The sequence below is a fragment of the Odocoileus virginianus genome, chromosome 2 (assembly GCF_023699985.2).
Source record: "Odocoileus virginianus isolate 20LAN1187 ecotype Illinois chromosome 2, Ovbor_1.2, whole genome shotgun sequence".
Lineage (NCBI taxonomy): Eukaryota > Metazoa > Chordata > Mammalia > Artiodactyla > Cervidae > Odocoileus > Odocoileus virginianus.
Window position 1 is genome coordinate 6,793,638 of NC_069675.1, and position 144,179 is coordinate 6,937,816.

General features: G+C 42.6%; 1 protein-coding gene, 1 long non-coding RNA gene and 1 other non-coding gene across 7 annotated transcripts; 1 reads left to right on the forward strand and 2 right to left on the reverse strand.

The window, feature by feature from the left end:
- Positions 1-15,808: 15,808 nt before the first annotated feature.
- Positions 15,809-19,537, reverse strand: LOC139037825 (uncharacterized). The gene is made up of 2 exons (XR_011490753.1): positions 19,412-19,537; positions 15,809-17,075 (listed from the first exon to the last, which is right to left on the reverse strand). It is a non-coding gene; the product is annotated as an uncharacterized lncRNA (long non-coding RNA).
- A 4,928-nt stretch (positions 19,538-24,465) lies between these two features.
- Positions 24,466-110,746, forward strand: IL1R1 (interleukin 1 receptor type 1). 5 transcript variants are annotated; one of them, XM_070475543.1, is made up of 13 exons: positions 24,466-24,490; positions 75,293-75,444; positions 79,148-79,251; positions 83,429-83,495; positions 90,589-90,823; positions 90,928-91,117; positions 92,011-92,179; positions 95,187-95,252; positions 98,114-98,231; positions 99,255-99,406; positions 106,595-106,738; positions 107,677-107,844; positions 108,596-110,746. In XM_070475543.1, exons 4-13 carry the CDS (start codon positions 83,435-83,437, stop codon positions 109,012-109,014), a joined length of 1,722 nt encoding a protein of 573 aa, XP_070331644.1. In that variant the 5' UTR covers positions 24,466-24,490; positions 75,293-75,444; positions 79,148-79,251; positions 83,429-83,434; the 3' UTR covers positions 109,015-110,746. The 5 variants fall into 5 exon arrangements, with proteins under 5 accessions (XP_070331644.1, XP_070331638.1, XP_070331646.1 ...); XM_070475537.1 differs by lacking the exon at positions 24,466-24,490 and adding an exon at positions 25,623-26,072; XM_070475545.1 differs by lacking the exon at positions 24,466-24,490 and adding an exon at positions 25,623-26,072 and having other exon boundaries at positions 75,297-75,444.
- LOC139031748 (small nucleolar RNA SNORD86) lies at positions 27,400-27,481 on the reverse strand. The gene has a single exon (XR_011484224.1). It is a non-coding gene; the product is annotated as a small nucleolar RNA SNORD86 (small nucleolar RNA).
- Positions 110,747-144,179: the final 33,433 nt, after the last annotated feature.

Sequence of the window (144,179 nt, forward strand, 5' to 3'; positions counted from 1 at the left end):
GTCACAACTGGACATGGAACAACAGACTGGTTCCAAATAGGAAAAGGAGTATGTCAAGGCTGTATATTGTCACCCTGCTTATTTAACTTCTATGCAGAGTACATCATGAGAAATGCTGGGCTGGATGAAGCACAAGCTGGAATCAAGATTGCCGGGAGAAATATCAATAACCTCAGATATGCAGATGACACCACCCTTATGGCAGAAAGTGAAGAAGAACTAAAGAGTGTCTTGATGAAAGTGAAAGAGGAGGGTGAAAAAGTTGGCTTAAAACTCAACATTCAGAAAACTAAGATCATGGCACCTGGTCCCATCACTTCATGGCAAATAGATGGGCAAACAGTGACAGACTTTAATTTTGGGGTCTCCAAAATCACTGCAGATGGTGACTGATTCATGATTCATATCAATGTATGGCAAAAGCACTACAATATTGTAAACTAATTAGGCTCCAACTAATAAATTAAAAAAATGAATACAACGACCAAAAAAAAAAAAAAAGAAAGAAAGAAATTAAAAGACACTTGCTCCTTGAGAGAAAAGTTAGGACCAACCTAGACAGCATATTAAAAAGCAGAGACATTACTTTGCTGACAAAAGTCCATCTAGTCAAAGCTTTGGTTTTTCCAGTAGTCATGTATGGATGTGAGAGTTAGACCATAAAGAAAACTGAGCACTGAAGATTTGATGCTTTTGAACTGTGGTGTTGGAGAGACTCTTGAGAGTCCCTTGGACAGCAAGGAGATCCAACCAATCCATCCTAAAGGAAGTCAGTCCTGAATATTCATCAGAAGGACTGATGCTGAAGCTGAAACTTCAATACTTTGGCCACCTGATGTGAAGAACTGACTCATTTGAAAAGACTCTGATGCTGGGAAAGATTGAAGGTGGGACAAGAAGGGGATGACAGAGGATGAGATGGCTGGATGGCATCACTGACTCAATGGATATGAGTTTGGGTAAACTCCGGGAGTTGGTGATGGACAGGGAGGCCTGCATGCTGCAGTCCATGGGGTTGCAAAGAGTTGGACACGACTGAGCGACTGAATTGAACTGAATTATATCTCAAAACTTTCTGTTAAAGAAAAAATGTTTTTATTGGAATATAGCTGATTTAGAATGCTGTGATAGTTTCAGGTAAACAGCAAAGGGACTCAGCCATGCATACACATGTATCCATTCTTACCCAGGGCTTCCCTGGTTGGCTCAGTGGTCAAGAATCCACCTGCCAATGCAGGAATCGTGGGTTTGATCCCTGGTTCAGGAAGATTCCTTGGAGAAGGAAATAGCCACTCATCCAAGTATACTTGCCTGGAGAGTCCCATTGACAGAGGAGCCTAGCCCACTGCAATCCATGGAGTCACAAAAGAGCTGGAGACGACTTAGGGACTAAACAAGTTCTTCCCCCAATTCTGGTCCCAGCCAACTTGCCATGTAACACTGAGCAGAGTTCTATGCGCTGTACAGTAGGTCCTTGTTGGTTATCCATCTTAAATATAGCAATGCATACAGGCAACTATCATTTCCTTCTCTAAATCTGTGAGTCTCTTTCTGTTTTGTAAGTTCATTTGTATCATTTCTTTTTAGATTCTACATCGCAGGGATGTCATACCATATTTCCCCTTCTCTGATTTACTTCACTCAGTATGACAATCTGTAGGTCTATCCATTCGACGGACTTGTGGACTCTGGGAGAAGGCAAGGGTGGGATGTTTCAAGAGAACAGCATTGAAACATGTATATTATCTAGGGTGAAACAGATCACCAGCCCAGATTGGGTGCATGAGACAGGTGCTCGGGCCTGGTGCACTGGGAAGACCCAGAAGGATCGGGTGGAGAGGGAGGTGGGAGGGGGGACTGGGATGGGGAATACATGTAAATCCATGGCTGATTCATTTCAATGTATGACAAAAACTACTGTAATGATGTAAAGTAATTAGCCTATTAAAAAAAATAAAAAAAAATAAAAATAATTAGACTATTAAAAAAAGAAAGAATACATGAGAGTACCTACTTCTAAAAGCAGAGGTTTGAAACAGTCATATAGAAAGATGCTGAATTAGTCGAAACTGGCTGAGGCTGGGAAAATTGGAACCACACCCAGTGGGCTATCTGGCACTCTGTCAAGAACTGAAGATAACACCTTTGAACCTGCAACACATCAGAGCATTTATCCATCTGATTCCACAATGGCTTCAGCCATTTCCCTGAAGATGATCAAGAGATAATAGAATAAGGATGAGGACTGAGTTAGACTAATTGTACCCAGAGACAGGAAATAACAGCTCCTGCCCATTCTTGGGTCAGGGGTTTGGGAAGCACCTCAGCTGCCAGTGAGTAACCCAGTTTCCTGCCCAGGAAGAAAGCCAGAGATCCTGTTGCTGCTGATTAAGCCAGGGGATAACTAGATGTATGTGGTAACCCCGAGGTTGCAGTGGCCTCAAGTGCTCATGGAACTGGGCTCACTGTCAGGGTGGCCCAGAGGCTCCTTCCTCTCTTGGTGATATCAGTGGCAGTAACATGTGTGCCCATTATTAGCTGTTCATTATTGACTATTCATTATAAAGCAGAGACTTCACTTTGCTGACAAAGGTCCATATAGTTAGAGCTTTGGTTTTTCCAGTAGACATGTACAGTGTGAGAACTGGACCATAAAGAAGGCTGAGCACTGAAGAATTGATGCTTTTGAACTGTGGTGCTGGAGAAGACTCTTGAGAGTCCCTTGGACTGCAAGGAGATCAAACCACTCAATTCAAAAGGAAATCAACCCTGAATATTCATTGGAAGGACTGATGCTGAAGTTCTAATACTTTGGCCACCTGATGGGAGTCATTGATAAAGACTCTGATGTTGGGAAAGATTGAGGGCAGGAGGAGAAGGGGGTGGCAGAGGATGAGATGGTTAGATGGCATTGCTGACTCAGTGAACAGGAATTCGAGCAACTTCTGGGAGATGGTGAAGGGCAAAGGAGCCTAGTGTGCTGCAGTTCATGGGGTCGCAAAGAGTTGGACACAACTTAGCACCTGAACAACAACAAAATTGACTATTCATTATTAATGGCCCATTTTCCTGTGATACTTGGGTGTCTTCCAAACAGAGAAAATGCAGTACCGTCTTTCCAGCAGCTGAGATCAGGGTTACAGTGTGCTTCAATTCTGTGTTTCTCAGACTTAGCCTCAGAGTGAGTGATGGGCAGATCGCTAGGGTCCCACCTCCGGAGTCTGTGAATCAGTGGGTTTGGGCCAGACACCCCGCTGCCTTGCCAGTCACTCACACACTTTCTTCTTTCACCTCTCCTTCCTTTTCTTCTTTAATTTTTCTTCCATTTTTCTTTGGCTTTATGATGGCCTATGTGTCTGTTTCCCCATCCTGCACATTGCCTTCATGACATTTTAAGTCTAACCCTTCTATTTAAATGTGTAAATTGAATCTTTTCATTTGAATGTCTTCATGACATTTTAAATCTAATCTTTTCATTTAAACATTCTGGAAAATGTTCTTTTATGTGGTACACTTTGCCCACAAGAGAGGAAGATATTAATCGTGTCTTCTCAAAAATGATGGTCTTGTTTGTCCCGAAGCTAAGGATGCGTCATGCAGCTCACACGTTTTGGATCAAAGAATGTTCTTTCTCCAGATACCATGTATTTACTTGATATAAAAACTTTGGAACCAGAGTAAAGTCAAAGCCATTTCTTGGAAATGATGCCCTGAGTATTCTGCTTACTCAGCTAAAGTTAGGTGATAACAGAGGTGTTGGTTTCCTGCTTTTTCCTGTTGGAACTGTTCTGACAAAAAGAGGCTCCGGGGACTGAGTCCTAGCTTTCCTTGTAAAGCTGTACAGTGCTTTTCCTTTTTAAAGTTTTTTATTTATCGATTAAAAAAATCAGACTGTAATTGCTTTACAGTGTTGTATTCAGTTCTGCTGTGCAACAACATGAATCAGCTGTAGGTATTCATGCATCTGCTGCCCCCTGAGCCTCCCTCCCACCCCTCTGGGTCAGCCCAGAGCGCTGAGCTGAGCTCCCGTGACATAGCACAGCTCCCCACCAGCTAGTGTATGCACGTGAGTGTGCGTGTCAGTGTTACGCTTCCAGTTCAGTCCACCCTGTTTGCAACAGCAGGAACATGGAAACAACCTGAATGTCCAGCAACAGATGAATGAATAGAGATGTGGGGCATATATTTGTTTGGTTGTGGTTGTTGTTCAGTTTCTCATTCATGTCTGACTCTCGGCGACCCCACGGACTGCAGCCTGCCAGGCTCCTCTGTCCTCCACTACCTCCCGGAGTTTGCTCAAATTCATGTTCAGGTATGCATATATAATGGAATGTTATTCAGCCATAAAAAGAAACAAAATCGAGTCATTTGTAGTGGTGTAGATGAACCTAGAATTTATAATACAGAGTGTATTAAGTTAGAAAGGAAAAACAAATATGGTATGTTACCGCGTATATATGGAACCTAGTTAATGGTACTGGTGAGCCTGTGTGCAGGGCAGGAATAGAGATGCAGACGCAGAGAGTGGACCTGTGCAATGCCTTCTCTCTCTCTCTTTTAATTCCTTCATGTGAGTGTGCCATCCACGGGGCTGTCTTTGCAGCGACTCTTAGTGCTGGGGGATGTGGAGAATAGCTGCCTGGTCAGTGCAAATGACAGCTAAGAGTCCAGGCTGTCAGGTTGTCTGGTACCTCAGAGATGGTGAGAGTTTTTCAGTGTTTTCTGAAAACTCGCCCCGTGCTGAAAGTGGGGCTTTGCCTGTGAAGACTGACTTCCTCCCAGGAACTGAGGTTGAGGTCGGGGTTTGGACCTGGGCCAGTTTTTTGACAGCACGGGAGTGCTGGCAGAGCAGCAGGAGGCTGGCGGGGGCCCTCTCCCGGGACTGTGGGCTTCTGCAGGCCTGGCACATGAAGCCTGGATGACAATTGCCAGCTGGCTTCTGGGGACAGCTCACCCTGCTCTAGACTCCATTAAGTTTGGCTGCTACATCAGGAGAGTGAGGTTCATAGGCTGAGTTGTTTCCATACTCTCGAAAACAGTTTCTTTGAGTGGGTGCTCGGAAAGAAAATGCACATAGATGTAAGCTTCCTACCCATCAGGTGCTGTTGACTTGTACTGACTATACCTACTAGAGAATCTTTATTTTTATGTTTTGGGGAGCCACCTTCCCCTCAGATGGACGCTGTGTTCCCCAAAGTGCTGGGGAGCACCTGGACAGGGTGACATCATCACCTTATGTGTCACCCTACTAGTTCCTTTTTTTCTTTATGAAATAGCTGGAAGGTCTGAGTGGTCAAGAGTAAGCCCTGACAGAATCTTGACATCTGTAGACATTGGGTTACCCATCCCAGCCTGCTCTGGTCTAGTGTTTGATGCAAGTATGAGAACAGCTTAGTAGATCTCAGCACTGCTGAAGATTTGTGTAAGGCTTTCCTCATGCACGAAAAACTATGCATGTTAGTCGCTCAGTCATGTCCGACTCTGTGACCCCATGGGCTGTAACTTGCCTAGGCTCCTCTGTCCATGGGATTTCCCAGCCAAGAGTAGGGGAGCAGGTAGTCATTCCCTTCTCCAGGGATCTTCCTAACGCTAACTATAGGTACCAGTTATCTAAAGACAGATACAATGTAGGCCAATGATTTGTAAAAATGAGACTATGAACCTATATTTTTGCTAAATATTAGTATATTAAATTAATGTAATTAATCTTAATTACATACAATTTTATATATATGGTGGTGGTGGTGTTTTAGTCACTAAGTCGTGTCCAACTCTTGCGACCCCATGGACTGTAGCCTGCCAGGCTCCTCTGTCCATGGGATTCTTCAGGCAAGAATACTGGAGTGGGTTGCCACTTCCTTCTGATATGTGTATGTATATTATCTTCCGTTGTAGCTCAGTCAGTAAAAAGTCTGCTTGCAATGCAGGAGACCCAGGTTCAATCCCTGGGTCAGGAAGATCCCTTGGAGAAGGAAATGGCAACCTACTCCAGTATTCTTGCCTGGAGAATCCCATGGACAGAGGATCCTAGCAGGCTACAGTCCATGGGGTCACAAAGAGTTGGACATGACTGAATTTCTGTGACCTTGGTCAAGGTCTCCTTGAGACTCTAAATTTGTTTCCTTGTTGGCAAAACTAAGATTTAGCTGTTGTAACATGAGGCTCAAATGAGAAAGGCCATGTAAAAATTTGAGCTGAAAAGGCCATTTAAGTGAAATCCAATTGAATTAAATACAGCCCTTTGATGTTACAGAAAAATGAACTTACCACTGACAACTCAATGAGTCTTAACAAAATCAAGTTTTGGAAATATGCTATAGTTTATTTATCCTGTATACTGCAGATGGACACAGGTAGTTTCTAGTTTTTGGCTGTTACGTATAGAACTCCTATGAATATTTTGTCTTTTGATGGACTTTTCTGTTCATTGTAAGCCCCGGAACGAAATTCCTGGGTTGGAGGATATGTATATGTTTCTGGGTGGTTGTTGCTGTTGTTCAGTTGCTAAGTTGTGTCCAACTGTTTGTGACCCCAAGGACTGCAGCAAGCCAGGCCTCCCTGTCCCTCACTATCTCCTGGTGTTTGCCCAGGTTCATGTCCATTGAATCAGTGATGCTAGATAGTAGTAAATACTGCCTCACAGCTTCTTAAATCTCTTTTTACTCATATGTACTCCCCGCAGGAATGTTGGAGAACCCCATTTATTGAGATTTTTGCAGTAATTTTCTCTGTTGTCCTCCATTCTGGTATTTTCTTTCTTTCTCATCATTTCAGTAGGTGTGTCCTGGTATCTCATTCTGGCTTAAACTGAGTTTCCCTGATGGCTAGTAAAGTTGAACATTAAAAAGAATATCTATTTGAATATTCTCTTTTGGTAAATATCTCTTCAGTCTTTTGTTCATATTTCTATTTTTAAAAATTATTTGTTTTTGTCTGTGCCCATAGTTGATGCTGTGTGGGCTTCTCTCTAGCTGCGTCAAGCGGGGGCCCCACTCTCTGGTTGCGGTGTGTGGGCATCTCATTGCGGTGGCATCTCTTGTTGTGGAGCACCGACCCTAGGGTGTGCGGGCTTCTCATGGTAGTTGCGTTCTTGTTGCGGAGCACGGACTCTAGGGCGCGTGGGCTTCAGCGGTTGTGGTGCACAGGCTCCTCGGCACCTGGGATCTTCCCAGACCAGGGGTGGAACCTGTGTCTACTGCATTGGCAGGTGGATTCTTTACCACTGAGCCACCAAGGAAGCCCTCATATTTCTATTGAGTCGTTTGTATTTTTCTTATTGACCGGCAGGTGTTTTTAAATATGTTTTAGATAAGAATACTTTGTCAGATATGTCAATTGCAAATTTCTTCTTCAACTCTGTGGATGGAATTTTTACTCTCCTAATGGTGTCTTTGGATGAACAGTCTTGATTTATCAATATTGCTTCACTTTTGGTTGGAATTATTTTCTGCTTTGTCTACTCCCAAGTCATGAGGACTTCCTTCTGTGTTTTCTTTCAAATCCTTTGTTGTTTTACCTTTCACATTTAGATCAGCAGTTCACCTACTATTGATATTTGCATATGATGTCTGGTGGTGGTTCGAGGTCTGGTTTTAATTTTTCTATTTGATTGTTGAAGTGATTCTTTTGTAGAGAAGAACACTGCTTTTCCCCCCTTGACTATTGTTCCTCTTGCCTCCTCAGTAAGTTTTTACTTTTTTTGGCTGCACTGGGTCTTCATTGCAGTGTGTAGGCTTTCCCTGGGTATGGTGCTCAGGGAGGTTCCTCTAGTTGCAGTGCAAGGATTTCTCTAATTGTGGCACATGCGTTTAGCTGCCCCTTGGCATATGAGAGCTTCCTGGACCATGGATAGACCCATGTCCCCTGAATTGACAGGCAGATTCTTAACCACTGGATAACCAGGGAAATCCCAGTAAGTTTTTACTTTGCCAGATAATGTACAAAAGAGGCTCAGATGATGTTATTATGTGTCAAGCGTGTCCCGTTATTCTTTAGGCACATGAGATGTTTAAACTCATTCCCATCAGATTGGCAGTTTTGAAGGCTAGCTGGACCCTAGGTGTGCCCCTGTGTCATCACTGAGGTTTTTCTGGGCTTTTTGTAGACATCCTTGTTAATCTCTTGTTTCTCTTGTTCTGAAAAATTGTGAGAGATCCAGGCATGCCCCCCAGAGACTCACAACCCTGCTCTCCAGTGTCCAATCCCCAGAGATGAAAAATCTGATCTTGAGGGGAAGAAAAGCTTATGGGCATGAGACAGGCCCCGTCTGCCAGGGATGTTTTGACTTGTGATTGCCTCAAGACTTCAGGAGATCTCTTTCTGCATTTGAAAAGCTTTTCAGCCTTCTTCACCAGCTACCCACCCTACCCAGGCCTCAGCAAATGTCTTATTTTGCAACCTGTCATATGTATGGGCTTCCCTGGTGGCTCAGCTGGTAAAGAATCCGCCTGCAATGTGGGAGACCTGGGTTAGATCCCTGAGTTGGGAAGATCCCCTGGAGAAGGGAATGGCTATCCACTCCAGTATTCTGGCCTGGAAAATTCCATGGTCTGTACAGTTATGGGGTCGCAAAGAGTCGGAAACGACTGAGGGGACTTTCACTTTCACGCATCTGAGAGCCCTCGAGTTCCTAAGCTGTCAGAGTTGTCCCACGTGACTATGAAAAACTTTGCTGGTTTCTTTCTTTTCAGCCACATCCTACATTTCAGCCAACCTCTGTTCTCTGTTCTCAGCTTCTTAGGATTGGTTAATATCAGAGAAAAAAATAGCTGATGATTATAAGTTCTTGATGTAATTGTTCTCTCTTCTCTAAAAAATGTCTTCCTGCTCCTTATTGCTTTCACAGGTCTCTGATGTTTTTTAAAAGTAAGCTTCTTAAATTTATTTCTATTTATCCAGCAGTCATGGCGAGACCTAGCTTGTGTTTCGTCTTGTACATCTTCCCCAGAAGAAGCAGTTCTTGCTAGTCTTATCTTGATCTCCATTTCCCAGCTGGTTACATAAACCCATGTTTCTCAGGGTTCCTCAAACCAGTTTTTTGTTTTTTGTTTTTTTGGTCTTCCTTATTCATTTCCTCATTCATGAGATAAATAACACTATGGCCCATGCCAAAAATAACACTGGAAATTCTACTTTGGACACGACATATGAACTCAGAGAACAGAGTGCAGGGAAGCATGTTTGTAATACCAGTTCCTCTAGAAGCAGAGTTCTTGTTCATCAGATGTGGGGCTTATTTGTGTATCAGGGTGGATGAGAGGGGAGAAGACCAAATTGAAGTCCAAGTAAAGGATGGAAGGGTCGGGTGCTGAGAGTGGAGGGTCCAAGGCAAGATGGTTTTCACCTCCCCAGTTCCAAGACTATGATTTTTTGCAGGCAAAGAGTATCTTGTCAAAAGGGTAAACTTTTGCCAAGACGCACTTAGAAAAGGAAACCGAGTTCAGAAAAGAAGAAAACTAGATCCTTAAACCAAAGCTCCAAATAGATGTTGCCTAGAAAGAGAGCATTTTAGATGGAGAGAGAGTTTTGAAATAAGAGACTGGGTATTAATTGGTTTCCACCTATTTTTACTAAGTGGTTGATGAGAAAATAATATTTGGTGTGACGGACTTCTTTGTAATTATAATTCGAGGTAGAAACTTTGTCTGGATTTAGGGTCCTGTGATTCAAACTGCCCAGCGTGGGCGGTGGCTAAGGGTGGCATAGGAGCCCAGCTCAGTGCTCTGACCTAGATGGTGACCTAGATGGTTGGATGAAGGGTAGGGGTGGAGGGAGGTCCAAGAGGGAGGGCATATATGTATAAATACAGCTGATTTACTTCGTTGTATAGCAGAAACTAACATAGCATTGTAAAGCAACGATATCCCATTATAAGAAAAGGTGCTGAAGGAGGGGAAGTAGTGAGAGGACCAAGTGAAAATGAAAAAGAGCCATCATTTCAAGACAGAAAAGAAAATACCACCAATCTAACTCCTTTGTTGAGGAAGCACAAAACTCTACAAAGGTTTTGTGCAACAAAACGAAAACTGAACAAAATTAAAGAACCAGACACCTAATACATGGTCTTGTATGAGATTCATGTGTGTTCTGTGTAGAGCAATTGATAAACTCCAAGTTTGCCAGTCAGTTACTTTGAAAAAGCTATTAACTGATTGCTACCAAAATTTTAGAAAATTCTGATGACCAGCAAGGACCTACTGTATAGCATAGAAAACTACTTGTATTTCGTAATGACCTATACTGGAAAAGAATCTGAAAAAGAATACGGAGGGAGCGACAGAGGACGAGAAGCTTCCCTGGCGGCTCAGATGGTAAAGAATCTGCCTGCAATGCAGAAGGCGTGAGTTCAGTCCCTGGGTTGGGAAGATCCCCTGGAGAAGTGAATGGCTACCCACTCCAGTATTCTTGCCTGGAGAATCCCATGGACACAGGAGCCTGGCGGGCGACAGTCCAGGGGGTTGTGAAGAGTCAGACACGATTGAGTACCTGAGCACAGCACATAGAGGATGAGATGGTTAGGTAGCATCACCGACTCAATGGACATGAATCTGAACAAACTCCAGGACATAATGAAAAGACAGGGAAGCCTAATGTGCTGTGGTCCAAGGGGTCACAAAGAGTCAGACACAACTCAGTGGCTGAACAACAAAACTATATATGTATATATTAATAGTTGAACTCTTTGCTATACACCTGAAACCAATGCAACACTGTACATCAGCCTTCCTTTAATACAAAAACAATTTTTCAAAAAGTGAAAAAGAGAAAGTTCTGTGTTGCCAGATATTGAATTCAGGAAATGACAGTGTGCATTACTATTTCAGTGTGTGTGCATGTGTGTGTGCAGGCACTCAATCGTGTCTCGATTCTTTTCAACCCCATGGACTGTAGCCCACCAAGTTCCTCTGTCCATGGGATTTTCCAGACCAGAATACTGGAGTGAGTTGCTATTTCCATGTCAGAGCTGAGAATATATGACTTGGCCCATGAATATGGGTCGTTGTGTCTGTGTGTGAAGGAATGCTACATTTATGCTTAGAATGATAAAGATGACACTTTTATACTTGATTGATCTCCTAGAAAATTAATCTACAAGCCCAGCAGTGGAGCTATGTAGAAGTCTATTTCCTAGGATAAATATTTTATCTTGTGAAGTGACAACAGACAGTTCTCTGATGCACACACAGTAGCATACACACTGACACATATACTTTCATCAGGAGGCTGTTTAGTTCTTCTTCGGTTTTTGCCATGAGATGGTGTCATCTGCATATCTGAGGTTATTGATATTTCTCCCAGCAATCTTGATTCCAGCTTGTGCTTCATCCAGTCCAGCATTTCTCATGATGTACTCTGCATATAAGTTAAATAAGCAGGGTGACAATATACAGCCTTAGTTCAGAAAACTAAGATCATGGCATCTGGTCCCATCACTTCATGGAAAATAGATGGGGAAACAATGGAAACAGTGAGAGACTTTATTTTTTGGGGCTCCAAAATCACTGCAGATGGTGACTGCAGCCATGAAATTGAAAGACTCTTGTTCCTTGGAAGAAAAGTTATGACCAACCTAGACAGCATATTAAAAAGCAGAGACATTACTTTTCCAACAAAAGTCCTTCTAGTCAAAGCTGTGGTTTTTCCAGTAGTTATGTATGAATGTGAGAGTTGGACCATAAAGAAAGCTGAGCACCGAAAAATTGATGCTTTTGAACTGTGGTGTTGGAGAAGACTCTTGAGAGTCCCTTGGACAGCAAGGAGATCCAACCAGTCCATCCTAAAGAAAATCAGTCCTGAATATTCATTGGAAGGACTGATGCTGAAGCTGAAACTCCAATACTTTGGCCACCTGATGTGAAGAACTGACTCATTGGAAAAGACTCTGATGCTGGGAAAGACTGAGGGCAGGTGGAGAAGGGGACAACAGAGGATGAGATGGTTGGATGGCATCAATGGACATGAGTTTGAGTAAGCTCCAAGAGTTGGTGATGGACAGGGTGGCCTGGTGTGCTGCAGGCCATGGGGTCACAGAGAGTCAGACATGACTGAGCAACTGAACTGAACACATACACAAATAGGTTAGTGGAATAGATTAGAATGTTAAAAATAAAGGTCCATATGCATGAACAATGGGGGGGATGAATCACAAAAGGGTGTGGAAAAATCTTAGAGGTGATGTATATATTCATTTTCTTGATTGTGGTGATGGTCTTACAGGCTTATATATATATATATATATATATATATATATATATATATATGTCAAAATTCCACTTCGAATTTTCTCGAGTTTAACCTTTGAACTTTACACTCTCCCTCCACTGCAGTACCCCTTTCTATTGTTGCCTCATGAACCAAGTACTTTTTCTGATAGTCACCTATGTACGATTCTTGCACAGTGGTAGTGATGATGTCATTTTTTATAGTGATCATGGGGGAAAAACACCCAACCTGACCTCTGTTATAAAAAGAGGTTACAGTGATGATAATGGAAGAGGGAATTTCCTTGTGGTCCAATGGTTAAGAATCCACCTTGCCATGGATGGGATGCGGTTTGATCCCTGGTCAGGAAAATAAGATCCTTCATGCCTTGGAGCAACTGAACCCAGGAGTCACAGCTAGAGAGTCCTTGGGCCAAAACAAAGATCCTACATGATGTAACTAAGACCCAACACAGCCAAATAAATAAATATTAAAAAAAACCCACAAGATTAAAGGAAAGGAAGCCAACTTCTCCATTAGGGGGGAAAATTCCACTTTTTTTTTTTTTTTATAAATTCTGTTTTATCTGATGATGTTTCACTACAACATAGTTTTCTTTTTCTTTGAAAGCAAGAAAATCCTAGGGACAGAGGAGCCTGGAAGGCTACAGTCCCTGGGGCTGCCAAGAGTCAGACATGACTTAGCGACTGAGCACAAAAGCAAGAAGACAAGAGAGGGACACTGATTAGTTTTCATTTTTAAATGACAAAATACTTGAAGTTTATAATGGAATAAAGATAATTGTATAAAGTACTTAAGCTAAAAAACCTGCATTCTTCAACAGGTCAGTTGTGCTTACAGCTACTTGTCCAGAACTAGTCAGTTGGCCCTGTCATACCACAAGGGAGGTCGTGAAACTGGAGAATGTGTACGTATTTAATGAGCGTGACTTGTCTCTGCCTTGTCATCCCAGTGTGGGCCTCCCTTTGAGCCCTTTATTCTGTTCCTGGTTTGTGTACCCTCATACCAACTCTTTAATTACAAGGGCTTTAGAATAAGTTTAGGTGTCTGCTTTATTCAAGTGCCCTGATCTGATTTTCTTTTTCAGTATTCTTTAAAAGTTATTTTGGGGCTTCCCTTGTGGCTCAAATGGGAAAGAATCTGCCTGCAATGCAGGAGACCCAGGTTCGATCTCTGCGTCAAGAAGATCCCCTGAAGAAGGGAATGGCTACACATTCCAGTATTTTTGCCTGGAGAATTCCATGGACAAAGAAGCCTGGCAGCTTGAGTTTACTAATTTTAACCTTTTTTCAAATATATAATCTTAAAGTTAAAAATTGATGCTTTATACTGTTAGTTTTGATATGTAGTTTTTTTAAAAGTGTGATTTAATTTTAAGTATATTATAATTTCTGCTATTACTATAAGTTAGGTAGAAGTGTGTGTTTACATTTCCAACTATGTGTGTCTTTGTTATTCTAACTTAATTGCATTGTAGTAAGAAAATAGGGTCCGTGTCTGATACCAATAATTTGAAATTTGTTCAAAACTTACAGCATCATTTCAGAGTCAATTCTGTTAAATAGTACATGTGTCTTCTTTTAGTCTGCCTACTTTTTATATTCTTTTGCCCCTTACTATGTTTTGATTCTCGTTCAATTTTTAAACACACACACACACATACACACATACATATATATAAAAGTGAAAGTGTTAGTTGCTTAGTCATGTCTGACTCTTTGTGACCCCATGGACTGTAGCCCACCAGGCTCCTCTGTCCATGGGATTCTCCAGGCAAGAATACTGGAATGGGTTGCCATTTCCTCTTCCAGGGGATCTTTTCAACCCAGGGATTGAACCTGCATCTCCTGCATTGCAGGCAGATTCCTTACCATCTGAACCACCAGGGAAGGCCACATATAAATATATTTGTTTTCTATTCCATGTCTGATCATTCAATAGTTGGAGGGTTTTTTTTGTTTTTTCTTTTGTCAGCCTGGTTCTTCTTTTTCTTCTTTTTTTTCCTGTCAGTGCTTACTAGCTTATGCACTTGTATGTTTAGATTTTTGGTTGTGAAGTGATGTTTGTTTGACATCTATCAGTGAAAGTTTTTTGAGGCTCGTTTCTAGTGTCTTCCTCCAGGGGTTATTTCATTTCCTCAGCCAAGAGACTTAGGACTACTAAAATTGCCTTGTGTCTTTTCAGAGCATATAAAAGTGTGTAAAATCAGGCTCTAACCCACTACAAAAGTGTGTCAGAGGGCATATATTTTCATGGGAGATGCCAATTCTTTGTCAGCCATCACCTAGAGGCAAGACTGAGACAACACAGTTTTCTCTGCTCTTCTCCTCTAGGGTTATCTTTAATGAGTTCATACTTTTAGAAAGTTTTAATCCTTTGTGAGTTCTACCTTTTTGTGTGAGACGCTATGCTTTTCATCTTACTCTTCATCCCTTGTGGTTGAAATCTTCGTCTTCAGTCTATTGGCAGATGGGGTCCTAAATCAATTTGGTGGGAATCTCTGGTCATTGGCTTTTCATATAGGCCATTCAATACATCAACATTTGGATGTGTGCTAAGTCACTTCAGTTGTGTCCGACTTTATATGTGCATATAATTTATATATAATTATATATATATGTCAACCTCCCGTCATACAAATTGTTAATGATGACTGAACAGACAGTCTCTTTTCTCCCCACCTCTCTAGAAGAAAGAGTTTTAAGGTAAAATCAAGCGAATATTTGGGCTTCCCAGGTGGCACTAGAGGTAAAGAACCCACTTGTCAATGCAGGAGACATAATGAGATGCAGGTTCGATCCCTGGGTCAGGAAGATCCCCTGGAGAAGGAAATGGCAACCCACTCCAGTGTTCTTGCCTGGAGAATCCCATGGACAGAGGAGCCTGGTGGGCTACAGTCCATGGGGTCGCTAAAGAGCCGGATGTGACTGAAGAAACTTAGCAGCAAATCAATATTCACTGGTTATTTAAAGAATAAAATGTGAAGAAACTATGACAGTAAAAGAATTATGATGCCTATATGGATGGGCTGAAGGAGTGTTTATAATTGTGCCTTGTGGTGAGAGTTAGGGGGACATGTGGGTATGGAGTGAGCCTGTGGGGTCCCAGAAGCCTGTGGGGTTGGGGAGCCAAGCTGACTTTGTGCTGATTGCCTCCCACCCCACTCACATTGGACTTACCCCTCCCACATCCTCAGACAGCCCTCTGGCCCACATCCTACCATCTTTGACTGTAGGGTTCCTGAAAGTGCAGTTTTCAGATCTGTATTCTCAGGCCAGTTCAGCACATGAGACACGTTTGCGATAGGGAAGTGTTGAACAACCACAGGGGAAGTGCCCGGTGGGTGGGTGAACTTGTCCGAGCTAGGACAGAGCTCAGCTGGTCATCCAGTCACACTGATCCTCCCAGAGCGGGAAGCAAAGAGGAGGACGAAGAGCCTGACTCGGCTTGGCAGCTGTGATTCCTGGGAGTCTTGGTAGCTAGAAGCTAGGAAGAGAATGAGGATTCAGAATCCAGAAGGGCTCAGAGAGACAGAAAGAAAACCAGAGTAGATGGAGATCGTTCACTGAGTCAGATGCTCCCAAAGGAAAATTTTGCATTCATTTTATTTCTGTGGCACATTGTTTTGTAAAATAAAAGAACAAAGAAAATTACAGATAACTAAATAATTGCATACACCAGGTACTATTCTAAGTGCTTTACATGTATTATCTCACATTTTTGGGATATTTTATTTTTAACACCAAAAGCACTTTGTATTGGGGTATAGCCGATTAACAATGTTGTGGCAGTTTCAGGTGAACAGCAAAGGGACTGAGCCATACATATACATTCATGAAAGTAAAAGATGCTTACTCCTTGGAAGAAAAGCTATGACCAACCTAGACAGGGTATTAAAAAGCAGTGATTAAAAATCACTTTGCCAACAAAAGTCCATCTACTCAAGGCTATGGTTTTTCCAGTAGTCGTGTATGGATATGAGAGTTGGATCATAAGGAAGGCTGATAATAAGGAAGGATTGATCCTCTTGAACTGTGGTGTTGGAGAAGACTCTTGAGATTTCCTTGGACAGCAAGGAGATCAAACCAGTCCATCCTAAAGGAGATCAGTCCTGAGTATTCATTGGAAGGACTGATGCTGAAACTGAAACTAAAATACTATGGCAACCTGATGTGAAGAACTGACTCATTGGGAAAGACCCTGATGCTGGGAAAGATTGAGGGCAGAAGGAGAAGGGGACAGCAGAGAATGAGATGGTTGGATGGCACCACCAACTTGATGGACATGAGTTTGAGCAGGCTCTGGGGATTGGTGACAGACAGGGAAGCCTGGTGTGCTGCAGTCCATGGGGTTGCAAAGAGTCGGACATGACTGAGCAACTGAACTGATCCTCCCCTAAACCCCCCTTCCATCCAGACTGGTGCATAATATTGAGCAGAGTTCCATGTCCATGTTATATAGTAGGTCCTTGTTGGCTGTCCATCCTAAATATAGCAGTGTGTACATGACTTCGCTTTAAATGCTCTATAGTCCAATGAAGAACATACAAATACGGTTGCTGTTTTATAGATAAAACAAGGAATTGAGAGGTTAGAAAACTTGCTCAGGGCCACACAGCTGGTCAAAGGTAGAGCTGAGCCTCAGCAGTGAGCTCACATCCTAAGCGTAGAATGAGAAGAAAATGAATCATAGTCTCTGAATTTCACAGAACTTCATGGGTCATTTCACCCCGTACTTGCCTTAAAACAGGGCAGTAGTTGTGGGGAGAAGAGGCCTGTGGGCAGCACATGGCCATTGGTGTCCGACTCAGATCCCAGATTCTTCTCTCCAGGTAACAGCCTTTCCTTTCCTCTCTTGGTGATAGAAAGGGGAGAATATGGTGAGAATGGCTGCGCAGAACCCTCCCTTAGACAACAAGCGCTCGGATTTCCTAGAGAAGCTGATGCAAGGGTGACCGAAAGAAAAACTGGAAAGGACACATCGCTTTCGGGAACATGATTATTAATAGTAAGGATTCCTCAACAGTGAGGGGGCTGGGGATAGTTAGGAGATTGAACTGACTTTGTTTTTCCCAAAAACCAAATTTGAATTTGCTGCATACTGGAAACTATTTACATAGCATTTATGTTGTATTTACAGCTGTTCTCATGACATTTACATTGTTTAAAGTATTTTTTTTTTAGTTGTCTTTTTTTAAATTGGAGGATAATTGCTTTACAATGTTGTGTTAATTTCCACTGTACAATAGCAATTATGAATTGATGTAATGGAACAATATATAACCTTGTTCTGTATTTTCTAAGACTCCTGTAAATGTTATCATACTTTCATAACTTAAAAAATAAAAAAGAAAAAAAGATAATTATGAGCTGACTTCTAAGGAGAACTGCTTCTAGAAGAACAGGGTTTGGCACTGAGTTAAAAGCTGAGCAGACTCACAAGCTTTTTGTTCGCTTACAGCGATGTTTAGACCTTTTTCCTTTTATGATTTCTATAATTGAAACCATATGTGCAGTAAGCGGGGAAATTAATGTTTCCTGCTCATGAAATCTTTTCCCAGGAGGATATAGGTCTAATAAGCTTGGAAAGGGCTTCCCTAGTGGCCCAGCAGTAAAGAATCTGCCGTCAGTGCAGGAGGCCTGGGTTCCAGCCCTGAGTTGGTAGGATCCCTTGGGGTGGGAAATAGCAACCCACTCCAGGACTCTTGCCTGGTGAACTCCATGGACAGAGGAGCCTGGCAGGCTACAGTCCTTGGGTTGCCAAGAGTCAGACACGACTGAACAGGCACAGGCAAGCAAGCTTGGAAAATGATGCTTTCTAGCCTCACACACGCACGCACACCTCCTCATGCATTTGATGATGATAGCTGTTAATGTTTAAAGCAGTCAACATGTTCTGTTGATTTCCGTGCACTGTATGCAGTGGTGCTTGTGAACATTTTGAGTGGCAGCTACAGAAGGGTTAGGCATGCGTAAGTGTTCCATTTGCAGTCAATGGGTCTGTAACATCATAGTCTATAGATTTTTAAAGTTTCTACAAGGAAATATGCAGACTTCTAGTAAAATATCTATAGCACACAAGAAAAACATAAATATGAAATCAACCCTGTGTTTCCTTTCCAAATAACCACTGTGAGTGCCATGGAGATGCTACCTGGACTTTTATTTTTTAATTTTCTCTCTTTTTATTGAAGTATAGTTAATTTACAATGTTATGTTTGTTTCAAATGTATAGCAAAGTGATTCAATTAATACATGTATGTGTGTGTGTATACATATATACATCTGTGTATATATATTCTTTTTCAGATTCTTTTCCCTTACAGATTATTACAAGATATCAAGTTCCATGTGCTTATACAGTAGGTCCTTTTTTAATCTATTTTTCAAACGATTTTTTTTACTGAAGTATAATTGATTTACAATGTTGTGTTAATTTCAAGTGTACAGCAAAATGATGCATTTATACATATATATTCCTTTTCAGAGCCTTTTTCTCTTATAGGTTATCACAAAATATTGAGTAGAACTCCCTTTGCTATATAGTAGGTCCTTTTGATAATCTATTTTATATATGAGTGTGTATATGTTAATACCAAATTCCTAATTTATCCCTCCCCCCTTACCCCCTCATCCAGACTTTTAAAACACAATGTGTGGATAAAATCTTTCTTCTTAAATGTAAAATGAAACCCATAGAGACCATCAAGATTGTGGAAAAGGAGTAAAGTGTCAGAATAAGAGGTGACATGTAGTATGTGGCACTAAAAATGATAGTTATGAAAGTCAGGTAATAACATAAAAAAGCCACTTGTGATGTAATATTAAAAGAGATTACAAAGATATATGTGCCTAGGGAAAAAAAAAGGAGTAGATGGAAATATTCCAAAATGCTAACTAATAGTGAAGAAAGTTTGGTAGCAAGATCAGGAGGAATGTTCAAGTCTTCTCTTTTTTCCTTCCTATCTTCTGTATCATGGTTGTATTTTTCTATAACAAAATGTTTTAAAAATCTGTACTAATTGGAATGACTGAACCTTCCTACGAACCTATGACACTAGATAACTTGTGTCAAAGAAGAACCTAAGCCAGTGTTTTCTCATAAAATTTAATGGTGCGATTAGTTGGGCACATTTGCTAGGCTGTGACTCATATTTAGAACCTGACACATGGTAAATATTTCATCTTACCTTATTAAAAGCAGCGACTTCCTCATTCACTGGAAGACCTGAAAACTGCGCCCCAAAAAGCACAGAAATTACGTCCAGGCACTGGGAGAGAGTAACCAGGCAAGGTTTTAAGGTCTCCAGATCTGAATTCTAGTTTGAGATTTGTCTCTACTGGCCCTGGTTTCCTATTTCAACATGTGAATGATAAGAAAATGCCCAGCTCAGCACATTGATTTGCCACGAGAGCAAAACAAAACCACAGAGAGCAACCCACAAGCTGACTGTAAAATCAGACGGCCAGGTAGAGATGGCAGAGTGGCTCCTGCGAGATGCTCCCGACCATGCAGCTGGCCTCTGCTTGAGCACTTCTGGGATGGGGCAGCACACCCTCTGTGGATTGACTCATTTCATTACGGAGAGTTCTACTGTTACAAAGTAGATGGTCCGTTGCATCGGGTCTTAGATGGGCCTCCAGAAAGTTCTGTTGCTATGTCTTAGTTCCATCTCTGGGTTAGGGTCTGGGGTACAAAGAGTGACCACTCTCCCTTGTATTAGAAGTTAAGCTTTCACCAAGGCAGCTGAGCTTGTGTCTCCCATCACACGAAGGATTCAAAGAGGTTCGAAGGGTTCAGTCAACCAAGGGTTAACTGAACTTAAAAGAAATAAGGTCCACTGACCTAAGGGTTCAGTCAACCAAGACCCCGACATTTGTCTGGTTTTGTCTGCCACCCGTGCTTTTGCTTTTTGTGTGCCTTGTACTTACAAAATTAGGTTTGGGAAGTAAGAACAGGACATTAGATTTGTCTCTGTTACATTTTATACTGTTAGATTTGGACTCTGGTTCCATCTTCATGGGGTCTTTGGGGTCCTGATTCACTCACTACGTGAATTCAGATTTTAAGTCTGCATCTCCAATCACATGGTGAGAGCGCGTTTGTGTTGTAAGAAGTTGCTCTGCAGCTCCCAGTTCCCTTCCCAACCTCTGGCTCGGGTCTGTGGCTCCCTCTCTCTCTAATTTTGTGTTAGTATTTATTTATTTGGCTGCATTGGTCTTAGTTGTGGCTGCGAGATCTTCGTTGCAGAGCACAGACTCTGGTTATGGTACACGGGCTCAGGAGTTGTGGCATGCGGGCTCTAAAGCACATGGGCTTCCGTAGTTACAACTTGCGGGTTTAGTTGCTGGCAGTCTGTCGGTTCTTAGTTCCCTGACCAGGAATCAAACCCATGTCCCCTGCATTGCAAGGCAGGTTCTTAAACACGGAACCACCAGGGAGGTCCCTGTAGCCTTCTCTTGTCTGCATTCATGACCCCCAGGAATGTTATCAGCATCCACTTCCACACTCTCTGATTCTTTTGGCCAATGCTCACTTGATAATTTTTTTTTTTCTGTTTTGATTTCAGATTTCAGCTTTGCTTTTTAATCTTGAATTTGCTTTTTCTTTGTGTGTGTGGAGGAAATGTATTCCTTCCAACCACCCCTGCCTCCTCTATTCTTGACTTATTGCAGCTGGAGAGTGACCACACCCAGCCTGGCAGCCGCTTTCATGGAGAGAACCAAATGCAGTGCCCGAGGTTTTCCATTGGTGACCTCTCTTCAAATTAACCCATGTGTCATGGAGTGTGGGTGTTGAGGAAAGAATTCAACTCTGCTAACTGCGTTCTTCATCTTGCTCAAAAGAAAAAGGTTTGAAATATTTTCATGAAGTCCTGCTACATTAAATTTGCAGTATTCTGCCTAATGGAACTTCCCTGGTAGCTCAGACATAAAGAATCTGCTTGCAATGCAGGAGACCCAGGTTGGATCCCTGGTTGGGGAAGATCCCCTGGACCAGGAAATGGCTACCCACTCTAGTATCCTTGCCTGGAGAAACCCATGGACAGAGGGGCCTGGCGGACTGTAGTTCATGGGATCTCAAAGAGGTGGACAACACTGAGTAACTAACACACACATTCACACTTTGCCTAATCGCCTCATCATAGCCCTATCAAACATCAAACAGGAGGTGAGCTTCTTCAGACTTGGATCATTTTTCATCTTAGTGATCATGGCTCCATTAAGTGCTGAAGACAATTGCTGTAATAATCCATCTGGCATTTTTCCTGTTCACTAATCTTTGCTTGCACAACCCCTGAGACCCAGTGATGGCTGTTGGAGCTGTCTGGAGGTAGGAAGTACTAAGGGGTGGCCTTTTCCTCAGAGGTTTGGTAGGAAGCTGGAAGACAGCGTGTGACTTTGTGGTCTGGGACAGTCATGGAGATGATCTGACTTTTTGCATGCCATTGCCTGGAATGGGAGTGAAGTCAGCCTGCAGGGTTCTGACCAGATCCTCCCAGGGCCTGACCACAAAGGTCATGGGCAGCCTTTGGCCATGGCATGTCAATGCCCTAGATGAAAGGGACAAAGGTTAAACTAACAAAATGTGGCCCTGGAAGGCACTTCAGAGAACATTTGGACCAGTGCTGCTCAAACTTTACCATGCACCCAAGTCACGTGGGAATCTTATTAAAATGCTAACTCTGAGTCAGTTGTTCTGGGGCAAATGCGAATCTGCATTTCTAGCATATTTCCTGATGATGCCCCCGCTGGCCGGTGGCCACACTTTGTGTATCATGGATTTAGATTACGCTGTATTTTTTTCCAGAGGTAGAAACTGAAGTCCAGGGAAGTGAAATTGACTCCTCAAAGCCACCTTCATGAAATTAAAAGTGTCAATCACTCAGTTGTGTCTGACTCTTTACGACCCCGTGGCCTGTAGCCCACAGACTCCTTTGCCTGTGGAATTCACAAGAATTCTGGAGTAGGTTGCCATTTTCTTCTCCAGGGGATTTTCCCTATCCAGGGACTGAACCTAGGTCTCCTGCACTGTGGGGAGATTCTTTACCATCTGAGCCATCTTAAGCCCCCCATGAAGCTAAAGCAGGCCCTTTTACCCAGGTCTGCTGGGGCCCAGGGAGGTGTCTGTTTAATTACCAAATTAACTACAAAATTGCTGAACCTAGTAAAACAGGGTTCCCACCCTTTCTTACGGACCTGCAGTACGTGGCAGGAGAGGCGAGGTCAGATTCCAGGTATGGACATGCTCGCACAGGCACACACACGTGTGCATGCACGCACACGCACATCCCCGTGCTTTTTTGCATTCTCTGTTCTCATCAGTTTTGATGTGTAGGGAACATGTGGATGACACATGGATTATAGCCACATTCAAGGTATTCTTAAATGCAGATTCATTCTGAATGCATCAACTTTTCCATAAAACTATTATGGGGAAAGATATGAGTTATTTCTGACCTATTAAGTATAAATATGGATGTTCCAGAGTTCTGCAAAGGCCATGTTGCTGATATAATTGTGTTCTGGTGACGGCTTCTGAGAGTGCTCATAGTAAAAGCTCCAGGTTTTGCTCAGTGAGTTCTGAGCTCCAGCATATATAAAGGACCCTGGAGTTTGGGGATTTCCCATAAACTTCTGGTATTGGATTGTTATTGCCTGGTATGACTATTTTCTCCCCCTGAACTCTGTCGGGGGGCGGGGGACTAAGCAACTTACCAAACCAAGTTGGGAGTGTGTATGTGTATGTGTGTGTACATGTGTGTGTGTCTCCTTGCTGAGAAGTGCGCACGAGGAAGGGAGATGTTGTCTGGTTGGAAAAGAGGATCAGAAACATCCTGGAAACAAAAATCTTTCCTCTCCACTAAGTGCTGAATAAAGAAAAACTGATTAGGGAAAAATTGGGAAAACAAACTCCTATTTTGGGAGGCAAATATCAATACCTACAGTGGGTTAAGCCTGTTAGTGTCTCATCCATGGCCTCCCCATCAGCTGGGTGGTAAGTTTCTTAGGGACAAGAGCTAGGTCTTCCTGATTTTGTTGTTGTTCTACCAAAGAGCATAAGGAGGGTCTTGCCCCTAGTGGGAGCCAGAAACATCTCTTCAGTGAAATGTCATTCACCTCCAGCGTTTATAGGACCTGGCCAGCAGCCTAGAAGGTAGTAGAGTATTTCTGAAGATCTAATGGCTCAGATCAGTGGGGCTGCCTCTGGAGCTAGGGGTGGATTAGGTACCCGAAAGCTCAGCTACTCCATGTTGGAGGAAGGGTGGGGACTTCTCCCTGCCCCTCATCACCCTAGACCTTTGAGGGTTATCGCTATTCAGTCGTTCAGTTGTGTCTGACTCTTTGCCACCCCATAGACTGCAGCACGCCAGGCTTGCCTTTCCTCCGCTGTCTCTCAGAGTTTGCTCAGATTCACGTCCATTGAGTCAGAGATGCCATCCAACCATCTCATCCTGTCATCCCCTTCTCCTCCTGCCCTCAATCTTCCCCAGCATCAGGGTCTTTTCCAATGAGTCGGCTCTTCTCATCAGGGCATGTCAGCTCTTTCAGTGAGGTTATGTCTTTAGCAGTCTGCTGATGCACAAGATGTCCAGAGCCTGGACACATCCAGTAAGATAGGTTAAAAATGTCAGTGAAACTTTTACAGGAGTGGTCCCCAACCTTTTGGGCATCAGGGTAGGGACTTTTTTTGCGGAAGACAGTTTTTCCACCAACTGTGGGCTGTAGGGGATAGTTTCAGGATGATTCAAGCATATTACATTTCTTGTGCATTCTATATCTATTATTCTTACATCAGCTCCGCCTCAGATCATCAGGCATTAGATTCCAGAGGTTAGGGACCCCTGGACTACAAGAACGTTGCCTTAACCTCAAGACTATTCTGTTTATTTCCTAATGTTGAAAGCCCAGTCCACTGCAGTTCAGGTGGACCATTTGGTCTCTCAATTAAAGCTCATTAGACTACCAATTAATCACAGCTACTTGTAATTACCTAGCCTGGGAAAGCATTCTGGGAAGCCACTCTGGAACAGCTACCGAGAAGGGTAAGGAAATTGCCCTCTCCCTGAGTACGTACTCGCTGTTCCCAAATAAACAGCACAGGTGCCTGGAAAGAAAGAGCGAGGTCAGACTGGACTCCACCCAGGTTCCACCCTACCTGGCTGAGGGATCTCAGGGGAAGCATTTGCCTTTTCTCTGCCTCAGTTGCCTGATCTGTAAAATGGGCTGAAAGAATTGAACGTTCCTAGAAATGAGCCTGATGCATAGTAAGTGCCGTCTCTGTTATTTTTAGAGAGTGAAAACGTGGATTCGGAGCATGGGGCATCACCCCAAGATGTGGAAGGGGGTACTGCTGCATGAACCTTGGTGAAGACTGGAAATGTGGGGGGAGGGGGTCAAGGAGGAGGGGGAGTGTTGTGTCTGTCGGGGCATCACCTTCAAGAGGAGAAGGGGAGTCGGGTCAGGAGGGTGGCTGCACAACCCGTGCCATTTGAATGTTGCCTTTTTTAAAGAGTTTTGTTTATAATGTGGACCATTTTTACAGTCTTTATTGAATTTGTTACAATATTGCTTCTATTGTTTACCTGTTGGTTTTTTGGCCGCAAGGCATGTAGGGTCTTATTTCCCTGACCAGGGATCAAACCCACACTCCTGCTTTGGGAGGCAAAGTCTTTAACCCCTGGAGCACCAGGGAGGTCCCTGAACATTGTCTTCTGGAGTCAGTGGTGGCCCATTCAAGTGGGCACAGAGAATTCTTTTGAAGGGCAGTGGGGGCAAGGTGGAGAGGTGTGTAGAGACTGCTGGGGGTGGGCCTTGGGTACCAGGATATAAGCTTTGGCCAGTTTGGTCCTTGTGTTTCACACTCTGAGTAGGGCTCTGATAGGTGGGACCTAGGTTGTGTTGAGAACATGAAACTGGGTGTGGGGTGCAGGGGGCGCCCCTGAGAGACAGTCAGAGGAGGGGTTCGGCAGCCCCCTCTCTCATGCATGAGATCAGGCTGCTGCGAGTGGGTGCCAGAGGTTCGGGTTGGGACCCCATCTCCCCGCATCCCCCCTGAGTCCAGGGATGACCAGTGGGTCTCCTCACCTCCTGGATGCTGCAAGAGATCCCTGCAGGGTCCCCGGCGCATGTGGCAGGGGCGGTGGGTGCATTAGGAAGAGACCCTGCATCTGAAACATTAACACTTGAAGGAAGGGTCCTTCTGTATCGCTGGGAGCTCACATCTGTGGATGTCGTTAGGAGAAGGATCTGGCGCTGGGAGAAGAGGGGGGAGGTGGGAGACTCCAGGCCTGGCTTTGACTGGTCCAGACTCTGATGACGGGAACTGTGATAGACTGGATGTCGGCGGGCCAGCCCGGCCCGGGTCTGTGGCTCCGTCATTAGAAGAGAGACACAGCCTGTGAGCTGTTGCAGTGAGTGTTCAGCGGAGAGTGTGGTATTTCGAAAGGGCTTGGCACGTTTTCTGAATGTTTCTGGCTGCCTGCCCAGCTCCGAGTTTCCTGCTCATAGCTCCCTACATGTGTCACAACTGAGGATTAAAGCCCTAACAGGCGTCACTGGAGCCCACTTTCTCCTTTCGCCCGGCCTCTGCACAGCTGGGGCTTCTGACAAGCTGTGGGGCCTCGTCCTCCTATGCGCTGAGCAGCCCTGGAGCTCTTGAGAAAAAGAAAACCACCATCAGCAACGCCATTCGGGGCTGATTTTCAAGATGCACTTTTGTTTTTAATAACCACCGTCAGTTCAGCGGGCTTCACAGGTGGGAAAAGAAACGCCGCGGGCTGAGTCTGAGTTACCGCCTCTGGTGGGGCCAGCCGTTCCCGCAGCCTCCAGTAACGAGGAAAGGAGTGGGTAAGATGATGGATTTGCACTTTAGCTTTTGTTTCTGCATTTATTCCCCCTCCTTTTCCCTTTGTTTACTTGGGCGCTGAAGTATTTGGGAAGGAGGAATGGAGTCTGATAAAACTGACAATGTTGTGCTGTTTTTTAAAACAAGATTTGAAGGATTTCTTGGTGTTATGTGGCTCTGTCGGCACATCTAAAACCTGCGTGTGCCTGTGAGCCCTACTAATAGATCACCTGTGATTGTTGCTGCTGTTACAGTCCCTCAGATGTGTTTAACTCTTTGCAACCCCGCAGGTTGTACCCCGCCAGGCTCCTCTGTCCATGGGATTTTCCAGGCAAGAATACTGGAGTGGGTTCCTATTTCCTTCTCCAGGGGATCTTCCTGACCTGGGGATCAAGTGTGCATCTCCTGCATTAGCAGGCGGGTTCCTTACTCCTGAGCCACCTGGGAAGCCCCATCTATGATTACACATGTTTTACTCTATGGAAGATTAGCTAAGAAATATGTGGGAGATACATGGCTATCTATGATTACACATGTTTTACTCTATGGAAGATTAGCTAAGAAATATGTGGGAGATACATGACTATATACTTCCTCTTAGTCATCAAAGTCTTCCCTGGTGGCTCAGAGGGTAAAGAGTCTGCTTGCAATGCAGCAGACCTGGGTTCCATCCCTGGGTCGGGAAGATCTCCTGGAGAAGGAAACGGCAACCCACTCCAGTATTTTTGCCTGGGGAATTCCATGGACAGAGGAGCCTGGCGGGCTACAGTCCGTGGAGTTGCAAAGAGTTGGACATAACTAAGCAACTAACACACATGGCCATATACATCATGAGGTTTAAGTGAAGGATGCTGTAATGTCCTTTTAAAAAAAAGTCTTTTTTAAATCTGTTACAATATTTCTGTTTAATACTTTGGTTTTTCACCGGGAAAGCATGCAGGATCCTAGCTCCCTGACCAGGGATCAAACACACACCTCCTGTATGGGAAGGTGAAATTTTAACCACTCAACCACAAGAGAAGTTCCTGTGAAGTCCTTTTAAAAATGCTGTAGCTGATGGCAGAATTAAGACTTACTTTATGACTTTCCTTTGTGCTTCTACGGTTCTAGAGTGGCATCATCTCAGCCTGTGTTTGTTTATAAACTGACATCACTGATTGCATTTAAGATTATAATATATTGTATTATCAAGCCTTGTGTATACTTCCTTCCGTAAAGACTTACAATGGAATCTTGAAAATTTGAGCGTGGTTTTTGTTGTTGCTGTTTATTGGTTTTTATTTTTATTGGGCTCTGGAAACTGGGTCTGTTTGCTGGGCCCAGGGAATCAATCACTCAGAGAACAGGACTGGCTATCACCCCCTGATCAGAGGCCTGTGTAGGTCAGGGAGTCCTAGGGCATCACTGTATTGAGCATGCTTTTTCAGAGGCATTGCAAATATTGCACTTGAAGTTGTAAGGAGACTGTAGGCTCTCGGGATGGTCCGTATTGTCTTATTGAGTCAGTGAGTGGAAGTCACTCAGTCATATCTGACTGTTTGCGACCCCATGAACTATGGATCCATGGAATTCTCTAGGCCAGAATACTGGAGTGGGTAGCCTTTCCCTTCTCCAGATCTTCCCAACCCAGGGATTGAACCCAGATCTCATGCATTACAGGTGGGTTCTTTACCAGACGGGCCACAAGGGAAGCCCCAGAATACTGGAGTGGGTAGCCTATCCCTTCTCCAGGGTATCTTCCCAACTCAGGAGTTGAATTGGGGTCTTCTGCATTGCAGGCAAATTCTTTACCAACTAAGCGATCAGGGAAGCCTTACTGGACACCCTTGATCTCCATATACCCTATAATAGTGTTGTTGTGTGAAAGAATAAGGAAATGGGTCGGTCAGAATTCGAGATGTTTAAGGAGAGAAGAAAACAAAATGAGGTCAACCATTCAATTCAATTTAAATCTCCCTCTTGCTCTTTCGCCAAATGTGACTTTGCATGTGGCTGTGAGCAGATAAAGGGCTAGATGGTGGAACGGACACTTCATGAGGTTCAGTGAGTGACTGGACGGCCTGGTGAATCACTGTGTCCACCTAGTGTGTGTGCTGGGGGCGGGGGAAGTCTGTGTTCCACTGGAGGTGGGCAGATTGCTGGGGAAAGTGGAATGTACTGTCTGGAAGGACTGGGGACATTTCTTGACATTTCTGAATTTGATCTTCCTGATCTCAGTGATGAATTTTCTTTATCTGAAAATGTATTTTTTTTTAGAGTTTCTTCAATATTTGTTCTAATTTACTTTATACTATTATACTTTTAATACTTTCCATGTTTTTAAAACCGAAAAGTTAACTTAGATATTAGTACATTTTATTTTTATTTAAAACTTTTTTTTTAGTGTATAGCTGATTGACAATGTTGTGTTAATTTCAGCTGTACAGTAAAGTGAATCAATTATATATAGAGCCGCTCTTTTTCAGATTTTTTTCCCCCATATAGGTCATTACAGTGTATTGAGTAGAGTTCTCTGTGCTATACAGCCGGCCCTTGGTGGTTATTTTACATCTAGTAGTATGTATATGTTAATCCCAGATTCCCAATTCATCCTTTGCCTCTTCTCCCTTTGGTAACCATGTTTGTTTTCTGTGTAAGTGACTGTTTTATTCCATAAATAAGTTCACTTGTATAATTTTTATATTCCACATCAGTGATATCAAACCGTATTTGTCTTTCTCTGACTTCACTTAGCATGATCTCTAGATCCATCCACATTGCTACAAATGGCATTATTTCATTCTTTTTATGGCTAAGTAGAATTCTATTCTGTGTGTGTGTGTACCCATATATATGCCACATCTTTATCTGTTCATCTGTTGACAAGCTGTGAGGAATTTTAAAAGAAGCCTATGGACTGTCTCTACTCAACAGTTTTTTTATTATTCTTTATTATTCAGCTTTTACTCTTTAGCACACAAACTTTGGGGGCACTGTTAAGTTGCTGAGGAATGAAACTCTCAGGCAAGGTCACAGAGTGACTAAGATCCACTTTTTAAGTATTGTCTTTAAAAACGTATACAGACTACACACGCTCATGATCAAAAGTACAATTGAAAAAGAATACATAGAAATAAATTAAAAAGGTAAAACATAAAAACCTAACATTGTGAGATGAATACTATTAGTGTCTGGCTGGGTGTGGTTTTCTCAAAACACATTTACTTTTTGGAAAAAGCATGCTTGGACGTACATGCTGTTTTATCACCAGCTTTTGCCTTTCAGGGGAGAAGGCAGTGGCACCCCACTCCAGTCCTCTTGCCTGGAAAATCCCATGGACGGAGGAGCCTGGTAGGCTGCAGTCCGTGGGGTCGAGAAGAGTCAGACATGACTGAGCGACTTCACATTCACTTTTCACTTTTATGCATTGGAGAAGGAAATGGCAACCCACTCCAGTGTTCTCGCCTGGAGAATCCCAGGGATGGGGTCGCACAGAGTCGGACACGACTGAAGTGACTTAGCAGTTTGACTTTCAGGAGTATGTTGTGAGGGTCTTGTCCTGCTAATGAACTTCTTCCTACAAAAGCTTTTTAGTCATATGACACAGATGAGTTATTCAATCATGTCGGTATATTTGATTTTTTTATTTTCTGTTATTAACATCCCCCCAAACTAACATGCTTGTAGGGGATCCTATGCATCTCTTCCTTATTCTTTCCTTGGAATAATTCTTGGAAGTCAAAGGGCATCAGCATATTTGAAGTTTTTGATTCTGTTACTCAATTAATCTAGGAAAGTGCTAGTCATGTATACTCCCTCCAGCACTGTATGAACACCTGTTTCTCACACTTTCACCAGCACTGGGTTTTTTACTTTTTTTTTTTTTTTTTAAATATTCTAATCTGATAACTGGAAAGGAGTCTTCTGTTGTCTTAATTTGCTTTAAGGACACTTCTTGTGAAACCTCTGGCTTCCTATTCTGCCCCTTTTGGGTTCAGCTTCTTGTCTTTTTTTGGTTAGTCATCATCAAACCAATCCTCCCTCACAGTAACTTTTGCCAACCTAATTTCTGTGGTCTTTGACCTCATTTGATGTCTCTCAGCAAGCCCGCTGAGTGTGTGGGGGAGTTGAATGCTTTTGCTGACTTTTTACCATGTGAACAACCCAGAGCAAAGTCAATCTTTAGATTTTATCTCTTTTTTATCTATAAAATTTAGAGATAAGGACTGGCTGTCCACCCCACTACATGATTGAACTGGGGACATAAAGGGAAGGGCTAGAGGAATGTTCTTTAAATAGAAAAAAAGTAAAAATACTGAATGGTACTATTACTGTTGTTATTAATATGAAGTTTATATATAGCCTCACCTTATAAAGCGTCTAGTTTTCAGAGAGCTGCCTGTTGAAATTTTGACGATGTCATCAAAATAATTCTAAACTTGAAAATATGTATGTATTTCAACATATTTCTTTGTTCTTAGATTCAGTAGCACAGGGACACAGTTTAAAGATGGATTTATTTTATTGCTTGCTTATCTGTGTGTGGGGCCACATGCCAGTCTTCTTACATCACATGGTCACATCCACTTGCTGCTCTGATCCCCAGTCAGAATTTCTCAATGGCAGAGGCTGGTTTTACATGTTCCTCTCTTTCCAGGACCTGGTTTGGGGTCTGACACCCTTGGGGTGGGGGGCATAAATGTTTCTTGAATGAGTCAGCGGAAGCGAGCTAGAACATTTTAACCCAACTACCCAGGGAAATGAATATTCACCCCCCATCCCCCCGAAGAGGAATGATGGAAGATTCAAAAACGTAGCTTTTTTCCTGGGGTACATTGACTGTTTTCTTTGTTTAGTTTAGTATGGGTTGGTTTCCATTTCTACTGAGGACAACTTTAAAGCTCTGAATGGGTGTGGAGCAGATGAATACCCACCAGGGGTAGAACCAGGAGAATGGAGCTGGCACCTGTATTGAGTGCAAGTCCCCTGACTTGCCACAAGTGTGGAAGGCTTTACAGGGGGTACCAGGTTTCACTCTGACCTCAGTGGTCGGCTGTTAAAATCAGGGTCAAGTACACGTTCACAAGGGTTTGACACTCATAGTGGATAAGTAATAATGATGCCAAATAACCAGTAGAGCACTTCCTTAATGTGGGACCCCTGGTTCTGAGTGCCCTGTGTATGAGGGAGTCTTTATTATCGTCTTACTTTGCAGATTAAGAAATGGAAGCACAGAGATGTGATTTGCCTGAAGTCACATCAGCAGTTAATGCATATCTGGGGTTCATGACACAGCCTCGCTCTAGAGTTCACAGGCTGCTGGACTTGAGGGATGATGAATAAAAACACACAGTTCATGTGCTTTTGAACAAATAGCACACAATTCAAAAGGCTTTAAAACGGCTATTCAACCAAGTCTTTCCCTCTTTCTCATCAATAGGTGACTGTTACTAGTGTCTTTCACCTCTTTCTCACTGTATCTGTCAGAGTTCTCTCTTTGGAGAACCAATGGGGGATTGATATGTATGTAGATGTATTAATATATAGGTATTGATATAGCTGTTTCAGCCTCCTGTTGGTTATATATGTGTCTGTCTATATCTGTCTATCTAGGAAGAGTCTTACTTTTTTAACTTTTTATCTTATATTTGAATATAGGTGATTCATGGGCTTCCCCGGTGGCTCAGTGGTAAGGAATCCCCCTGCCAATGCAGGAGATGTGGGTTCCTTCTCTGGTTTGGGAAGATCCCCTGGAGAAGGAAATGGCAATCCACTCCAATATCTTTGCCTAGGAAAACCTATGGAGCTTGGTGGGGTACAGTCCATGGAGTCGCAGAAGAGTTGGACATGACGAAACAACAAATATCCAGCTAACTATTTTGTGATAGTTTCAAGTGAACAGCCAAGAGACTCAGCCATACATATATATGTATCCATTCTCCCCCAAACTTTCCTCCCATCCAGGCTGCCACATAACACTAAGCAAAATTCCCTGTGCTATACAGTAGGTCCTTGTTGGTTATCCATTTTAAATACAGCAGTGTGTACACATCCATCTCAAGCTCCCTAACTATCCCTTTCCCCCAGCCAGGAAGAGTCTTATAATAAGGTATGGATTGGCTCATGCTGTTACGGAGGCTTGAGGAGCCCCAGGAGCTGCCATCTATAAGCTGTAGACCCAAAAGGGCAGACGGTATAGTTAGAAGGCCAGAGAGCAATGGTGTAGACTCCTGTCCAGTCTGAAGCCTTAAGAATCAGAATTGTCAAGTGCAGGAGAAGATGGACATCCTTGATCAAGTTTTCAGGCAGAGTTAATTCAATTAATTAAATTCCTCTGCCTCCTTGCTCTATTTAGGTCCCCAAGGGATTGGAAAAAGCTCACCCACACTGGAAAGGGGGCTATTTGCTTTACTCAGGTCACCAATTCAGGTGCTAATCTCTTTCAGAAACTCTCTCACAGATATACCAGCTATCTGGGGATCCCATGGCCCGTTTCAGTTGACACAGAAAACTAACCATCACACGCTAAGGACATACACTCTTCAGTGCGTGGGTGCATACTAAGTTGCTTCAGTCACATCTGACTCTTTTTGATCCTATGAGCCCACCAGGCTCATTTGTCTATGAGATTCTCCAGGAAAGAAAACCGGAGTGGGTTGCCATGCCCTCCTCCAGGGGATCATCCTGACCCAGGTCTCCATCATTGGCAGGCAGATTCTTTATCACTGAGCCACCAGGGAAACCCACGCTCTTCTGTACTTGGTTCTAAATCTGCCTCAAAAAAAGCTTCCTTTTAACCTTTTGCTGACTCAAGTTGTTTGCAGTCTTTTGCTATTACAACCAATGTTGCAACGAGTAACATATAGCTGTGCCTGTGTCCTTTTGCAGAAGTGCCAGCAAGAGTATTTGTTGGCTGAATTCCTAGAAGTGACACTGACAGGTCAAAGGCTGTGTGCCTTTGTGATTTGATGTATATTTCAAGATTTCCCACCTGTTACAACAGGTTGTAACAATTAACACTCCTGCCAGGAATGTTTGAGAGAGTATTTCCCCATGTGCCTACCAAAATAGGTATACTAGCAAACTGGTGGGTGTTTTTGTTGTTCTTTGATTTTAGCTTTGGTGATCTTAGGGGGGAAGCAGTTAACTCAGTGTTTAAATTTTTCATATCTTATATAACTGAGGGTTTTTAGACTTTATTTTTTTAAGATTTTTTTTTTTTTTGATGTGTACCATTTTTTAAGTCTTTATTTAACTTGTTACAATGTTGCTTCTGTTTTACCTTTTGGGTTTTTGGCCACAAGGCTTATGAGATCTTAACTCCCTGGCCAGGGATCAAACCCGTACACCCTGCATTGGAAGGTGAAGTCTTAACCACTAGACTGCCAGGGAAATCCCTAGACTTTACTTTTTGAGAGCACTTTTAAGTTCACAGAAAAATTGAGGGGAAGGTAAAGAGATTTCCCATATAAACTCTTCCCCACATGTGTATAACCATCTCCATTGTCCATATGCCCGCTTCCCAGAGTGGTGCATTCCTTACAACTGGTGAACCTAAACTAACACATCATTATCACCCAAAGGCCATAGTCTGCCTTAAGATTCACTCTTGGTGTTGTATATTCTATGTGTTTAGACAAATATAGAATGACATGTACCCATTATTATAGCATCACACAGGGCATTTCACTGTGCTTTACCTGTTCATCTCTCCTTCCAACCCCTGGCAACCACTTAACTTTTTACTGCCTCCATAGTTTTGGGCTTCCACGGTGGCTTAGAAGGTAAAGAACCTGCCTCCAATGCAGGAGACCCGGGTTTGATTCCTGGGTTGGAAAGATCTCCTGGAGAAGGCCGTGGCAACCCACTCCAGTTTTCTTGTCTGCTGAATTCCATGGAGAGAGGAGACTGTTGAGTCAAAGCCCATGGGGTCGCAAAGAGTCAGACACGACTGAGTGACCAACACTGCTTCTATACTTTTGCCTCTCCAGAAGGTAAAGATTATGCAGCCTTTTCAGACTGACTTCTTTCACTTAGGATTTTGCATTGAAGATTTCTTCATGTCTCTTCATAGCTTGAGAGCTCATTTCTCTTCAGCACTGGATAACATTCCATCGTCTAAATGGGCCACACGTAGTTTATCCACTCACTCCCTGACGGGTATCTTGGCTGCTAGCAAGTTTTGGCAGTTAGTAATAAAGCATTAAACACCCACATGCAGGTGTTTGTGTGGATGTAAGTTTTCAGCTCCTTTGAGAGACTGTAGGATCCTGCAGTAAGAGTTTTAGTTTTTAAGAAACGGTCAGACTGTCTTCCGAAGTGGTGGCACCTTTTTGCCTTCTCCCCAGCTGTGATTGAGAATTTCTGTTGCATCACATCCCCGACAGGACCTGCTGTCAGTGTTGTGGATTTTGGCGGCTCTGTTGTTGTTTAGCCGATAGGTCGCATCTGACCCTTTTGTGACCCCATGGACTGTACCCCACCAGGCTTCTCTGTCCGTGGGATTTCCCAGGCAAGAATGCTGGAGCAAGTTGCTGTTGGTCATTCTAGTATGTACGTAGTGGCATTGAGATTGCTTTAAAACCAGCTGTGATCACAGCAGTTGTTTCTTATGCCTTGGGGGTGTCCAGCCACGGGACACTGCGGTAGGGCAGAGCAATCTGGTTGCAGCCCGCGAGGATCACGCCGAGGGGCCGGGCAGTAGCCCGAGTTGAGAGTGTGATAAACATCGTAAAGGACACAGACGGCTGCTGAGACGGTGGCGAAGGGCTGGGTGTGGGTCACCTGCTGATGGGGAGTCCTTGTGAGCAGGGGTGAGGTCCGAGGCAGAGGGGCAGCGGGATTTGAGCCCCTTGGAGGGGAGAAGAAGCTCAGTCTGTGGGGGCTGAGTGGGTGGGAGGGAGCTTAGAGACGGAGGCAGGGGCCAGATCATGGTGGTGCAGGCAGTGCTGGGGCCATGATGAGGAGTCTGGATTTCATTCTGAACTTGCCAGTCACAGGCTGGGGAGACGGTGCCCGCGTGTGCCCAGCCTTACCTCCCAGACCACAAGTGGCCACCTGTGTGACGTTAGGGAGACCCAGTCCCCCTGTGCAAGTGCTGGGGGACGTTGTTGTATTTATAAGAGAGTGGCAGGCTGGTACCCAGGACACGGCACTCTCTCGCCCAGCCCTGAATTCCTGGGTGTGTGACAAACGACAGGTGCTCTGCCTGAACCTGGCGGCACAGACATTCCACAGAAGCACCCACTACCCTCCCAGAAACGAAACTCGGGCACAAGGGACGTGCGTGGCATCTCAGCTTTTACTAAACAAACCAAGGGTTTTAAGAAAGGGTTCGTGAGTGTTTAGTCCAGGCTGAGCCTTGTGCTCAGTGCTTCTAGGGATGAGAGGAGGAGGAAGGGAAAACCCAGAGAGGAAGATGGTGAGCAGTGGCTTCCAGTGCAGTTTCAAGACAGAATCGAGTGTCAACGTCAGGAGGAAGGCAGGAGGGGGAGGTGAAGAGGCCCAGCCGCTTCTGGCTCCAGATGAGATCGGAGGCCTTGCAGGGCACGTGGGAGCTGCTTGAAGGGCTCGGCTTCTCTTCCGTCCTGCTGTGGAGGAGCAGGTAATGTGTTCCTTCTGTCTTTACAGGTGAAGAAAGGCCTCTTTCCTCAAGGCCACAGGGTAGGCCAAGGATGGAGCTGGGACTGGCCCCTAACTCTGAGCTCCCTGGGTGCCCAAACAGATCAAAATCCCTCAGCCTCATCACTGGAGGAGGGCTCTCTCTCTGTAGCTTGCATCGTCTTTCAGTCTGGCCTCTTTGGTTCCATTGTTATGGGGCTGCTCTGTTTCTGAAACTGGAGTGTTGGCAGGACCCTGCAGAAGGGCTGGACCACACCCTCAAATGCCTGATGGTGAGGCTCGAAGCTCAGAGATGCTTCTTGTGGAGAAACACAAGGAACTGAGGCCAGGTGTTTTTGGGTGGGCTCTTGGGGTCCTCCCTAGGGCACACTGGTCCTTTGTGGCCAGAGCAGAGTGGGAATTAATGTATGTACATGATGTGTCTGGAATGAAGGCTTTAGGAACTGCTGATCAAGAAGATGTATTCAGGGATGCAGGTTTCCATGGAGATAGGACTACCTGGGCGGGAAGTCAGACAGCTGGGAGATCAGTTAACATCTCAGAGAGCTTTGCCTCCTGGTCCAGAGAAGGGAGGACAGGGTTTGTTCCTGAGGAGAAGGGACTTTGCAGGTGAATTCCGGGTGCTTGATCCAGACAGAGTGGCCCAAATGAACACAACACAGGGCAGAGGTTGGGATTGTCTAGTAATAAAGTGTTAAATAGTCATTCAATCATATCTGACCCTTTACAACCCATGGACTGTAGCCTGTCAGGCTCCTCTGTCCATAGAATTTTTCAGGCAAGAATACTGGAGTGGGTTGCCATTTCTTTCTCCAGGAGATCTTTCTGACCCAGGGATAGAACTCAAGTCTCCCACATTGCAGGCAGATTCTTTATCATCTGAGTCACCAGGTAAAAGATGGTGGCAGTCAAAGCAATGTGTACAAAGGACAAGTCCAGAAACATATTTATAAAGCTGGAACTGCATCTGTACTAATTGTAATTGAAATCACTATTTTAGGATCCATAGAATTTTAGGCTTTTTCTGATATCTGTGTTCAACCTGTCTATGACAACGATATGACCAGCTTTAAAGACTAAAATTTCAGTGAGAATACTAGCAAGTTTGATGTCTGAAGGCTTCAGACATTTTCCAGAATCAAAGAACAAATGAATTGGTGATACTGCTGTAGAACTAGGTGATGGTGTGATTATGTCTTTTGTGGAAGTTTGCCTTTTTTTTTATCATTTGAGGGAAAATGATTGGAAATGGACAGACACACTTGTACATTATCCTTTTTTTTTTTTTTTTTAAGATGCTGAGTCTCCTGACAATGGTTGAGGTTGGCAGCGTTGCTTTTCTGACTGTATCCACTCTGTCAGTTATGCCAACAACATATTCCAGTGTGGTCACAGAGCCAACACATTCCACAGCCATGAATCTGACCCCAGAGGTTGTTGTGGTTTCCCTCGTTTCATTCCTGGACTTAGTGAGAGGGCAGACTTGACCGGAAATCTGGGACAACATTTCTCAGGCCTTTTATTACCTGGCTTTCACTCGCTGGCCCTTTGGTCTCTTTGCTGATTTTTCATCATCCTGTCCTGGAGGGGCCGACAGAGCCTCCAGTTCCTAAATGAACCAGGATCAGCCATCATCCTGCTCCTCCTGGCAGCATCTGGGTGCTTTACAGACATCTCCTGTGCTTTGTACACACGCTTTACTATTCTCAGTGTGTCCAAAGGGAGACGGGGCTCCGAGCTGGCAGGGACAGGCAGCTGCCACCTCCCAACAATGGCAGATGAAAGGCAGAGTCATCACTTGGGCTCCCAGGTGAGCCTCATGCTTCATTGTGCTGACATGATAATGAGACTCCAAGAGGCAAAGTGCTAGTCAGTGAATGGCTCTTTTTGGTGAAGTATTTGAATTCCTATTTGTAGAAGTGCTGAAGCTTTCAGAATTTGTTCACATGATAAATATAATTAAGGCTTCTGTCTACCATTTCTGGTGAGAATTTATCATCTAAGTTGGCACATGTTATCTGTAAACTAGTTTTTTAAAAAGGCATTATGTGCAGGGTTATTTTCTAGCCTCTGAAATGACCTGTTGATAATTTTTAAGCTGAAATCAATACAATACATGCAATGAAGTAAAAATTCAACTATAGTAGGAACTCAATAGATATTTCTCTGGAAGGTTTAAACATCCCCTGCCTGAAATAGGTAAGAGAAACCTGGTTTCACAGATTGTACCATCTCTCTGTTAATGAATAATCTGTACACCAATAAGATAATAGAGGACAAATGTTAATGAGTATGTGGGGAAAAGGGAACATTTGTACATTGTTGGTTGGAAGGTAAATGGGTGCAGCCACTTTGGAAAACAGTATGGAGATTCCTCAAAAAGTTAAAAAGTTAAAAGTTAAAAATGGAATATGATCCAGCAATTCCACTTCTGGGTACATATCCAAAGGAATTGAAATTGGTGTCTCAAAGAGATACGTATATTCCCATGTTCATTGCCGCATTATTCATAATAGCCACGATATGGAAACTGTTTAAGTGTTGTCAGTAGATGAATGAATAAAGAAGGTGTGGTATATACTGGACATAAAATATTATTCAGCCATGAGAAAGGAAATCCTGTCTTTTGTAAGAACATAGCTTGAGGACATTAAGCTAAATGAGACAAGCCAGACAGAAAGACAAATACTGTGTGATATCACTTACATGTGGAATCCAAAAATGTTGAACTCAGAGAAACAGGGAGTAGAGCGGTACTGCCAGGGGCTGGGCAGTAGGGAATTGTGGAGGTGTTGGTCAAAAGGTACAGACTTCCAGTTATAGGATGAATAAGTCTGGGGAATGTCCCTGGTGGCCCAGGGGTGAAGATTTTGCCTTCCAATGTAGGAGGTGTGGGTTTGACTCCAGTTGGGAAGCTAAGATCCCACATGCCTTGGGGCCAAAATACCAAAACATGAAACATGTAACAAATTCAGTAAAGACTCTTAAAAAGTGCTCTCCATCAAAAAAAAAAAAAAAAACTTTAAAAAAGAAACACATTTGGGGATCCAATATGCAGCATTGGAAAAGACCCTGATGCTGGGAAAGATTGCAGGCAGGAGGAGGAGATGAGCAAACTCTGGAGAACAGTGAATGACATGGAAACATGGCATGCTGCAGTTCGTGGGGTCTCAGAGAGTTAAAAGTGACTTGGCCACTGACCAACAGCAAATGGACAGCATCGTGATTGTAGCTAATGTATTGTATACTTAAAAATTGCTAAGAAAGGAAACTTTGAAGGTTCCCACTGCAAAAAAAAGAAGTGGTAATTATGTGATGAGGTGGAGGTATTAGCTGACAGTATGGTGGTCATATTTGTCAGTATTAAAATGTATCAACACATTGTACAGTCTTAAACTTATACAATGTTATATGTAAATTGTATTTTGATTAAGCTGGAAAACAAGCAACATAATAAACTGTAAAATTATGTACAAAAAATTACAGCATTTCTTTCCTGGAGAGAAAATATATGATTCTTGTCAGAGGTGATAGAATGGGTATCTATTTGACTTGTTGATTTAAAAAAATTATGCGATACTTGCCATGACAACCGCTTTTGAAAACATTTCCCTCAAGGTTTAAGCACTTCTCTAGATGAACACAGTGGGTTACTGAGCTGACTCATAGGGAGGAGAGGTGACATTTTTGCTATTGTAATTATGTGGGAAATCGCACCCCACACCACTCACCAAGCTTAAATATTTCTCATCAACCTCAAATTCTGAGATTTACTTCACTGCGAGATCAGAGTTCTAAGATTTTTTCCCCTCAGTTATACTACTGAAGAGATTTAGGTAATGGGGACATGGTGGATAGAAACCAGGTTCATAGGAAAGTGAAAAATGCTGGGGTGGGGTGGAGGAGGGGTGATGGAGACAGACACTTCCTTTAGTCTGGAACTGATGTCTGGATCATAAACTGTTGTTCTAGGGAAACTTCTGGGTGTGAATAAGCCCCTGGAGCGGGACTCTCTCCCTCTGCGTGGCCCCTGTCTGCCCAGTCAGTGTAGAAAATGGTGTGACTGCGTCAGGGGACCCACTCAGCTACATGTAGACAGAACAAACATCACCCTCTATGATGTAGGTCAGTGTTTGTCCCTCGTGATTGCCTGTTGGGATCTCCTGGGAGGCTTAAGAACTATCGGTGCCTAAGCCCCACTCCGAGAGGTTCTGATGGAGTAACACTGAGACACAGCCTGGGAAGAGTGATTTAAAAAAGATAAAAAAAACTCTCTGGGGGTAGCTGTTCTAATGCAGGCTGAGAACCACTGACCCGGGAAATAGACAGCTGTAATTTCTGTAAATTGCCCAAGTCAACAAGAAGCTGGCTAGCACAAGAGTTGTCTTGAGTGGTTGCTAAATCTCTCTGCTGGGGAAATTTAGTTCCATTTCCCAGAAAGCTTATCCCTGGACCTGATCACGGACTCTCTGTCCTGTCCACGTGGTTTGAATTTTCTAAGGGACTGTGGGTATCAGCAGTGTGAATGGACTGCTTTCATTCATCAGGCAAAATGTAAACGTCTGCTCTGCTCCAGCTATGGCCAGGCAGGGGAAGTGCTTACCTTTAAGCATCTGATGAGCGGCAGGGAGAGAAGAGCTCAGCCACACAGAATCTGGGGTGCTGGTGCTCCAAGGGAGGCCGAGGTGAAGCCAAGGGCTCGGAGGAAGGGGAGATGGTCACCCTGGCTTCAAGGGCTCAGAGGAGGTGGAGATGGTCACCCTGGCTTCCCCGATTGGAGGGGTGGGAACTACCCTAGAATGCCCTCTGAAAGGGGCATACTGTATAGGTGATGCGCCTGGGAGGAGGAGGAAGGGGAGGAGAAAAAGGAGGAGGAGGAGGAGGGAGTCTTGAGCTGGAGGAGGAAGAAGGATGACCTTCTGGGTAGAAGGAATGAGGGAGAAATGGGAAAACTGGCAAGGAGACTGGTATGCGATTTGACCTCAGCCTGGAAGCATCCAGTCAACAGGGGACTTTGTCAGGAAGATGGAGTCGAGGGAGGCATGGCAGGTCTGGAACAAGAGCAAGGGTTCTGGGCTTTATCCAGAGGAGTGGGGTGCCCTGCGGGGGTGGGGTTTGACTGCCAAGACGGAAGCAACAGGCAAGTCGGGGCTTGCCTAGCATTATTTATCCAGCTAATCTGTATGCTCTAGAAGTCTGTCTCGGTATAAACATCTCATTTGACAAAGTGAGGAAAAAGCCTGTTTAGGTCCCGCATGTCTGTTCTGCAGCCACAAGGTGGGTGGGTTTTGCATCAGGGTGGGTCAGACTTCTTGTCACTACCTTATCCATCTCTCCTTTTCTCTACTTTTTTCTTCCTGAGGGAGAAATTGAAGAGCTTCCCACACATGTAATCTTGTCTCAAATAGTAACAGTGAAACTCTGAAAATAAAAAGATTCTCTGGTCATTAAGAGGTTTGATGGTTTGCACAGTATTTATTTCATTTTTGGTCATGTTGACTCTTACGTAAATATGGTAACTGCTTGTTTAAAATTTCTTTTCATAATATAATAATCACATTGAAAGGTCAGTCAGGTTTTTGCACAAATGGTCAACATGCTTCTGCCAGTGATGGTTCTGGATTAAATGTATTGCCTCTAAAAGTTCATCAATGTATTTTGAGAAGTTTTTTCATAAGAAAGTGTTGCTAGTGATTCTGTCTAAAAGGGGAGGAAAGAGAGGGAGTGATTTCCCTATAATTTAGATAACTTTGTCTAAGTCTGATTTTAAATTATCTCATAGGTAGAACAGATTGATCGTTACCAGAGGCAGGGGGTGGGGAGGAGAAAAATGGGTGAAGGGGTCAAAATGTACAGAGTTCCAGTTATAAAATAAACAAGATCTGGGATGTCACATACAGCATAATGACCATAGTTAAGAATATTGCATATTTGAAAATTGCTAAGACATTAGATCTTATCACAGGAAAAGAAATTTGTAGCTGTGGGTAGCAATGGTTATTCACTAGACTTGTGATCATTTTGTAATATATACAAATATTCAGTCATTTTGTTGTAGACCTGAAACTAACATAGGATGTCAATCATATTTCAATTTAAGAATATTTATTTGCATTATATTCGAGACATTGGAGAATTCCTCCCTCCCCACCCCCAACCCCCCCACACAATCATCCTGAAAACTCTTGGGTCCACTTTTTCTCTTAGCAGAAGAAAGGGATAAAATTACATTAGCCGACTTTCTATGCTTGTTCCTACTGTTTTCTCTATTACAAGGCTGACATTTTTCTAGATAAATTTGCATATCTATAGTTGATCAGTTTTGCTTCTTACTGTTCTCATGTATAATCCGTATACATATATGTATATAGTATAATTCATAATCCCATGGCAATAGGTGTTTGACCTAGTTTGAAAGAATCTGATCATAAAGGAGGGAGGAAAAAAATTAGTTTTTAAAGGTAAGGCTTATTTGCATATGAATCATAGCTATGTAACAAAGTCAGGAGGTAAAATATTGAAAGGTCTTAGTTTTAAATATTTGGGCAATGTTTTCCATATCTCCCTGTTTTCTCATCAAACCACATGTCCAGTTGGGGACTGGAAAGGCATCTTTACTCTATGCTTGAAATCATAACACCTGTCCCACTTGTCTTTTGGGACCAAAAATAACTGCACAAAACACCTACTATGTGCCAGCCGCAGCAGTAAGCACTTTACTTCATGTCCACCATCCTGGCCAGGTGGGTGCTGTATCGCCCCGCGACTGACGGGAAACAGGCTGACGTAGCCCTGCTGGAGAGAGGAGAGCTGGAGGCACCTTGAGCCTCCCCTCTTTATGACTTTACACTGCTCATGGCATCCCCACCACGCACATTTGTGGCTTCATTCTCCTGTTGACATTGCAACAGGATGCTTGCACATGTTACTGTTGGTTACCTCCGATATCTCAGATCTTTAAACAGTTGTCCCTGTCTTACTTCAGTCACTTCTGCATTTATAGAGCCATCTTCCAGTCTCCATCCTGATATTCTTCTCGTGTGTTCCCTGCTTCTTTATTTCTTTAGGTGAGTCTTGCTGTGTTCCACAAAAGACTTGAAGCAGCTTGTTGCTTGTTGAAATGTTTGTCCAAGTCTGTATGGCCCCTTGGGGATGTGTGTTGTGGGTTTCTCAGAAACACCGCTGTGTGCTGGGGCAGGTGGGTACAGCTGAGCAGAAAACACGCTGAGCACTTGAGTTTCCAGAGTTACTCTCATTTATTAAGACCTTGAAAAGGCGCTAAAACTGTTACCTCCTGGGAGTTTTTCATCACAGTCATGGTAAAGGATGTGTTTGGGAAGTATTAATATCATGAAAAGAAATACAGACACAATTCTTTCAAAATTGCTCCCAGGAAGTATACAGCTCAGTACCAAGGAAATGTTTATAAGAAGGTAATGGTAAAAGCTGTAATTTGGTGCTGCAGTTAGATTAGAACGTTCTTTCGGTAATTCAAGCCTACCTCGCTAAAACATAAGCTCTTTATGACACTTCAGAGATATGCCTTTAACCACAGAGGCCTCTCAATGACTTCGTGTTGTCATGCCAAGCTGGGATATTCGCTATGGAAACCAAGTTGCACTTTCTTTTTTTGTGTGGTAATTCTTTTTTTTTTTTAAATGTGGGTATAGTTGGTTTCTGCCGCACAAAGAAGTGAATCAGTTATATACGTATGTGCCTTCCCTCTTGGACCTCCCTCCCAGTCCCCTGGGTCATCACAGAGCACCAAGCTAAGCTCCCTGTGCAATATAGCAGCTTCACACTGGCTATCTATTTTATACGTGGTAGTGTGCACATGTCAAGGCTCCTCTCCCAGTTCGTCCCCCAGCTGTGTCCATGGGTCTGTTCTCTACTTCTCCATCTCTATTTCCATCCTGCAGATGGGTTCATCTGTATCGTTTTTCTAGATTCCATGTATATGCATTGATATATGTCATCGAGGTTTCTTCCCAGAAGCTAGTCTGATGTAGAGAAATTTAAAACAATAACCTCGCAATAGCAAAAAAAAATATTTTCTAATTTTCAACAGATTAAAGAATAGGCCACATAAGAGAAAAACAAATATTGCACTTCCTTTGATCTGCTGAAAATTAGAAAATAAATTTTGTGTAGTCAGTGGATTAATGTTCTACATCACTGCATCAGACTAACTTCTGGAAAGGAGACCCAATGACACAGTTGCACGATGTGATTGTGACTTTACCGAAGTGCAGGGTGTTGAGAGACACAGGCACACCTCATACCAGATGGCCCTCTCGACCTTGGCATAGGCAGAATCTGGAACATCTTAGCAGAAATTACATAACGAGAGCAGACCCAGCAATCTTGGCTGTAAACCACTCTCATGGTCATGAACCATTCATAAGCCCCCTGTGGGGGCTCCTGTGGGAACTCGGGACCCGAAGCGAAGTCCTGAGGTGGCTCGATTGGGAGACCCCTGCCCCAGGTCTCCGGGGTTTCATTTCATTCACCTTCACCTGCTTGGTTGGGCTCGTCTGCCTGCATCTCTGTCCGCAGGATTTAACGTGAAAGCATTTTAGCATGGAGACTTGGACATGTGTGTTGTGTGTGTGTGTGGATGTTGTGTGTGTGGGGGGGAGGGGTCGTGTTTGCTGTATGTTTTGTGTGTGTTGTATGAGTGTGTGACTGTTGTGTGTGTATTGTACATTGTGACTATTTTGTATATGTTGTGTGTGTGTTTTATGTGTATGTGGTATGTTGCGTGGCTGTTTTCTGTGTGTTTTGTCTGAGGGTGTGTTGTCTGTCTGTTGTATATTTTGTGTGTGTTGTCCTTGTGGATATTGTGAGTATGTAGGTATTTGTTGCATGATGTTTGGTGTGTGTGTTGTGTATATTGTGTGAGTATGTAGGTATTGCGTGATGTTTGGTGTATGTTATGAATGTGTGTGTGTGTGTATTCTGTGTGTAATTGCATGTTGTGTGACTGCGTGCCGTGTGACTGTTCTGTATGTTGTGCACGTGTGTATATTTTCTGTGGCTGGTGTGGCCTTTGCGAGTGTTTTCCAGTGCGCGTGAGCGTGCTGTGTGCATGCCCTGAGCCCGGCGCCCCTTCCCTGAGCGCGAGGTGCACAGCTGTGAGGTGGGGAAAAGCCCAGCTCCCGCCCTGTGGGGCCGGGGGCCCAGCTCCCCGCTGAGCCATCAGCCGCTGAGGATGTGACCTGCGCTGTGCTGCCCTTTCTGTCCTCCGCGTTCTTCCCAGGGAGGCAGCGCTGCGGTGAGCCCGTGCGGGGGCGCGGGGGGGTGAGCGCTGCGGAGCTGGACACGGCTTCGCTCTCAGGCCCAGACTCCTCGAGGCAGACACTTGTTCCAGCTTCAACCTCCCAGTCTGTGTGAGCCCCTTCCTTCGCACACTCACAGTTTACCGTCTGTCCACACCCTGCAGGATGTGGACTCCACGGTGGGGGGTTTTCTGATTTGTTCTCGGATCCACCCCAGATCCCGAGCACACTGCCCGGCAGGTAGCATGAGCTCCAGGAACATTTACTGAATGAGTGCGGGTCAGGATCGATAAGTTCCAGCATGTGAGTCCAGGTCAAGGTTTTCAGTCCGGTGCGGGCGGCGTTGCTATGGCTGCCATCGAGCCTGTTTGTATTCTCAGTAACTCCTGGGAAATGGCCTTTCAGAGCACCCTCTGGTCCTCTCAGGTGGGTGCGCATCTGCAGGGGTTGTGGAGGGGGACCCCCGCTCACACACCCCGCAGGGATGTCCTGTTCTTCTGGGCCCGGTGGCAGCCTGTCCTGGGGTCCTTGTGGTCTCTGGTGCCCGGGTGTCTGCCGTGGTGTGACAGGTCTCATCAGGTGCGGGGCAAGAAGCCGCCTGGTGCCAACAGCCGTGGGCCTTCCTGTTGCCCCCCAGAGGTGAGGACCTGGACCCCAGCCTCCTGGTTCCAGAAATGCCTGGTGGCTTCTTCCACTCTGCTGGCAGGGGCTCCCTGGCTCTGTGCCTGCCCCCCACACCCAAGTGCCCAGCTAGAAGCCAGGCCTCACTCTGAGCCCACCTCTCTGGGGGAACATCCATCTCCCAGACCACCCCGGGGGAAGAGACCGCCAACCCAGTGACCACAGCTTTGCAGCCCCACTTCCAGACTTAACCGTCAGAGCTTGGCTGTCTTCCTCCCCTTCCTCTTTTTGCAGGCTCTTCCCACAGCCACTGGCCGTGTCCACCCCACCCTCGTCCAGCCCTGCTCACTCTCTGGTGTGTGGGTCCCACTCTTCTTCCCTGATTCTTGAGAAGTAAAGACCAGTTTGAAGAGTTGCAAATAATTCCTTTTTGCCTCTTGACAAAGTCTGGAGTCTTTCCAACCACATTTGAAGATACATCTTGCAATAGATGATGTCATAGTTACTTGTCAGCATTTTTTTTTCCCCTTTCCTATTGCACATATCACAATTAGGGACATTTTAGCCTAGGCTATAGCCTGGCCATGGCCTTTAAACTCTACTGCGGAGTTCAAAGACAGCAATACCTTCTTTGTTTCAGCCTTTGTCTTCCTTTCCTTAAGGTAATGGATGCCTCTCATTCAAAGGTAGGAAGCTGCCAGGCCACCAGAAACAATGAAAGAGTGACCTAGAAAGAATATAGTTGTTTAATACAACCCTACCTCAGGTATAGCCCCACTATTGAGGCAGGGGAAGGTTAGCTGATGATGCAGAGGAACACGGCAGAGTGGCCATCCTCATAGATTTGGAGGATGACAACTGGGAGCATCCCCTGGAGGCTCTTTCTTAGCTACTCCCCAGCTATCTGGAAGGATCAGTGCATGTTTTTTAGCAGGTGCTGTCTTCTGTCTGCCAAACAACTTGGTAGGAAAACCATACTTAGAGCATTTTCTCTTACAACTTCTTGTATCATCTCTGCATGAAGGATAATTTTTTTAAAAATATGGACCATTTTAAAAATCTTTAAAAAATTATTTTTATCATTTTTTAAACACTAAAAGCATTTTGTATTAGGATATAGCTGGTTAACAATATTGTGATAGTTCCAGCTGAACAGTGAAGGGACTCAGCCATACATATACATGTATCTGTTCTCCCCCAAACCCTCCTCCCATCCAGGCTGGAGCATAACATTGAGCAGAGTTCCATGCGCTATACAATAGGTTTTTGTGGTTATCTATTTTAAATATAGCAATGTGTACATGGCCTTCCCAAAGTCCTTAACTATCCCTTCTCCCTGGCAACCATGAGTTCATTTTCTATTTGTGAGTTTCTTTATTTTGTAAGTAAGTTCATTTATATCATTTCTTTTTAGATTCTGCATATAAGGGATGTCATATATTTCTCCTTCTCTGGCTTACTTCACTCAGTATGACTCTCTCTAGCTCCATCCATGTGGCTGCGAATGGCCTTACTTCATTGCTTTAAATGGCTGAGTAATATTCCATTGTATACATGTACCATGATGTGGACCATTTTTAAAAAGTGCCTCTGTTTTATGTTTTGACTTTTTGGCCTCGAGGCATGTGGGATCTTAGTGTCGCAACCAGGGATCTTTGCCTGCATTGGAAGGCAGAGTCTCAACGCCTCGACCACCAGGGAGGTCCCCACTGAAGAATAATTCTTAGGTGGGGTTTTGTCTGGCACAAACAGTATCTCCATCTTCCTTGGTCATAGGGCTTGGTAACCTTATTTTTGTTTCTTGGAGTGAGAACTTCCCCAGGATGTAAAGGGAAGGATTTCTGATGTGTGTTGAGAGCAGTCACAAAGATGGGCTCAGAATTAAGTCACATTTCGCAGCCAGAGTGTACACTGGTATACCGGTGAGGGGCGGGAGTCAGGAAGATGTTTACAAAGGAGAGCTAAATATGAAGTGCTTCCAGCCCCACTGTGGAACTTATTGCTCAGCCAAGTCAGCCAGTGTGGTTTTGTCAAGACCTTCTTGTGGTCTTGACTGTAAAATATCAAGGCAGAGTTCACACGCATAAAAACAAGTTCTAAAAAGGATGCTCACTTTCTCTGTGCTTTAAAAGGACAGCTGAGCAAAGCTGAGAGGGTCTCCTGGGGGCCCAGCCATGAAAAAAAAAAAAGAGAGAGAAACCTGTGATGCTTGAGATGGTCTAAGACTTGGCATTTGAAGTAGTTCTGCTGGAAGATTTATTACTGGATAAGTCACACATTTTGAATGAGAAATGGAATCAAGTCAAGGGTTGAACAAGCAGACAAGGACAAGCCAAAGAAAACAGTGCTTTCTTCTCCAACTAGTGGGTTTGTTCTAAAGGACGAGTTAAGAGCTCTATAACCATTTTTTAAAATTGAAGAATAGTTAGTTTACCATGTGTGAGTTTCTGTCGTACAGCACAGTGATTCAGTAGTACACGTTGTTGCTCAGTCGCTAAGTCCTGCCTGACTCTTTGCAACCCCATGGACTGCAGCACACCAGGCTTCCCTGGCCCTCAGCATCTCCAGGTGTCTGCCCAAGTTCATGTCCGTTGAGTAGGCGATGCCACGTTAGAAGAAAAAAGAAAAAGATCCTGCAGGATGCAATGAAGTTCCGCTGCGCTGTGACGAAGACCCAGCACAGCCACATAAACAACAACAACAACCCCCTCCCCCCCAAAAGCCCTTATAAAAAAAACATCCAGATTCCCAGGCACTCCCTGTAGAGTCTGCTCAAGAGACAGGGCTATGGGAGGTCCAAGAGACTCTGGCGCTCAGCCAGGCATGGGGCCCTCTGGGTCTACACTGGGTTTGAAGGCGCTGCCTTCAGTAAATAGTGTCAACAGAGTCAGTTCTCTTCTCAGCCCACTTGTGAGCCCAGGAGGCAAAGCCAGGGTTGGGAGAGCTGGCCTGAGCTCCTGCACACATCCTTCCTTTAGGCCTTTGCCTGCAGCAGCCCTGGAAATGGCTGACTGCTGATTCAAACATCAAGTTTCTGTCCTCTTCTCATTTCCCCACTGGGTCAAGGCCGAGAAACACTGTGCTCCATCCTGTGAGTCCCATTGGCCGAGTCAGGTCAGGTCTCCATCTGCCTTCAGAAGGATCGAGTGTAGGAAAGTGTTAGTCACTCAGTCATGTCTGACTCTTTGGAACCCCATGGACTGTAGTGTCCATGGAATTCTCCAGGCAATAATACTGAAGTGCCATTTCCTTCCCTAGGGGGTCTTCCCAACCCAGGGATGGAACCTGATTCTCTCACATTGCAGGCAGATCCTTTACCCTCTGAGACACCAGGGAAGCCCTCCCAGTATAGGAAAGTTGTTCTCAAACTCAAGGCCTGCATGTTCATGAACAGTGCATGGTGAGATGAAACCAAGGCAGCTGACGATTCCAATCAAGGGCTGTGACAAAGAGTTGGGTAAGAAGTAAAAGTATTATCCAACAGGGACCCACTGCCCAGCACAGGAACCTACTGAGTGTTATGTGGCAGCCTGGCTGGGAGGGGAGTTTGGGGGAGAATGGATGCTTGTATATGCATGGCTGAGTCCCTTTGCTGTCCACCTGAAACCATCACAACATTGTTAATCGCCTATACTCCAATGTGACCTAAAAAGATAAAAAGATGTTAGTCGCTCAGTCATGTCCGACTCTCCATGACTCCATAGACTGTAGCCAGCCAGGCTCCTCTGTCCATGGGATTCTCCAGGCAAGAATACTGGAGCAGGCTGCCATTCCCTTCTCCAGGGGATCTTCCCAACCCCAGATCAAACCCGAGTGTCCCGCATGGCAAGCATATTCTTTGACATCTGAGCCACCAGGAAAGCCCCTGAAAGAAGATAAAGTATTATTCAATGGAAAGGGGAAAAAAAAAAAAAAAACCCTGAAATCAAGTAAAAGAACTTTCAGTGTACAGAATTCATTGATATTCATTTTTCATGATGTACATCTACCACATATCAGGCTTTCTTCTAGATAATGATAATGTGATGGTGAATAAGACAAACCACATTCTTATCCTCCTGGGGCACACATGCTAGTAGAAACAGATGGTGAATAGACAAGATCATGAAGGACTGTGTGCAGTAAGTGAGGTGCTGACACACGCTCTGAAGCGCCAGGAGAGACTTCAGTAGAGTGGGAACGTGTATGCATGTGCACCTGACATCTCAGCTTGAGATGCTTATTTGGCAATGAGGAGGGAATTTCTTTGGCAGAGGCGATTGGGAGTTTAATTGTGTAGGAAGGACGGGAAAGAGAGATTGCAGTTGTTCAGACAGGAAGTGATTCAAATTTGGCTAAAGCTTTTTAACAATGAAAAATGAAGAGAAACAGAACCACTTCAGCGTGGCAGTACTTACATTTCAGAGTTTGCGCAATGAAGGTTGAGAAACTTCTGGTTGCCAACCACCCTTTTGTTTCCTTGAAGCCGTTCAAGTCTTTGAGTACTGTTTAGATTTCGGTTCCTGAGAGGCCTTTGTGGTGTGGACTATATTTAGTGTCTTATCACCTGAGACCAAGCGATTTGTACCTTTCATCCCTGATTACTCTAGACTGGAGTATTTGTGCAGATAATCCCCACTTTTTAGCTGTGGTTTTGGTTGGTGTTTTGGAATGAGAAGCTTATTGGCTGTTGTACGCACTAGTGTATCTACCCTTTTAGTCAGAAATACTGATCCACTCGTTGCCAGAAATATCCCTATTCCAAAATGAGATCCCATTAGGGGTTTATGGCTCTACAGCTTCAGTAATATTTGCCTCTCTGTGTAGTATTATTTGGAGAAGGCAATGGCAACCCACTCCAGTACTATTCAGTTAAAAATATTCTCAGGTACATCCATTATCTGTAAATTTCTCAGTTACCCTGTGAAGTTTCTCTGTTAACAGGGCAGGAATGTTATACCCTTCCATAGATTCACAGAGCCTGAGTGGGTTGTTGTTTCATCACTAAGTCATGTCTGACTCTTTCCGACCCCATGTAGCTCTCCAGGCTCCTCTGTCCATGGGATTCTCCAGGCAAGAATACTGGAGTAAGCAGTCATGCCCTTCCCAGGGGATCTTCCCAATGCAGGGATTGAATTCGGGTCTCTGGCATTGCAGGCAGATTCTTTACCGGCTGAGCCACCAGGGAAGCATCTTTACTCCCGCCACGCAAATAGGCTCATCTGTACCATTTTTCTAGATTCTCCATACGTGTGTTAATATGCGATGTTTGTTGTTCTCTTTCTGACTTCCTTCCTTCCCTCTGTATGACAGACTCTGAAAGGATGTTCTATGAAAGCACCTAACTCATTGTCAGACACGTGTATGTCCTGATGTTTGTGTGTCCTTCCTGTATCGTCAGTTACTAGGTTTGGGCCGGATGAACAGTTAGGGACCCAGTGGGGAGGTAAGCTGTAAATGACACTGACGGTCTTGCACGTCCTTTGAGAAACTCAGGCTGGAACTTGTGTGACCGAGAGAGCAGTTAAGATCACACTGGGGCACGGTTTCTTATGAGGGAGGCTCGGAGGGGCTCCTGTTTAGTGTATTTCCATCGCAAAGTCTGGGTAACAGGTGAAGCAGCCATGGTTGGGGTGGTTCTCGCTTCTCACCCCTTGATCTTCCCTGATCCTTGCTTCTGGGAAGATGCTTCCTTGAACTTCATGGTGGTCTCTGTAGAGCTGCCCAAGCTTTTATAAAATTAATTTCTGGCTGTGCTGGGTCTTCACGGCTGCACAGGCTCTTCTGCAGCTGTGGTGTGCAGGCTTCCCATTGTGGCGGCTTCCGTGTCGAGGCTCCTGGGTTCTAGAACACAGGCTTAGGAGTTGTGGCACATGGGCTTAGTTGCTGCACAGTATGTGGGATCTTCCCGGACTAGGGATCGAACCCATGTCTTCTGCATTGGCAGGTAGGTTCTTTACCACTGAGCCACCAGAGAAGCCCTGCCCAAGCTTTTTGCAGAACAGAAGTTCTCAAACTTGTGACTTAAAGACCTCCTTTCACTCTTAAAAAATTACTGCAAACTTTAAACAGATCTGTTTACATGGATTAACTATTGATATTGATCTAGAAATGAAACTAAATATTAAAATGAATTTTTATTAATCATTGAAAATAGTAACTTCATTACCTGTTACCATAAGTCACATCTCCTTTATAAAAATTATTAGATTTTTAAAACAAAGTTTAAAAATACAATTTTTTTCTGGCATTGTTTTACACTGTTTCCATTGTTCTGGAAATCTCACTAATATTTGGCTCAGCAGAAGACAAATTCTTGTATCTTGACCTAGTCTTTGAGATATTATAGCTCATGTAGTTTCCTGTGATATTCAACCCTGAGTATTCATTGGAAGGACTGTTCTGAAGCTGAAGCTCCAATACTTTGGCCACTGCATGTGATAAACTGACTCACTGGAAAAAAAACCCTGATGCTGGGAAAGATTGAGGGCAGGAAGAGAAGGGGAGGGGGCGTGCAGAGGATGAGATGGTTAGATCGCATCACCAACTCAATGGACATGAATTTGAGCAAACTCCAGGAGACAGTGAAGCACAGGGAAGCCTATAGTACTGCAGTCCATGTGGTCTCAAAGAGTCGGACATGACTGGGTGACTGAACAACAATAATTAAAGCTTCTTGTGGGAAGACATGTGTAGAAAAAGAACAGGCTATCTTTGAATTAGTATCAAAGTAGTTTTGACTTTCTAGACCTTCTGGGTGGGTCTCAGGGACCTTTGAGAATCACTGTGCTTCACTGTAGCCCACCAGGCTCATCTGTCCATGGGAATTCTGCAGGCAAAAATACTGGAGTAGGTGTGGGTTCCCATTTCCTCTTCCAGGGGATCTTCCCAACCCAGGGATCAAACCCAGGTCTCTCGCATTGCAGGTGGATTATTTACCATCTGAGCCACCAGGAAGTCCCTTGAGAACCACTAATGTAGAATATCTTTTACTCTTTAACAATCTTTTGTCAACATTTGTACAATTTCCTCTAAACATCTTCCTCTTGATGTTTGTGTTCAAGCGATCATGATGGCTAATAAGTCTTTCTTCATTATTCTTGGTCTCGGCAAGACTGGAGACAGTGGGTTCATAGGCCTCCCCCTCTCTCTCCCCCTTCACTTTCCTTCCTACCTTCACAACCTATGGAGGTTTTCTTTTGCCTCAAGACTGGTCTCTCTGTCCCTAGAACCTGGCAATCGCCAGGCAGTTTTTCACTTGACATCATTCACAATCTACTTGTTTCCTTAAAAGTCTTGATCCTGGCTAATATTTATTATTTCTGGTTTATGTTTTATAAATACTCTCAAAGCATTTCCATCCAAAATTGAGAGAAAGTGTTCTGAGATGTGTAAGGAATTTGAGGCATGTTCATGGCTGACTGTCATATCTGTGAACATCCAGAAACTGTAGCAGAATTCTTCTGCCAGCCAAGAATGAGTCAATGGGCCTGGATTGCAGGCAGATTCTTTACCCTCTCAGCCACCAGGGAAGCCCTTCCTTAGCTGATATGTTGACTAATTCTGACATCCAGGGTAGTGATATGTTGATATGAGTGTTTTGCAGAGAGCAGAGAGATTCCCCATCCTCCCCCCAAAATGCATGGTTCTAACCCCTGAAGGTATTATATTTACCAGAAATATAATATTTCTGGTAATAAAATATAAAAATATTTTTATTTTATAAAAATAAATATGAGAAATAAAAAATATAGATATGAAATAGTTATGGACAAAGCATTATATTTATGAATGTAAAGTAATTATGTTGTTGCTGTTCAGTTGTTCAGTCATGTCCGACTCTTTGTGACCCCACAGACTGCAGCGTGCCAGGCTCCTCTCACCTCCTCTATCTCCCGGAGTTTGCTCAAACTCGTGTCAATTACTGACGTTTAAAATAGCTTCATGCTTCTAGAGGCTATATGTATTGGTAGATCTAGGGGAATACAAGAAGGCATCTTTAGTGCCCATACAGAAGTTACACTCAGGGAATCTTCTGTGTCTCCTGCCCAAAACTGGTCCCAAGTCTGGATCCTGAATCTTTTACGCAGTTATTGAGGAATTAAGATCATAGGCTTCTACTATGGTCACTCTTGGGATGACTCAGGGCCCCGTGGCATTGGCCTTCTCTGAGGTCAATACCAGCTATATTCTTGACCACAAGCTGAGCTCATAAGTAGGTCTAGTCATCCTAGAGTTGGGATGGCTCAGCATCGTCCATCAAAGCTCTTAATTTAGAGACTTACTAGTAAGAATGCAAGAGGCAAAGAAGGCATCTGTGGTCCTATGGCCTCATCTCCCAACCCGTGGACCCAGCTCCATCCTCCCTGGGAGCAAAGTGAATAGGGGTGACTGTTGGACAGTAGTTCACCAGCTGCCAAGTTTTTGCCAAACTGTTTTGAGAAAAGACAAGAGAAAGGAATAGGTGAGTATTCATATAACCTTTGGAAATTAAGGAAATGATTAAACAACTAGGCATTCTTGAGTCTGCCGAGATTTTCCTTCTGCTTCTGTTGTCAAGTCATGGCCTCATCTTACTCTTATAAGTATCTTCCCTGACAGAGGCTTACTTCTCATGGGTTGTACTATTTCTTGGAAAATCATGGAATAACAACACTAGAAACTAAATCATTCTTGCAGTTAGTATTTGCTAAAAAGTACATGATTATAAGCTACTTATCTTACTCTAAACAGTGTATTTAAAGCTAAACCTATTTGACCACCTCATGCCTCTCATTCTCCCTTTATTTGCTGGTGAGATAGATATTAAGGAACTCTGTGACTAGGCAGTGTTCAGAGGTGACGATGGAGAAAAGAGATCAGTGTCATTTTAATTCTGGGAGATGTCGCAGGCTGGGCTGACTCGCCATGGTTCAGGACGGGCCACGGATAGTCATGGCACATTCCTGAGTGTGGCCATTGCTTTGCTTGTCTGTTATGGTGCTACACACTCAGTGACTTAAAACAACAGTGTATTAGCATCACTCGTGCTTCTGTGGGTTGAGGGGACTCAGCTGGGAGGTCTTCCTTTGGCGCCCCTCCTGGGTGTGCAGTCAGACAGCAGCTGACTAGCGTTGACTGGCCTAACACCCAAGATGGCTCTCCCATGGCTGGGGTAGGTCCTGGCTGTCAGCTGGGGCTGTGGACTGGGGCACCTCCGTGTGGTCTTTACAGGGTTTAGGGTTTCTAATAGTGTGGCAGTCTCCGGAGAGTGGGCACCAAGAGAGTCCTCCAAGAGACTCAGGAAGAAGCTGAAAGGTTTCTAATGATTTTGCCTCAGAAGTCCCAGAAATTCCATTCTACCTCATTTTATTGGTTGGAATTGGTTGAGTAAGTCACTGATTTAAGGGGATGCCAGATTCAAGGGAAGGGAAATCAGACTTTGCCTCTAAATTAAAGGAGGAGTAGAGAATTTTCATCCACCTTTAATATATTTGTTTAGTCGCTCAGTCATGTCCGACTCTTTGGGACCCCATGGACTGTACCCCACCAGGCTCCTCTGTCCATGGGATTCTCCAGGCAAGAATATTGGAGTAGGTTGCCATACCCTCCTTCAGGGGATCTTCCCATGCCAAGGATCGAACGCGCATCTCCTCTGTTGATAGGTGGATTCTTTACCACTGAGCCTCTGGGAAATCCCTTTAATGTACTACAGTGATCATGTTGAAAGGGAGGGAACCACTTAAAGAAATTAAATTGGCAGTTATATTTCAAAAGGATCAAAGGGTTGAGAGATTGCAACATCTGGATTTTGGAAGGTGCTTGGGGTGCTCAGGGAAAAGGGAAAGTGACCAGTTCCAGAATCTTTTAAAAAACCAATGATGCTGGGGGCCACGTAGAGTTACAAGGAAAGAATATTAGATTGAGAACCGTGTTTAAGGAAAGCAGTACTCTTGTTACACATTTTGTGTATGACTAAGCACAAAAGGTTCGCTCAACCCTTTGTTTTAATGACGTGGGGAAATTGGTAACGGCCGCCTTTTGGATGGTGATAGATGACGTGGTCATATGTGCTTTCGTATTATGTGTTGAAGCAGTCACCAAGTCAAGGACAGCCTGGTATAAGAGAGACGTCCCGCCAGTCCAGTTCTGCTAGGTTACTAACAATTCTTGCAAGTTACTGAGGCAGTTGGCCTCTGGAACTTGCTGTATGCTTTCTGTGCTAACATGGCAAAAACCAGATACTAGGAGCCTCTGGCCATTTACCTTCACTGAACAAGATGAAAGCTGCAGTTAGAACCACAGGTGGCAGCGCTGCCTGCCCTGTATGTCTTTTCTTCTTCACAAAGGAGGTTATGTGCATGTGCGTGTGTGCTCAGTTGTGTCTGACTCTTTGCAACCCCATGGACTGTAGCCCACCAGGCTCCTCTGTCCGTGGGATTTTCCAGGCAAGAATACTGGAGTACATGTCCATTTCCTCCTCCAGGGGATCTTCCAAACCCAGGGATTGAACCTGTATCTCTTGCATCTCCTGCATTGGCAGTGGATTCTTTTACCACTGTGCCACCTGGAAGCACACAGAGGAGGTTGAGAAGTAGTTTATTGACCATGGAAGTTGTCTGATATTTTATACTTTCTCCCCAGCTCTCCTCTTCTAGTTCACATATAGCTGTCTGATTGGTAAAAGCCTTAAAAACCAGAGGAACTGGAGTAGAAGGATGATCACAGGAATTTCCAGGTCAGGAGGAAGTTTCCCATTCTAACAATCTTTGAATTAAAAAAGGAAAGGAAGAAATGCCCTAAAGAAATGAGTACACGTTCATTCCCTGGGCACTTGGCCGTGAGTCCAGCATGACGAATGTCCGTATGCTGGCTGTTTGTACTGTGCTGTGATTGACATCAGAGCCACTGGTCTCCGCTGGCTTCCTGCCCAGGTTCACGAGGGCGCTGAGATGTCCGTAGTCCACCTGAACTTGTGGAACCTGTGCTCATTGTGGAGTGACGGTGCCGAGACGCATCGTTGATGTGCAGCTTCTTCCCTGAAGAGCTGGAACTGGAGGAAATAAATGCCTTCACTGCTCAGGCCCTCAGGACGCCTCCGAACAGCGGCTGGTAGCTCAGTGGAGCTGTGAGGCCACTCTGTGAGTGGGAACGCCTTCACTGCTGGGGTGGCAGCGGTTGGAAGGACGTTCCTCGTGCTTCTCCTCAGGGTGCCTGCTGATATTGTGGGCCTGAACGCTTGCTCATCCCACTGCCTTCGTCAGAAGAGCTGTGTCCTTCTGAAGAAGAAACTTTTACACTTACGTGTAAACTTTACACGTAACTACTTATGTAGAGAAAGGGAGCCTCCAGCCCGTTAAAGCTACGAAGCTGCAGTGACAGGACGTAGAAAGAGACATAGATTTAAAAAGTCATTCTTTGGAGGTCAGTGGATGGAAAATGTGTGAACGGAGCAAAAAAACTAGACCGTAGAAGGAAGTCCATTTAGGACAGTGGTTTCTAAACCTCTCTCAGGGAACACTGTGGTTCTGTGAACACTTACCGGCAGTTCCATAAATAACAACAAAAAGAAAACAGGCGTAGCCAGAGTCACAGAGGCCCCTTGTGCGAACATGTAATTTTTGAAAAACTTTTCCACGACTGAAGTCAGCTTAGCGCGTGAAGCCTCATTTCCATCTGATGCCAGGAAAAAAAAAAACCTTGGCGATGCAGAGTTGTTTAGTCTGCACTGGGTTATGGCTCAGTCTGTGTAAACTAAGAGAATCTGTTCAGAACTCTTCCCTCTTCAAGCAGCTCGTTTTCCTCTGGATGGTAACTGGGATTTTTCAGACGTGATGGAGGTGGAGGTAGGGAAAGCTTTCAGCTTGTCCTAGGGTCCGGATAAGGGTTCTGCCTGAAGGTCATTCTCTGGATTTACATCCCCCAGTGGAGACTGAGCTTGCCCTGATGGTCTCCACCTGTGCCAGCTCATCTCAGAACCCCCTGATGTCCCTTTGGAGGGTCTGGGACTCTGAACGCTGGACCTAGTGAGGCAGCCTGGCCCAGGCCCGGCATTTCTGTTGTCCAGCTGCCCCTTGGCCATGCTGGACCCCAGACTTTGCTACGACATGGGTGGTATCCAGGGCTACACTTTGGGGAGCCCAGGGATTCTGGTTTCTTCCAGGGCCCCCTCAAGCCTCCTCTCTCGGGAGGAGGCCAGGGTCTCTCTCTTGTTTGGTGGCAGAGGAGAATGGGTGCTGAGTCACCTCTCAGCGACCGTCCAGGTCAGTAAACACCAGGCATCTCCTCTGCTTTCCTTCTCACCTCCTGCTTAACCCTGCTCCTCTGGGTGGGAAAAATACCTTGCACCGTTTACATGAATGTACATCCTTCTGAACTCGATGGTTTATGATATAATGAGAGGTTCAGAGTTCACCAACATTTGAGCTTTGGGGAGTCAAGAAAACAAGCACATAAATGCTCCCTCTTTAGAGCTGTCAAGTCTGTCCAGTGTTCACAATGGACAATCCTTCAAAGTGTCATGCCTCATTGGCCATGGGCAGTGTCTTGTGTTCTGACCATGAGAGCATGCTGTACCAGTTGACAAGGTGCTGTTTCTTTCCTGCATTGTAAGATGTTCCACCTGAAGAGGGTCACGTGATCTGAGGAGCTTGATGGGTAGGAGAGAGGCTGAAAATTCTCAGGGAATACAGTCTCTCTTAGACTTTCCTGTAGCTCAAATGGTAAAGAATCTGCCTGTGATGCAGGAGACCAGGGTTTGATCCCTGGGTTAGGAAGTACCTCTGGAGAAGGGAATGGCAATCCACTTCAGTATTCTTGCCTGGAGAATTGCATCGACAGAGAAGCCTGCTGGGCTACAGTCCATGGGGTCGCAAAGAGTTGGACACGACTGAGTGACTAACACACAGTCTCTCTAAGGGAAGGTGGTCCAGGGGGTAGCAGACAGTCAAGTCTCCCAAGTGAGAGTTTCAGGGATGGGAGGGTAGTGAGGGACACACACTCCAGAAGTGTTCTGTTGTTTCTGTTTCCCACACACTTTTGTCACACTACATGTGTCATTATTTTCATGAAAGGTCTCTGACCTAAAGTATACGCTGCATCTACAGCATTTGTGTGATGCTGAGACCAGACCGGACAGTGACTTAGGTGATAGTCTCCACTTTCTGAAGCCTCCAACCCAGGGTGGAGCAGGGCAGGTGGACACATCTGTTACCTAGGAAACAGAGGGAGGAGGAGCCAGGGAAGGCATTCAGCACAGCTGAGTGTGGGAGATGATGAATTCAGGATCCCAACAGAACAGTGGTCACAGGTGAGAAGGGCAGGCCTTCAGGTCTCATCCCGACAATGGGGGGCTTTTTGAGGGTCCCGCATGGGTGTAGGGGCCCAGGCATCTAGCAGAACAGCTGGGGTAGGGGTTTGTGGGAGGCATCAGAACATAAAGAAAAATGAAAATGTAATTATTATTTCTATATGATCGCACAAATCAATTTTACTTTCTACTTGTAAATGACTTTAAAAACTTCCATTGCCTAAACAGTTAAGACAGTTGTATCGCTTCTGGGCTAGTTCTGCAGTGTTGAGCTGGTTCCCCCCATATCAGTTTCATTAACTGCCACTCAGACACAAGCAATGAAGCAGTTTCAATTGAAAGATGCAGAGAATCGGCAGCAGTGTAGAAGTCTGGACACACACTTGTTTGCAATCCTGCACACACGTTGCAATCACCTGGGTATACGGTGACACATGTTGTTCAGTCTCTAGGTAGTTCTGACTCTTTGCAACCCCATGGACTGCAGCATGCCAGACTTTGAGTTTGCTCAAACTCAAGTCCATTGAGTTGGTGATGCTATCCAACCATCTCATCCTCTGTTGTCCCCATCTCCTCCTGCCTTCAATCTTTCCCAGCATTAGGGTCTTTTCCAATGAGTTGGCTCTTTGCATCAGGTGGCCAAAGTGTTGGGAGCTTCAGCATCAGTCAGGAAATCAGGGTTGATTTCCTTTAGGATTGGCTGGTTTTATCTCCTTGTAATCCAAGGGACTTCAGTGGCACTAGTGGTAAAGAAATCGCCTGCCAATGCAGGAGACCTAAGAGACAAGGGTTTGATCCCTGGGTCAGGAAGATCCCTTGAAGGAGGGCATGGCAACCCACTCCAGTATTCTTGCCTGGAAAATTCCATGGACAGAGGAGCCTGGCAGGCTACAGTCCATGGGGTTGCAAAGAGTCGGACACGACTGAAGTGACTTAGCACACAAACACGGGAGCTTTCAAAACTCTGATATTTGAGTCTCAGCCGCAGAGACTCTGATGACACCGATCTGAGCATCAGCAGTCCAGATCTTCTCGGTGATTCTAACATGCAAGTTGGGTTTTGAGAACCATCATCTAAATAGGGATTCACTACGGGATGGGACAAGAGATGAGTTCTCATAATGCTTGATCACCAGCCCTAGACTGAAGCTTGTTCCTCTGAGAAAGAGGAACCATATGAACTCTGGAACCTGATAAAAGAAAAAGAAAAAAAAAAAAAAAAGAAAATATCATCATTTGTGGTCACAAGGCAGGCATTAGGGCAGAAGAGCTGTGGCTGCTGGATGATTTATGCTTTCTTCCATCTCAGAATTATCTGGGGCAGCTGAGGTTAGCTCAGTTCCTGCGTTTCTGATGTGAGTATCAAGAGAGGGGTGAAGGACACCAGCGTCTGCCCAGGCTGGAAGGGATATAGGAAGGGGTGGTGTGTTCTGTTAGGAAGGAAACAATCATCGTTGACTCCGTGTCTCCTGGGAGTTCGGCCTGTGAAGTCCTCAAAACAAGCTGGGGGCCAGTCACTGGCTGGAGGCACAGACTGAAACGGGAAGCAAGGGGTGCACTGGGACCTCAGCCTCCTCCCTCCGCCCGCCCTCCCCACGAAGGTGTAGGTGTGACCCATTCATTGCATTCCGCTGAGTTCAAAACGAACTTAAGTGAGTTTTAAGCTCAAAAGCCCACGAGGTCTGGCCAAGAAGTCTGATATCAAGATTGGACCACAGGCACTGCTGTTCTCTCTCCCGAGCACGTAACAATAGCAATAAAAACAGCAGGTCTGCCCCAGGTCCCAGGTTGAGAGCATTAGCGCCTTGAACCCCCGCCAACTGCTCCACAAGGTGGGTGCTGTTACGATCCCTCTTCTCGATCCCTCTTCTCGGAAGAGGAAACGGAGGTTCGGAGAAGTTCAACAAAGCGCCTGAGGCTGGCTGAAAGTCAGGCTTGGGGACGGGAGTGTGAGCATCCCTGGGGTCCAGAACTCCGTTTGGAAGTCGTGCCCAGGGGCCCCGCCGTGGGGGTGGGGGACATCCACGGGGCCGAGGTCACAGTGAGTCGTCCCCTCTCTGTCCCGAGGGGCGCGCCCGCGGCCGCCGTCCAGTCCAGGGTCCTGCGCGGGGATGCCAAGGGGAGGGCGGCACCGGAAGGGGCCGGCGGTCTCCCGGCTCCCTTGTGGGGCGGAGTGGGAGCCGTCCCCGCCCCGGCGGAGCCCGAGCTGAAGCCGCGCCCGCACTTCCCCGGGCGCGAGGCGGAGCTGGCGGGGAGCGCGGGTCCGGCTCCCGACCGCGGGGATGTGACGCGCCGGCTCCCAGGGCGCCTCCGCCCGCCCGGCCTCCCCGCACGCGACCGCCCGGCGCCAGGTAGGAGGGCTGGGGGCGAGGTTGGGGTTGGGAGGAGGGGCGACCGTCGCTTTGGCACCTTCGTCCCTTTTATCTGCACAGCGCGCAGAAAGCAAGCGTCCTTTCTCTTACTCTTGGTTGTCATTTTGTCTTGTAAGGAGGTGATGGCAGTTTAATCTGTGTTTTGTTTTTGGTGGTCTTTTTGGGGGGGGCGGTGGTTGTTTTTGTTCCCCTGTGAACCAGGAGTAAAAGTTGTTCAAATCTGTCTTTGGGGAACTTGGCAGTCTTTCTGGAGGTTTACTCTAGGGTGTGTCTGTAAATTGCTTGCAGGCGTTTTAATCCGGCCAAGTTGAACTGGTTTGGGAGTGGCCCTCCTAGGGATTTGGGCTCGAAAGGGTTGTCTCCTGGAGGAGATAGTTATGAATGCCCTAAACACCGTGGGGAAGGATAACTTGTGGCTCCTGCAGATGAAGGTTGACACTGAGTGGTGTGGCTTCGGACACTAGGATGACACTCATTCACAACAGGCATGTGCAGCACTTTACAGTTTATAAACCCCTTTATAGTTACCGCTCTTATCCTCCCAGCAGTCTCCCGAGAGACACGCAATTATCACCCTCCTGTTACAGCGGAGGGAACAGAAGCTTAGATGGGGTGATTAACTTGGTGGAGGGCTGGCACCCAGAAGGAGGCAGAGACCTCTGGACTCCACAAGCTGTGTGCTAAGGCACTCAGTCGTGTCTGACTCTCTGCGACCCCATGGACTGCAGCCGGCTGGGCTCCTCTGTTCATGGGATTCTCCAAGCAAGAATACTGAAGTGAGTTGTCATTCCCTTCTCCAGCGGATCTTCCTGACCCAGGAATCAAACCCACGTCTCATGTGTCTCCTGCATCGGCAGGTGGGTTCTTTCTTACCTATTTTATATCCTATTCAGTACTTCCTTTAGTATGTTGTAGTCATACCCCCTGGTGTTCGGATGGTAAAGAGTCTCCCCATGATGAAGGAGACCTGGGTTTTATCTCTGGGTGGGGAAGATCCCCCAGAGAAGGGAATGACAACCCACTTCAGTATTCTGCCTAGAGAGTTCCAGGGACAGGGAGCCTGGCAGGCTACAGTCCATGGGTTCGCAAAGAGTCAGACATGACTGAATGACTAAACAACAGTTTACTTAACAAATGTTTATCGAGTGTCTGCTGTGTGCCGGGTACTCTTCTATAATAAGTACTGAGGATAGAGTAGTGAACAAGATGGATGCTAATCGCTGTCCTTGATTGGACAGGAGTCTGCTTGGTGAAGTAGAGGACATTGGAGGTCTCTCTGCCTAGTGGGATTCTTGGAGATTTGTCCCTGTGGACAAGGTGTGGTTGTCCTGGGCATCACTCGATACACTCTGGCTCAGCCATGCTCCTGGACAGGGACAGATGGAGAGCCTGTGACTGGGCTGCATCTGTGGCAGGTGTGTCTGTCTGGAAGTAGGCAGAGAGCTTGTGGAGAGCATCTCACTGATCAAAGTGGCAAAGCTGGACAATTGCCGTGAAGCTCCCATAGCACTGGGGTTAGGGAAGCACAGGGGTTATTTTTATGCCATTAACACGTGACAAACTCAATGTGAGCACACCGCTTTGAAGGACAGGAGTCGTCACGGACTCTGCCTCTGTTGCTCCCCATCTGCTGCTGTCAGCCAGCAGTTGCCTGTGTTTTCCTGTCTTCCAGGATGTCAGGTGGGCTGACAGGATGTGCAGTGTGAGCAGCTTTGCCCCCCTTGAACCCCAGTACGTGCTGGGGCCCCAGGCAGCGCTGTTGCAGCCAGGAGGCTGTGGCACGCGGGAACTTGCAGAGTGATCTCACTGAGTGTGGCAAGGGGCCGGCTTCCCCAGGGTTGTGGGTCACTAGCATACTTTGGAGTTCAGCACCATGAATTAAAAATGAGAAGAAAGCAAAACAACAGTGGAGACAAGGACATCCCTGGTGGTCCCATGGTTAAGACGTCACCTTCCAAGGCAGGAGGTGCAGGTTCAATCTCTAGTCTGGGGAGCTAACATCCCACATGCCACAGGGCTGAAAAACTGAAACATAAAACAGAAGCAATGTTGTAATAAATTCAATAAAGATGGTACACATCAAAAAAATTTATTTTAAAGTGGAGACAAAGTGAAATCTAGAAATGTATAAAAGGTGAAGCTTGATGTACTTTTAAAAATTGAAGTATAGTTGATTCACAGTAATTCAGGTATACAGCAAAGTGATTCAGTTATTCAACTATTCAGTTTCCAGATTCTTTCCCATTATGTTTTTTTAAATTTATCTTTAACTGGAGGATAATTGCTTTATAGTGTTGTGTTGTCTTCTGCGATACAACAGCGTGAATCACCCGTAAGGATATATATGTGCTGTCCTTCTTGAATCTTCCCCCCTGTCCTGCACTATTATGGTTTATCACAGGATACTGGATAAAGTTTGCTGTGGGTATAAGTAGGTCATTGTTTATTTTATAGGTACTAGTGTGTACCTTAGGAGCTTCCCTGGTAGCTCAGATGGTGAAGAACTGGCCTGCAATGCAGGAGATCTGGGTTCAGGCCCTGGGTTGGGAAGATCCCCTGGGAGAAGGCAAGGGGAACCCACCCCAGTCTTCTCACCTGGGAAGTCCCGTGGACAGAGGAGCATGGTGGGCTGCAGTCCGTGGGGTCACAGAGTTGGGCCCAACTGAGTGACTGACACTTTGACCTCTTTCAGTGCGCACCTTATTGGGTGACCCCAGTGGGGCTGCAGGAACAAAAGAAAGCACAGTGCTCCGTCCTGCCGGCTTCTCAGCACTGCTGGAGGGGACTGCAGAGCAAACTAACATGCACCTCGGAGCGTGCCCAGGGCACTCATGTTCCTAGAGTCCCCAGCGTGGTTCTAACGAGTAGCTGAGGTCGACAACACCAACACATTTTCCTGCAGGCAGTGGAAAAGAGGACACCTGGCATAGCACAGCCTCCCATGTCTTCAAGATGAGAAAGAAGCACTCAGGAGATGCAAAAGCATTCCTGGTGGAAGCAGGCACTCGCTCCTGACAGTCCCCATTTAAGAGGTACAAAGAGCAAGTTTCAGGCCATTTCTCAAATGACCCCCACTACGGTGCTGTTTGGTAGCTGGGTTTCACTGGGACTCAGGGTGCTGTTGATGGAGGAGCAGCTTGACATTCCAGGCTCCACACAGCTGGCTTCCCAAACCAGAGAACTCATGAGGTGGAAGTGTCAGTCAATGGTGTCTGGCTTTTGCAACCCCATGGACTATAGCCCACCAGGCTCCTCTGTCCATGGGATTCTCCAGGCAAGAATACTGGCGTGCATTGTCATGCCCTAGTCCAAGAGATCTTCCCAACCCAGAGATTGAACCCAGGTTTCCTGCACTGCAGATTCTTTACCATCTGAGCCCCTAGGGAACTCATGGACCCCTGAAAATACAGCCAATGGCTCCTGACCAAGAGTTAAATTGAGTCAGATGTTATCACTTTAGACTAGTGCTTCTCACTTCACTCAAAACCCAATATCCCCCCCCCACCCTTTTTTCTTTTTTCTTTTTTAAATTATGAAAGTATGATAACACAGTGACAGGAGACTTGGAAAATACAGAACAAAATTACATATAGTTGCACTATAAATTACAGTTATTTTTAAGTAGATAAATTAATATTTTTAGTTGGAGTTTCAATATCAAATTCTCAAAAATTAATAGAATGAATAGAAAATTAGAAGGAAAACTAGGCTTGTAAAACACTAGGAACCAATTTAACAAATTAAGATTTATACAGTTTTCACACAACAGCAGCATACAAATTCTATTCAAGTTCCCATAGACTATAAATCAGGAGACACTGGAACATGTCCAGGGACATAAAACAAGGTGCGAAAATTTCATGGTCTAAACGAATACTCCCTTTTCATGAAAATATTTTAACCCCCCCCTTACAATTCTGAGTTGATATAATAAAACTTAGCTACAACATAATTCCCAAATAACATGGTAGTATATGTAAGAAATAAGTAATTTGGGTTAGAATGATGTATTTTGGTGTATGAATGCTTGTGTAGGGCCCAGCCGGTCTGATGAAGTCAATGGTGCTTTATGCAGACTGATTGCAGGGTTACAGGATGCCTGCCCATGTAGCCTGGAGCAGACACAGTGTGGCAGAGATCCATGCACCCCTAGGTGAGGACTGACCCGTGATCAAGGTCTGAGTGGTGATGGAAGGCCAGTCTTCCCTCTGTTTTCACAGTGATTGCATCCCAGGAAAATTCATTATCTATGAAATTGTGCCAGCAAAATGTATTTTATCCCAGTGGAGGATGGAGTAGGGGCGCCAGGCTCCCAAAGTGGTAAATGATGCTCTGTCAGCATCAAGGTCTGTGGGAGCCTGGAATTTAAGCAGGATGAGGGCCAGGACTTCACTGTTGGCTGGGAAGGTGCTATTCCAGATGTGTGGCATCCATGGTCTTTGCCACTAAATGACCACCCAGAGAGTCCCCTTCCCCACAGTTTCCAAAATGCTCCCTTGAGATGCGTGCTGGCCCCATTGAGAACCACTGCTTTTGCTGCATCGGTTGCTAGTAAGTAATGAAAGCACTAAAGCAGGTGTGCGCCCTGAAACAGCAAGGCACGGATGGCAGCAGGAGCTTCCCAGGTGACTCAGTGGTAGAGAACCTGCCTGCCAATGCAGGAGACAAGGGTTTGATCCCTGGGTCAGGAAGATCCCCTGGAGAAGGACTTGGCAACCCACTGCAGTATTCTTGCTTGGAGAATGCCATGGACAGAGGAGCCTGGGAGGCTACTCTATGTGGGGTGGCAGAAGAGTTGAACACAACCTAGTGGCTAAACAAGAATACTAGCAGGTATGAGCTGGCCATCGGGGTGCACACACACTAACTGTCAGAAGGTTGTAGAGGAGATGATAGAAATCAGCCTGGTGGGGCCACATGCATTACCGGGAGGTGACTGCTCAGAGGCTCACAGGAACTGCAGAGGAGATGGAAATGGAAATGTCTGTATCCTGATGAGGTTGATTTTGGTGTCTGCAGTTGTCCTGGTTCATGGGATTGTAGACTTAAGATTTGTTGCATGTTTCACTGTATGCATGTTTTACTTCAGTAAGAAAAAAACCCCAGGAGTGAAGACACTGAAAGATTCTTGCAGAGACTCAAGAGACTCATCTGTGGACCCCACTCTGGGAAGTGGGACTGTTCTCACCTGAGCAGGAGCCAGTGCTCCAGGCATCTTCTCTCTCTCTGTCGACTATGCAAGTCTTGTCTTGGCCGCAATCGGTCTCAGAGCTTTTGGCAAGAGTCTGGGTTGGAGCTGTGCTGGAGGATAAGATGCTGGAAGGGGCGAGGCAGTGTGCTCAACACATTATTGACCAGAGACACAGTGAAACGCCTTTTGCTACCCAGATGTTATTGACTGGAGACCTTTCAATATTCACTTACATAACAATCTGCTGGCCACAGGCATTAGTTTCTGCAGAAGTCCCCGGTCAATAGATTAAAAAGGCACCAGGGATGGAGACCAGGCTCACTTCCATCACTCAGTCTGGTTTCTCTCATCCAGGAACCCGAGGAAGGCAGAGTGGAGACCTTGCCAAACGCCAGCCTGGCGGTCAAGGGCGTTCCTGTCTGTAGCCCGCTTGTGACAGGAATCACTTCCCTCCCTGCCTCGTTTCACCTCTTCCCTGAAAATCCATGTGACACCACCAATATGGTGCTGTGTAAGAGCTGAAAGCTTAGAATTCCTAGCAACTGGAAACCTCTATGGCTATTTTTACTTTATCTTCATGTCCTGTTTGTGATATCCTTACGATAAAAACCAAAAACTTTCCTTTCCCCGTTTGTTTGGGTAACTGAGTCAGTTCTGTGAGCTACATTTTTGGATCTGCCTGCTGATAGGAAGCTTGCCAGTACCTCGGGGGGGTTTGGACTTTGGGGTTTTGGGGGAGGATGTACATTCCTGCCGCTTCTGGTGGGATGGTTTTGTTTGGTCAGAGTCATGGAAGGCTCTTTCTCACATGGTCATGTGGTCGAGGTTTAGGATGTGTTGTTCACCTCTGCAGAGCGGGAGCAGTCGTGTCACTCGGGAGCACACTGTGGTCACCCCCAGGCCGACACGTCCAAGTTCTCCTTCCAGGTGCAGAGCCCGCCTGGGGTGCTCTCTGTCCTTGGAGTTAGTCTCCAGCCGTGTGGGGTGTCAGGGGGACCCAGTAGAGGTGACTGTGGTGCTCGCCCAGGACAATGCCTCTCAGATTTTACCTCCAAAATGTTCCTCTTGGAAAGTCAGGAGTGGATGCTCGGCTGAGCATGCCATGATGTCACCTTAAGGCATGATTTTTTGTCTCATGTTTTATCTCTTGGAGACTTTTCTTTCTGCTTCATGACATAGTCCTGTATCCCCTAATATAAAAAATTACTAATATAAAATAATTTGTAATTAATTTTATATTAATATAAATGTTTATATTAATATAAGATATTGATACATATTAATATAAAAGTTTTTAGTATATTTAAATAAATATTTAAATAACATTTAATTTATTATTTTACATTAATATAAAATTTTGTATTAATGTAAATATGTATTATATAAACATACAATTTTATATTAATATAAAATAATGAATGTAATTCATTTTATATTAATATCAAAACTCCCCCCAGAAAATCCTCATGAATTATTGCTGCAGGAAGATAGACACTGAGTCCCTGGCTGTTGGCAGTTTCTCTCTGGGGTTTTGTGGCTCTAGTTTAAGAAACAAAGACTTGTGTAAACATAGAATTCGAAAGTATTTTCCACCATCATGTAGTTCTCTGGCTTTATAAGTTCTTTTATTGCCTTGTCTTTAAAACTAACATTTTTAGTCTGAATATTGACTGTTTAATGGCTGGCTGAATGCTTGTCAGAGGTGAAGGTCCTCACTATGGGCTTTGTTTTAATACCATAATCCATTCCCCATGCATGTTTCCACTACTTTTCCACAGAGCATGTGGGTGGTGACATTTCATAAGCTAAAGAATCCGCTTTATAGTCTTTGCTTTCCCTGGGGACTAATACACTGTCTCTTTTTGTTATAGGTGAGTTAGTTAGAGCGCCATTCTCTGAGTATTTCTCCAGTATGTCAGCCATACATGTAGGCTGTGTCTGTTAATATTTGGGGTGAGAAGTCATATTAAATGATTCCATCTGTGTCTGTGCAGGGAGACACTCAGTGTGGAGAGTGAGTTGGCATGAAGTGGAAACATGGGAAGTACCATCAGGATTTCCTTCTTATGGCTCAGCTGGTAAAGAATCTGTCTGCACTGCAGGAGATCTGGGTTCAATTTAGGTTGGGAAGATCCCCTGGAGAAAGGAATGACAACCCACTCCAATATTCTGGCCTGGGGAATTTCATGGACTGTATAGTCCATGGAGTCACAAAGAGTCAGACACGAGTGAGCGACTTTCAGTTCACTTCCCTTCTGTATTGAGAGGCGGGGCTCTGCTACTTCAGGTCCCTGGAAGAGGGAGGGGCTCCTTAGGACCACAGTATGTCTCCTTGGGTTTCTGCAGAAACTTCCCTTAAACTCGGATAAGACAGATCCCACCCAGGCCCTATATTTTTTGTTTGTTTGGTTTTGGTTGTGTGGCATGTGGGATTTTAGTTCCCCGACCAGGAATTGAAACTGTGCCCCACCGCAGTGGGAGCACAGAGGCTTAACCACTGGTGTGGTGTGAGTGCTTGGGCATGTCTGACTCTTTGTGATTCCAAGGACTGTAGCCCACCAGGCTGCTCTGTCCTCGAAATTCTCCGGGCAAGAATACTGGAGTGGGTTGCCATTTCCTTCTCCAGGAGATCTTCCCATCTAGGGATTAAACTGTGTCTCCCGCATATTCTGCATTAGCTGGCATATTCTTTACTGCTGAGCCACTTGGGAAGCCCCTCAACCCCTGGACCACCAGGGAAGTCCCCCAGACCCCGTACTTTGGAGGCTTCTGCCCTGCTTATCAGCCGGCCACAGGCCTCAGCATGGCCAGGAGTCTTGGAGCTTAGAGGATGGTCCAGAACCCAGGAGCCCTGGAGCTCCCTGCCCAGATAGCCTGCCCTTGGAGTTCAGGGTGGACGCAGGCCTCTTTCCTGGTGGTCCTCTGCGTACTCCACTCCTGAGGGCCTGCCTGGTCTGCAGAGTGGCCAGGGCTGTATGCCTGTGGGCATGCTAAGGGCCCCCACGGTATGGGATGGGGCTGGGGGTGGGCTGGGGAGTCAGGCTTGGAGCTTACTGTGGCTAGAAACCCCCTGAACCCCACATAGCAAGGCCCCCTGTAGGCCCTGTGTGGAGAGTGCAGCCCAGACACTCGTGTGTCTTCCTGCATCTTCTGTGTGTGCCTGCCGTGTGTGTGTCCGCTGTATGCCACCTCAGCCCCTGCATGCCTGGCTTCTGTCCTGGAAGACAAGATTCACAATGAGGGGGAATTCTTCAGAAACAAGAAGGAAATTCCTCAAGAATAAGAAGGCCTTAATAGTAATAGACTCTCTGTGGCTACAAGGTGGAAGCAAATGTCCCCTCCCCCTGTGTGGGGACTCTGGGCCTTGAGGACACCCCTCTGGTTCTTATGACAGCACCCTACCCTCACCATGTCTCTTTTCCTTTGTCTGCACTGGGATTGCAGTTGCTCACGGTGACAGGAAGGCGCCATGGATGAAGTCCGTCCTTCCCGGAAGTGGGGCTTTCCTTGGGGCCAGGACGTTCATGGTTAACTGTGAAACTTCGTCTCTGTTCTTAATTTAAGTCACGTTGAAGTCTGTCTTTCTGGATCTAGTAGGAAATTGCTCTATGCCTCAGATTTTCATTTTTACCTTATCTTTAATGAGCCTGCAGCTGTGGTCCGTGGACCACCCAGTTGTGCTGTGACGCGCTGGTTCCCGGATGTTAACCCCAAGAAGCAATGGCGACTCTGCTTGGGGCGTTCTTGATGGCTCGCTGTTTCAGGGAGCATCGTAGAAAGCGATGCCCTGTTTTCACTCTCGCTGCACCTGTCCTGGAGTGATGGAGGGGGTGACTGGCCGAGACTTCTGGTCACCTCACCTCTCCGTGACTGCCCTGGGTCAGGCAGTACCTGGGCACCTCAGTGCACCGCTACACCTCTGCACATCAACTGGAAGCTGCTATGGAGACGATGTCAGCAAGTCTGGGAAATTTCATACATAATAAAGGCGAGGGGGCAGGGGGCGCTTCTTCATTTCCTGGGGGAGTTAATCATCTTATTTTATGTGGAAAATTCACCTGAGAAATAGCATGGTGGCTCAATGGTGAAAAACTGAAAGCATTTCCCCTGAAATCAGGAACAAGACAAGGGTGCCCACTCTCACCACTACTATTCAACATAGTTTTGGAAGTGTTGGCCACAGCAATCAGAGCAGAAAAAGAAGTAAAAGGAATCCAGATAGGAAAAGAAGAAGTGAAACTCTCTCTGTTTGCAGATGACATGATCCTCTACATAGAAAACCCTAAAGACTCTACCAGAAAATTACTAGAGCTAATCAACGAATACAGTAAAGTTGCAGGATATAAAATTAACACACAGAAATCTCTTGCATTCCTATACACTAACAATGAGAAAACAGAAAGAGAAATTAAGGAAACAATACCATTCACCATTGCAACAAAAAGAATAAAATACTTAGGAGTATATCTACCTAAAGAAACAAAAGACCTATACATAGAAAACTATAAAACACTGATGAAAGAAATCAAAGAGGACTCAAACAGATGGAGAAATATACCGTGTTCATGGATTGGAAGAATCAATATTGTCAAAATGGCTATACTACCCAAAGCAATCTATAGATTCAATGCAATCCCTATCAAGCTACCAACAGTATTTTTCACAGAACTAGAACAAATAATTTCACAATTTGTATGGAAATACAAAAAACCTCGAATAGCCAAAGTAATCCTGAGAAAGAAGAATGGAACTGGAGGAATCAATCTGCCTGACTTCAGACTATACTACAAGTCATCAAGACAGTATGGTACTGGCACAAAGACAGAAATATAGATCAACGGAACAGAATAGAAAGCCCAGAGATAAATCCACGAACCTATGGACACCTTATCTTCGACAAAGGAGGCAAGGATATACAATGGAAAAAAGACAACCTCTTTAACAAGTGGTGCTGGGAAAACTGGTCAACCACCTGTAAAAGAATGAAACTAGAACACTTCCTAACACCATACACAAAAATAAACTCAAAATGGATTAAAGATCTAAATGTAAGACCAGAAACTATAAAACTCCTGGAGGAGAACATAGGCAAAACACTCTCTGACATAAATCACAGCAGGATCCTCTATGACCCACATCCCAGAATTTTAGAAATAAAAGCAAAAATAAACAAATGGGACCTAATGAAACTTAAAAGCTTTTGCACAACAAAGGAAACTATAAGCAAGGTGAAAAGACAGCCCTCAGATTGGGAGAAAATAATAGCAAACGAAGCAACAGACAAAGGATTAATCTCAAAAATATACAAGCAACTCCTCCAGCTCAACTCCAGAAAAATAAGTGACCCAATCCAAAAATGGGCCAAAGAACTAAACAGACATTTCTCCAAGGAAGACATACAGATGGCTAACAAACACATGAAAAGATGCTCAACATCACTCATTATCAGAGAAATGCAAATCAAAACCACAATGAGGTACCATTATACGCCAGTCAGGATGGCTGCTATCCAAAAGTCTACAAGCAATAAATGCTGGAGAGGGTGTGGAGAAAAGGGAACCCTCTTACACTGTTGGTGGGAATGCAAATTAGTACAGCCACTATGGAAAACAGTGTGGAGATTTCTTAAAAAGCTGGAAATAGAACTGCCATATGACCCAGCAATCCCACTTCTGGGCATACACACCAAGGAAACCAGATCTAAAAGAGACACGTGCACCCCAATGTTCATCGCAGCACTGTTTATAATAGCCAGGACATGGAAGCAACCTAGATGCCTATCAGCAGATGAATGGATGAGGAAGCTGTGGTACATATACACCATGGAATATTACTCAGCCATTAAAAAGAATTCATTTGAATCAGTTCTAATGAGATGGATGAAACTGGAGCCCATTATACAGAGTGAAGTAAGCCAGAAAGATAAAGACCATTACAGTATACTAACACATATGTATGGAATTTAGAAAGATGGTAACGATAACCCTATATGCAAAACAGAAAAAGAGACTCAGATGTATAGAACAGACTTGTGGACTCTGGGAGAAGGCGAGGGTGGGATGTTTCAAGAGAACAGCATTGAAACATGTATATTATCTAGAGTGAAACAGATCACCAGCCCAGGTTGGGTGCATGAGACAAGTGCTCGGGCCTGGTGCACTGGGAAGACCTAGAGGGATCAGGTGGCGAGGGAGGTGGGAGGGGGGACCGGGATGGGGAATACATGTAAATCCATGGCTAATTCATTTCAATGTATGACAAAAACCACTGCAATGATGTAAAGTAATTAGCCTCCAACTAATAAAAATAAATGGAAAAAAAAAAAAAAACAACCACATTAGCAGACCCAGGACTGAAAACCAAAAAAAAAAAAAAAAAAAAAAGAAAAAGAAATAGCATGGTGGAATAAATCAGTGACTGTAGATATTTTCTAAAAGGATAATTTTTCTTTATCGGTGTTTTGTTGCTTCACAATGCTGTTAGTTTCTGTGGCACAGCAAAGTGAGTCAGTTGTACGGAGTCTTTTTCAGATTTCCTTCCCATTTAGGTCACCTCAGAGAATTTTGAATAGAGTTCCCTGTCTGTACAGTAGGTGCTCATTAGTCATCTATTTTATACATAGTACCGATAGTATGTCTATGTCAGTCCCAGTTTCCCAGTTCCTCCCACCCCATTTCTTCCCTTGGTGTCCATACATTTGTTCTCTGTGTCTGCATCCGTATTTCTGGTTTGCAGAAAGTTCATCTGTGTCATTTTTCTAGACTCCACATATATGTGTCAGTATATTAAAAGCAACAAGGAAAAAGCAACAAATAACAAATAAAAGGATATATTGAATTTTATTACAAATCGATTTCAAAATCAAAACCATCTTTGAAATCTTTGCTGTTTCCTCTGGATAAGGAGGGTGATGCTGACCCAGAATTCCTTGTGGCGTTGAAGTGCTCCGTCTCCAGTCCAGCTCCTGCTCCCCACTCCCTCAGACCTCCTGCCCCCTCCAGCTGTGAGCCTTTGTCCCACGCCTTAAGCACTGGTCCACCTTCTCCCGGGCAAGTCTCAGCCATCTCCGGCCCCAGGGATGGCTCCCCTCTGCCTGTTTTCTGACTCATGGGCAGCGCATGCTTCCCCTGCATCATTCCAGGGTGGTGGTGCTCCCTTTTTGGTCTAGTGCAAAGATGGTGGGTGGGTTCCTTCTTCCTCCCTCCCTCCCTCTTTTCTTCCTTCCACCCTGACTTCTACATGTGTTATTGAGCTCTTAGCACATGCAGGATGTGTAAGGGGGGGTCCTCCTCCCAGGAGTGCAGGAGATGCAGTGGGTCTGCCCTGTACCCTTCTTTCTTGGCCAGGCAGGGAGCTCCAGGGACGGGGGGAGCCGCCCAGTGTGGCCAGAGCCCTGTGTCCCCGAGGCAGCCAGTGCAGGGTGTCAAGGAGAGCCTGTGTAACTCGGCACTCTTAACTGTGGAGGAAGGGGGTATGCAGGAGCCTGTGGGAGAGGCTGTTCATCAGAGAATCTGCTCAGAGCTGACCAGAAGTCTCAGGAGAAGAAAGGATCGGACTGAATGATAGTCGTGGGAAGCACTGTAGAGGTAGCATGGAGGCAGAAGGACACATGGCTTACAGATGAGCCGGGAGCGGAGACGGCCCGGTGCTGGTGGAGGGGAAGGGCTGGGCCCTCATTCCAGGGAGATGGTCAGAGCAGGGGCAGGTGGGGGCCATGTGCTGTAGAGCCGTCCAGTAAGATGGGGACTGGGGGGGGGGTCCCCCACGTGAAGCGACTAAGAGCCTGTGGTGGCCTAGGTGACACACTTCACAAGGTCCATGAGATGGGGGAGCAGAGGGTAGTCCATTCAGCGTGGATATGAAAATCCTTTTAAGAAGTTTCTGGGGCAAAGAGGAAGAGGGAAAGTGAAGAAAAAATAAAATATCAGACTCCAGAATACTAAAAGTAAACTGCAGACCAGGGAGTGGATGATGAAATGTCTGCAGGATGTCACAGAAGGGCAATCCCATCTCAGCTTTCTGAAGTTTTCTCAAATTATGTACCCCTTCATAGATCACAGTCTTGTGATGAAGGGGCTTACATAACTCAATGACACTATAAGCCATGCTGTGCAGGGCCACCCAGACAGAGAGTCCCTCAGACTGTAACGCGATCAAACTAGTCAGTCCTAAAGGAAATCAACTCTGAATATTCATTGGAAGGACTGATGATGCTGAAGCTGAAGTTCCCATACTTTTGACTACCTGATGCAAAGAGCCAATTCGCTGGGAAAGACTGAGGGCAGGAGGAGAAGAGGGCAACAGAGGATGAGATGGTTAGATAGTATCACTGACTCAGTGGACATGGATTTGAGCAAACTCCAAGAGATAGTGGAGGATAGAAGAGCCTGGCATGCTGCAGACCATGGGGTCGAAAAGAGATGGATATAACGGAGCAACTGAACAATACAACCTCAGTAGCAAATTATGTAATTTGGAACTCAGGTGTTAAAGAAGAGCGGAAAGGAAGAGTGACAATTCATAGAGGAAGCCTGTTTTTATACAGGGCCCGGAAGTTTCTCCTGGCACCTGGAGAGTTTCTCAGAGCACTATTCTCAAGGTGCCTTAAGGTATGGGCTCCTTGAGGTGGTTTGACTCATTCCTGTGCCCCAATGTAGAGCAAAGTGCCAGGTGTGTGTGTTTAGTTAAAACAAACTAGGGGTTGTCAACCTCTCACTCCTCACCCCGACTTGATTTCCTGAATCTGTTTTCTCAAAGGACGTGCTCTTGAAATGCGTGACTCAGCTTTGCAAGCTTGTTTTGTTAGTTTGGACACCTTGAGACCTGTGCAGTGGTGGATGACTTAACCGTCTCCATGCAAGTTCACGCTCATGTGTGCTCTTCCTTGCCCCAGGCAGCTGTGGCCACTGAAAATGCCGACTCCCTCCTAAGAAGCGGGCCCACCTCCTACAGGAAAAGACCTTCTCCACAGTGACCAGGCTGGTTCACCCCAGGGCTTCATCTGCCTTCTCTCATCGACAGCGGAAGCTTCCCACTGTGTTTAAGGTAGTTCTGTACTATCTCCCACCATATACAAAATATTTCATTTTTGTTGGTGTGTTTTTCTTTGGGACAGCTCCATGGTTTTTTCTGACTTCTGAAGGGGTCTGTGACCCTAGTAAGAATCACTGCCCATCCACTTTCCCAGGGTCACCCCGCTTTAGCTCCAGCCATGATCTTGTGATGATGTTCCTAAGGGCAGGTCTGAGCTATCTCAACTCCAGGTTGTCCTGGATCCCTTGTGGGTTTCACTTAACTTTCACCTAAGTCTCACGGTCTCAGGGTCTGTCATGTGGTTTCAGGAGACCCAGGCTGGTGGTGCAGTGAGTGACAGCCCCGTGGGCATCTCCTCGGCTCTGTGGGTGCTGGAACTCACCCGCCTCACCCTGCCCTGCCCCTTGCTGGCACCACATGCGTGACTCAGAGCCAGTGGGTCCCAGACCCACTTAGTCACCGCTTCTCTGGCTCACCTCCGAGTGAGTCTCAGATATCAGATATGCCCTACTCTGTCCATCTGTCTCTGCTGGCAGCTCATCCCTGCATCCCTGCTCAACCTGGAAGGCCCCTCCCTGGCTGCCTGCTCTCCCTGCCTCCTCACCCATCTCCTGTTTATATTCCACGTGGGTGCCAAAATTTCCATTAAAAAAAAAAGAAAATCTGATCATACACCTCTCTGTGGCTTAAAACCTTTCTTTGGTTGTTTTGCCACCTACAGATTCCAGTCCCCACTCCTCAGCAAGGATCTGCATGTTCTGGGCACTTTCTGCCTCTCTAAGCTTTGCCGCCTTGCACCTCAGCTCTGACTTATGGTCAGGAACGTGATGAATCTCCCCTGTGCTCACCCCCCATGAGGCTCACCACATGCTCTGGGCAGCTGTCCGCATCGTGGTGTGACTCTGTGGACATGCCCACTCTCCCTGCTGGCTGGTGAGCTCCTTAAGCCCCTGGGTCAGTATTTCTAGTCTTGTTCTCAGGACCAAGCATAGACATAGGCATGCAGTTGCTGTTCGATTATGTCTGACTTTTTGCTACCCCGCAGACTGTAGCACACCAGGCTCCCCTGTCCTCCACTGTCCTCTGGAGTTTGCGCAAACTCATGTCCATTGAGTCAGTGATGCTGTCTAACCATCTCATCTTCTGCTTCTCCCTTTTCCTCTTGCCCTCAGTCTTTCCCTCTTGCCCTCAGTCTTTCCCAGCTTCAGGATCTTTTCTAATGAATCAGCTCTTCACATCAGGTGGCCAAAATATTGGCACTTCAAATTCAGCATCAGTTCAGTTCAGTTCAGTTCAGTCGCTCAGTTGTGTCTGACTCTTTGCGACCCCATGAACCACAGCATGCCAGGCCTCCCTGTCCATCACCAACTCCCGGAGTGCACCCAAACCCATGTCCATTGAGTCGGTGATGCCATCCAACCATCTCATCCTCTGTCGTCCCCTTCTCCTCCTGTCCTCAATCTTTCCCAGCATCAGGGTCTTTTCCAATGAGTCAGCTCTTCACATCAGATGGCCAAAGTATTGGAGTTTCAGCTTCAACATCAGTCCTGCCAATGAATACCGAAGACTGATCTCCTTTAGGATGGACTGGTTGGATCTCCTTGTAGTCCAAGGGACTCTCAAGAGTCTTCTCCAACACCACAGTTCAAAAGCATCAATTCTTTGGTGCTCAGCTTTCTTTATAGTCCAACTCTCCTTCCAATGAATATTCAGGGTTGATTTCCTTCATGATTGACTGGCTGGATCTCCTTGCAGTCCAAGGGACTCTCAAGAGTCTTTTCCAGCACCACAGTTCATAAGTATCAATTCTTTGGTGCTCAGACTTCTTTATGGCCCAACTCTCGCATCTGTACATGACTACTGGAAAAATCATAGCTTTGACTATACAAACGTTTGTCGGCAAGTGATATCTCTGCTTTTTAATATGCTGTCTAGATTGGTCATAGCTTTCCTTCCAAGGCATGTGGTAGATCTTCAATATACAGTCATTGATTCAGCAGTGAATGAGTAAACAAATGAATGGATACCTAAAAATAATTTTACCAGAACTTATATCTGTCATCAGAACATGAGATGACTGGTAACAGTTAACTCAGAGTGACCATTTGTGAGACAGTGTTCTAAGCCCTTCACATGTGGTAGCTCATTTAATCCCCACAATAGTCCTTTAAGGAGAAATACTGTTAGCACGGTTCCAGTTTTATCCAAAGGGGGAACTGAGACACAGAGGTTGAGCTTCTATCCAGTGTGGGTATGTGGGATGTATCTTGTGATCACATGTGAAAGTGAAGGGGAAGTGTGAGTCACTCACTCATGTCTGACTCTTTGTGACCCCATGGACTGTAGCCCTCCAGGCTCCTCTGTCCATGGGACACTGCAGGCAAGAATACTGGAATGGGCTGCCATTCCCTTCTCCAGGGGATCTTCCTGCACATGTGGCTGATGCTTAAATTGTGAACGTCTTGAAGAGCAGGTTCTCATTTTATATTTCACTTGATTTATTTTGAATTTTTAAGTTATATTTTATTTATTTTTGGCCACGCTGAGAGGCATGTGGGGTCCCTGGTTCCCCGACCAAGGATCGAACCTGTGCTTCTTGTGTTGGAAGCACAGTCTTCACCACTGGACAACCAGGGAAGTCTCTATTTTGAATTTTTAAAATTATTTTGCCTCTGGCACTCCCATTCTGCCTGGCATACAACAGAACACGAATGTTGCTGAGGGATTTTCTGACTTGGCCAGCCTTTCACGGACTCTCAGGGTGAAAGGTAGTCTGGTTTGGCTTTGCTCTTGGAATTTTTGTGTCACTTTGGGGCATCAGGGGGATTTTGTTAATTTTGGTTGGGAGCATGTTTAGTGTGGCCTTGGATGTTGCATCTTTACCTGCTTCTTCTCCACTGTGTTTGCTTCCTGGGTTGTATGTCTCAACCCCATCCTATGGTCTGGAGCTGGTCCCCTGGCCCTAGGGTCCTGGGGATGGCAGGGATTCATCAGGGGACAGAAAGTCCCCTGTAGAGGGGAAGGGGGTGTCTTCCACCGCCTCCTTTTTCCCAGAACAGTTCCAGGACAGGTGAAGTAAACTCTGGACCCCTGGGATTGGTCTCCTGTGTTTTATGTATGTGCAGCTGTGCATTCTCAGTTGCTAAGTCTTGTCTGACTCTTCAGCCATCCCAGGCACTGTAGCCCTCCAGTTTCCTTTGTCTATGGAATTTCCCAGGCAAGAATACAGGAATGAGTTGCCATTCCCTTCTCCAGGGATCTTGTTGACCCAGGGATAGAACCCATGTCTCTTGCGTCTCCTGCACTGGCAGGCAGATTCTTTACCACTGAGCCACCTGGGAAGTGTTCTATGTATCTGATAGGATACAAAGGGCTCTGAAATCATCATCACCTGTATAGACGAGGAAACTGAATGAGGAGGAGTTGTGTCCAAGATCACACTGGTCTTGGACTTGTTATTAAACGTTGCTTGCCCACAAATTCATTTGGAGATGTATCTTCAGACACACACACTATGAATTCAGCTTGGCACCTTCCTTGTCTTCTATGCCTACTCATCGAGCAAGCCAGAGCTTGTAACTAACAGCTGGCAGAATTCAGTTGACTTTGTGATGTCTTTATCTCATTTTTAATAAACAAATGTGGGTTATGGATTGGCCTGGAATAGGTAATTGGGAAATGTATTAACCCTTTATTTTCTTCCTCTGTATTGTAGAGATTTAAAACACACTTCCTCGGGGTGACAGAAAGAGTTAATAAGCCAGACGGCAGGACGTCAAAGCCTCCTATCTCATTTGATAATCTAAGTACTGTTTAAAGGTAAATATGATGACAATATTGTTAATCTTGATTGTTTTGGGAAAAGGCTAATTTATGTGAATAAAATGTCAGAATTACAGGATATTTAAGGAATGTGGCCTTACTGCTCTGAGGTAGGTTTCAAGACTTAAACCAGGTATAGAAATCATTTTCCTCATGCTGAGGGTAAGTGGAGGAGAATGGGAATGGAGGTGTTTCTCAGGCTTGCATGCACGCACGCGTATGTGTGTATTCAGTAACTCAGTCGCGTCTGACTCTTAGTGACCCCGAGCACTGTAGCCCACCAGGCTCCTCTGTCCGTGGGATTTTCCAGGGCAAGAATACTGGAGTGCATTGCCATTTCTTACTCCAAGGGGTCTTCCCAGCCCAGGGATTAAACCCAAATCCTGCGTTGGCAGGTAGATTCTTCACCACTGTGCCACCTGAGATGAGGCTGGTCTCTCATGCTTAGAATGCCTTTTATTCCCTGCGTTTGCAGGCACACCTCAGAGATACTGCAGTTGGGTTCTAGATCACCACAATAAAGCAAGTCACACAAATTTTTTGTTTCATAGCACATGTAAAAGTTTACGCTATACTGCAGTCTGTTAAATGAGCGATAAAAAGGCGATGTACATACCTTAACTAGAAAATACTTTATTGCTCAGAAAGTGCTGACCATCTTCGAGCCTTCAGTGAGTTACAGCCTTTTTGCTGGTGGAGGGTCTGATCTGCTCTCAATGTTGCTGGCTACTGACTGATCACAGGAGTGGTTGCCGAAGACTGGGATGGCCGTGGCAATTTTTTAAAATAAGGCAACAGTGACGTTTGCCACATTGATTCTTCTTCTCACTTGAACACCTAGAGGCCATTGTAGGGTTATTAGTTGGCCTGATTTCAATATTGTTGTGTCTCCAGGAACAGGGAGGCCCAAGGAGAGCATTGAGGGACAGCCAGTTGATGGAGATGTCAGAACACACAGAATATTTGTCAGTTAAGTTTGCTGTCTTTTATGGACATGGTTCGTGGTAACCCCAAAACCAATTACAGTAGTGACATCAAAGATCACTGATGAGCATAAACATAATAGAAACGAAAAGGTTTGAAATGTTGTGAGAATCACCAAAGTGTGACACAGACATGAAAGGAGCAAATGGTGTTGGAAAAGTGGTGCCAAGAGAGGGGACCAACGAGGGGTTGCCACAAACCTTGAATTTGTTTTAAAAAAATGAAACACAACATTTGTGAAGCACAGTAAAGCGAAGTGCGATAAAATAAGGTGTGCCTGTATTTTAAAAGCACATTGTAACATTTTTATACATTTTAATACCACTTTTAAAAATTCATTTTTAATTGGAGGATAATTGCGTTTTAATGTTGTGTTGGATTCTGTCATGCATCAACATGAATCAGTCATAAGTGCACATATGTCCCCTCCCTACAGAACCTCCTCCCACTTCTCACCCCATCCCAACCCGCTAGGTTGTCTCAGAGCTCCAGTTTGAGTTCCCTGTGTCATACACCAAATTCCCACTAGCTATCTGTTTTACAAACAGTAATGTATATGTTTCCCTGCTACTCTCTCAATTTGTCTCACCCTCCCTTCCCCCTTTAAATAGAATATTTTTCAGCTAATATTCTAATGATTTCATGTTATTAGAATCTGGGTTTGTGATGTCTTAGTTAAAATATTTTGTGTTACTTAACTTATGGCTACGGAAAAAATGTAGGCAAGTCTCATCTTCTGTAAAACTAAAAGGACAGATTTTTCCCCAAAGCATGAGATTATATGGTCTGCCCTGGACACTGCCCCCAAGGTTGGGTATAGAGGACAGCTATTTCTTTAGTTCATTTTCTCACTCATTCTGTGAGCACTTACCGTGGGCTTCTGAATTCCCAGCTCAGCACAGTGCTGGATGCAGCGATAGGGAAGCTGTGGTTCCTGTCCCCGTGGGGCTTCCTGTCCTGGGGTAACGGCCATGACATGTGTTATTACATTCATGCTGGTGGCTGTGGGGGCCCAGAGGAGGAAGGAATAGCCAGGCAAGTGTTCTGGGGGCTCCCTGGGGTGGTGGGAGGAGGGTGACCCTGGCTGAGACTGGATGGATTGGGAGGCACCTTGGCAGGTGCAGGGCAGAGCCAAGGGCCCCGGGGCTGGAGCACAGGGCAAGGCGAAGGCTGACAGCGGACGGGAGGGGGGACAGGGAGGCGGAGGCTTGCGTCTGAAGGGAGCAGTCAGAGCCTCCGCACGGAGCTGTGCTCAGGGCTGCGGACTGTTTGGGGCGCACTGGGAGCCAGCGCAGGTGTTTTGACTTGATCATTTGGTAATGTCTGGTTCAACCAGTTTGGTAATCCCTGGAGATCGACTGGTTAGTGCTGGAGAGAGTAGCTCTGGGGTGGCAGGCGTCAGGGTCACTGAGCCGGCATCTCTCATTGGGGGTGTGTGTGTGTGCGCGTGCACGCGTGTGCATGCTGTGTGTGTGTGCGCGCACGTGCATGCAGAGTGTGTGTGTGTGTGCGTGCACACAGTGTGTGTGTGTGCATGTGTGTATGCAGAGTGTGTGTGTGTGCACGTGCAAGTGGCAGCGTTGTCCCTATCACTGAGGTGGGGAGCACGGTTGGTGGGGAGAATAAATCTGGTCTGAGGCCTGTGGAATATGAGGAATTCATAGGTTGTTGGATAAATTTGTACATTAGGGGCCTCCTTCGTGGCTCAGATGGTAAAGAATCTGCCTGCAATGCAGGAGACCCAGGTTCAATCCCTGGGTCAGGAAGATCCCCTGGAGAAGGATATAGTAACCCACTCCAGGATTCTTGCCTGGGAGATCCCACGGACAGAGGAGCCTGGTGGGCTATAGTCCTTGGGGTCACGAAGAGTCAGATATGACTGAGTGAATTGACACTTCTCACTTTCATAAATTCATTGGAAGCATGAGATTGGAGTTTGGTGCACATAATTGCAACCCCACCCCCACCCCCTGCCGCCACCTCAGGAGTACGGAACAGGAACATTCCGAAAGGAAAGGGGCCATACTGAACATTACTTCATGTGGGCTTGAGTAGTTTAGAAAGGTAGGCAAAAGGAGCATTTTTTTTTCCTTTTTCAATTCCAATTGATATTATTTTAGTGATGTTTAATGGATAAAGCCCTGGGCATGCTTTCCTTCTGGCATCAGTCAAATGCTTGACCCGATTATGCCGCCTGCCATGTATATGGATAAAATGTTATGAAATTAAAATCACAGGTTACCAGGGGCTTCCCTGGTGGCTCAGTCTGTAAAGAATCTGCCTGCAGTGCAGGAAACCTGGGTTCTGTCCCTGGGTCAGGAAGATCCCTTGGAGGAAGAAATGACAACCCACTCCAGTATTGTTGCCCGACAAATTCCATGGACAGAGGAGCCTAGTGGGCTACAGTCTACAAGGTCGCAAGAGTTGCACACGCCTTAGTGACTGAACCACCACCAAGACCTCGGTTTAATACATAGCCCAGTGGCTGATCAATACCTGTTGTAGCTGTTGCTCTGTTGATGTGCCTTCTAAATATGCAGAGGGGCTGTGGAGGTTTTATTTTTTTGTGGTAAAATTAATACATGTTTATTGTAGAAATTTTAAATCGAAAGCTCTAGCAAGCCCCAGAAAAGAAGACAACCAATCATAAGGACCAACCCAATTGTAATATATTGTTATTGTTTCTTTTGGTCTTTCTGGTTCATTTCTATGCAGCTGTGCCACTTCATCCAAAGGGTTTAATGTCATACATTATAAAGGGAAGGTGTGACCTTTTGCAGGATATGGAAGTTTGGGGCTTTGCATATGGGTCCTGACAGTGACTATGTTCTAGGTGGGGAACAGATCCATATAAGTAGAGGCAAGATGCTTTATGGTCTAGTGAGTAGTCTACTTGGGGTGTAGCATAGGTTGGATTTGGGGGAAATTAAATGGAAATGAATGATGGCACAAATGATGGAAGTTCTGGTCATCTTTAATTGTGTCAGCTCGTCCCCAATTCTGTTAAAAGTCTTCATCCTCCTTTTATCCATCTTGCATCACAAAGCATGATCACATAAATGATGTAGGGAGACTAGCCCATCAGTGTGACTTGGGGGTGAGGGTGAAGCCAGGTGGGGAGTCAATGTATGTAGCTTTAGAGATTTGGGGGGAATAGTTACTTAAAATTTTTGTTTGTTTGTTTCTCCAGGAGAATATGAAAGTATTACTCAGGCTTCTTTGTGTCATCACTTTACTGATTCCTTCTCTGGAGGCCGGTGAGTAAAGCATTTCCTTGTGCCTGTCTGCTAAGAAAATCTGTTACGTAGAATACCTGTGGTACCTTCCTTAACAGCATCATTTTTCTTACCTGTGTCTGTGGATTTCCAGGTCACAGAACTGTATTGCTGGATACCCTTTCAACATCTTTACTTTTCATTCTCTCATATGTCCATTGGGAAGCTGAAGCCCAGGGAGGTTAGGAGCCCACGGTCATGAGGCTATTTCAGAGCAAGAGCTGTAATCCATGCCACAAATGTCTAGTCCAGGTCTCTCCCCACTTTGTTGCTGTTTAAAGAGTATAATCCGGGGGCTCCTGGTTTTCATTTGGAAGAGGTGTAAAATGCAGTCTTTATGAACCCACAGCTGACAATTCTTTATTTTCTCCATTTATTCATCTTCACTCTTCCCCTCTCCCTCTCTTACTGAAAATGCATTTAGCCCTACTATGTGCCAGGCACTGCTACTGGCACAGCCATGAATGATCCAGACAGAAATATCTGTCTGCATGGGGTTTACATTCCAGTAATGGACAGAGGCAATACCTTAGATAAGTAAATATATATTATGTCATATGTTGGTAAGTGTAGAGAGAAAAAAAAGCAGGGAAAGGAAGGTATAAATTTTGGGGTTGGGGTGGGCAGAAGGTTACATTTTTTTTTGATAGCGTGGGCAGAAAAGATCTCATTAAGAAGTTGACTTGACCCTGAAGGAGGGGGTGGAAGGAGCTATATAGACCAGGTTGGGGTGGAGAAATAGTCTAGGCAGCCTGTGTCAGGGTCCTGAGGCCAGGAGTACTGGCATGCTCCAGGTACTGAAATCTGCTGTGCCTGGAACAGAGTGAAAGGTGAGGGGTCTGATTTGAATGATGGGGGTTGGGGGAGGGTTGGCCATGTAGAGAATTTAGTGACCTTTCTAAGGATCTTGGCTTGTACTCTGAAATGGAAAGACTGTGTAGGTTTCCTGTTTAAACCTAGAGAGGTGATTTTTTTTTTTTTGGTTGCACTCTATGGCTTGTGGGAACTTAGTTCCCCAACCAAGGATCGAACTTAGGCCCTCCACAGTGAAAGTGTGGAGCCCTAACCACTGGACTGCCAGGAAATTTCTGTATTTTACAGGCTCATTCTGGTTCTTATACTGTGAGCAGGCAATTGGGAGGCAAAGGAAGAAATAGGCCAGTTAGGAGGTGGTTACAGTGGTTCAGGCAAGCTATGAAGGTCAACTTTTCAAGGGTGACAAGGAGAATTGAGTTGTCAGAGTCTGGATATACTTTGACGACAGAGCCAAGAGGATTTTCAGACAGAGTGGATATGGATGTAAGGGACAGAGGGTTTTAGCCTGAACACATGCAAAGTGGAGTTGCTGTTGATGAGAGGGAGGAAGGTCACGTATTCAGACTGGACATGTTAAGGTGGTTGTTCTTGTTCAGTTGCTAAGTTGTGTCTGACTCTTTGTGACCCCATGGACTGCAGCACGCTGGGCTTCCCTGTTCCTTCATCATCTCCCAGAATTTGCTCAAACTTATGTCCATCGAGTCAGTGGTATAATCTAACCATTTCATTCTCTGCCACGCTCTTCTCCTCTTGCCCTCAATCTTTCCCAGCATCAGGGACTTTCCCCATGAGTCGGCTCTTCACATCATGAGGCTGAAGTATTGATCTTCAGCTTCAGCATCAGTCCTTCCAATGAATATTCAGGGTTGGTTTCCTTTAGGACTGACTATGTTTTATCTCCTTGCTATCCAAGGGACTCTCAAGAATCTTCTCCAGCACCACAATAGCTGTCTATTAGATATCTACATAGTGATTTGATTAAGCAGTCTGGAGCTAGAGATTAGAGGGATAAAGCTGAAGACCTTGGCAAGCAGGTGGTATTAGAACTCTGAGACTCGATGGGGAGTGAGGGTGGTTAGAAAAGAACAGAGCGTCAAGGAGTGAACCCTGCAGCTCTCCAAGAATGGGTGGTCAGGCTCCCACTCATCCAAGAGCCAGTGACGGACTGGCCCGAAGTGCAGAAGGAGAACCAAATGTAGGAGGCTTCCTGGAAACCAAGTGAAGAACCTGTTAAGGATGAGGCTAGCACGTGTCCAGTGCAATGGATGGCATCACTGACTCAATGGACATGAATCTGAGCAAACTCTGGGAGGTAGTGAAGGACAGAGAGGCCTGGCGTGCTGTAGTCCGTGGGGTCGCAAAGAGTCAGGCACGACTGGGTGACAGCAACAGAGCAGTGCAGATGTAAGTAAGTGGATATTTGAAAGCCATTGATTTAGCAGCTTAAAAGCCATCGGTGACCAAGTCAGGACAGTTTTGGTGGAGCCGTGGGGCAAACCCCAGGTAAACAGGAGAGTGTGTTGAACTGAGTTCTTCAGGCTTACTCTTTTATCACTGTTAATTGTTGTTGCTACTGCTATTCCTAGGAGTGAAATACTTAGCAGTCCTGGCTCAATGCAGGTATCATGCTGAGCGCCTTAGCCACTTTTGTTTCAATACTGTTTTTAAGCAGCTTTAAAGGAGGTTATAATAGACTCACAATAAACCACACGTTTAAGGTATACAATTTGATGTGTTGGCATACATATCCACCCGTGAAACCATCACAATCCCAAATATTGAAATGAGTATAAATTGGTTTAGAGAGATTGGACTACTTAGCAATATTGAGTCTTCTGATCAAAGAATGAAGTATAGACATCTTCATTGTCTTTGATCTCTTAACATTTATTTAAATAAATTTAATCTTTATAAATTTATTTTGTAATTTTCATTGGATTGGTCTGATGCATCTTTTGTCAGATTTATCCTTAATTACTCATATCTATTGAGGCTATTATAAAAGGTATTGATAATATAAACTCATTCCTATTTGCATATTCATATTATATCCTACAAGTGAAGAACCCCTCTAGATCTTTTGTAGATTTCTTTGCATATTAAAGATTTCATAGCATATTCTACATAGATAATCATGTCATGTGCAAATAGACATTTTATTTTCTCCTTCGGTCTTAATGCCATTTCTTTTTCTTGCCCTAATACACTAATTAGGTCTTCCAACACAATGTTGAATAAAAGTGGTTAGACTGGACAATCTTAACCTTCTTGCTCATCTTATATATGATAGCTCTAAGTTTTTTTATAGCTGTCCTCTATTAGGTTTGGGAAGTTCCCACCTATTTCTAGTTTTGTTTGTTGCTGTTTTTCTTGGATAAGAACCCAACTTTGCATTCCTAGCATGTTATGTACCTCACAGTGTACTGTCAGTTTTTAATATACTGTAGGATTTGATTTGCTAAGATGTTTAAAAAAATTTTGCATCATATTCTATGATGAAGACTAGTTTGGTTTTCCTGTAATGTCTTTGGTTTGGGAATTAGAATAATACTTATTTCATAGAGTGAATTGGAAAGTGTATCTGACTCTTCAATTTTCTGAAAGAGTTTGTGTAAAATTGGTGTTTTCGTTCTATGAATATACCAGTGAAACCATCTAAGCTTGAATTTTTGTTGTTCTTGTTGTTGGGTTTTTTCCTTAAAAAAATTTTTTTTAATTGAAATATAGTTGATTTACAATATTCTGAAAGAACTAGCTTTTGTTATCTTTGATTTTTCTCGTTTGTTTTTGTTTTCTATTTCATTGATTTTTCTCTTGGAGCCATATCATTTACTGTCTTATGCTTACTTCGGTTTTTATTTTTCCTGATTTATTAAGTGGAAACTGAAGTTATTAATTTGAGATCTGTTTTCTTACAGAGGTATTTAATGCTATTGACTTCCTAGGTATTTTTTCCTTTGTATGACACAAGTGCTGATATGTTGTATTTTATCATTCAGATCAAAATATTTTCTAATTTCCTCTTGTTTCTTCTTTGATGCATGGGTTATTTATAATTTTTTTTAAGTTTTTAAACACATCAGTGAATTCCTAGATATTTTTCTGTTACTGAATTCTAATTTAATTCAGCTGTCACCAGAGAACATACTTTGAACCCTTTTAAGTTTGTTCACTGTTGGCTTTGAACAAGAATATGGTTTATCTTGATAAATTGTCTTGTGTGCAATTAAAAAGAATGTGTATTTGGTTGTTGGGTAAGATTTTCTGTAAATACTAATTATGCCAAATTGGTTGATAGTATGGTTCAAATCTTCTACATCATTGCTGATCTTCTGTCTAATTGTTCTACCCGTTCTGTCAGTTATTGTGAGTAGTGCTGAAATCTCTTGACTCTAATTGTAGGTTTCTCTATTTCTTTTTGCAGTTCTATCAGTCTTTGCTTTATGTATTTTGAAACACTGTCAGTAGGTGAATAAATGTCTGAGATTACCATATACCTCTGGACAAATGACTCCTTTGTCATAATTAAATGACTTTTTACCCCTGGAAATATGCTTTAGTGTAAAATCTACTCTGACAATAATGTAATAACCATTCAAATCTTCTTTTAATTAACATATTTCCCCTCTCCACTTTTACTTTTAAGGTGTTTTTACACTTAAAGTGTGTATATGTGTGGGTTTGTATGTATATTAGCATATAGTAGGATCCTTTTTTTAAATCAAATCTGACTATCTCTGCCTTTCAATTGGGTTACTTAGACCATGAAAAAAAATGTAATATGATTATTAGTATATTTGGATTTTATTTTAGGAGTTTGTGATTTTATTTTCTCCTTGTACTATTAATTCTTTGTTATCTTTTTTCTCTTTTTTTTTTTGCTGCCTTTTGGATAAATTGAGAATTTTTATGATTTATTTTATCTTCTGTGTGGGCTTATAATAACTTTAAAAAAATAGCTGCCCTAGTGCTTATGGTATCCATCTTTAACATCACTATATACCTTCAAGTGATTGTACCAGTTCACAAGTAGTATAAAAACCTAGAACACATCCACTTCTCCCTTCTCGAACTTTCCCCCACTGTTTCCATGCATGTTACTCTTTCAGATGTTATACGTCTCACAATCATGGTTTTTGCTTTAAATATTTAATTATCTTTCAGTTCAGTTCAGTTGCTCAGTAGTGTCTGACTCTTTGCGACCCCATGGACTGACTGCAGCATGCCAGGCCTCCCTGTCCATCACCAGCTCCTGGAGCTTGCTCAAACTCATGTCCATGTGAGTCAGTGATGCCATCCAACCGTCTCACCCTCTATCATCCCCTTCTCCTCCTGCCTTCAATCTTTCCAAACATCAGAGTCTTTTCCAATGAGTCAGTTCCTTGTATCAGGTGGCCAAAGTATTGGAGCTTCAGTTTCAGCATCAGTCCTTCCAATGAATATTCAGGACTGATTTCCTTTTGGATTGACAAGTTTGATCTCCTTGCAGTCCCAGGGACTCTCAAGGGTCTTCTCTAACAGCACAGTTCAAAAGCATCAGTTTTTCAGTGCTCAGCTTTCTTTATGGTCCATCTCTCATACCCATACGTGACTACCAGAAAAACCATAGCTTTGACTATATTGACCTTTGTTGGAATAATGTCTCTGCTTTTTAATATGCTGTCTAGGTTTGTCATAGCTTTTCTTCCAAGGAGCAAGCATCTTTTAATTTCATGACTGCAAAAATAAAGTCTATCACTGTTTCCATTGTTTCCCTGTCTGTTTGCCATGAAGTGATCTTTAGTTATCTTTAAAGAGATTTAAATAAAATGAAAAACTTTATGATTACCCATGTAGTAAGCATTTCTGGGACTATTTATTCCTTTATGTAGATTCATTGTTTTTTATCTGATACTATTTTTCTTTCTTTCTAAAGGACCTCCTTATATTTTTGGCAGTACAAGTGTGCTGGTAATAGTTTATATATATATGAAAATAAATATAAAAAAGTAATATTTTCAAAGTATGAAAAAGTACTTTGCCTCTATTTCTTTATTTTGCCTCTATTTCTGCCTCTATAATTTATTCAAGCCAGATAATCAGTGAATACAAAAATAATTGAGTGAAAAATATTTATAGACTATGCACATAATCTCAAAGTACCACCTTCCAAATTGCTTATTAATTGAAAAGAGACACTATAGTTGGAAGACCTGGAGGATAAAATGTAGCTGGATGATCCAGTTTTGCATCACTGAAAATGGAGCATACTGATATTATGTGTTTTCTGTGATGATGGAATAGGGGTGAATATTATTAACTAGGTATTATCAATTGTCTGACTTGAGTTTTACAGTGTTGCCTCTATTTCTGAAAGGTACTTTCCCTGGATGTAGAATTCTAGGTAGATGATTTTTTTTTTCCATTTAGTACTTATCTTTATTCTTCTCTCTTCTGGCTTGTATTGTTTCTGGTAAGAAGGCTGCATCATTTTTGTCTTACTTGGTGTGGTTTTCTTCATGTTTCTTTGGCTTGGGGATCATTGTGACTTTGGGGTCTGTGGGTATGTCATTTTCATAAAACCCTGGAAATTTTCAACTTGTATTTCTTCAAAGACTTTTCCTATTCCAGGAAGGCAGGCCCTCTCCTGTCCTTCAGGGATTCATGTTACATGGATTGAGGAATGCTCAACTCTGTATCCTCCAGAACTCACTCATTCTCTGGGTGCAGCTGTAATCTCTTTGGTATCCTGCCCGCTGGTCTCTTGGTCTACCTGGATTCCCAGCTCCATCTCCTCAATCAAGAAAGAACACTGGGTTTTGCCTGCTCTCCTCCATGCAGTGCCGTGGTTTAGAATCTCCCTCTACACAGTAATTTGGGAAGACTCTAGGGTTCCCTTCCTTTTGTGTCCTGACTTTCTGGTATTTCGGTCCTTTGTTCCCTGACATTCAGTGTCTTGAACATTGTTGTTTCATATACTTTGTCCATTTTTTTTTAGCTGTTCAGGGGGGAGGGCAAATTACGGTTATTCCGTCTTTTTACTGAAACAGCTATACAGAGGGGATGAGAGAGGTTAAATAACTTGCTCAAGAACACAGGTAGTAAGTGACTAGAAATCTTGCAGACTTCCAAGATAATTCTCTTAACCGTCAGGTTCTTAACACTCTCCTGTACAACACAAATTAATACATTTAATAGCTGGTGTTTTTATTTAGGTATTCCATGAAGAAATGTTGACGAATTTCGTACAGAAATGACTTTCCCTTTCTCCTTTTTTAAGATAAATGTGAGGAACATGAAGAGAAAATTACATTAGTTTCACCCGCACATGAAATTGATGCTCGTTCGTGTCCTCTTATCACAAGTGTGCACAAAGAGCCTATAACTTGGTATAAAAATGACAGCATGACACCTGTATCTACAGAAAGAGAATCTAGGATTCATCAGCACAAAGACAAGCTCTGGTTTGTTCCTGCTGAAGTGGAGGATTCAGGAGCTTACTATTGCTCAGTGAGGTAAGCAAGTGATAAACACATTACAAACATGTGGTGTCTGTACCTGCAATACTTCAGGACAGAAAAAAAAATATTTTTAATGAACCTATTTTGATTTATTTTAGAAATTCAACTTACTGCCTCAAAATTAAAATAGTGGCAGAGTTTGTGAAGCATGAACCTAACTTGTGTTACAATGAAAGAACTGTGTTTACCCAGAGACTACTGACTGCGGGAGATGGGCAACTTGTATGTCCTTACTTGGACTTTTTAAAAGATGAAAACAATGAGTTACCCCAAGTACACTGGTATAAGGTAACTTTGTATTATTACATTTGGCCTTTTACTTCTCTAGCAAATAAAACAGTTTGCTCTCATAGACAATAGGATGAATCTGCAAAGTACTTTTTCATTTGGCTGATTATTTGCTTTTGAGTGGTGAAACTTAGTAGAACATTTTTAAAGTTTTATGATTGTATGCATTTAATTTGCAGCTTAACTAAAAATTTACTTTCTGTCATTTTTGTTTAATAGGGTACAGCTGAGAAAAGTATAGTGGGCACATAAGATGTTTAAAGATAAGGATGATTGTAAATATAGGGTTTTTTAAAGTGACTATTTGTTATAAAGTATATTATTTAATGGTTTATTATAAATATTAAGTGGTCCTTAGATAACTTTAGTGGTTTTTGTAACTGAAAAGTGATCAGCTAGCACTGCATGGAATACATCATATTCTGGTATCTTTGATCTACCTGGCTTGTTGGAGCTTACATGGATAATCATTTTTTAGAGGTTTAAAAATATAAAATATCAGTGCAGAATAAAAGTATATCATTACTAAGAAACTGTAGTTAGCATTCTGTCCTCAGACATTTTTTTCTTACAAAGTAGATTGGTCTCCAGTTGTCTTCAAAGTGCAAGACTCATAGGCATAAAAATGTAACATCCTGGGAATATAATTATGACTTTGCCAAAAAAAAAAAAGCAAAATTAAAACTTCTGTGCAAGCACCTTTCTATTTACATATACATGGATGTGTGTTCTAGTCGGTTAGTCGTGTCTAACTCTTTGTGACCCCATGGACTGTAGCCCACCAGGCTCCTCTGTCCATAGTGTTTCTCAGGCAAGAATATTGGGGTGGGTTGTCCTTACATGAATATAAATATGAATAATTGGTTTTCAATACTGCCTTTCCCCCTGTCTAGGATTGCAAGCCTCTACTTCTTGACAACGTAAATTTTGCTGGAGTAACAAACAAACTGATCATCACAAATGTGAACACAGCACATGGTGGGCACTATATGTGTCATGCATCGTACACACACTTGGGAAAGCAGTATCGTGTCACCCGGGCAATAAAGCTGATTACTCTGGGTGAGTCATAGCTGGAGTCCTAGGAGTTTAAATCCGGGAAGGTACAGAGACTGTGAGTTATATCACCTTCACTGTCTACAGAGGGACTAAGTCCAAGAGAAGCTTGATGACTTGCTAGAGGACACCTGGCTTTAGTTTTTGTTGCAATATGCTCTGTAAGTGTTTTCATTCCTGCTTCAGATGCAGTGCTGATTCAACAGATGGGATGAGCTGAGTTTTCCAGCTGAACTAGGAGTCTTGTTTTTGGGCATGGCTAGAGATGGTTCTCTAGAGGCTTCAGGGACTTCTCTGGCTGGTACTGAGGAAAGGACAGTTCTGAGACCCCTCACCTGGGGAGTCTGGGTGTCTAGCAGTTGTTGGAATGATGGGCCTTGAAATAAGATACACTTTTTTCAAAAAAACCTTTTTATTTTGTATTGGAGTACAGCTAATTAACAATGTTGTGATAGTCTCAGGTACACAGCAAAGGGGCTAAGCCATACATGTTCATGGATTCATTCTCCCTCAAACCCCCATCTAGGCTGCCGCATACCACTGAGCAGAGTTCCCTGTGCCCTACAGTAGGTCCTGTCAGTTATCCACTTTAAATATAGCGGTGTGTACATGTCCATCCCAAACCCCTTAACTATCCCTTCCCTGCACCCTTCCCCCCTGATTCTAAGTCACCACGGGGCATCTTTGATTTCCTCAATCTGCATAAGCCACTCTGAAATCAGTAAATGGCTAGTCATAGTTATAAATCAGTCAATCCACAGTATTGTGAGTACTCTGCTAGAATCAGTGAGGGAAGACCACAGTGATGACAGCAAATATATATTATATATATACTGTTGGTTGTCCATTTTAAATATAGCAGTGTGTGCATACTTGGGGATGGACATATCCATCCCTAACTATCCGTTCCCCCCATCCTTCTCCTTGGTGACCATAAGTTCATTTTCTAAGTCTGTGAGTCTCTTTCTGTTTAGTAAGTTCCTTTGTATCATTGCTTTTAGCTTTATGGGGGGATGTGATATGATATTTCTCCTTTTCTGACTGACTTCACTCAATATGACAATCTCTAGGTACATCCCTGTTGCTGAAAATGGCATTATTTCATTCTTTTTAATGGTGTGTAATATTCCATTGAATACATGTACCACAGCTTCTTTATCCATGGAATACGCTCCACTCTTGTCAAATCTTTGTTAACGCAGTTGCGTAACTTCTCTAAGCCCGTTTCCTTCTCTGTAAGCAGATTCAAGCTTCCAAGGTTGCTGTGAACTGTGTTGTTGATCAAGCGTGCTCAGCTTGTAGTCATGTGCCAGGTGCCCGGCAGCTGAGAAATGAATAGGTGCATGACAATTTTTCTTGTTAGTTATCCTGAGGCTGCTATTCACCATATTTCATATTAAAAACCATTTTAAAACAAAATAGAACAAATTCACCCTTATAAGTTACCCGGGGATGGGCAGAATGCTCAACCTTTTCCTTAATACTGGGATTTCCTAAGCTTTCAGTAATGTATGAAGAGAGTTTTTCTCATGAATTTATGTTTACCACGGGGGAGAGGATGGGAAGAGGGGAGGGCTAGTTAGGAAGTTTGGGAAGGACATGTACACACTGCTATGTTTTAAATGGATAACCAGCAAGAAGCTACTGCATAGCACAGGGAATGCTGCTCAATGTCACGCGGCAGCCTGGATGGGAGGGGAGTTTGGGGGAGAGTTGATCCATGTGTATGCACGCCTGCGTCCCTTTGCTGTCCGCCTGAAACCATCACAACTTGGTTAATTGGCTTTACTCTAATATGAAGTAAAAAGTTAAATTTATCAAGCTGTTTACAAAAAAAAAAAGAGAAGAGTAAAGTTACTCTAACCAGGACTTTGAAAAGTTAAAGCAGTCTCTATTAGTAATTATTCTGGGACAACAGGCCTAGATAGGGGCTATCCCAGGTAAACCCAGATGATCCCTTTTCAGACAGCCATGTTTTCTCAATTCTACAATTACTTATTTTTTCCAAAGCTTAATTGTGTTGTCGCAAAATCGATTCCTTGCCTGCATCCTACAAGCATCAGTGACTCCTAAATTTCAGGGGTCCTGAGTCACAGCCATCCTTAGCAGCACTTCCCTGGGCGTTGCGTATCTCCAGTTTGTGTTTCTCGGGGTACTGCAGCCAGACCAGCAGACTAGATTTGACGCAAAACAGGGTGCTACAGAATTTTAAGAATTCAAATGGGTTTTAACTACTTTCTGACATCTTTTCTGATCCCTTATGTAGAAATAATATAATCAGGGGTGGGGTTGTATTTGGTTCCTCTTCTAAAGGTGGATTTATAAATATTTATTGGGCATTTCCTATCTTCCAGGCACTTTCTAGGTATATATTCGGGAACGAGAGAGACAATACCCTGCACTGATGGAGCTAACAATTTTTTTAAGTGCAGAATGAACACTAGGCATTCAAATTTGGAGTTTCTCAGGTTTGGTCCTAGACCAACTCTTGAAGCCTATTTTCTTGAAAATAAAAGACAGATTATTTTCTGGAGACTCTTAGTATTTTTCTGTCTACTTTAATAAAGTATGCCAAAATGTGTGGCATTCTTTGATAACTCACTCTTGGGTTATTGTGAAAATTACCAAATAGACTCAAATCTAGCACTAGGTGACTTTCTGGTTAATAAAGCTCCATCCAGGGAAGCCACTTTGTTTTTCCTGATGTGCATGAAGAGATGTACTTGTCCGAAGACCCAGGGCCTGGTGATATTTGTGGTCTTTTTTTTTTTTTTTTTTTGTAGCACCAAACTCTATGGGTTCAGAAGGGCCGAGGTGCTATGGTTTTGCTGTGACCTCTGAGTCAGCCTCCTGCCTTCACAAAAATCCTGGCCTTCTGTCTCCTGCCATGTATACTTTGGCCCCTAGAGGCAGATGCTGTGTTGTATATATTAGTATTTGGTATATTTTGCCAAGTGTTGTCATCATTGGAGATTCGAATCTACAAGAGACCTTGTGGGTGTTTTTCTTTCAGAGAAATCCAGGAACACAAAACCCGAGATTGTGAGTCCAGCTAACGAGACGATGGAAGTGGTCTTGGGTAAGTGGGCTACAATTAGGATATGCTAAAATCAGTATTTTTTTGAACTAGAGAGTAAGATAAACTGTACCTTTACTGCATACAAGCCAAGCTGGTTCCTGCATGTATCTAAAGTTAGAAAGTGACACAGGTTGCGTCTTGTTTCTTTGGATTTCTTGCCTCTTATGGCAAACATCTAGCCACGTCTCATTGACTCAGCGTTACTTTTCTATGGACAGTTAATGTTCATGAAGACACCAGCCGAAAAACAAGTTCAGGGACTTCCTGGTGGCGCAGTAATTAAGACTTCCCTTTACGACACAAGGGGTGTGGGTTCGATTCCTGGGAGGGGAGCTAAGATCTCACCTGCCTTGTGGCCAAAGAACCAGAACATAATATAGAAGCAATATTATAACAAATTCAATAAAGACTTTAAAAATGCTCTACATGAAAAGAAAGAAAAATCTTATAAAACAGACCAAGTTCAATAGGCCTAGTAATAAGAAATGGAATATATTTGGTACAGGATGGATTTCTTTTCCTGAGAGAGTTAAGCTTTTAGGTAAAAGAGTAAGACCCAGAAAATAAATTACTCTAGAGAATTATTTTTCCAAGTTAGTGATAATGTTTTATTTTAAGAATAAAGACATAACACTATAGGCATTCACATCTAAGCTGTGCAATACAGTAGCAACTAGGCATGTGTGGTTATGTACATAGCCACACTAAATTTAAATTAAGTAAATTTAGTTTAATTAAATATTAGTCCCTCAGTCAAGGACTGACTGGCTTAGATGTGACTAGTGACTACGTATTAGACAGCACAACTATAGAACTTTTTTGCCAACACTGAACGTTATTGGAAACCACTGGTCCCAAAATAAAAACAGACTTTTCTTTTGTATCAGAGGATCAAAATTCAGGCTGGCATATAGAATTCTCTTCTGTAATGGTAACTTCATGAAGACAAAGAACAATTGTACAGAGATTAAAAGCTAAAATGCATGACCTCTGAATTCTGTACTTGGCCAAGTTGTTCTTCATGTTGGAAGGTAATATACAGATATTCATAGATGTAAACAAAGATATGAAGACTTTAAATATTGGCCAGTAGATTTCAGAGCAGTGTTTTCAACCTTTTATTTCCTCCCTTTTTCTTCCCCTGTAGCACCTAACAGGACATTTTTTTCCCAATCCTCTTTACTTTCTCAGATATTTAATGCCCAGATATGTACTCTGGCACTTTAGAGACTGCAGACCACTGCAATAGATAAGTTTTTTTGCTCTGCTCGCTAAGAAGCACATTCTTCCCTGTTGAGAAGTCATGCTCTGGGAATGTGTGTTTAAGAGCTCTCTCTAAAGCCTAGATTTGATCTACAGATCTAAAAATAATAACTACATTCAGTTCAGTCTCTCAGTCATGTCCAACTCTTTGCGACCCCATGGACTGCAGCACGCCAGGCTTCCCTGTTCATCACCAACTCCTGGAGCTTGCTCAAACTCATGTCCATCGAATTGGTGGTGCCATCCAACCATCTCATCCTCTGTCGTCCCTTTCTCCTCCCTCCTACATTTGAAATAATTATTTTAATACGTCACATTGATCAGAGGCCTGTTCACCATAGCATAAGGTTATGCTATAGTCAAGCTTTTATTTGATAAAATTTCACATTAATTACCAATAAAATGACTTAGAAAATTAGGAACTGAGGGACATTTTATGCACTTGATGATGATGATGTTTAGTTGCTCAGTTGTGTCCAACTCGTTTGGACCCCATGTCCATGGGATTTCCCAGTCAAGAATACTTGAGTGAGTTGCCATTTCCTTCTCCAGAGGATCTTCCTGACCCAGGGATCAAACCCGTGTCTCCTACTTGGCAGGCAGCTCCTTTACCACTGAGCCACCTAGGAAGCCCTCTGCACTTGATAAAGAACATGAATTCAAACCAGTCATCACCAGCATTTTTAATTGTGAAACACTATAGTGTTAAGCCTCATACAGGTCTCGACCTTCTCATTGAAGTCAAGAATGAGACTAAGATGCCCATATGAACAGTTAACTGTTACTTGTAACAGTTACATAACAGTTACTTAACTTGTTACAGGAGTGCCCACTAATGCAAAGATAAAGGATCCAAGGCTTGCTGACTGTAGGGGAGAAAAGAACTTTCTTGTTTTTCGATTGTATAATTACATATCTATAAATTTCAAGAGAATTACTGGGGAAAGTTAGAATAATTATTGTATTATCTGGCCAGATATAAAATTAATATACTATAGTATTAGACTTGTTTAGCAAAAACCAGCAAGTAAACATAACAGGAAAAGAGATCCTATCACAACAGAGCTGTCTATAAAGTATCTTAGCAAAATCTTTAAAAAATATATTGGATTTATAAGGGAGAAAAAAGCCATCCAAACAAAAAATTCCCCCAATCTCTGACTTATAAACCTCAAAAAATGGAGGGTAATATTTCAGAATATGTACAATGTTGATGAACAGGCATGTTCATTGTTATATCAATCATAATTAAAAATTAGGAAATTATGTTTTGCAATAGGAAAGGAGCTTGTCATAATATGTCTGTATGATGGAATACTAAACCACTATGAAATAGCCTGTTTTGGAAAGCTGACCATGTGAGCTGAAATTCTCAATAATCAGAGTAGATGATAATGCCCCATTTTAAAAGCTGCATAGTGCACAGAAAGGTAAGGAATAAGATACATGAAGTTACTAATCATGGTCATCAGTGGTAGATGTAAGAGCAATTTCCTTTTCCTTTCTTATACTTTCAAATTTTTATTCAGCAGTCATTTGTTACTCTAGATAGACCAGACTCCATTAATGTTATGATTTAAAAATACATTGCTTTGCAGGATCCTGGCTTCAATTGATCTGCAATGTTACTGGCCGGATAAGTAACTACGTCTACTGGAAGTGGAATGGGTCAATGATTAGTACATATACTCCTGTGCTAGAGGAAGACTTTATAATGTAAGTATGCCGAGAGTCAGTCATGGCCTAGACAAACTGTGGTATTAAATTCCAAGGGTAGCAAGGGCTGGCTTCTCTGGTGGCTTACTTATAAAGAATCCACCTACAATGCAGAAGATGCAGGTTCAATCCTTGGGTTGAGAAGATTTCCTGGAGGAGGAAGTAGCAACTCACTCCAGTGTTCTCCTGGGAAGACGGGGAGCCTGGGAGGCTACAGTCCATGGGATCGTAAAGAGTTGGACGTGACTGAGTGGCTAAATAACAAAGCAAGCGTGAGCACCAAGGATTAGTGGTCATTGTGCTTAGTTGTTGTGACCCTGTGGACTGCACCCCACAAGGCTCCTCTGTTCATGGAATTTTCCAGGCAAGAATACTGGAGTGGTTTGCCATTTCCTTCTCCAAGTGGGTCTTTGATTGACCCTTGAGTTTTGCTAAGCTAAGTAGGATTCATAAGATCTTGTACAATGCAGGTGAACTGCATGTTATTATGGTACCAATTCCAGACCACTTGGAAGGCTTTCTCTTAGATTCAGTTAAAAATTGCAACATTCCAATGATGCAATAATCCTGAATTTCCCTTCATGTCATTTCAAAGTACTTTACGAAAGACTCATGAAATGCAACCAAGAACTAAAGCACGCCCCTGCTCAAGTCTCTGATGGCTCCCTATTACTTCTCCAGGGAGAAACTCCCAACCCTTAGCATCACCTAGGAACCTTGCCCATCTGTCTCGATCTACTCTTGTTTCATATATTCTCTGTGCCCCATGTAGCCCAAAATGCCTGCATCCCCATTTTTCTTTTTGAAAGCTTGTAATTTTAATTTGATTTCTCTCTGCTAGTAAGTGGTCCCAAAGCTATCAAATATCAGATCAGTGTGCTGCTTACAGCCTTATTCTTACACCTGTGCTTTAGGCTGGTGATTCTTACTGCTGCAGTTTATGCAACAAAGAGAGAAACCAGGTATATGTATTGTTTCTATAATTGATGCCATCTATACAATTTTACTTACTCTTTTGAACAGAGTGGAGAATCCTTTAAACAGAAGAAGGAGTACAGTCCTCGCACGGCTTAATATTTCGGCAGTGGAAAGTAAATTCTTCCTGCATCCATTTACCTGTTTAGCCAAGAATACAGAAGGAATAAGCACAGCATATATACAATTAATACATCCAGGTAAACAAGAATCGTTTATTTGAAATGCAGTTTTGTTTTCCCGTGGTGAGATATCATGACCTTCAGGTTTGCAATGCTATTTCCTCTGCCCACAATGCTCTTAGATTCCTTTTAACCTGGGGACTTCCATTCACTTTACCTCTCAGGTGAACTGTATCTTCTGTGAGGGTTTTCTGTCCTACTTTCCTTCTTTCAACGCATCTCTCTGTCCCAAAAGATAAGGTGTTAGGGCCTCAGCTATGTATTTCCATATCTATCTTACTTAGTTTTCTTTACTTGATTGTAAGTTCTGTTATAATGCAGACAATTGCTAATCATTCTATTTCCAGAGCCAGTTAGCAACTTAAGTCTGATCATCAGTTCAGTTCAGTCGCTCAGTTGTGTCCGACTCTTTTCGACCCCATGGACTGCAGCACACCAGGCTTCCCTGTCCATCACCAACTCCTGGAGCTTACTCAAACTCCTGTCCATAGAGTCGATGATGCCATTCAACCATCTCATCCTCTGTTGTCCCCTTCTCCTCCTGCCTTCAATCTTTCCCAGCATCAGGGTCTTTTCAAATGAGTCAGTTCTTTGCATCAGGTGGCCAAAGTATTGGAGTTTCAACTTCAGTATCAGTCCTTCCAATGAATATTCAGGACTGATTTACTTTAGGATGGACTGGTTGGATCTCCTTGCAGTCCAGGGGACTCTCAAGAGTTTTCTCCAACACCACAGTTCAAAAGCATCAATTCTTCGGTGCTCAGCTTTCTTTATAGTCCAACTCTCACATCCATATGTGGCTACTGGAAAAACCATAGCTTTGACTAGATGGACCTTTTGTTGGCAAAGAAATGTCTCTGCTTTTTAATATGCTGTCTAGGTTGGCCATAACTTTCCTTCCAAGGAGTAAGCGTCTTTTAATTTCATGGCTGCAGTCACCATCTGCAGTGATTTTGGAGTCCAAAAAAATAAAGTCTCTCACTGTTTCCATTTCTTCCCCATCTATTTGCCAGGAAGTAATGGGACAGATACCATGATCTTAGTTTTTTGAATATTGAGTATTAAGCCAACCTTTTCACTCTCCTCTCTCACTTTCATCAAGTGGCTCTTTAGTTCTTCACTTTCTGCCATAAGGGTGGTGTCATCTGCATGTCTGAGGTTATTGATATTTCTCCTGGCAATCTTGATTACAGCTTGTACTTTATCCAGCCCGGCATTTCACATGATGTACTCTGCATATAAGTTAAATAAGCAGGGTGACAATATACAGCCTTGACATACTCCTTTCCTGATTTGGAACTAGTCTGTTGTTCTCTATCGTGTTCTAACTGTTGCTTCTTGACCTGCATCCTGATCATCCTAGGTGCCTAATGAATACTTGTAGGTAAAGAACTCCATGATGGATGCACAGGGGAAGCTGAAATATCTACTTTCCAGAAAGGATGTCAGAAGTTACTGGTTTTCATACATTGTATAATCAAACACAATATTGCCAGTATTTGTGTTCCAGCTCATGGATTCATTTTTCTGTCTCATTTATTCTACTATTTACTCCTTCTAGTATATTTTTCATTGCAGTTATGGTATCCTTCTGCTCTGTTGGGTTGTTCTTTGTTAAAACTTCTTGTAACTTCTCACTCTGTGCATCCACCCTTTTCCTGAGGAGAACTTTATGATTTTTACAATCAGTATACTAAACTCTTTCTTGGGTAGACTGCCTATCTCCACTTCAGTTAGTTGTTTTTCTAAGTGAAGGGTTTTATCTTGCCCCTTTGTCTGGAATGTACTGTTTTGCTGTCTCATTTTGTGTAGATTTCTATTTGAATTTTTGTGTATATGGAAGGTTAGTTATGTTCCTTGACCTTGGAGAAGTGGCGTCTCTGGGGAACATTCTGTTGTCCCATCAGTACATCTCCCTGTCATCACCCAGGGACCAGGGGCCGTGGTCCCAGGGTAGGTCCTGCCCTGTTTGTGTACTCTGTTCCACAGGCTGTGAGATGTGTCTGCCCTCTGGTGGGTGAGGCTGGTGTAGAGACTTGTTCAGGCCTCCTAGGGGTGGAGCTATGTCTTGGCCCTCCTGCAGGAAAACAGGGGCAGAACACTCTGACACCCATCACGGCAATATTGGACTTCCTTGGTGGCTCAGTAGTAAAGAAGATGCCTGCAGTTCAGGAAAAGTGAATTTGATCCCTGGGTGGAGAAGATCCCCTGGAGAAGGAAATAGCAACCCACTGCAGTATTCTTGCCTGGAGAATCCCATGGATAGAGGAGCCTGGCAGACTACATATAGTCCATGGGGTCACAGGAGTTGGACATGACTGAGAAATACTATTTCCACCATCACAGCAATATTATTTCTGATCCATTTTCTAGATAATGCAAATAAAAACAAAACCAAATGGGACCTAATTAAACTTAAAAGCTTTTGTACAACAAATGAAACTATAAACAAAATAAAAAGACAACTTATAGAATTAGAGAAAATATTTGTAAACAGTGTGACTGAAAAGGGATTAATCTCCAGTTATACAACTCAGTAACAACAAAAACCCAGTCAAAAATGGGCAGAAGACCTGAATAAGACATTTTTTTCAAAGAAGACATATAGATGGCCAACAGGCATATGGAAAAATGCTCAACATCAATAATTAATAGAGAAATGCAGATCAGAACTACAATAAAGTATCACTTCCTTCTGGTCAGAATGAAAGTGAAAGTCACTCAGTCGTGTCCAACTCTTTGCGACCCCCTAGACTATACATTCCGTGGAATTCTCCAGGCCAGAATACTGGAGTGGGTAGCCATTCCCTTCTCCAGGGGATCTCTACTCTAGGGGATCTTCCCAACCCAGTGATCGTACCCAGGTCTCCTGCATTGTAGGCAGATTCTTTACCAGCTGATCCACAACGGAAGCCCAAGAATACTGGCGTGGGTAGCCTATCCCTTCTCCAGGGGATCTTCCTGACCCAGGAATCGAACCAGGGTCTCCTGCATTGCAAGTGGATTCTTTACCAGCTGAGCTATTAGGAAAGCCCCTGGTCAGAATGGTCATCATCAAAACATCTACAAATAATAGATGCTAGAGGGGGTGTGGAGAGAGGAACCCTCCTATACTGTTGGTGAGAATGTAAGTTGGTACAGTCTCTATAATAGAGAATAATAGAGCAGTTCCTTGAAAAACTAAAAGTAGAGTTACTATATGATCCTACAATCCTGCTCCTGGGCCTATATTCAGAGAAAACTATACATGAAATGCAGAGTTCATAGAAGCATAATGGAAGCAACCTAAATGTCCATGGACAGATGAATGGATAAAGAAGATGTGGTATATATTTGTAATGAAATGTTTCTCAGCCATAAAAAGAATTCCATTTGCAGCAATATGGACAAATCTAGAGATTATCATACTAAGTGAAGTAAGCCAGATAGAGAAAGGTATATATGATATCACTTATATATGAAATCTAAAAAAAAAGATACAAATGAACTTGTTTACAAAACAGAAGCAGATTCACAGATATAGAAAACGTATAGTTACCAAAGGGTAGTGAGGTGACAGTCGTTCAGTTGTATTCGACTCTTTGCGACTGCATGGACTATACAGTCCATTGACTTCTCCTGGCCAGAATACTGGAGTGGGCAGCCTTTCCCTCTCCATTGGATCTTCCCAACCCAGGGATTGAACCATTGCAGTCTCCCGCATTGCAGGCAGATTCTTTACCAACTGAGCTATCAGGGAAGCTCTACCAAAGCGGGGGGTGTGGAAATTAGGAGGTTAACATGTACACACTAATGTGTATAAAATAGATAACCAACAAGAACCTGCTGTATATAGTAAATACTATATGCTCAGTGTTTTGTAATAACCTATAAGGGAAAGAAAATCTGAAAGAAGTGTATATGTTGTTTAGTTTCTAAATTGTGTCCAGTTGTTTTGTGACCTCGTGGACTGTAGCCAGTGAGGCTCCTCTGGCTGTGGGGTCTTCCGAACTCAGGGATCAAACCTGCGTCTCCTACAGTGGCAGGCAAACTCCTTACCTCTGAGCCACCAGGGAAGCCTGGAAAAGCGTGCACATACACACATACATATAACTTAATCACTTTGCTGTATACCCGAAACAGCATTATAAACCAACTCTACTTCAATAAATAAAAATTTTAAAGTATGTGAAACATTTTAAGATAATTTATAGTTGAATTAAAATATTTATGAATGTGTACATGGAAAAAAAATCTAAAAGAACCTATGGACAAACTATTAGAATTAGTAAATGGATTTAGCAAGATCACTAGTGAAAGTCACTCAGTCATGTCTGACTCTTTGTGACCCCATGGACTGCAGCCAGCCAGGCTCCTCTACTACCCCTGGAATTCTCCAGGCAAGAATACTGGAGTGGGTTGCTATATATGTGTATATGTAGTATTTCTATGTATATCTTTAAATACCAACAATGAAGAAATAGAACTTAAGTTTAAAAAAATAGCATTTATAATAGCATCAAAGCTATACTAAGTACATCAAATAAAGTACTAAGTACATCAAATACTTAGCAATAAATGCAGCAACAATTGATGCAAACTAAAAATAATTACTAAGATAAAGACCTAATAGATGGAGGGATAAATAATCATAGATTGAAAGACTCAGTATTATAAATACGCTGCTGCTGCTGCTGCTAAGTCACTTTAGTTGTGTCTGATTCTGTGCGACCCCACAGACGGCAGCCCACCAGGCTCCCCCATCCCTGGGATTCTCCAGGCAAGATTCTCCCAGGTGGGATTCTCCACCCCACTGGAATGGGGTGCCATTCTCCAGGGATAGATACGCTCAGTTCAGTTCATTTCAGTCACTCAGTCGTGTCCGACTCTTTACGACCCCATGAATCGCAGCACACCAGGCCTCCCTGTCCATCACCAACTCCCGGAGTTTACCCAAACTCATGCCCATCGAATTGGTGATGCCATCCAGCCACCTCATCCTCTGTCGCCCCGTTCTCTTCCTGCCCCCAATCCCTCCCAGCATCAGGGTCTTTTCCAATGAGTCAGTTCTTTGCATCAGGTGACCAAAGTACTGGAGTTTCAGCTTCAGCATCAGTCCTTCCAATGAACACCCAGACTGATCTCCTTTAGGATGGACTGGTTGGATCTCCTTGCAGTCCAAGGGACTCTCAAGAGTCTTCTCCAACACCACAGTTCAAAAGCATCAATTTTTCGGCACTCAGCTTTCTTCACAGGCCAACTCTCACATCCATACATGACCACTGGAAAAACCATAGCCTTGACCAGACGGACCTTTGTTGGCAAAGTAATGTCTCTGCTTTTTAATATGCTTTCTAGGTTGGTCATAACTTTCCTTCCAAGGAGTAAGTGTCTTTTAATTTCATGGCTGCAGTCACCATCTGCAGTGATTTTGGAGCCCCAAAAGATAAATTCTGCCAGTGTTTCCACTGTCTCCCCATCTATTTCCCACGAAGTGGTGGGACCAGATGCCATGATCTTAGTTTTCTGAATGTTGAGCTTTAAGCCAACTTTTTCACTCTCCTTTTTCACTTTCATCAAGAGGCTTTTTAGTTCCTCTTCATTCTCTGCCATAAGGGTGGTATCATCTGCGTATCTGAGGTTATTGATATTTCTCCTGGCAATTTTGATTCTAGCTTGTGCTTCTTCCAGCCCAGCGTTTCTCATGATGTTCTCTGCATATAAGTTAAATAAGCAGAGTGACAATATACAGCCTTGACGTACTCCTTTTCCTATTTGGGACCAGTCTGTTGTTCCATGTCCAGTTCTAACTGTTGCTTCCTGACCTGCATACAGGTTTCTCAAGAGGCAGGTCAGGTGGTCTGGTATTCCCATCTCTTTCAGAATAAATATGCTAGTTCCCCTCAAATTAATCTGTACATTGAAACCAGTTCCAATCAAAATCTCAGCAGTATTTGTGCAGGTGTGGGTGTGTGTTTGTGTGAGCATGTTATTGTGGGTATGTTTATTCTAAAAGTCATATTGGAAATGTCAAGGGCCCAGAATAGTTAAGGTGGTCTTGAATAAAAGCAGTCTGGAAGATTTACACTTCAGATAAGATGATCTTGTACAAAGCTACAGCTGGGGACTTCCCTGTTGGTCCAGTGGTTAAGAGTCGGCCTTGCAATGCAGGGGACATGGGTTGGATCATGGTGGGGGAACCAAGATCCCACATGCTGTGGAGCAACCAAACCCGAGCACCGCAACTAGAGAGTCTGTGTGCTGCAACTAAGACCCGACACAGCCCGATAAATAAATAAATACTTTAAAAAGCTACAGTAATTGAATATAAATGTGAATTATCAGATGGGCCAATCGGACATTAATCTACCTTGATTTCCACTTCATACCCAGTTCAACTGCAGGTGGGTCAGTGACTTAAATTGGAAAATCAAAATAACCAAGCTTTAGATTCTCTTTCCTGGTGGTCTCCTTGGCCCCTGATGTTGAGAAGGCTCCTTCTTCTTTCTCCACCCTCCTCCCCCGTGCCTCTCCACCAGACTCCTCCACGGCCATCAGCTGACTGACTAGCCTGTGGAGCTGGGAGAATGTGGAGTGTGAAACACTGTCAGGCGGTCCTAACCTCTTCTTTCCTTTCCGCTAGTCTGCCGCTTTCTCCACCCGACTCTTCTTCTGTAGAACGTTTGTAGGCTTCTGAGCTTTACTCATATTCCTATGAAGTGCCCTATCTTATGGTCTTTGGTGTTTTTTCTGTTATTGAATACTACATAAGTGGAAATTAAATACAGTGCACCTTAGTTTTATATAGTATCCATCCTCAATGCCTTTGTAGATTAGTATCTATTAATAGGGGCTTTGCTGGTGGCTCAGTGGTAAAGAATCCGCCTGTAAATGCAACAGGCGCAGATTCGATCCCTGGGTTGGGAAGATCCCCTGGAGAAGGAAATGGTAACCCACTCCAGTGTTCTTACCTGGGAAATCCCATGGACAGAGGAGACTGCCAGGCTATAGTCCATGGGGCTGCAAAGGAGTCAGACATGACTTAGCAACTAAACAACAACAGTAACCCATTAATAAGATATGGTAATGAATGAGTTAATACTGTCTGGAATTTGCTCTTACAGGCCCATCCCAAATATGGTTTTCTGGGATGGTAATGGTTAATTTGCTGTGCTCAGTTTTAAGTCCTTTGGGTTCTAATGTGTTTTTCCCTCTTCTCTGCTGTAGTCCCTGATTTCCAGAAGCCAACAGTTGGTATATTCGTCATGTTAACGTTGGTAATTACATGCTCTCTCTGCATCTACAAAGTCTTCAAGGTTGACATCGTGCTTTGGTACAGAGATTCCTTCTATGATTTCCTCCCCAAAAAAGGTACAATTTTGTATTCTATGCAGTATTTTCCTGAGAGAGTGGGGGTAGTTAAGAGGGTTTTTATTCAAATTTTAAAATGAAATGTGGTCCATACAAAATAATGTAATTATACATAATTATAGTTTCATGACTGAATAGACTGAATAGTATTAATATTTTCTAAGTTTACTGCTCTGGTGTTCATAATGGTGGGATAGCCTGGCATTTAGACCATCTGCTTGTAAATCCAGTTATTCAGAAGCCATGGTTGAAGACTTGCTCTGTGCTAGGTAGCACAGAGATCACCCCATTATCTGCCATAAAATGAAAGAAATGACCGAGTTTCCATGCACCAGGGAAGCATTCTCTATTTTGTTTAAACCTCAGAAAAAACTACTACTCCACTAATATATGGGCTTTGCTGGTGGCTGAGTGGTATAGAATCTGCCTGCCAATGCAGGAGAAACGGGTTCGATACCTGGGTTCGGAAGATCCCCTGGAGAAGAAAATGGCAACCCACTCCTGTGTTCTTGCCTGGAGAATCCCAAGGACAAAGGAGTTTGGTGGGCTACAGTCCATGGAGTCACAAAAAGAGTCAGACACAACTTAGTGACTAAGCAACAACAGTAATGCATAAAAGGAAGAATGGATCAAATTCAGGACTGAGACATTTGAGTAGGATGAGAACAGGGAAATGAAGATAGTTTCATACTAGGCAGGTAAAGAATCTTTCCTTTTGGGGGACTATTGAATAATATAAAAACTTTGCAGTGAGACACAATAAAAAGAAACTTGTCAGAGATGAACACTTTAAAAAGACATTATACTTTTTGGTATTGTTGCTGCGTACCATTGTACACAAAGTTAGCAATTCACTATGAAATGCATGTTTGTGATATTGACTTTACCAAATCTCATTTTTTCTTTTGGTTTTAAATCTACTGCATTTTCTCTTTTAGTTTCAGATGGAAAGACATATGATGCATACATACTATGTCCAAAGACCCCTGGGGAAAGGCCCACCTGTAACTCAGATATTTTTGTGTTTAAAGTCATGCCTGAGGTCTTGGAAAAACAGTGTGGCTATAAGCTGTTCATCTGTGGCCGGGACGACTACGTTGGGGAAAGTATGTATGCAGTGGAAAGAAGTAACATCTTGTATAACTAATTGAATTACTAAAGTTGGGTTTCCTGTTTCTGGAAGACTGCAGCCTGAGTGTACATACTTGACAACTTGAAGAGCCTCTTAAGTGGGACTTCCCTGCTGGCTCAGCGGTAAAGAATCTAACTGCCAATGTAGGAGATGCGAGTTCAATCCCTGGGTCAGGAAGATCCCCTGGAGGAGAAAATGGCAACCCTTTCTAGTATGCTTACCTGGGGAATCCCATGGACAGAGGAGCCTGGTGGGCTTCAGTCCAAAGGGTCAAAAAGAGTCAGACACGACTGAGAGACCAAACAAGAACACATAGTGGCACATGATGATTTCATACTAAATGCAAAGTGCTTATTTTTCTCATACTCTATTGGGGCAAAAATTAACTAAATTTTATTTCATTTTGCAGAACTTAACTAGTTAGGTCTAGTAGTTACTTTACAACTGATGGTAAAATAGAAGTGATACAGATCCAGTGGTTTAACAGGAAAGTTTATAACATTTATTCTTAAAGTACTCCTACGCCTACAGGAAATACTCACCTTTTGTGGGTCAGTGTTTGAGCTCTTCTGTAAAATGAGAAACTCCTGCAATTTTAAAGTGAGAAGAAAGAGTATTGGGAGATATAGGTGATGGGGTGGGAAGAACCTCGAGGGGTCTTGGTTCTCGGGGGAAGGATTATAAATTGAAAGTTTACTTACTATGCTGTGTCTCATGTTTTTCAGGCATTGTTGAGGTTGTTAATGAAAATGTAAAGAAAAGCAGAAGACTGATTATCATTTTGGTCCCAGAAACGTCAGGATTCAGCTGGCTGGGGAATTCATCTGAAGAGCAGGTGGCCATGTACAATGCTCTCATTCAGGAAGGAATTAAAGTTGTCCTACTGGAGTTGGAGAAAATCCCAGACTATGAGAAAATGCCAGAATCCATTAAATTCATTAAGCAGAAACAGGGGGTCATACGCTGGTCGGGGGACTTTAGAGAGGGGTCGCAGTCCATGAACTCGAGATTCTGGAAGAAGGTCAGGTACCATATGCCAGTCCAGCGGCAGCGGCCTTTATCCAAGCACCAGCTGCTGTCCCCGGCCACTCTGCTGGACTCTAAGGAGAAACGACCCATGGAGGTCCACGTGCCTCTAGGGTAGTGGAGAAGCTTGGCCAAGAATTCCTTGGTGACTCCTGTCTCCAGGCACTGCAGGCTGGGCCTCACTGACTTGCACAGTCGTCCTACACACCTGTTTAGTCCCTTACCCCCGAGGTCACCTGGGACCGGATTAAGGGAGCAGGATGTGGCAACAGTTGCTCTGTGGCCAGGGCAACTCCAGGCAGAGGGCTTGGGAAGTCCTTTAACAAGGCGCTGGATGCCCTGTCTGAATGTCTGAACTGCTGAGAAAAGGCGCTGGGCAGCAAACCAGAGGAATGAACATGCAGGTAATATTCACCATCTATAGACAGATTTAGGATGTCTCCCAGGGTCCGAGGGCAGGGCTGTGGCCCAGTCTGGGGACAGCAGGCCCTCAAGAGGTTCTCCTGGGCATTGCTACAGGCAGACTGAGACCTGTACTTCCCAGAGGATGTGGAAGCATTCTTGGAGAACTTTCCATCTGCCTTGCATTTCCCATACCTCTCGACAGACAGCTGGCAGTCACTTTCCAAAGATGGAATTTCATTTCATGGAACCTTTAAAACTGTCATTTCAATGAGCAAAGGAGTTCCCCTGACTCTTAAGGGTTTGAAATAACCTTAGCTTTCTGCAGGAGAGAGAGAATTTTGAGAGGAAGAATAGCAGAGAATGGACCCACCTCTTCATGCCTTCCCCCTACAGTGACCACTTGGTTCCACCTTATTCTTCTGCCTTTTCCTAAACTCGTCACTTCTCTGGAAGGTCCACTTCCAAGTCACCTCCTCCTTACTCTGTCACACACATGACCTACAGATGAAACATCTTTCTACAATGCCCAGATCTTAAAATGCCCTTACTAGACCACCTCCATGGGCTCCTCCTGGGTCAGGAGCGAAAGCCCACTTCCTCCCACGAGCATCTCCCCACCGCCCTATGCAGCTTGACACCTCTCAGCCCTGCTCTGCACACCCCAGATTGTTCACCTTCACACCTGTCCCCAGCCTCCCTCCATCTCTGCCTCTCCTTCCCATCTCCTCTGACCAGAAATCCTCTTCACATTTTCTCTAGCTGACCCAAATTTTACTAATACTCAAGATTTACTCCAAGACCCTTTCCCCAAGAAACTTCCCTCAGGCAGTTGTTCTGTTTCTGTCAGTCTGATTGTACTTAGGCTGTCTCTTTGCGGGAAGTTGCTTCTGTCTCCAGCTCCTAGCCTTGTTCTCTGCAGAAAAGGCAAGGGTGTCTCTTTGTTGGCAATGCCTTAAGAAGAAGTTTGCACACATTACGTAGACTGGTGTAGTGCTTTACTGTTTAAAAATGTCCACAGGTTATCTTATTTTTTGAAAACCTCTGTTAAATTTCCCTTTAACCTCTTCCTTTCAAGCCTTTCCCATTAGTTAGATTTTACTGGATAATCTGATGGGAATTTTTCTTCTTGGTCAGTGTGAGTGTTTAAGAAAAGTTTGCAAGTATAGTGAAGTATTCCATTTCCAGTTGTTAAAACTGGTTTAGCGGAGTTTTTATTTCCCCCCTTCTGCTTCTATTTTTAGTAAAAGAGGGTATTGAGCCATTTTTTAATGAGTTTTTTGATAAATTATATTTGTACTGGTTAATGATTTAAAAAAAAAACTTGTTTGCATAATTCTGCAGCAGATACCAAATATTTTTATATAGAAAGACACCAGATTCATGTACAGCATGTATCATTGATCAATGGACTGTACTTATTTTCCAATAAAATTGTCAAAACCTGGTATTGATTGTTCTCCTTCAAATCTGTTTCTTTGCCAGCTCTCTCCCGAGTTTACCTGTGTGCTTCCAGGTTGGGTGGAGAGTGGACACCTTCTTCCCGGGGAGGTCAGAGGTCATTAGCTGAGGGCTGACTTCCCTTTGTAGCCTCAGCTGCACTCTGTCTGCTTGCTCCTAAAATAGATTAAATATGAGTCTTATTAACTTACTACCAGTCCAAGAACTCATAAGGGCAACATCTGTATAGACTTTTACATCTTTTTTTTGCTGTTTACAAAAACCTATATTGGAGTATAACCAATTAACAATGTTGTTATAGTTTCACGTGGACAGCAAAGGGACTCAGCCTTACGCACATGTATCCATCTTCCCCCAAGCCCCCTTCCATCCAGGCTGCCACATGACATTGAGCAGAGTGCCCTGTGTTCTGCAGTAAGTCCTTGTTGGTGACCCATTTTAAACAGAGCAGTGTGTACCTGTCCATCCCAAACTCCCTAACTTCCCCCACCATACATTTGTTCTGTAAGTCTGAGTCTGTTTCTGTTCTGTAATTAAGTTCATTTGTATTATTTCTTTTTAGGCTCCACATGTAAGGTATGTCATACATATCTGTCTTTCTCTGTCTGACTTACTTCACATGGTATGACAATCTCCAGGTCCATCCACATTACTACAAAAGGCATTATTTCATTCTTTTTAATGGCTGAATACTAGTCCATTGTATATATGGACCACATTTTTTTATCCATTCCTCTTAGACTTTTACAACTCACAAAAGTTTTTATTTATTTTTCTCCTTTAACCCAGGAGCCTAACAAAACCAACAGATTGCATATCCAAATGTGAGCTCTAATGTTCGCAAACTCTCAGGATCAGGGTGCCCTTCCTAGCTGGTCAGTGCCTCTTTCTTCTTACCTTGTAGCTGCTCTAACAAGCAGATGGTGCTGTGAGTACCGGGAGAAGGGCAGAGGTGGCCGGTCACCTTAAAGTCCTTAGGGTCAAGCAGATGGCCTGTCCTCAGAGAATGGTAGCTTTGTCTCTAGTAATTCTGTGAATCAACTTGGTTTCTCCAGTCATGTTGAAATCTGCAGATATAATGGATAGAGAATCTTACAATTGGTGATTGAACCTAAGGGAGGAGGCAAAGTGACGTAAAAGTAAGGACAGAGTAGAGAAAATAAGGTGAAGCCGTGATGTATGCAGACCAGAAACCTGGCTCACCCCCGACCCAGGTGTTTCTGAGTGGCTCAGGGCCAATGACTGTGTCCCTAGGACCCTCTGCCAGCCCCAAACTTTATAGGATGTTTAGTGTTCTAAAGAAAGAAGGGGATTAGTTTAACACATTCCTGAGATTTTTCAACAAAAATTAAAAATACAAGAACTTAGGAAAATTGGGGAGTCAGCTATCCAGAAAACTTGCCTAAACAGACTATCTCAGTGGAAGGATTCAGAGAGATTTCACCATATTTTGGTGATTTTTTTTTTTACCAGTTAATATATTTTTAGCAAACAGAATAAAACAATCAGTGCTAAGAGCAATTGTCTTTTTTTTTTTTGTCATGAGAATTTATATTCTTCTCTTTACCAGATAAACTTTCCTCAGAATAGCCTTTTTTTTTTTTTTTGTCTCTGGAATTATTTCTCACTAGTGGTGCTACCTAGTTGGAAAGAGACCTGAGCATAAGTTTCTGCACTGTCAGTTTTGAAACTTGTACACAGCACAAGGTTGTTTTGACCTTTCATGCCAAGAAGAAAGTGACATGATGTATTTAAAGTGTGCAGTGCAGTGCATGCACACTCAGTTGTGTCCAACTCTTTGTGACCTCATGGACTATAGCCCACCAGGTTCATCTGTCCATGGGATTTTCCCAGCAAGACTACTGGAGTGGGTTGCCATTTCTTTCTCCAGGGCATCTTCCCAACCCAGAGATCTAGCCCTTGTCTCCTGCCTCAGCAAGCAGATTCTTTACCACTGAGCTACCTGGAAAGTCCATATTTAAAGTAATAAAAGGGAAAAACCTACAACCAAGAATACTCAACCCAGTCAAGTTCTCCTGACTTAAAGGAGAAATCAAAAGCTTTACAGAGAAGCAAAAGCTAAAAGGATTCAGCACCACCACAACAAATGCCTAAGGGATTTCTGTAGGAGGAACAGAAAAGGCACAGCTAGAAATAAGACAGGAAAGGGGAAGCTCATAGGTCAAGACAAATAAACAGTAAAGGTAGAAAATCATCCACACCGCATATGATCTCAAAACTAGCAGTCCTGAGAAGAGGAGATCACAAATGTAGGATAGTGGAAATGCAGACAGGCAACTTAAAAAATCTTATCTATATAGACTGCTACATAAAAACCACAAGTTAACCAAAACCCCCAATCTATAGTAGATAAGTGCATAAAAAGGAAGCCAACGTAACATCAAAGAAAGTCATCAAATTACAAGAGAACAGAGGAGGAAGGTGAATTCTACCAAATGCGTGTGTGTGCGCTCAGTTGTGTCTGACTCTTTTGCAATCCCATGCACTGTAGCCTGCCAAGCTCCTCTGTTGATGGAATTCTCCAGGTAAGAATACTGGAGTGGGTTGCCATTTCCTCCTCCAGGGTATTCTCCTGACCATGAATCGAACCCACGTCTCGGCTCCTGCATTAGCAGGTGGATTCTTTACCACTAGCGCCACCTGGAAAACCCCCTATCCTTCTGAAACTTTTCCAAAATATTGCAGAGGAAGAACACATTCAGACACATTCTATGAGGTCACCATCACCCTGACACCAAAACAAGACAGAGATACCAAAAGAAGAGAAAAATTACAGGCCAGTATCATTAATGAATGTAGACGGGAACATTGTCAACAGAACACAAGCAAAATGAATCTAACAGTCCATTAAAAGGATCATCCACCATGATTTAGGGGCATTTATCTCAGGAATGTGAGGATTTTTTAATATCTGCAAATCAACCAGTGATACACCACATTAACAAGCTGCAAAATAAAAAAATATATGATTATCTCATAGATGTAGAAGAAGTTTTTGACAAAACTTAACTTCTATTTTTGATAAAAATTCTCCAGAGAGTGGGCATAGAGGAAACCTTCCTCAACATAATAAAGGTCATATATGACAAACCAACAGCAAATGTCATTCTCAATGATGAAAAGCCAAAAGCATTTCTTCCAAGGTCAGGAACAAGACAAGGATGCCCATTCTCTCCACTTTCATTCAAAAAACTTTTGGAAGCTTTAGCCATGGCAAGCAGAAGAAAATGAAATAAAAGGAATCCAAATTGGAAAACAAGCAGTGAAAATCTCAGTTTTCACATGACATGATACTATACATAGAAAATCTTAACAATGCTACCAGAAAACCACTAGAGCTCATTAATTAATTTTTTATGGTTACAGAAGGCCAAACAGAGAAAATGTGTTATATTTCTACACACTAACACTGAAAGATCAGAAACAGAAATTAAGGAAATTATCCCATTTAGCATCACATCAAAAAGAATAAAATACTTAGGAATAGTATACTTAACAAGGCAAAAGACATGTACTACAAAAACTAAAACATGCAAATAAAAGAAATGGAAGATGATACAAATAGTTGTGTTTAGTTGCTCAGTCATGTCCGACTCTTTGAGACCCCATGGACTATAGCCCACCAAGCTCCTCTGTCCATGAGGATTCTCCAGGCAAGAATACTGGAGTGGGTTGCCAGGCCCTGCTCAGGGAAAGGTAAATCATGTTATTGGATAGGAAGAATACAAGCTGTCAAAATGACTACATTAGCCAAGACAGTCAAAGGACTCAATGCAATCTTTATCAAATCACCAAGGCCTTTTTTTTTTTTTTTGCAAATCAAGGACAAAAAATTTTAAAATTTGTATGGAGACCTAAAAGAACTTAAATACCTAAAGCAGTCTTGAAGAAAAAACCATGGAGCTGAAGGAATCAAGCTCTCTGATTTCAGACTATACTATAAAGTTAGTCAAAACAGTATGGTACTGGCACAAAACAGAATTAGAGATCAGCGGAGTGGAACAGAAAGTCAGGAAATTAATGTGTGAAATGATGGTTAGTAAATCTACTCAAAGGAGGCAAGAATAAACAATGGAGAAAATGAAGTCTCTTCAGTAAGTTGTGCTGGGACAACTACATGCAGAAAATGTGAAATGAGAACATTCTTTACCCTAAAAATAAGTAAACACAAAATGGATTGAAAAACTACATATGCTCAAGTACAATAAAAACTTCTAGAGGAAAATATAGGCAGGATATTCTCTAACATAAATAGTACTAATACCATTATTTTCTTAGTTCAGTCTCGCAGGCAATAGGAAAAAAAGCAAAAATAAACAAGACCTAACCAAACTTATGAAATTTTGCACAGCAAAGCATTAAAAAAAATGAAAAGTTAAAGATTGAGAGAGGATATTAATATTTGAAAACGATGTAACCAAAAAGCAAATAATCTGCAAAATATGAAATTCTGCAGCCATGAAACTAAAAGACACTTGCTCCTTGGAAGAAAAGCTATGGCTGACCTAGACAGCACATTAAAAAACAGAGACATTTCTTTGCCGACAAAGGTCCGTCTAGTCAAAGCTGTGGTTTTTCCAGTAGTCATGTATGGATGTGAGTTGGACCATAAAGAAAGCTGAGTGCCAAAGAATTGATGCTTTTGAACTGTGGTGCTGGAGAAGACTCTTGAGAGTCCCTTGGACAGGTAGGAGATCAAACCAGTCAATCCTAAAGATCAGTCCTGAACATTCACTGGAAGGACTGATGCTGAAGCTCAAGCTCCAATACTTTGGCCACGTGATGTAAAGTGCTGACTCACTGGAGAAGACCCTGAGGCTGGGAAAGATTGAAGAAAGGAGGAGAAGGGGACAACAGAGGGTGAGATGGTTGGATGGCATCACCAACTCGATGGACATGAGTTTGGGCAAGCTCTGGGAGTTGGTGATGGACAGGGAAGCCTGGCCTGCTGCCCTCTGTGGAGCTGCAAAGAGTCAGACACGACTGAGTGACTGAACTGAACTGCAAAATATATGAACTTCCCATTCACCTCAATATCAAAAACATTAAATCAAAAAATGGGCAGAAGATCTAAACAGACATTTCTAAAAAGAAGACATAGAGATGGCCAAAGAGCACATGAAAACATGTTTAATGTAGATGATTATTAGAGAAATGGAAATCATAACTACACTGAAGTATCACCTCACACTGTTGAAAATTTCTATAATTAAATTATCTACAAATAACAAAGTCTGAAGAGAAAAAAAAATCCCTCCAACACTGTCATAGGAAATGTAATTGGAAAATGCTAATATGGACAATACTATGGAGACTCCTTAAAAATTATGTTAAACTTTATTGTTAAAAAAAGAAACACACTCACAGACTCACAAACTAGGAAAAATTAGCTTTGCCACTTGAGAAAGGTGGCAGGATAATTTAAAATTAAATTATAGTTAAATTAAATTAAAGTTAAGATTAATATACGTACACTATTATATACACAAAAGATAATTCATAAGCACATGCTGTATAACACTGTACTAAATACTCTTTATTAACTTATATGTAAGAAGAACATGAAAAAGAATATCTGAATAAGGAAATAATTTTGCTGTACAACTGAAAATAAAATAACACAGCATATCAATACTCCACCAATATACAAAAAAAAAATTTAAAAAGGGGAAAATGTTATGCATATCTTACAAGAATACAGAAGTCTGATAGGGTAAAAAATATAATAAATAAAATATTTAAAAATAAATATTATGTAGGAGAAAGTCACATCAAATAAAATATTTAAAAATAAATAAACACGTAGGTGAAAGACCTATGCTGAGATCTATAAAATAAAAATAAAGGAAACTGAAGATGATTCAAAGAAATGGGAGCATACCATACTCTATGATTAGAAGTATTAATATTTTTACAAAGGCCATAGTTCACAAAGCAATCTAAAGATTGAAGGGAATCCCTGTCAAATTACCCATGATATTTTTCACAGAATTAGAACCAGTAATTCTAAATTTATAGGGAACCATAAATAACCCCCAAACTGCCAAAGCAATTCTGAGGACCAGGAACAAAGCAGGAGGCATAACCGTCCCAGACTCCACACAACACTACAGAGCTACAGTATTCAAAACAAGGAGGTCCTGACAGAGAAACAGACCTGTGGGGCAATGGGAAAGAATGGAAACGCCAGGCACAAACCCACAGACGTATGGTCAATCTTTGACAGAGGAAGTAAGAATATACAACGGGGAAAGACAGTCTCTACAGCAAGTGGAGGTGGGGAAGTTGAACAGGCATAAATAATCACTGAAATTAGAAACCACCCACACACCTACCTACCCCTCCCAAAAAAAGGAACTCAAAATGGCTAGAGGACTTAAACAGGAAGACACCACACCACAAACTCCTAGAGAAAAACAAAGGGAAATCACACTGTCAGAAATCATCCCATTGTTTTCTGACTTCTAGCTCCCAAGGTAATAAAAAAATAAAAAATGAGAGTTAGTCATATTAATGGCTTTTGAATAATAAAAAAATAACAGAGAATAGGAGAAAATAGTTGCAAATAATATGATCCACAAGACACCAGTCTCAAAATATACAAAAAGCTCACTCACCTCAATATCAAAACACTAGCAACTATACAAAAAACCAGACTGAAGATCTACACAGACATCTCTCCAGAAAAGACCTTCAGATGGCCAGGAAGCATAGCAAAAAGATGCTCAACATTGATAATTTTTAACAAAATGCAAATCAAACCAAATTGAGGCATCATAATAACATTCAAAATTTCCATGATTAAAACATCTACAAATAAGAAATGTTTGAGTAGGTGTGAAGAAAAAAAAAACCTCTCCTCCACTGTTGCTGGGAAGATAAAAGTGGTACCACCATTATGGAGAAGAGTAAGGAAGTTCTTTAAAAACTAAATGAATTTATTTCAGTCAGTCATTAGGTTCAGTCACTCTGTCATGTCTGACTCTTTGCGACTCCAAGAAGTGCAGCACGCCAGGCTTCCCTGTCCATCACCAACTTCCAGAGTTTGCTCAAACTCATGTCCATCAAGTCAGTGATGCCATCCAACCATCTCATCCTCTGTCATCCCCTCTCCTCCTGCCTTCAATCTTTCCCAGCATCAATCTTTTCCAATGAGTCAATTCTTTGTATCAGGTGACCATAGTATTGGAGCTTCAGCATCAATCCTTCCAATGAATACTCAGGATTGATTTTCTTTAGGATTGACTGGTTTGATCTTCTTGTAGTTCAAGGGACTCTCAAGAGTCTTCTCCAAAACCACAGTTTAAAAACATTAGTTCTTTGGTGCTCAGCTTTCTTTATGGTCCAACTTTCACTATTGGGAAAAAATAGCTTTAACTAGATGGACCCTTGTCTGTAATGTCTCTGCTTTTTAATATGCTGTCTAGGTTGGGTCATAGCTTTTCTTCCAAGGAGCAAGCATCTTTTAATTTCATGGCTGCATGCTATGAAGCATAAAACATTAAAAATAAAGTTGAAGATGACTCATAAAAATGGAAAGATATCCCATACTTTTGGTTTGATACCAGTACTATTTTTAAAATGCCCATATGACCCAAAACAATATACAGATTTAGTGCTATCCCTATCATATTCCTTGTGATATTTCACGGAACTAGAACCAATGATTCTAAATTTTACTTGGAACTATACATGACCCAGAATTGCCAAAGCAATCCTGAGGACCAAAGACACAGCAGGAGGTGTAACCCTCCTAGTAGCCACATATAAATAATCACTGAAATTAGAACCCATGTGCACACCATTCAACAAATAGGAACTCAAAAAGCTTGAGGAGTTACAATGGACATCACCCCATAAACTCCCAGAGAAAAAGCTAGGCAAAACGATCTCTCATAAATGGTACCATTGTATTTTGTCTCCCAAGGCAATGGAAAATGAATGAAAGATAAACAAATGGGACCTAATCAAACTTATGATCATTAGCACAACAAAGGAAATCCATTTTAAAAATTAAAAAAAAAAAACCAACCCACCCAATGGGAAAAAATTAGTTTCAAACTTTGAGATCAAGACTGATCTCCAAAATACAGAAACAGCTCATTCAGCTCAGTAACAAAAACATTAACAAGCCAATCAAAAAACGGGCAGAAGATCTACATACACATTTCCCCAGAGGAGACATCCAGATGGCCAAAAAGCATAGGAAAGTAGATGCTCAATGTCATTTATTATTAATGAAATGCAAATTAAAACCACAATGAGGTACCACAATGATCAGAATTTCCATAATTAAAATGTCTACAAATAAATGTTGCACGGAATGTGGAGAACTGTTGCACTGCTGTTGTGTTGTGTTGAACTGTTGTTGAGAACAGAAAGTGGGACTGCCACTGTGGAGAACAGTAAGGAGGTCCTTAAAAATTAAGTGAACTTACTTGAAGAGAGACACAGATACACAGACTCACAGAGTGAGTAAAGAGACTTATGGATACCAAAGGCAAAAGAGATGGGTAGGTATGATTTAGGAGTTTTGGTATAATTTAGATACACCATTCTTTACAAAATAAAAAATATATCATCAACAACAACCACAGGGAACTTTACTCTCTAAGTCACATATGAAAAAAGAAAAATAATATATGTATGTATAAATAAATCAATAGGCTCTACAAGTGAAAGCAGTACAACATTGTAATTCAATGCTACTTTATCATCAATATAAATCTTAAATAATTAAGATGGTAAATGTTATGTTATGCATATTGTACCACAATAAAAAAATGTGAATAAAACTGAAATGAAATAAAATGGTAGCAAAGTATAAATAAAATACTTAAAAACTAACCTGACAAAAGAAGTGAAATACTTATGTCCTGAAAACTATGAAATATTAATAAAGAAATTTGAAAATGTTTCAAATAAATGGAAGAATATCACATAATCTTTTATTGGAGGCATTAAATTATTAAGTGGTCACACTACCCCAAGAAATCTACATATTTAATTGCAAACTCTATCAAAATACCCATGGACATTTTTTTTCAGAGCTAGAACCAATAATACTGAATTTTATATGGAACCATAAATGACCTAGTATTGCCAAAGAAATCCTGAGTACAGAATAAATCGGGAGGCATAACCCTCCCCAGAATTCAGGCAATACTGCAGAGCAACTGTCATCAAAACAAAAGTGGTATTGGCCGAAAAACAGACCTCTGGATCAATGGAACAGAAGAGAAAGCCCAGTAGCAAACCCACACACCCACAGTCAATTAATCTTGCATAAAGGAAGCAAGAATATACAATGGAGAAAAGACAGTCTCCTCGGCAAGTGGTGTTGGGAAAGTTGGACAGTTCCATGGAAATCAGTGAAATTAGAACACAACCTCACATCAGACACAACAACGAACTCAAAATGCTCAAGACTTAATATCCAGACATCACACTATGTAAGTTTTGGAGGACATCATACACAAAACATTCTCTGACATTAATTGTACCAGTGTTTGGTTAGGCCAGCTTCCCAAGGCAATACAAATAAAAGTAAGAAGAAATAGGGTTTCCCTGGTAGCTCAATAGTAAAGAATTCCCCTTCTAATGCAAGAGATAAGTGTTCAGTCCTTGATCTAGGAAGATCCTAAATGCCACAGAACAAATAAACCTGTGCACAACTATTGAGCCTGTGCTCTAAAGTCCAGGAACTACAACTTCTGAAGCCTCGAGCATGTGTTCTGCTACAAGAGAAGTCATCACAATGAGAAGCCCTTGCACTGCAGCTAGAGAGTAGCCCTTACTTTCCACAACTAGAGATAAGCCCTCACAGCACCAAAGACCCAGCACAGCCAGTCAGAAATCATATATTAAAAGAAGCAGCAAACTAATCTAACTCATGAGCTATTGCACAGCAAGGTAGCCATAGACAACAATAAAAAATGACAACCCATGGAATGGAAGAAAATATTTGCAAATGATGGGACAGACTAGGACTAATCTCCAAAATACACAAACAGCTCATTCACCTCAATATTAAAAAAAAAGAATCTATTGAAAAAATGAGCAGAAGGTCTACACTGACATTTCTCCAAAGACATACTGATGACCCAAAGCACATATAAGTATGCTCAACATCAACAATTATTAGAGAACTGTAAACCACATCTACAATCAATGATCACCACTCCAAGTATCAGAAATTCCATAATTAAAATGCCTACAAATAACAAATTCTGGGGAGGTTGTAGATGTAAAAAAGGAGCCCCTTTACTCTTCTGGTCAAAATGTATATTGGTTCAGTCAGTACGGAGAACTGTATGGAGTTTTAAAATTTAAAGATTTAAAGACTTAAAATTTAAAGATTTAAATTTAAAGATTCGAAGACTGAGAAAACACACCCATCCTTACCAAAGGGGAAAGGTAATGGGGACGGATGAATTAGGAGTTTGGGATTAACTTATACACACAACTATACACATAATAGATAATTAACAGGGACTGACTGACTGACAGTCGTGACTGACATTGCGACCCCATGGATTATACAGTCCACAGAATTCTTCAGGCCAGAATACTAGAGTGGGTAGCCGCTCCCTTCTCCAAGGGATCTTCCCAACCCAGGGATCAACCCAGGTCTCCAGGATTGCAAGTGGATTCTTTACCAGCTTAGAAACCAGGGAAGCCCAAGAATACTGGAGTGGGGAGCCTATGCCTTCTCCAGCAGATTTTCCTGACCCAGGAGTTGAACTGGGGTCTCCTGCATTGCAGGCGGATTCTGAGCCACTGGGTTCCCTGGTGGCTCAGCTGGTAAGGAATCTGCCTGTACTGTGGGAGACCTGGGTTCGATCCCTAGGTTGGGAAGATTCCTCTGGAGGAGGGCAAGGCAACCCACTCCAGTATTATTGCCTGGAGAATTCCCATGAACAGAGGAGCTTGGCAGGCTATAGTCCATGGGGTTGCAAAGATTCGAAAATGACTGAGTGACTAAGCATAGTACAGACAGACTGCATTGCACAGGGATCTCTAATTAATACTCTGTATAACTAGATGGGAAAAGAATTTAAAAAAATTAATTTCTGTATAAGCACATTACTAGGCTGTACAAATGAAATTAACATAATATTGTAAATTAACTATTTAAATATAAAAGAAAAATTCTTTAAATGATTTAGATAATAAACGTTATGCATACTGTATCACAATAAAGAAATGTTTACAAATATAAAATAAAATAAAACACATCAAGATAAATAAAATACTTTGGATTAAACCTAAGGAGATGAAAGATTTATATGTTGAGAACCATAAAACACTGAAAATAAAATGAAAGATGACTCAAAGAAATATAAAGATATCCCATGCTTTTCAATTGATAGCAGTAGTATTTTTAAATGGCCATACTACCCAAAGCAGTCTACAGATTAAATGCAATCCATGTCAAATTCCCTAAGACATTTTTCACAGAAGTAGAACCCAAGATCCTAAAATTTACTCAGAATCATATATGATGCAGAATTGCCTAGGCAATCCTGAGGACCAAGAACAAAGCCGGAAGCAGAACCCTCCCAGACTGCACACAGCACTACAGTTACAGAACTCAAACCAGGGAGTCCTGGCACAGAAACAGTCCTGTGGGACAATGGAAAAGAACAGAGAGCCTAGGATCAGACCGACACTATGGTCAGTTTACCTTCCACAATGGAAGCAAGAACATATTGGGTTGGCCACAAATCGCATTCAGATTTTTCTGTAGATGTTATGAAGAAACTTTTAAGGAAATTTTTGGCCAGCCCAATAAAAGGGGAGGGCTTCCAACACGCCTCAGTGGTAAAGAACCTGCCTGCCAATGGAGCAGACCTGGGTTTGATTCCCTAGGTTGGGAAGATTCTCCAGAGAAGGCAATGGGAACCCATTCCAGTGTTCCTACCTGGGGAATCCCATGGACAGAGGAGACTTGTGGGCCACAGTCCATGGGGTTGCAAAGAGTCTGACATAACTGAGTGACTAAATAACAACAACAGTCCAAGGGTGAGAAGACAGTCTCACAGCAAGAGGTACTGGGAAAGTCATACAGCCACATGCCAATCACTGCAATTAGAACCCACATGCACACCATTAGGCAAAAAGTAACTCAAAATGACTTGAAGATTTAACACCACAGTATGAACTCCTAGAGAAAAATTAGGCAGTGTTCCCTGACAGAAACCATACTGTTTTTTTCCTTGGGTAAGTCTCCCAAGATGATAGAAAATGAGCCATAAACACACACATAGGACTTAATCAAGTTTATGACCATTGGCACAGCCAAGGAAATCATGTACAAAATAAGACAACCCACTGGATGGGAGAAAGTAGAGGCAAATATTGTGATCCACAGGACGCTGATCTTGAAAAGGTACTAACAACTCGCTCAATTCAGTGTCACAGCCCTAGCAACCCAATCAGAAAATGGGCAGAAGATCTGCATTGATATTTCTCCAGAGTAGACCTACAGATGACCAAACAGCACAGGAAGAGATGCCCAACATCGATAATTTTTTAACAAAATGCAAATGAAAACCACAGTGAGGTATCTTGACAATGATCAGAATTTCCACAATTAAAATGTCTACTAGTAAGAAATGCTGGACAGGATGGGAGAAAAAGGCACACTCCTATACTATTGGGTGTGAATATAAGTGGCACCGCCTCTGTGGAGAATGGTAAGGAGGTTCCTTAAAAATTAAATGGTCTTATTTACAAAACAAAAAGAGACTTACAGACTCAGAGAAAACAAACTTACGCTTAAGAAGGGAAACTAGTGATGGGCAAGTTAAAATAGGAGTTGAGATTAACATATACACATTACTTACACCCAATATGTATTCAACAAATAATTAATGTGTACAACAGGGAATGCAAATATCCTAGACAGATTATGTGGAGAAGAATCTGAAAAATGATAGATATAAGTAAATTTTATGCATTAAAATGGAGTCTAACACAGCACTGTAAATCAACACTTTTCCGATATGAAATAAAACTTTGTAAAAATTAAGATCATAAAGGTAATGTTATGCATATTTATCCCCAATATGGAAATTTGAAAAAGTACAGTATAGTAAAAACAAAAATGTCCCATCAGAATGAATATAGTACTGAGGAATTAACTGGACTAAAGCTGTCAAAGATTTATACACTGAGAACCATAAAATACTACAAATAAAATGGAAGATGACCAAATAAATGGAAAGATTTCACATGCTTTTGGATTGAGAGCAGTAATAGTTTTAAATGGTCATACTATCCAAAACAATCTATAAATTACATGCAATCTCTATCAAATTCCCTCACAGAGCTAGAACCTGATCCTGAAATTTATGTGGACGCATACATGACAGACAATTCCCTAACCAATCCTGAGAACCAAAAACAAAGCAGGAGGCAGAACTCTCCCAGACTTGACACAACACTACATACCTCCTGTACTCAAAACGAGGGGGTCCTGGCAACAAACAGACCTACAGGACGACGGACAAGGAGAGAGACCCCAGGCACAAATCTACATGCCTAAGGTCAATTAATATTCCACAGGGCAATCGAGAATATACGGGGCTGGCCAAAAATTTCACTTGGATTTTTCTGTACAATGCTATGGAAAAACTTGAAGGAACCTTTTATCCAACCCAGGACAAGCAGAAGAAGACAATTGTCTCAGCAAGCAGTGTTGGGAAAATTATAGAGTTGCATCCCAATCACTGAAATTAAAACCCACATGCACACCATTCAACAAAAACTAATTCAATGTGGCTTGAAGACTCACATAAGAGACATCACCATAAACTCCCAAAGAAAAAAGTAGGCAACGGTTCTCAAGAGAGAAATTGCACAGTTCTTGACTCAGGGTTAGTCTCCCAAGACAATAGAAAATGAACCAAAGATATAAAAATGGGACCTAATCAAGCTAGTATCATTTTGCACAGCAAAGGAACCATAAACAAAAGGAAAAGACAACCCACTAGACGAGACAAAATAATTACAAATGATGTGATCCACAAGACACTGATCTGGAAATTATAGAACAGTTTCGTTACACCAGTATCAAAACACTAGAAATGCAATTAGAAGCCACCAGCCAGATCTACATAGACATTTCTCCAGAGTAGACCTACAGATGGCCCAAAATCACAGGAATGATGATTTGTGTTATTGAATCAACATCAGTAATGTTTAACAAAATGCAAATGAAAACCACAATGAAGCATCACCTCTATGATCAGAATTTCCAGAATTAAAATGTCTACTAATAAAAATATTGGACAGGGTGTGGAGAAAAAGGAACTCTCCTACACTTCCGGTGGGAATGTAAATTGATACAGCAGTATAGATAATAGTAAGGAGGCTCTGTAAAAATTAAATGATCTTATTTACAAAACAAAAAGAGACAACAAACACAGAGACTGAGAAAACAAACTTATGTTTAAGAAGGGAACTGGTGGTGGGCAGGGTAAATTAGGAGCTTGGATTAACATATACACAGTACAAAATATACAATGCATATTCAACTAGTACCTAATGTACGGAAGAGGAAACTCAACTAAATATACTGTATGGCCTCTATGGGAAAAGAATCTGAAAAAAGGATAGATATAAGAAATTACTGTGCTGTTACAACTGAATCTAACACAGCAGGTGTAAATGACTTGATTCCAATATAAAATAAAAAAATTAAGATCATAAACTTGTTGTGAATACTATATCACAATACAGAAATTCAAAAAGTAAATACAATAAAAAACAAAAAGGTCACATCAATATGAGTACAGTACTGAGTACTGACCTGACTAAGGAGGTCAAAAACTTATATGCTGAGAACTACAAAACAATAAAAATAAAATTGAAGATGACTCAAAGAAATGGAAAAATAACCCATGCTTTTACATTGATGACAGTAATTTTTAAAAAATTATGATTATCTCAATAGATGCAAAGAAAGCCTTTGACAAAATTCAACACCCATTTATGATTAAAACTCTCCAGAAAGCAGGAACAGAAGGAACATACCTCAACATAATAAAAGCTATATATGACAAACCCACAGCAAGCATTACCCTCAATGGTGAAAAATTGAAAGCATTTCCCCTGAAATCAGGAACAAGACAAGGGTGCCCACTCTCACCACTACTATTCAACATAGTTTTGGAAGTTTTGGCCACAGCAATCAGAGCAGAAAAAGAAGTAAAAGGAATCCAGATAGGAAAAGAAGAAGTGAAACTCTCTCTGTTTGCAGATGACATGATCCTCTACATAGAAAACCCTAAAGACTCTATCAGAAAATTACTAGAGCTAATCAACGAATATAGTAAAGTTGCAGGATATAAAATTAACACACAGAAATCCCTTGCATTCCTATACACTAACAATGAGAAAACAGAAAGAGAAATTAAGGAAACGATACCATTCACCATTGCAACAAAAAGAATAAAATACTTGGGAGTATATCTACCTAAAGAAACAAAAGACCTATATGTAGAAAACGATAAAACACTGATGAAAGAAATCAAAGAGGACACAAACAGATGGAGAAACACACTGTGTTCATGGATTGGAAGAATCAATATTGTCAAAATGGCTATACTACTCAAAGCAATCTATAGATTCAATGCAATCCCTATCAAGCTACCAATGGTATTTTTCACAGAACTAGAACAAATAATTTCACAATTTGTATGGAAATACAAAAAACCTCGAATAGCCAAAGTAATCTTGAGAAAGAAGAATGGAACTGGAGGAATCAACCTGCCTGACTTCAGACTCTACTACAAAGCCACAGTCATCAAGACAGTATGGTACTGGCACAAAGACAGAAATATAGATCAATGGAACAGAATAGAAAGCCCAGAGATAAATCCACAAACCTATGGACACCTTATCTTCGACAAAGGAGGCAAGGATATACAATGGAAAAAAGACAACCTCTTTAACAAGTGGTGCTGGGAAAACTGGCTAACCACTTGTAAAAGAATGAAACTAGAACACTTTCTAACACCATACACAAAAATAAACTCAAAATGGATTAAAGATCTAAATGTAAGACCAGAAACTATCAAACTCCTAGAGGAGAACATAGGCAAAACACTCTCCGACACGAATCACAGCAGGATCCTCTATGACCCACCTCCCAGAATATTGGAAATAAAAGCAAAAATAAACAAATGAGACCTAATGAAATTTAAAAGCTTTTGCACAACAAAGGAAACTATAAGTAAGGTGAAAAGACAGCCCTCAGATTGGGAGAAAATAATAGCAAATGAAGCAACAGACAAAGGATTAATCTCAAAAATATACAAGCAACTCCTCCAGCTCAACTCCAGAAAAATAAATGACCCAATCAAAAAATGGGCCAAAGAACTCAACAGACATTTCTCCAAGGAAGACATACAGATGGCTAAAAAACACATGAAAAGATGCTCAACATCACTCATTATCAGAGAAATGCAAATCAAAACCACAATGAGGTACCATTACACGCCAGTCAGGATGGCTGCTATCCAAAAGTCTACAAGCAATAAATGCTGGAGAGGGTGTGACGAAAAGGGAACCCTCTTACACTGTTGGTGGGAATGCAAACTAGTACAGCCACTATGGAGAACAGTATGGAGATTTCTTTAAAAACTGGAAATAGAACTGCCATATGACCCAGCAATACCACTTCTGGGCATACACACTGAGGAAACCAGATCTGAAAGAGACAAGTGCACCCCAATGTTCATCGCAGCACTGTTTATAATAGCCAGGACATGGAAGCAACCTAGATGCCCATCAGCAGATGAATGGATAAGGAAGCTATGGTACATATACACCATGGAATATTACTCAGCCATTAAAAAGAATTCATTTGAATCAGTTCTAATGAGATGGATGAAACTGGAGCCCATTATACACAGTGAAGTAAGCCAGAAAGATAAAGAGCATTACAGCATACTAACACATATATATGGAATTTAGAAAGATGGTAACGATAACCCTATATGCAAAACAGAAAAAGAGACACAGATGTACAGAACAGACTTTTGGACTCTGTGGGAGAAGGCGAGGGTGGGATGTTTCGAGAGAACAGCATGTATATTATCTATAGTGAAACAGATCACCAGCCCAGGTTGGATGCATGAGACAAGTGCTCCAGCCTAGTGCACTGGGAAGACCCAGAGGAATCGGGTAGAGAGGGAGGTGGGAGGGGGGATCAGGATGGGGAATGCATGTAAATCCATGGCTGATTCATGTCAATGTATGACAAAACCCACTCCAATGTTGTGAAGTAATTTTAGCCTCCAACTAATAAAAATAAATGAAAAAAAATGGCCATACTGATCAAAACTATAGATTTAATGCAATCACTAATAAGTTCCCTGTGACATTTTCACAAAACTAGAACCACTGTTCCTAAAATTTACTTGGAACCACTCCTGACACAGAATTGCCAAGGCAATCCTGAGGACCAAGAACAAAGCAGGAGGCAGAACCCTCCCAGACTCCACACAGCCCTGCAGAGCTGCAGTATTCAAAACAAGGAGGTCCTGGCACAGAATCAGGCCTGTGGGACAAGGGAACAGAGCAGGGACCGCAGGCACAAACCCACGCCTCTGTGGTCAATTAATCTTTGACAGAGGAATAAGAATATACAATGGGGAAAAGTCTCCACGGCAACTGGGGATGAGGAAGTTGGACAGTCACAAATATCACTGAAATTAGAATCCACTCACACACCTACCAAAAAGAGGAACTGAAGATGGCTAGCGGGCTTAAATAGGAGACATCACACCACAAACTCATAGTGAAAAATGAAGGGAAACATACTCTGTCAGAAGTTCTCCCTCTGTTTTCTTATATCAGGCTCCCAAGGCAATAGAAAAATAAACACATTGGACCTAATCAAATTAATGGGTTTTTGCACAACAAAAAGAAAATAAGTAAAATAACAGAGAATGGGAGAAAATAATTGTAAACAACGTGATCCACAAAACACTGATCTCCAAAATATACAAAAAGCCCCCTCACCTTAATATCAAAACACTAGCAACCCAATAAAAAAGCAGACAGAAGACCTACATAGACCTTCTCCGGAGAGGACCTTCAGGTGGGCAGGTAGCACCAGAAAAGATGCTAAACACTGATGATTTTTAAGGAAATGCAAATCAAAATCAAACTGAGATGTCACAACAATCAGAATTTCCCTAATTAAAACATCTACAAATAAGAAATGTTCGAGTGGTTGTGAAGAAAAAGAAACTCTCCTACACTGTTGGTGGGAAGACAAAGTGGAGAAGAGTAAGGAAGTTCTGGAAAAATTAAATGAATTTACTTACAAAACCAAAAGAGACTCACAGACTCAGACTGAGAAAACAATCTCAAGCTTAAGAAAGGACGCAGGTGGCAGGCAGGCAGGAATTAGGACTTGGGTTTAAAATATATACACTACTATATGCATAATACATGCTCAACAAATACCTAATGTATAGAATAGGGAACTCACTAAATATACTGTATAACATATCTGGGGAAAGAATCTCATAAAGGACAGATAAAAGAATGTGTAAATTACTGTGTTGTTACAATTGAATCTAAGACAACTTTGTAAATCAACTCAACTCTAAAACAAAGCTAAACTTACAAAAATTAAGATCATACAAGTTATGCTGTGCATATTAGATCACAATAAAGAAATTTGAAAAAGTACAGTACAATAAAAAGCAAAAAAAAAGTTGCATCAAAATGTATACATTAGTGAGGAATAACCTCACTAATAACGTCAAGGCTGTATATTGTCACCCTGCTCATTTAACTTCTATGCAGAGTACATCATGAGATACGCTGGGCTGGATGAAGCATAAGCTGGAATCAAGATTGCTGAGAGAAATATCAATAACATCAGATATGCAGATGACACCACCCTTATGGCAGAAAGTGAAGAAGAACTAAAGAGTGTCTTGATGAAAGTGAAAGAGGAGAGTGAAAAAGTTGGCTTAAAGCTCAACTTTCAGAAAACTAAGATCATGGCATCTGGTCCCATCACTTTTGGCAAATAGATGGGGAAACAGTGGAAACAATGACAGACTTTATTTTTCTGGGCTCCAAAATCACTGCAGATGGTGACTGCAGCCATGAAATTAAAAGATGCTTGCTCCTTGGAAGAAAAGTTATGATCAACCTAGACAGCATATTGAAAAGCAGAGATATTATTTTGCCGACAAAAGCCCATCTAGTCAAGGCTATGGTTTTTCCAGTGGTCATGTATGGATGTGAGAGTTGGACTATAAAGAAAGCTGAGTGCCGAAGAATTGATGCTTTTGTACTGTGGTGTTGGAGAAGACTCTCGAGAGTCCTTCATTGGAAGGACTGATGCTGAAGCTGAAACTTCAATACTTTGGCCACCTTATGTGAAGAACTGACTCATTTGAAAAGACTCTGGTGCTTGGTAAGATTGAAGGCGGGAGGAGAAGGGGACAAAAGAAGATGAGATGATTGGATGGCATCACCGACTCAACGGACATGAGTTTGAGTAAACTCCGGGAGTTGGTGATGGACAGGGAGGCCTGCATGCTGCAGTCCATGGGGTCACAAAGAGTTGGACATGACTGAGTGACTGAACTGAACTGAACCTAAGGAGGTGAAAGTCTTTATGCTGAGAATATAAAAGGTTAAAAAAGAAAATTGAGATGATTCAAAGAAATGGAAAGATCTCCCATGCTTTTAGATTGATAGCAGTATTATTTTAAAGATGGTCATAATACCCATAGCCATCTACAGATTTAATGCAATCCCTATCAAATTACTCATGACTTTTTTCATAGAACTAGAACCAACAGTCCTAAATTAAGACAAAACCATGCATGACCCAAAATTGTCAAAGCAATCCTGAGGACCAAGAACAAAGCAGGAGGCATAAACCTCCCAGAATGCACATAAGACACCAAGCAAGTATTCAAAACAAGGGAGCTCTGGAACAAAAACCGACCAAGGGAGGGGACAATGAAAAAGAACAGAGACCCCAGGCACAGACCCACTCACCTACGGTCAACTCATCTTCCACAGTGGAAGCAAGAATATATTGGACTGACCACAAATTTCATTCGGATTTTTCAATAAGACATTAAGGAAAAATTTGAAGAAACCTTTGACCAACCCAACACAAAGGGAAAATGACAGTTTCCTTGGAGTGCTGTTGGGAAAGTCATACTGCCACAGGCCAGTCACTGAGATTAGAACCCACATGCACACCATTCAGCAAAAAGGAACCCAAAATGGCCTAAAGTCTTAAATAAGAAACACCATGCCATGGACTCCTAGAGAAAAAAGTAGATGAAACAATCTCTGAAAGAAATCAAATTCTTCTCTTCTTTTTTTTTTTTAAAATATGACACATAATACATTTAATAATATATAATATACATTACAAATTAACATTTAATACTATGTAAACATTTAAGATAGTACAAAGACTGTAATCAGCTTGCCTTTTTTCTTTTTTTTTTCCTCTTTTTTCTTTTTTTTTTTTTTAACATGTATTCCCCATCCCAGTCCCCCAAACTCTTCTCTTCTTAAGCCAGTCTCCCAAGCCAATAGAAAATGAATCTAAGATATACAAATATCAAGCTTATTATTTGAAAATAAATGAAAATAATATATATATATGTATAAATAAATCTTTAGGCTTTACAAGTGAAAGAAGCATAGCATTGTAAATCAACACTATTTTATTATCATACAAATCTTAAATGAGATGGCAAATTATGTTATCTATACTGTACCACAATAAAGAAATTTTAATAAAATTGAAATAAAATGTTAGCAAAGTATTAAATAAAATAGTTAAAATGAACCTGACAAAAGTGTAATACTTATATCCTGAGTCCTACAAAATATTAATAAAGGAATTTGAAAAAAGTTCAAGCAAATGGAAGACTATAACATGCTTTTTTTATTGGAACCATTAATTTGTTAAAATAACCATACTTCCCCCATGAAAACTACATATTTAATGCAATCTCTATCAAAATACCCATGAACATGTTTTTATAGGGTTGGAACCAGTCATAATGAAATTTATAAGGAACCATAAATGTCCCAGTATTGCCAAAGAAATCTGTAGGGCAGTGAATAAATAAGGAAGCATAACCCTCCCCAGACTTCAGGCAATACTACAGAGCAAAAGTCATCAAGACAATGTGGTCCTGGCACAAAAACAGACCCATGGATCAGTGGGACAGAAGAGAGTTCAGTAGCAAACCCACACACGTACAGTCAATTAATTTTGCACAAAGGGAACGAATATACAATGGGGGAAAGATAGTCTCCTCTGCAAGTGGTGTTGGAAAAGTTGGACCACCACATGGAAATCAATGAAATTAGAACACACTCTCACACCATATACAACAATGAACTCAAAATACTTAAGGACTTAAATCCAAACATCACACCATATAAGTTTTAGAGGAAATCATAGGCAAACCATTCTGGACCATAAATCATACCAGTGTTCCCTTAGGTCAGTTTCCCAAAACAATAGAAAGAAACAGGGTTTCCCTGGTGGTTCAGTGGTAAAGAATACACCTACCAATATAGTAGACACAGGTTCAATCCTTGGTTCAGGAAGATTCCACATGGGGCGGAGCAACAAAGCCCCGTGCCAAAACTACTGAGCGTGTGCTCCAGAGCCCAGGAACCAAGCTCCCGAGGAGCTCGAGCCCTAGAGCCTGTGCTCTGCAATGAGAGAAGCCACTGCAGTGAGAAGCCCATGTGCTGCAACTAGAGAAGCCCACTCAGCCAGGAGACCCAATACAGCCGTAAGTAAAGAAAGAAAACTATATAAGAAAAAAGCAAATGTAACTCATGAGCTTTTGCACTGCAAGGTACCAGTAACAACAAGACAACACATGGAATGGAAGAAAATATTTGCAAACAGTGGGACAGACTAGGGACTAATCTCCAAAATACACAAACAGCTCATTCAACTCAATATTAAGAAAACAAAGAACCCACTGAAAAAATGGGCAGATCTACATAGACATTTCTCCAAAGACACACAGATGACCCAAAACACATATAAATATGCTCAACATTGACAATTCTTAGAGAAATGCAAATCAAATCTACAATCAGTGATCAGTACGCCAAGCATCAGGATTTCCATAATGAAAATGTCTACAAATAACAAATTCTGGGGAGATGGTGGAGAAAAAGGAACCCTTCTACTCTACTGTTCAGAATGTATATTGGTTCAGCCAGTATGGAGAACAGAATGGAGTTTCCTTACAAATTAAAGATTCAGAGACTGAGAAAAGTTATCTTTAACAAGAGGAAAGGATTGGGGAGGGATGAATTAGCAGTTTGGGATTAACATATACACATTACTACATACAAAACAGATAATCAACAGGACTGACTGCATAGCACAGGGACTGCTAATCAATACCCTGTATAACTTATATGGGAAAAGAATCTAAAAAAAAAAATAGATTTCTGTGTGAGCACATCACTAGGTTGTACAAATGAAATTAACACAACGTTGAACAGCAAAGTGAATCAGGCATATGTATACATATACCCTCTTTTTTAGGAGTTTCTGTCCCAGTTCGATCACTTGCTTCTCAGTTTATTACCAAGATCATTGCATGTCAAACACAGCCCTGATTCCTCTCTAAAACCAGCTGCAAAATGGGAGGTGACTTTGTAAGTTAACTGTATTCCAACATGGGGCTTCCCTCATAGCTCAGTTGGTAAAGAAGCCACCTGCAATGCAGGAGACCCTGGTTCGATTCCTGGGTTGGGAAGATCCCCTGGAGAAGGGAAAGGGTACCCACTCCAGTATTCTGGCCTGGAGGATTCCATGGACTGTATAGAGAATTCCATGGGGTCGCAAAGAGTCAGACACAACTGAGCGACTTTCACTTTCACTTCAACATACAAGAAAAATTTTTTCCATGATTAATATATGTTATGCATATATCACCACAATAAATTTCTTAAAATAGAAAAATAAAATCAAATCAAAATAAACAAAATGCTTAGAAATAAACCTGACTAAGGAGATGAAAAGATTTATATGCTGAGAATGATAAAACACTAATAGAAAACTGAAGATGACCCAAAGAAATGGCAAGATATCCCATGCTTTTGGACTGATAGGAGTTATAGTTTTGAAACAGCCATACTACCTAAAGAAATCTACATATTTCATGCAATCCCTATCAAATTCCCCTGGATATTTTTCACAGAACTAGGACCAGTAATCCTAAAATTTATATGGAACCATACATGACCCAGAATTGTCAAAACAATCCTGAGGACCAAGGAGGCATAACCCTCCCATACTTCGCACAGCACTACAGAGCTACAAACTCAAAATAAGGAGGTCCTGGCCCAAAGCAGACCTGTGGGACAATGGAAAAGAACAGACGCCCCAGAAATAAATCCACACACCCATGGCCAACTAATCTTCCACATGGAAACAAGAATGTATTGAGTTGTCCACAAATTTCATTTGGAGTTTTCTGTATGATGCTGTGGAATAACTTCAAGTAAGCATTTGGCCAATACAAGGGGAAGAAGACAGTCTTCTCAGCAAGTGCTGTTGGGAATGCGGTACAGCCATAGGACCGTCACTGAAATTAGAACCCACATGCACACTATCCACCAAAAAGGAACTCAAAATGGCTTGGAGACTTAAAGAGACATCACACCGTGAACTCCTAGAGAAAAAAGTAAGCCAAGCATTTTCTGAAAGAAATCATTACTGTTCTTTTTGTAGGTTAGTTTCCCAAGGCAATAGAAAACGCACCCAAGATATAAAAATGGCACTTAATCAAGCTTATGATCTTTTGCACAGCAAAGGAAATCAAGAAAGAAAATGATAAAAACAACCCATGGGAGAAATTTTGCAAACTTTGAGATCAAGACTCTGATCTCCAAAATATAGAAACAGCTCATTCAGCTCAATATCAAAACCCCTACAAGCCAGTCAGAAAATGGGCAGAAGATCTACACAGACATTTCCTCAAAGAAGACATACAGATGGCCAAAAAGTATATGACAAGATGCTCAACATCCTCTATTACTAATGAAGTGGAAATCAAAACCACAATGAGGTACCACCATAATAATTAGAATTTCCTTAATTAAAATGTTTACAAATAAGAAATGTTGCACTGAGTGTGGAGAAAAAGGAACTCTTCTACACTGTTGGTGAAAATGTGAAGTGGTATCACCACTATGGAGAACAGTAAGGAGGCGCCTTAAAAATTAAGTGAACTTACTTCAAAAAAGAAGAGAGAAAGAAAAAATAAAAGAGAGAAACAAGCACACAGACTCACAGAGTACAGAGACTTATAGGAGTGATCTAGAAGTTTTGGTATAACTGGTCCCTTCACTTCATGGCAAATAGATGGGGGTGAAATAGAAACAGTGACAGACATTTTCTTGGGCTCCAAAATCACTGTGGATGGTGACTGCAGCCCTTAAACTAAAAGACACTTGCTTCTTGGAAGAAAAGCTGTGACACACGTAGAGTATGAAAAAGCAGAGACAGCACTTTGCCAACAAAGGTCCGTACAGTCAACGTTATGGTTTTCCCCGTAGTCATGTATGGATGTGGAGCTGGACCGTAAAGAAGGCTGAGCACCAAAGAATTGATCCTTTTCAATTGTGGTGCTGGAGAAGACTCTTGAAAGTCCCTTGGACTGCAAGGAGATCAAAGAAGTCAATCCTAAAGGAAATCAACCCTGAAAATTCATTGGAAGGACTGATGCTGAAGCTGAAGTTCCAATACTTTGGCCACCTGCCACAAGGAACCGACTCTGTGGAAAAGACCCTAATGCCGGGAAAGACTGAGGACAGGAGGAGAAAAAGATGATGGAGGATGAGGTGTTTGGATGGCATCACTGACTCAATGGACATGAGTTTTGAGTGAACTCTGGGAGATAGTGAAGGATAAGGAAGCCTGGTGTGCTGTAGTCCATGGGGTCACAAAGAGTTGGACATAACTAACATACATACCACTACACAAAATATATAATCAACATGACCACAGGGAACTTTACTGAATACTCTCTATATGGTATTTTAAAAAATAGGAAAAATAATAGACATATGTATAAATAAATCCCTAGACTCTACAAGTGAAACCAATAGGGCACTGTAAATTAGCACTATTATCAATGCAAACCTTAAAAATAATTAAGATGGGAAATTTTATATTATGCATATTGTACCACAATAAATTTGAGTAAATGGTGGCAAAATATTAAATAAAATACTTAGAAATCAACCTGACAAAAGAAGTGAAATACTTCATATCCTGAGAACTATAAAATACTTAACTATAAAATAAAGGAATTTGAAAAAGGTTTAAATAAATGTAAGAATATCCCATGCCCTTTTAGTGGAATCATTAAACTGTTAAAATACCCATATGACCCCAAGCAATTTAGATTTAATGCAATCTCTATCAAAATATCCAGGGACATTTTATTTTTATAGAACTAGAACCAATACTGCTGAAATTTATATGAAATCATAAATGACCCAGTATAGCCAAAGCAATCCTGAGGACAAAGAACAAAGCAGGAGGCATAACCCTCCTGAGACTTTAAGCAGCACTACAGAGCCACAGTCATCAAGACAATGTACTGGCACAAAAACAGACCTGTGGATCAATGGAACAGAAGAGAGTTCAGTAGTAAATCACAGACTTACAGTCAATTAATCTGGCATAAAGGACACAAGAATATACAATGGGAAAAGACAGTCTCCTCGGGAAGTGGCTTTGGGAAAGCTGGACTGCTCCATGGAAATCAATGAAATTAGAACACACCCTCACGCCATACACAACAATGAACTCAAAATGCTTAAGAACTTATTCCAGGCATCACACCATATAAGTTTGAGAAGAAATCATCAACAAAACATTCTCTGATATAAATCGTACTAGTGTTTCCTTAGGCCAGTCTCCCAAAACAATAACAATAAAATAAAGAAGAAATGAATGCTACCTAATCTAATTCATGAGCTTTTGCGCTTCAGGGTAACCATAAACAAAATGAAAAGACCACCTACGGAATGGGAGAAAATATCTGCAAATAATGGAGCAGACTAGGAACTAATCTGCAAAATATACAAACAGCTCATTCTTCTCAATATTAAAAAAAAATTAAAAACATAGGCAGATCTACATAGACATTTTTCCAAAAACATATGTGGCCAAAAGGCACATACAAATCTGCTCAACACTGATAATTATTAGAGAAATGTTAATGAAATCTACAATCAGTGATCACCACACAGGTATCAGAATTTCCATAATTAAAATGTCTACAAATGACAAATTCTAAGAAGATCGTGGAGAAAAAGGAGCCCTTCTACACAGTGTGTTGGAATGAATATTTGAGCTACTATGGAAACAGTATGGAGGTTCCTTAAAAATCAATTTATTTAGGCTTCCCTGGTGGCTCAGAGATAAAAATCACCTGCCAATGCAGGAGACATGGGTTCAATCCCTGATCCTGGAAGATACCACATGCCAAGGTATAGCAAAGCCCGTGAGCCACAACTATTGAGCCTGTGCTCTGGTGCCCAGGAACCACAAGACTGAGCACTCGTTCTGCAGCTGCTGGAGCCCACATGCCCCACAGCCCGCGCTCAGGCACAAGAGAGGCCACAGAGGTGAGAGGCCCGCACACGCAGCTAGAGAGCAGTCTCTGCGCGCTGCAGCTAGACAAAAGCTTGTGCAGCAACAGAGACCTAGCGCAGCAAAAAATACATACCGTTATATATTTTAAAAATTAATACAAAACAGAAGCACACACAGACTCAGAGACTGAGGAAACAAACTTATCCTTACCAAAGGGGAAAGGCGGTGGGGAGGGGTGAATTCGAAGTTTGCATATGCCAAATTAGGGATTTGCCTTAATTAGGGATTAGCATATGCACACTGCAAGTGAAAGTGAAATCGCTCAGTGGTGTCCAACTCTTTGTGACCCCATGGACTGCAGCCTACCAGGCTCCTCTGTCCATGGGAGTTTCCAGGGAAGAGTACTGGAGTGGGTTGCCATTTCATTCTCCAGGGGATCTTCCCGATTTAGGGATACGAACCCAGGTTTCCTGCATTGAAGGCAGATGCTTTACAGTCTGAGCTACCAGGGAAGTCCATATGCACACTACTTTATACAAAATAGATGATCACAAGGACCTAATGCATAGCATAGCACAGGGTAATCTGCTGAATAATCTGTTTAACCTATATGGGAAAAGAATGTGAAAAAAATAGATTTATGTATAAGCACACACTAGGCTATAGAAATAAACCCAACACAACACTGTAAATTAACTCTACTCCAATATAAAAGAAAAGCTTAGAAAATAAATAAGGTGATAAATGTTCTGTTATGCATATTTTACCACATAAGAAATTTGGAAAATATATGAAATAAAATCACATCAAAATGAATAAAATACTCAGGAATAAAGCTGATCAAAGAGGTGAAAGACTTATATGCTAAGAAGCATAAAATGTTAAGATAGGAAACTGCAGATGATTCAAAAAAGTTGGAAAGATATCCCATGCTCTTAAATTGGAAACATGAATGTTGTTAAAATGGTCATACTACAAAAGCCGTCTACACATTTAATGCAATCCCTATCAAATACTCATGATTCTTGCACAGAATTCAAACCAGTAATTCTAAAATTTACATGAAACCATACATGACTCAGAATTGCTGAAGCAACAGTGAGGACCAAGGACGAAGCAGGAGGCATCACCCTCCCAGAATTTACACACCACCACAGAGCTATGGTATTCAATGCTAGGAGGTCCTGGTACCAAAAGAGACCTGGGGGATGATGCAAAAGAACAGAGACCCCAGGAACAAACCCACAGTCCTACTGTCAATTAATCTTCCACAGTGGGAGTGAGGATATATTGAGTTTGCCACAAATTTCATTTGGATTTTTCTGTACAATGCTATGGAAAAACTTGAAGGAATCTTTTGGCCAACCCAACATAAGGGGACGAAGATAGTCTCCTCATCAAGTTGTGCTGGGAAAGTCATAGAGCCACATCTCAATCACTGCAGTTAGAACCCACATGTATAACATTCAACAAAAAAGAACTCAAAATGGCTTGAGGTCTTAGACAAAAAACAACATACCATGGGCTTCTAGAGAAAAAAGTAGGGAAATCATTCTCTGACAGAAATCATACTGCTCTTTTCTTAGGTCCATCTCCCAAGGCAATGGAAAAAGAATCAAAGGTATACAAATGGGACCTAATCATGCTTATGATCTTTTGCATAGCAAAGGAAATCGTAATGAACATACAGTCCACTGAATGGGAGAAAATAGTTGCTAACATTGTGATCCACACAGCACTGATCTCAAAAATATAAAAGCAGCTCATTTCCTCAGTATCAAAACACTAGCAACCCAGTCAAAAAATGGGCTGAAGATCTACATAGATCTACAAAGATTTATTTGATCTACAAAGATAGATGGCCAGAAAGCATAGGAATAAATGCTCAACATCAACAATATTTTAATGAAAAGCAAATGAAAACCAAAATGTGGTATCACCACAACTATCAGAGTTTCCATAATTAAAATGTTTTAATAAGAAATGCTAGACAGGGTGAGGAGAAAAGTGAACTCTCCCACACTGTTGGTGGTAATGTAAAGTGGTAGAGCATCTGTGGAGAGCAGAAAGGAGGTTCCTTAACAATTAAATGATCTTGTTTACAAAACAGAAAGAGACTTACAAATTCAGAGACTGAGAAAACAAACTTATGCAGGAAAGGAACTGGTGGTGGGCAGGATAAATTAGGAGTTTGAGATTAGCATATACACATTACTATATACACAATACATATTCAACAAATACCTAATATGTACGCTAGGGAACTCAAACAAATAAACTGTACAAACTGTATGGGAAAAAAAATTTTGTGTATTGAAGCTTAATCCAACACAGCTGTAAATCAGCACTTTCTCAATAAGAAATAAAAGTTTGTAAAAATTAAGATCATAAAGGTGATGTTATGCATATTTTACCACTATATAGAAACTTGAAAAAGTACAGTAAAGACAAAAAAGTTACATCAAAATGAATGCAGTAACGAGGAATTAACCAGAGTAAGGAGGTCAAAGACTTATATGCTGAGAATCATAAAATACCACAAATAAAATTGAAGATGACTCAAGTAAATGGAAAGATATCACATATCTTTGGATTGAGAGCAGTAATATTTTTAAAATGGCCAAAGGACCCAAAGCAATCTACAGATTCATGGCATCCCAAGTGGTGCTAGTGGTAAAGAACTTGCCTGCCAATGCAGGAGACACAAGAGACAGTTTCAACTCCTGGGTTGGGAAGATCCCTCAGAGTAGAAAATGGCAACCCATTCCAGTATGCTTGCCTGGGAAATCACATGGACAGAGCGGCCTGGCAAGCTACAGTCCACAGGGTCTCAAAGAGTTGGATATGACTAAGCGTAAAAAAGATAATAAATATCAGATTCCCTATGACATTATTCACAGAATTAGAACCACTGATCCTTATATTATGCGGAGGCATACGTGACTCAGTATTCCCTAACCAATCCTGAGAACCAAGGATAAAGCAGGAGACATAACCCTCCCAGACTGCACACAAGACTACAGAGAAACAGTATTCCAAACAAGGGGGTGCTGGCCCCAAAACAGACCTCTGGGACAACAAGAAAGCACAGGCACCCCAGGAACAGACCCACACACCTGCAGTCAATTAATCTTCCACAGTGGAAGCAAGAAGATATTGGGCTAGCTGCAAATTTCACTCTGATCTTTCTACGAGATGTTATGGAAAACCTTGAAGGAACATTGACAACCCAATGAAAGGGGAAGAAGACAATTTCCTCAGCAAGTAGTGTTGGGAAAGTTATAGGGCCACATCCCAACCATTGAAATTAAAACCCACCAGTACACCATTCAACAAAAAGTGACTCAAAATGACTTGAAGCCTTAAATAAGAGACATCACACCATAAACCCCAAGAGAAAAAAGTAGGCAAAGATTAGCAGACAGAAACTGTACAGTTCTCTCTGTAGGCAACAGAAAAGGATTCAATGATATAAAAATGAGACCTAATCAAACTTACGACCTTTTGCACAGCAAGGAAACCAGTAACAAAATAAAAAGACAAGGCATTGAATGAGACAAAGTAGTTGCAAACGATGTGATCCACAAGACACTGATCTGGAAAAGATAAAAACAGCTTGTTCACGTCAATATCAAAACACGAACAACGCAAAAAAAGACTACGAGATTCACGACGGCATTTCTCCAGAGTAGAACTACTGACAGCTAAAAGCAAAGGAATAGATGTTCAACACGAATAATTCTTTAATGAAATGCACATGAAAACCACAATGAGGTATCACCTCTATGATCAGAATTTCCAGAATCAAAATATGTACAAATAAAAATGCTGGACATGGTGTGAAAGAAAAAAGGAACTCTCCTATACTGTTGGTTGGAATTTAAACTGGTACAGCTACTATGGAGAACAGTGCATGCAAAGTTGTTTCAGTTGTGTCCGACACTTTGCAACCCTGTGGACTGTAGCCCACCAGGCTCTTCTGTCCATGGGATTCTCCAGCAAGAATACTGGAGTGGGTTGCCATTTCTGTCTCCAGGGGATCTTCCCGACCCAGGGAGCAAACCTGAATCTCCTGTATCACCTGCACTGCAGGCGGATTCCTTACCATCAAGCCACCTGGGCAGCCCAATAGAGAACAGTAAGGAGGTTCCTTAACTATTAAATGATCTTCTTTATATGACTTACAAACTCAGAGACTGAGGAAAAACTTATGCTTGGGAAGAGTGACTGGTGGGGGGCAGGGATAACTTAAGAATTTGAGGTTAACATAAACACAGTATGCACAAAATACGTATTTGTGTATTAATGTATAAAGAGGGAACTCAACTAAATGTACTGTATAGCCTATAGGGGAGAATATCTGAAAAGAGGAGAGATATAAATAACTTACTGTGCTGTTACAACTAAATCTAAAATAGCATTGTAAATCAACTTGATTCCAATATAAAGTTAAAGTTTCTAAAATTAAGATCATAACATAAAATAATGTTATACATATTGCACCACAATTCAGAAATTTGAAAAGGAACAGTTGAGTTCAGTTCAGTTCAGTCACTCAGTTGTGTCCAACTCTTCGCGACCCCATGGACCACAGCACGCCAGGCCTCCCTGTCCATCACCAACTCCCATAGTTTACTCAAACTCATGTCCATCAAGTTGGTGAAGCCATCCAACCATCTCATCCTCTGTCATCCCCTTCTCCTCCTGCCTTCACTCTTTCCCAGCATCAGGGTCTTTTCCAATGAGTCAGTTCTTTGCATCAGATGGCCAAAGAATTGGAGTTTCAGCTTTAGCATTGGTCTTTCCAATGAACACTCAGGACTGATCTCCTTTAGGATGGACTGCTTGGATCTCCTTGCAGTCCAAGGGGCTCTCAAGAGTCTGCACCAACACCACAGTTCAAAAGCATCAATTCTTCGGCGCTCAGCTTTCTTTATAGTCCAACTCTCACATCCATACATGACTACTGGAAAAACCATAGCCTTGACGAGATGGACCTTTGTTGGCAAACTAATGTCTCTGCTTTTTAATATGCTGTCTAGGTTGGTCATAACTTTCCTTCCAAGGAGTAAGTTTCTTTTAATTTCATGGCTGCAGTCACCATCTGCAGTGATTTTGGAGCCCCCCAAAATTAAGTCTGTCACTGTTTCCACTGTTTCCCTATTTGCCATGAAGTGATGGGACCAGATGCCATGATCTTAGTTTTCTGAATGTTGAGTTCTAAGCCAACTTTTTCACTCTCCTCTTTCACTATCATCAAGAGGCTCTTTAGTTCTTCTTCACTTTCTGCCATAAGGGTGGTGTCATCTGCATATCTGACGTTATTGATATTTCTTGCGGCAATCTTGATTTCAGCGTGTGCTTCATCCAACCCAGCATTTCTCATGATGTACTCTGCATATAAGTTAGATAAGCAGGGTGATGACATATAGCCTTGATGTACTTCTTTTCCTATTTGGAACCAGTCTGTTGTTCCATATCCAGTTCTAACTGTTGCTTCCTGACCTGCATACAGATTTCTCAAGAGGCAGGTCAGGTGGTCTGGTATTCCTACCTCTTTCAGAATTTTCCACAACTTATTGTGATCCACACAGTCAAAGGCTTTGGCATAGTGATAAAGCAGAAGTTGATGTTTTTCTGGAACTTTCTTGCTTTTTTGATGATCCAATGGATGTTGGCAATTTGATCTCTGGTTCCTCTGCCTTTTCTAAATCCAGCTTGAGCATCTGGAAGTTCACAGTTCACGTATTGCTGAAGACTGGCTTGGAGAATTTTGAGCACTACTTTACTAGCATGTGAGATGAGTGCAACTGTGTGGTAGTTTAAGCATTCTTTGATATTGTCTTTCTTTGGGATTGCAATGAAAACTGACCTTTTCCTGTCCTGTGGCCACTGCTGAGTATTCCAAATTTGCTGACATATTGAGTGCAGCACTGTCACAGCATCATCTTTTAGGATTTGAAATAGCGCAACTGGAATTCCATCACCTTCACTAGCTTTGTTCATAGTGATGCTTCCTAAGGACCACTTGACTTCACATTCCAGGATGTCTGGCTCTAAGTGAGTGTGAGTGATCACACTATCATGATTATCTGGGTCGTGAAGATCTTTTTTGTACAGTTCTTCTGTGTATTCTTGCCACCTCTTCTTAATATCTTCTGCTTCTGTTAGGTCCATACCATTTCTGTTCTTTATTTTGCCCATCTTTGCATGAAATATTCCCTTGGTATCTCTAATTTTCTTGAAGAGATCTCTAGTCTTTCCCATTCTATTGCTTTCCTCTATTTCTTTGTATTGATCACAGAGGAAGGCTTTCTTATATCTCCTTGCTATTCTTTGAAACTCTGCATTCAGATGGGTATATCTTTTCTTTTCTCCTTTGCTTTTCACTTCTCTTCATTTCACAGCTATTTGTAAGGCCTCCTCAAACAGCCATTTTGCTTTTTTGCATTTCTTTTTCTTGGGGATGGTCTTGATCCCTGTCTCCTGTACATACAATGTCACAAACCTCTGTCCATAGTTCTTTAGGCACTCTGTCTATTGGATCTAGTCCCTTAAATCTATTTCTCATTTCCACTGTATAATTGCAAGGGATTTGATTTAGGTCATACCTGAATGGTCTAGTGGTTTTCCCTACTTTTCTTCAGTTTAAGTCTGAATTTGGCAATAAGGAGTTCACGATCTGAGCCACAGTCAGCTCCCAGTCTTGTTTTTGCTGACTGTATAGAGCTTCTCCATCT

What these genes read in the sequence shown, in the direction of transcription:
- IL1R1 (XM_070475543.1), top strand. Translation starts at nt 83,435, where the DNA reads ATGAAAGTATTACTCAGGCTTCTTTGTGTCATCACTTTACTGATTCCT. An exon ending in GATTCCTTCTCTGGAGGCCG is followed by an intron (nt 83,496 to 90,588) that starts GTGAGTAAAGCA and finishes TCCTTTTTTAAG; the next exon opens with ATAAATGTGAGGAACATGAA. An exon ending in CTAGAGGAAGACTTTATAAT is followed by an intron (nt 98,232 to 99,254) that starts GTAAGTATGCCG and finishes TCTTTTGAACAG; the next exon opens with AGTGGAGAATCCTTTAAACA.